Source organism: Physella acuta, unplaced genomic scaffold (assembly GCF_028476545.2).
Source record: "Physella acuta isolate Inbredline_101_S28 unplaced genomic scaffold, ASM2847654v3 ptg000453l, whole genome shotgun sequence".
In the NCBI taxonomy this organism is placed as follows: Eukaryota; Metazoa; Mollusca; class Gastropoda; family Physidae; genus Physella; species Physella acuta.
In genome coordinates this window covers 104789-248967 of record NW_026731972.1, presented here as the reverse complement: position 1 = coordinate 248967, position 144179 = coordinate 104789, and the positions used below count along the sequence as shown (strand labels likewise).

At 34.7% G+C, this 144179-nt stretch overlaps 7 protein-coding genes across 11 annotated transcripts in view; 2 read left to right on the top strand and 5 right to left on the bottom strand.

Annotated features, from left to right (window-relative positions):
- Positions 1 to 6030: 6030 nt before the first annotated feature.
- Positions 6031 to 12396, bottom strand: LOC131943350 (uncharacterized). Its single transcript, XM_059303425.1, has 4 exons — positions 12347 to 12396; positions 9392 to 10274; positions 8236 to 8295; positions 6031 to 7358 (listed from the first exon to the last, which is right to left on the bottom strand). The coding sequence occupies exons 2-4, from the start codon at positions 10254 to 10256 to the stop codon at positions 6664 to 6666; spliced, it is 1620 nt and encodes a 539-aa protein (XP_059159408.1). The 5' UTR covers positions 10257 to 10274; positions 12347 to 12396; the 3' UTR covers positions 6031 to 6663.
- Positions 12397 to 13492: 1096 nt separating this feature from the next.
- Positions 13493 to 20955, bottom strand: LOC131943349 (uncharacterized). Of its 2 annotated transcripts, none has more exons than XM_059303424.1 (5): positions 20837 to 20955; positions 19262 to 19386; positions 16846 to 19093; positions 16656 to 16717; positions 13493 to 15857 (listed from the first exon to the last, which is right to left on the bottom strand). In XM_059303424.1, exons 2-5 carry the CDS (start codon positions 19308 to 19310, stop codon positions 15673 to 15675), a joined length of 2544 nt encoding a protein of 847 aa, XP_059159407.1. In that variant the 5' UTR covers positions 19311 to 19386; positions 20837 to 20955; the 3' UTR covers positions 13493 to 15672. The 2 variants fall into 2 exon arrangements, with proteins under 2 accessions (XP_059159407.1, XP_059159406.1); XM_059303423.1 differs by having other exon boundaries at positions 20845 to 20946.
- Positions 20956 to 26419: 5464 nt separating this feature from the next.
- Positions 26420 to 31536, bottom strand: LOC131943352 (protein FAM219A). 2 transcript variants are annotated; one of them, XM_059303426.1, is made up of 5 exons: positions 31416 to 31536; positions 29744 to 29828; positions 29312 to 29399; positions 28956 to 29060; positions 26420 to 27458 (listed from the first exon to the last, which is right to left on the bottom strand). In XM_059303426.1, exons 1-5 carry the CDS (start codon positions 31461 to 31463, stop codon positions 27269 to 27271), a joined length of 516 nt encoding a protein of 171 aa, XP_059159409.1. In that variant the 5' UTR covers positions 31464 to 31536; the 3' UTR covers positions 26420 to 27268. The 2 variants fall into 2 exon arrangements, with proteins under 2 accessions (XP_059159409.1, XP_059159410.1); XM_059303427.1 differs by having other exon boundaries at positions 29744 to 29825.
- Positions 31537 to 33173: 1637 nt separating this feature from the next.
- Positions 33174 to 41582, top strand: LOC131943356 (very-long-chain (3R)-3-hydroxyacyl-CoA dehydratase 3). Its single transcript, XM_059303435.1, has 10 exons — positions 33174 to 33301; positions 36203 to 36319; positions 36413 to 36586; positions 36713 to 36770; positions 36945 to 37055; positions 37259 to 37386; positions 37876 to 37988; positions 38975 to 39081; positions 39315 to 39446; positions 39817 to 41582. The coding sequence occupies exons 1-10, from the start codon at positions 33218 to 33220 to the stop codon at positions 39915 to 39917; spliced, it is 1125 nt and encodes a 374-aa protein (XP_059159418.1). The 5' UTR covers positions 33174 to 33217; the 3' UTR covers positions 39918 to 41582.
- Positions 41583 to 43643: 2061 nt separating this feature from the next.
- LOC131943342 (uncharacterized) lies at positions 43644 to 61830 on the top strand. Its single transcript, XM_059303405.1, has 8 exons — positions 43644 to 43811; positions 45067 to 45197; positions 55531 to 55566; positions 55736 to 55841; positions 56079 to 57039; positions 57526 to 57718; positions 57883 to 57939; positions 58159 to 61830. The coding sequence occupies exons 2-8, from the start codon at positions 45170 to 45172 to the stop codon at positions 58281 to 58283; spliced, it is 1506 nt and encodes a 501-aa protein (XP_059159388.1). The 5' UTR covers positions 43644 to 43811; positions 45067 to 45169; the 3' UTR covers positions 58284 to 61830.
- A 1669-nt stretch (positions 61831 to 63499) lies between these two features.
- On the bottom strand, positions 63500 to 120410 carry LOC131943309 (fibrocystin-L). The gene is made up of 84 exons (XM_059303339.1): positions 120332 to 120410; positions 117383 to 117457; positions 114763 to 114904; positions 110651 to 110750; positions 110440 to 110497; positions 108868 to 108952; positions 108559 to 108612; positions 101301 to 101365; positions 101117 to 101159; positions 100945 to 101012; positions 100717 to 100827; positions 100280 to 100372; positions 99834 to 100075; positions 99397 to 99476; positions 98951 to 99110; positions 98634 to 98748; positions 98076 to 98219; positions 97042 to 97205; positions 96640 to 96867; positions 96216 to 96337; positions 95971 to 96125; positions 95549 to 95703; positions 95009 to 95135; positions 94558 to 94718; positions 93744 to 93978; positions 93337 to 93600; positions 92494 to 92618; positions 92229 to 92373; positions 91825 to 92011; positions 91302 to 91549; positions 90948 to 91133; positions 90553 to 90723; positions 90242 to 90447; positions 89926 to 90034; positions 89592 to 89711; positions 89393 to 89475; positions 88820 to 89051; positions 87225 to 87589; positions 86879 to 87091; positions 86580 to 86757; positions 86328 to 86471; positions 85570 to 85732; positions 85313 to 85466; positions 84990 to 85146; positions 84720 to 84799; positions 84186 to 84321; positions 83850 to 84001; positions 83313 to 83523; positions 82947 to 83053; positions 82509 to 82688; positions 82116 to 82294; positions 81211 to 81427; positions 80706 to 81008; positions 80362 to 80472; positions 80082 to 80263; positions 79686 to 79905; positions 79190 to 79355; positions 77681 to 77911; positions 76473 to 76727; positions 76057 to 76296; positions 75715 to 75882; positions 75100 to 75336; positions 74281 to 74544; positions 73653 to 74111; positions 73186 to 73348; positions 72334 to 72566; positions 72061 to 72242; positions 71276 to 71345; positions 70875 to 70999; positions 70494 to 70633; positions 69982 to 70156; positions 69419 to 69580; positions 68701 to 68898; positions 68343 to 68579; positions 67797 to 67928; positions 67524 to 67620; positions 67045 to 67326; positions 66747 to 66943; positions 66473 to 66604; positions 66078 to 66174; positions 65305 to 65583; positions 64801 to 64991; positions 64425 to 64548; positions 63500 to 64296 (listed from the first exon to the last, which is right to left on the bottom strand). The coding sequence occupies exons 4-84, from the start codon at positions 110744 to 110746 to the stop codon at positions 64133 to 64135; spliced, it is 13689 nt and encodes a 4562-aa protein (XP_059159322.1). The 5' UTR covers positions 110747 to 110750; positions 114763 to 114904; positions 117383 to 117457; positions 120332 to 120410; the 3' UTR covers positions 63500 to 64132.
- A 15429-nt stretch (positions 120411 to 135839) lies between these two features.
- LOC131943357 (testis-expressed protein 10 homolog) overlaps positions 135840 to 144179 on the bottom strand; it is a 9438-nt gene continuing 1098 nt past the window's right edge. For 2 of the 3 annotated variants that reach the window (XM_059303436.1, XM_059303437.1), the window contains exons 2-17: positions 142748 to 142949; positions 142438 to 142641; positions 141921 to 142274; positions 141095 to 141264; positions 140545 to 140669; positions 140015 to 140142; positions 139730 to 139882; positions 139382 to 139583; positions 138997 to 139141; positions 138306 to 138517; positions 137867 to 138074; positions 137543 to 137646; positions 137156 to 137280; positions 136938 to 137045; positions 136537 to 136822; positions 135840 to 136081 (exon numbers count right to left, since the gene is read on the bottom strand). In XM_059303436.1, coding sequence (XP_059159419.1) covers positions 135951 to 136081; positions 136537 to 136822; positions 136938 to 137045; positions 137156 to 137280; positions 137543 to 137646; positions 137867 to 138074; positions 138306 to 138517; positions 138997 to 139141; positions 139382 to 139583; positions 139730 to 139882; positions 140015 to 140142; positions 140545 to 140669; positions 141095 to 141264; positions 141921 to 142274; positions 142438 to 142641; positions 142748 to 142933 — 2841 coding nt within the window. In that variant the 5' untranslated portion in view covers positions 142934 to 142949 and the 3' untranslated portion in view covers positions 135840 to 135950. Of the gene's footprint in view, positions 136082 to 136536; positions 136823 to 136937; positions 137046 to 137155; positions 137281 to 137456; positions 137480 to 137542; positions 137647 to 137866; positions 138075 to 138305; positions 138518 to 138996; positions 139142 to 139381; positions 139584 to 139729; positions 139883 to 140014; positions 140143 to 140544; positions 140670 to 141094; positions 141265 to 141920; positions 142275 to 142437; positions 142642 to 142747; positions 142950 to 144179 lie in introns of all 3 variants that reach the window. The other variant, XM_059303438.1, reaches the window with a different exon arrangement.

The window sequence follows — 144179 nt, the reverse complement described above, 5'->3', positions numbered from 1 at the left end:
GTCAGCAAAGGGCCCGGCTGTTTATTTTTTCTACGGTCCGGCCACTCGACCTCCCTCTTGATCTCAGCTCCCTAATGTACGCTCATGTCCACTGATACTGAACGCTTCTATCAACAATGCTGTGCCGATACAGGACATTAATGATGGTCATTCACACACTCGCACCCCATCAACGCACGCGCATACCGTAATTAATTTCCCATCATGCATTTCAATAAGATTCTCCAGCACACATGTTAGCAGGTACCGATTCTACCCACGGTCGTCATCGGCGTCTTGACCACCCGTGCCTTGACGCCCCGGACACCCGCACCTTTACGCTCCGCTCCCCGTACCTTTACACTCCCCGTTCCGTACCTCGACGACCCGCACCCCCGTACCTTTACGCAATACGCCCTGTACGTTTGGCACCCCATGCACGAGCACCTTTACACTGCACGCTTGTACCTTTACGCCCCGCGCCCTCCTACGCCGTACCTTTACGCTCTACGCCCCGTACTTTGACGCCCCGCTCCCCCGCACCTTTACTCCCTGTGCGCCGTACATTTACGATCTACTCCCCGTACCTCAACGCCCCGCGCCCCCGTACCTCGACGCCCCGCGCCCCCGTACCTTTACGCTCTACGCCCCGTACCCCGACGCCCCTATTCTACAGAAGTTGTGGGCAAAGAAAAACAACCCCTGATTTACAGCGCGTCTGTGGCTGCAAGCGTTGAGCGTATATTTGTGCACATGACGGCTCCCTGAATGGCCGGGCGGGCCGCTGCGGCAAAAACCAGAGGACCACATGTTGCGGACCTGAACCGTTGCTTCATAACATGCCCAGGTTTTTATGCGACTCATTACCCATACACAGAAAGACCCCGGAATGGATGGCACTTTTTTTCTTTTAATTCCTCCGCGAACTCTTTGGGCAAATCTCCAAGCACGCGGGAGGTGCTGTGGTTTTTAGTCTTGGAACGATTAAAGGGCTTTGAGTCAATTGGTTTTACAGGGGTATCCTGATCGCCCCATTTAGCGAGTGCAGACTCCAGCTGCGAGGCAATGAGCAAAGCTTATTCACACGCCAACAAGCCCAACAAGACACAAAGGGGGTGTGGCAAACACACACGGGGTACTCACGCGTGCGGCGTGCGTGTCTTGCAAAAAGCTCAACTCATATAAGACGGTGTTTGGGATGACGTCAAATTATTTAGCTGCTTGGTCCCGGGCGAGAGGTTAGATTTATTATAAGTTTGCCTGCATCAACCTTTCGCAGGTGTACGGTAACTACCATCTAAAAGTGAATTAAAGAGTTTAAGAGAGTGCTAATAGCTCACTTGCTCTGAGGTTTCCCTTGCGAGAAAATCGACATCCATGTCTATTATTTCAAGTGTAATAAATTTAAAGACGAACAACGAACTTAACAGAAAAGCGGAAATTTTTGCCCGACTGGGGAATCGACTAGTTTCAGTTGAGTAACGAAGTAAGAAGTTTTCTCAGTTCTCTTAATGGGCGCTGAGTTTGGAATCCTTCAGGCCGGGTGTGGAGGCAAGCCTGGTAATATCGACGTTCGCTAAATGGCACTTTCTAAGCGCACGGGTAGCGGGGTTTAATGAGCGGACTGTTGGAAAATATGATTATTGATTTATACACAAGGTACTGGTAGAAGGGTGGCACGGGAGGGTACACCTATTTCAGCCTCTGCCGGCTTCATGAGCCGTGACGTGCCGGCAGTTTGAAGAAGTGAAACGTAAACAATTCAGCTTTATTATCGCACACGTTTGGGAGCTTGGGATTTTTTTTTATTACACTCAGGGTATAGCACACACTTTAACACACGCAGATACAATAAACTCAGGGATAGCAATACTCAGGGTAGAGCACACACTTTAACACACACAGATACAATAAACTAAGGAATAGCACTCAAGATATAGCACACACTTTAACACACAGACACAATAAACTAAGGAATAGCACTCGAGTTATAAACACACACTTTAACACACTTTAACGCACGCAGATACAAAAAAAACTCAGGGATAGCAATACTTAGGGTATAGCACGCATATACACTCAAACACACAATGCAACACACTTCAACACGCTCCGACACACCAAACTAAGGGATAGCACTCAAGGTATGGCAATACACACAAGCTGCAACACCATCCGACACACCAAACCAAACACACAATGTATAGCACATATACACACCATCCGACACACAAAACTAAGCACTCAATGTATAGCACACATACACACACTTCAAGACGCTCCGACCAACACACCAAACTCAGGTGTAAGACTCACTAAATTTTGTTACACTGTATTTGTTGCAAGTAGAAATCTAATATTTAACTTGCTTCATTACGTCACCTTCAATTCGTCTTTTATTACAATTTGCTCAGATATGTGATAAACGTTTTTTTTTTAACTCTGCTACTACAGGTTATTTTGGCTGCTGTTTCAGACTACAATGTAACAGATATAGAGTAGAAAAGACCGGAAAAATGTGTGTTAATATATTTTGTACACGCTAATTGTAGAAAAACTCTACTTCACCTACACCACGACCTATTCGGTCTTGATTGTTTGACATTCCATTCAAAAAAAAAAAAAAAGATGTATGACTTCGGGGGATGATGAATTTGACACGATCACCGGCCGGCAACAGCTTTGAACCAAAGCCCTCTCACCGAATCCACTTGAGCAATCAGGAAATTCCCACACCGGTCACAGCACCAAACTTCTCCATTTCATTCTCAATAAAAACCATTTATTTTCCAGCACTCTCAATGATTTCATAAAGGACGTACTCGCCCCTCGTCACCCGAACAATACCCACCCCCGCCCCTCTGCTGGTCCGGCTATTGAGACAGGCGCCTGCGGACTGAGGAGATTTCCTTGTGACCCCTGCTTGTTCTGACGAAGGTCCATCTATCAGAAGTTACATATCGAGTGTGCCGACAGGAAACTTTTGTCGCTGTCACCAGCAGAATAGACTAACAAATGATCTCAGAGTCTGGCCGGGTGGAAACATGGCCAGCCAAATGGTGCCCTCGCCTCCGAGAAAGATATTACGCTGTCTGCACAAGACGTGATTTCCTTTGTCTGGCACTCGCCGCCACAATTCGCAAATGGCCGAGGCGACTGAGTGCCAAGTACAAGCTCAGGCGAGGAAGCGACATGTCGGGTTTAATGGAAATATGCGATGGCGGAAATAGACTGGTATATATTCACTGGCCTGACCCTGCGATAAAGCTCACACCGGCCACAAAGCTGCGAAAGAAACCGTTGTTGTCAGGGTGTTGTTTGTTGGACCCAAGTTTGTCTCAACCTTCGTGGCGGTCATTTCAGACTCGATATGAAATCTAGAGTGGACTTTCTGGGCCGTGCATTTGGCCATTGTTGAATGGTGGGGGGAGGGGGGGGGTTAAAATTGGATTGTCTGGGCCGTTCAATCCTCTAATCTTATGGATTATATTATTTATATATTTCTGCTTGCATTCTGACACGGACTCTAAGAAACGCTTTTATTGTGGGTTTTTTTTTTAACTTTTGAAAACTAAAAATATAGACCTAGATCTACTACAAGAACAGACTTAATGTCTTCAGGTGATATTTTTATTAATGTGCACCTGAGAACTTGCTTTTTTAAGTTTAAAATATTGAAGAATTTAAATAAGCATTTTAAAATGTAGCAGAGAAATTTTGTATTTTATTTTGAAGATGTCTCCAGACTTCCTACCGTCCATAAGGTGTGTGGACGTGTGTTTTACCTACTGTGTGCATCAATAAAACCAAGACTTACCTTTGGTTATTTGCTTCAAGGCCTAGGCTTCAACACTACTCCGTGAGGTTTCCCACAGTGCAGTTCTAGTTCTACATTGTACAAGTTGAGTTTTCTTTTAACTTTCCATACAATTCATTACTACCTTTTTTCAGGTTTATCGTTTAAGAATATGGGCTTTTTTTTTTTTTCCCTTATCAGTTCGGCCTTGTAAAACAAAAAATTAATTTAATAGCAAGAATCAATAAATTCGTTTGTGTGTGTTGTTTTTACTATTTGCAACATTGATAGGCTTTATCGGGTTGTTCCGTTTTTATCTCGTGTTTCCGATAGTTTCAATCGCGCTGCTCGAATCCCTCGGTTTTCCAAACACAGCCCAACTATTGGCAAACTCACACCAACACGAGTGACCGGCCTTGTATCAAACGTCGAGAGCCGGGTAAATCAAAGACCACTGTTGGCCAATTACCAGCTGTTTGTATTGGCGCATGCGCGGTGGACTACCGTTTGCGACAAGATAACTCTGACAGTTTTCCGATTGCGTCTGTTGTTTGCATTCAGTAGTGGGCTTGGGGAAACCTTATGATAATAACAACGGATCATTTAATTACAAAAACAAACAAAAAAACCTAATCAAATAAATGGTGCTGGTACTGTTTTATTGTAGATAGGCTAAATATCGTGTGTCTAGCTATACAGCTATATGATCGTCATAAACACCAGTAATGACATACACTGTACTCGTCCTAATTAGATAGCATGTTTTAGCTTACATTGATTATAATGAAGTTGACAGTACAAAAGGGTATTGATAAATAGGACAAGGGGATACAAGTTTCAACGTTGAAGTAGGGATCTATTGTTATTAATGTCACCTGCGCTAATAAAACGTTAACAGCCTTGGACATACCAAAGTTCATAAGGTTGTTAGACAATTGCAGGATCTAAAATCTTGTTCAGTTTCTTCCATGCATCTCTTCGGGGAAAGTCTACCCCCCCCCCCCCACAACGAAATGAAATTTATATAGAAAATATATACTTTTAACAAAGTGTCCGCCCCCCCCCCCCCCCGAAAAAAGTCTACCGCCCCCCCCCCCCCCCCCCCCCCGAGAAAGAAGTCTGGATGAAACACTGATCTTGTTTCAGTGAAAATATACCATGACAGAACGAATTCTAAAGATAGGTGAAGAGTACAGAGATATAGGTAGAGAAATGAAAGTAATTACAACAGAAGAAGCAATGGTAGTCTAAATCATTGGTTGTAGATATTCATCAAATTAATGGACCAGAAGTTTTAGAAATAAAAATATAAGGAGGGCGTCGGAGTAAAAATTATATCAAGGGAAACAACTAAATCTAAATTTGTTCGACAATAGCAAGCAAAGTTGTGCTTCTTTAATTTAAATTTTAAATAAATAAAATTTGTAGGCTTGAAACGTTTATTAACATTTTTGTCGCGGTGGCTTGCAAGCAGTAGCGTAGCGAGGGGGGGGCGGGGGGGGGGGGACATATGTCCCCGGGCGCCGACCTTAGGGGGGGCGCCAAATTGAAAGTTTGAGGGGGGGTGCAAATGAAAAGTTCGAGGGGGGGTGCAAATCGAAAGTTTGAGGGGGGGGGGGTGCAAATGAAAAGTTCGAGGGGGGGGGGGTGCAAATCGAAAGTTTGAGGGGGGGGGGTGCAAATGAAAAGTTCGAGGGGGGGGGGGTGCAAATCGAAAATTTGCTCCCAAGGGGGCGCCAAATTGAAAGTATGTCCCCGGGCGCCGGGAAGGGTCGCTACGCCTCTGCTTGCAAGTCTAATAATTATTCTGTTTTAATATTGTCCACCCTTAATATTTTTCCAGCTTAATTCTTTAAATTATATATTTTAATGCCACAACAATTTTTTTTTATTTTATATTTTAATTTTACAAGCAATTAAATATTTTTAAAATGTGAATTTGACTTTCAGCTATCGAAAAAATGTTAAAAATGCTAGTATAAACTAAAAGGTGAGAAACGGGAGATAACCAGTTTTTTAAAGTAACCCTAAGATTAAAAAACCTGAAGAAGAAAAAAATTAGCCATAAGACACTACATATATAAAAAAGAATATATGAAATTTTTAAATTAGATTTTTAGTTAAGATTTATATCTAGCTGTTAACAAATATTTAAAACGTAAGTAAAATTTAGTTATGCTTTGTAAGAGGGCTGAATTTATTTTAAAAAAAATCAAAGTCCAACTCATCTATATTATTATAGTCTTTTACGCTCATTTTTTATTTATCACATAAATATACAAATCATACAGTCATATTTTGGTATCTAAAATAAAGGTATTTCATAAAAGTCTTTTGTAATCTAAGGCAATCAAATAGACATGTCTATGAATCAATTTCAATACTTGATACAGTGTCATGCAACATTTTTCTGAGATCCAATAAATCGGAATCACATCTTTTTTTTACTAATGTAGTATAGCTGCTATATAAGGGCCCGTGTTTCTAAGAACTCCAGATGACAGAGGCTGTCCATAACTGAGTTGACAGACGTTAAATATCAGATGAGGAATGGTCATAAAGTTCGTGGACCGAAACAGTTTGAAAGATTTTTTTTTTAATTTTTTTTATTTTTTTGTTGTTGGTGAAGATGACGCAAAAATATTTAATATACCTATATTATAATATCATGTCAAATCTGCTTGCACAGATCTTAACAGAAGAAATAATATGGAACTAAATGTCCAAATGTTGAAATCATTGAAGCAGCAGGCATTGTGGTTATTAATATATACGTGGTTTATCTCATTAAAAAAACACAAATGTACATTTTCTAGCGTGAGTGACGACAGACCATATACACAGATAGTAAGTACATTCAGCATTCGCTGGGCACATGGTTTTAATAATTATCGTAAATTAAGCTGTTGAATGGTGGAATTAAGCCCTGTTTCTATATCGTCTTGTGTTGTTTCACTATCTGTTGAGTGATTTAAGACACTCTCCTTCAAAATTACCCTATTTAAACTGTTGATGTATTCCCGTTGTCTGTCTTCTAACTCAGCTCTTTTATGTAAAATACTGTGCTGTTTTTGATGAACTAGTTTTTTTATGAATATCCAAAAGTTCTTATCGTTTGGATTAAATGTTTTTAGAGATCTCAGCATTATGGGCAGATCTATATTCTTTTGGGTCGAGATTATGTACATCCGCCACGAGCCGCCATTTTTTAGCATCTCGATTAAACACGCATGCGCCGTGAACACACTCTCTATTTCATCTCGCGATCTCTTATGAAAGAACAATAACACAAAAGTTGCGTTTCTCACCGCATAGTCTAAGGCGTCAAATTGGTGAGAAGGGCAAATAAAGTCCTGAAAAACCTCTGTATTTAAGCCACCTTTGATAAACGATGCTGTATTGGCGTCAAAATTGTCCTTGAATTCTCTTGCCTTAGTCAAATCAGCATCTTGCGTGATAATAACGGCATCTATGAAAGTCATTAAGTGTTCGGGATAGACCGGCTGATTTAAGTCCAAGCTAGAATTTTTCAACCTCTCGACAGGATGAAGTGTGTCCAAGTTAGCATCTCCTGTCTCTTCATCTGTAATATAATAGTTATATGGAATAATCTTTCTATCAGATAATCTTTCAGTCTTTGATAATAATGTTGACATATAAATAAGACAGTTTGGCTAGGATGTTGTTAGTAAAAGGTAGAGAACGAATCTATTCCAAACAGTATTTCTTCCACACTTTTTTCTCCCGGGGGGGGGGGGGGGGCTGGTCAACATTTTCCGAGGGGGAGGGGGGGCGGACACTGGCAAAAGTATATATTTTCTATATAAATTCCATTTCGTTCGGGGGGCGGTATACTTTCTTCGGGGAGCCCCTCCCCTCCCCCCCTCCCCCCCCCCCCTGAAGAGATGCCTAGAAGAAACTCAGATTCCAAAATATAATTTTCACACTTTGTCCAGAAAATATTTTTTAAATGTTTGTTTGTGAGGTGATAGATAATGAGTCGGTTTTTTTTTTTGGTTTTTTTAAATTTAATTAATCACAAACATTCACCGGGGGATCTTTTAACCGGCAGTTGACTTAAATCTTTGTCGAGTAAAGGTGGTTGGGCATTCTTTTAAATATATTGCCCTAAATTGTTGAAACCTGTAGGATTTTGTTTATCACAACACAGCATTTACCAACACTTACCTATCCTTCTAGGCCTTACATAATCATACATCGTACTACAGGTACCGTCTCAAAATTCCACCACAGTCCTCATGTCGTTTAGCCACACTTGACTGAACACATGGTGGCCTGACTTAGGCCTCTGTAAGATGTGAGGCCACCCTCCCCCCTCCCCCGCCTTCTCTGTACCACCCCTTATGCCTAAAGTTACCTCATAATTTTTCCTTTCTTTTCATATACACAACCTCATAGTGTAAAAAAAAAGTAAGAGAAAAACAAGTCAGTGGACATACCAGAAGCAGGTTCTGCATCAATCACAATATCACTATCAGCACAGCCGGCCATATTGGTTTCTGAAAAGAACAAGAAATTGTCAGTGATACCATATGTAGCTACATTGGATAGATCTAGATCTACATTGTATTTATTAATAGACATCCATTGATGACATAGCATAAACGTTTTTCTTATATAGTACTAACAGTTAAGAACGTTGTGTTTTGTTAATTTTTGCCTTTAGTTTTTACTTTGTAAGATGTAATATCGGGAATTTCCCAAAAAGTTTTTGGCATGCTGTTACACAGATCTGCAACGTCTGGGAAACTTCTAGGTGTGCGACTTATCACTTCTCTACCTTAGGCTTTATACATGGAACTTCTTCTTCTTCGTTATTAATTCTGGTGTTGGAAGAGATTCCCTCCAACACAATTCAGTAGTACGTGTCAACTTGTTATGCTCCATATAGGCCCTTTGCTCCGATTTCTTTTTGAGTTTGATTCTAAAGCCTTTGTTCAATCAAAAAAAAACTGCAATGTGGCAGTTGTTAGATTTTGGAGTTGAGAGGCTGACCCCAGCCATCAAGCCTTATCTGCCCGGGGGTCAAATTCTGGACAATTCGGTTCAGCAACCATGAGCTCAACCGACCCGACTACACCGACTTATTATACATGGAACAAATTCAAGGAAATTTCTATGAGTACGGCTTATCTTTTCTACCTGAGGCTTTATCGCCATCACCTTTTCCCGTGAGTGCCTAAGACACATGGAGCATGTGAATTAGAGTTCATCTGTTGTAATGACTTCAGTATATGAAGGGGCAGTATGGCCAGCTTTATGTCCAGCCGCCTTAGTTTCCCTAATGTGAGTCAGGTACTCTATATGGACACCCTACTCATTCTAACTCGTGATTCGAACTAGAGATTTTCGGGTTATTTACGTTTAACCACACATGCGGCATACTAAAAAGCGTAAAGAGAGTTGGTTATGCATTATGCACTCGTGATTAAAAACATTACTTAATCAAAGAGGATTTAAATAGTAACTAATGAAACATTTATTTTAGTTAACAATTTAAAATGATTCTATAAATATTGCCACTAGTAATGCAAGTAGCGTCTCTTTATTTTTAGTCAAATAATAAGAAATATATAACTGTGTAGTGCACTTTACCAGTAGGTGAAGCTCCTCCATCAGCAGAGAGATCATAGAAAGTTTCATTCTTAGTATCCAGGTGATGTATCACAGCGTTTATTAAAGTTAAATCTTCGCTTTTTGTTTTCAGATAGGTGAGACGATCCATGTATAATTTCTTATCTCTTTCGTCTAATTTCTTGGTATTATTTTCTAACAATTTTTTAATTGATTCAAAAAATGTTGCATCATGTTTATTCCCATTCAGATATTTCAGTCTTCGAAGAGATCTCATTAATGCCGGTAATTCACAACGAACAGTTCCAACTATTACCGGAATAAAAATCAAACTCTTATTTTTAATAGCTTCTTGTAAAAACACATGGCTTAGAAAAGTACATTTAGAAAAGTTTTGAGTGATGTACACTAGGACAACCAGCACTTTGCTCAAAGCAACATCCAAGTTTTGCTGGCCGATTTCGTTTAGCACCATGTAGTCGCTCATCACTTCTACCATAGGTTTCCTCACGCTGTCTTTATTCTTATAGCATGCGTGTTTTTGCAACTGCTTTTTCATATTTCTACACTCACTATTATCTTCGTCTGCATTTAAAATAAGAATTTCAAAATTGTTTTCCTTCAAATTTTGAGGTAATTCTGCTAATTGTTTTATAACATCACCTGCCCGGACAATTGAAGATACGTTTTTCTGAGGATCCGGTAGATTTGTTGGCACGATTGTTGTTAGGCTTGTTGGTTTGTCAATAACTATATCTGGTGGAGTTATTATAGCTGGTTCTGTAACACCAGATTGTGAACTTGGAGCAGGGAACTGAGATAAATTTTTGTTGGGGCTGAGAGAATCGTCAATTTGGTGCATGTTGAGGTCTGTGTCGGCCAACATCAAACTGGCCGATTGGTCCTATAATGGAGTTGCAAAAACTAGTTTAGTTGCATTTTATCAGTAAACTTTTAACGAACTGTAAACAAATAACGTAACGCTTTTTTTTTAAAATGGAGGGATTAATGGTTTTGACTGAGACCTCTCCCTTACAAGAGTCTTTCGGTATCATCGAGATTATTCTTTAAATTTGTGCACTGAGCTCATTTCATTACATAAAAATTTAACTCATTGTGCGCGTGTGTGCGTGCGTTTTGTATATATACACACATATACAATAAATAAATGAGGTTTCCATCCCTATGGATTTTATAACACTAGTTTCGATGACGTTTGGAATTTGCTGTGTAGATAGTGTAGTACAGTCACCACCAGCACGCGACACATCATGCGAGATGTTTACCCTGGAGCAAAGGTGGAGACAAGTGGTGAGAACTTTCCGAAAAAATAAACTGGCCCAAAATAACCAAGTGGTTGGAGGGGAGGGGGTATTTTATTTTCTTATATTAATTTTTGTAATAATTTTTTCCGTAATATATGTAAGATCCGTTGGGTCATTGGAAGTGTTGCCTTCACCTTTCCAATTTAGGATAATTATGATCAAGTTATCATTTTCAGCTTTTACAGATATTCCTTGGGTTTTAATGTTCTTCATTATTTTCCTAGTAAAATAATCCAATGTCTTAAGATCTTTTAATCCCGCAGCAGTTTCTCCTCAATGTATATCCTCTTGTTGTTTCTCCATTCCTCTGTATTGATTAGCAATTTTTTTTTAAATTCTAGTTGATAATCAGTTTTTTCCTCTATTTGTTTCCACGTTATCCATCACTTTCCTTTACTTTCTTGTCTGTAGTTTGTGATATAAATCTTATTTATCTTCAGAAACAACCCCTGGGGTATATGCCCCTTTAGCAAATAATGTAGCAAGTTTTGAATTTTCGTTGATTGGTTTCCTTTTGAACAGAGATTTAGCCGCTCCATTATTAACAATGAGAGAAAGTCCTTCCAGACTTTTTTCTCCGTTTCTCCGGGGGGGGGGGGGGGGGGGAATTGATATTTTCGGCGGGGGGGGGGGGGGGGGGGGGCGGACACTGGTAAAAGTATATGTTTTCTATATAAAAATGCGATTTCGTTCGGGGAGGGTGGGGGGCAGTAGATGCCTGGAAGCTCTTGTCTACCTGACCATATCATCTTTTGACCTGATCCTATTTTTGCAAGCCAGTACCTTCCCGCCTGTCTTCCACCACTCCAAAAACTGTATTGGTTCGTTTCTTTTCTAGCCTGGACCAACTTGCCTCATTGGTACAGTGTTCTAACTTTTCAACATCCTACTTGTATCATCTGACGTCAGAGCCGTCCACGGACTTGATCTCCACTCCTCATGTAAACAGTTGCCTAGTCCTTAACTCTACCGCAACCGTTTGAAATTTATTTCTGACTATTTTTTCATTATTTTTTAAATTAGAGTTACTAGCCTTAAGATAACCTTCTTCATCGTGTCATGGGACATATGATACTATAACAATCATATTCATTTAGGGGTCGTCCATAAATGACGTCACACTCGTAGGGGGGAGGGGGGTCCGTAATTTTGTGACGGTGTGTGATGAGGAGGAGGGGGTGGGGGGTGGTTTTTATAGTGCGACGTCACACTTTTGCATTATAAAAAAGCAATGTTAGAAAACGAATTTTAGACGTTATTTTGCGTTTTAGAAAACTTTTTTAATAAATTGTAATAACAATTGATTAAAATACTCTATTTTGACCGAGTTCAGACAAGATTTTGGAAAAATGTAGCTGTTTAAAAATATTTTCAACGCAATTTTGAGGGGGGGGGGGGGGTTGTGGGCTGAGGTGTGACGACGTGTGACGGAGTGGAGGGGTGGAGGTAAAAAGCGTTTAAAAAAAGCGTGACGTCATTTATGGATGACCCATTATCGTTTGGTAAACTACTTGAGAGTTAGTTTATTGAAGAGCGGCAATAAATTATTACAAACAACAAACTTTAATCTCTAAATCTCATAGATTAAATTAGTTAAATTAGGCCTAGTCTTCTTTTAAGTAGGCCTAGTCCAGTTCTATGAGCGACATACCTCTAGTTAAATAAGGAAAGCTTGGTCGGACTTGCACACACCTGTATTTCTACGTAGTCTAAAAAAAACAACATGTTTTTCCGTGACAAAACATTAATGGACAATTTTTAGTCGTTGAATCATTCTGGATACCTACGACAAACCAGTCGTTCATGACATTTTAATTTAATATTGGGAATTTCCAAAGTATTATAAGCTTTCAGAAATTCCGTCATTGTCGATTACTCATGTTGTGATGTCATTTTATAACTTAAATTTTTAAAAATATTTTAAATAATTTTTCTTATTAACCATTTCGCTGTATAAGATCAGACGTGCCTTGGCTTACATTATTGAGTGTTTCTTTCAGACATTTTTCTCCAGGGGACACATGAATCTTTGGTGGGGGACGCACTTCAATTTCTGGGAGGGTGGAAGAGCTGGGCATAGTTTAGTAATAGCCTAAATCTTTTTCTCTATATTAAATATACTATTTCTATTTCGTTCGTTTGAGGCCAATATTTCAGCAACCTGCTCCTGTTGACAGTTTTCTGAAAGGCAGTATGAATAATTTATTCAGAATGATAGCTAGGGCTCATCCAAAAATGACGTTACGCTTTTTTTTTGAGGATTGTTACCTCCCCTTCGTCACAAAAAGCCAGACCCCCCCCCCTTCAAATGACTACACACCTATGCCTACAACCCCCCCCCCCCCCCCTCCTCCTCAAATTTGCAGTTGCATTTTTCTTAAAATACGTTATTTTTCCAAAATCTTGTCTGAACTCTGTCAACATAGAGTATTTTAATCAATTCCTATTACAATTTATTATAAGTTCTCTAAAACGCGAAATAACGGCTAAATTAGTTTTCTAACATTGCTTTTTTTAATAATGCAAAAGTGTGACGTCACCACATCTGAACCCCCCCCCCCCTACCAGTGACGTCATTTATGGACGAAACCTATAAAACAAATGATCTTCCTGGAGATCAAGAACCCTTATGTTAACCATACATCCCTTATTTAAATAAGTATTTTTAAAAATTTAAAATGCAGTATACCCCACCATTATTATCTTTTTTTTCCAAACCATAAGCCTGCATTTAAAAGGCATAATAATTTTTGATCTTAGCAATAGAGTAAAATAACTTAGAAAAGAAAAACTAAAATTAGTAGTTTTATATTTATTTCAAATATCATTTATGTAAATGTTCACAGTTCATTTATGTATGGCACAGACAATGAATACAGCACTTCATGTTAACATAATACACTGGTATCAAGATAAATACTTTCAAAAATCTATACATTAGGCCAGACTTTTTATTTAGCTGTGTGTAACATTAATCATATGTTAATTAGACATCATCAACAAATGGGAAAACAATGTGAGCAGCTTCAGACCATAACAACACAATGCTAGGACAGTGGAGTAGATATGCCATTCGCAGAATTATTTATACACATGGTTATTCAAATTATTGCAGGTGGAGTTCTGCAATAAAATACCTGGCATAGGTGCTATAAGCTAAACATGCCAGGGAAATGTGCTCCTGTCTCTATAAGGCAAGAGTACAGTGATGTTTTTAATTTAATAAATTATCCAACAATTTAAACATGTGTCCATGAAATTAAGTGGTCAGTAACTATGTTGACCTTTGTATTAAGATGTGTCTTTTCACTAAAACTGTTGAAATATTTACTTTAAGAGTAAAAACAACAAAATACATCAAAATACATTATCAAGCACTTTAGAAATAGTGTTTTTGCATGTAAAATTGAGACAAAAGTTTTGCAATAAAAATTAAAACTTTTCTAAAACAATTATATCAAGAGGCCATTAAATTCTCACAAGATTAAAACCATTCACCTGTATTAGAAGAAGTAATAGCAGCCAAACTCAACGTAATAGTAACAACTATACTTATTAAGTTTAAGACCTGTCATTTTGATTTCGTTCACACCATATCTGTATGAAACTAAAACAAAACAGGTCGAGGATGACTACCCTACTTCAGACACCTCCAACAACAAGCAGGATAAAGCAAATACATTTACACTAATGTATATGGATATAGGTATGAAAGTACAAAGTGAATCAATCACATCAGCTAAACTGATCACAAATTCCTATCACATTTTACAATTACATTTTTCATCAACAGAAAAATTTCTTAAAATCAGGGGTCTCCAAACTACGGCCCGCGGGCCGGATGCGGCCCGCGAGGTCCTCTCATCCGGCCCGCGGAGATCTTTTTGTCCACGGAAAATACGTTTGTAGGTGATGGCTGAGGAACTTTGCCCAGAAAATCAAAGACATGCCTGGAAGAAACTGGCCCCCGAACTGAAATTTGTTAGTTAATGCGGCCCTCGGACTGAAAAGTTTGGAGACCCCTGCTTAAAATCATATAAACAGTGTAAACTTTCGTATTTTATATATAATAGTTTTTAAAACAAAAAGGTAGATTTCTGTATATACATATCAAAATATATTTTTTCCATTTAAAAATAATGACTAAAATTCTACTTAAAAATAAAATAAACAAATGTTTTTTTTTTTGTTGGACATTTCCAAGAAGAACAAGTTTATAATTGTGATACAGCATCTTAATCAGAACAGCTTTGCATAACTATTAAATCTGCTATGAGTGACCATTAACAATGTGTGATGCACCAGTTACAGTCAAAATGAAAAATTCTATGATTATATAAAGAGAGAAGCCTACCTTTACTACAATCTACGGATGCTACAGACAGGTATAAACCAGAAAATCATTCAGGTTCAAATTTCATAGTAAAAATATTTATTAATTACAAACATTAGAAGAATTACAAAATCAGATATTATGATTGTTACATAAACAGCATATAAATTAAAAATAAAGTATACCAAAGAGACAAAACTTTGAAAGACATTTTAAAGTACTTTATAATAAGAGTTGCACTTGTACTGATACCAGAGGTGTCTATTGGGTTAACAGTTTGTACATAGATTTGATAAAATACCTAAACACAAACATAGGAGAATGCATAAATTAAACATTAAAAAATGAAACTCCTAACAACACTAAAAAAATGTAAAAGCAAACAAGATGTAGATGTAGTTTCACTAAAGAGATTCATAAATAACCTAGGAAAAGGAAGCATTGATTTCTTATTGCCAAAGTTGTAGATTACAATAGACAATGACTGCAGGATGGGAGTAATGAAAATTCTTTTTTTATAGTTAACTGATTAGGAAGATAACTGAATCAACAGAGAGAAACACGCAAAATAGTGGAATGTCATCTGTATTACACCACTTATTGTACTGAATTTTTCTTTGAGATAAACAGTAAAATACATCAATTTATGAAATAAATTTCTTAACAAAAGTTTGGCGGCTTAAATCATCAATACCCTGTTCCACTGCCAGTTCTGAGTCCTCTACTGGATCTTTGATGCTTGGAGGGACAGAAATTTCAGCAAAACCCATTGGATGACTCACTGCTTCATTGGCTGAGTTTACTGCTGGTGGAGTTGTCACTTGAGATGCTTGAAGAACAAAAAAGTTTTAATTAGGCACAATTGATTTAACGAAACTACTATGAAGCTAGACCGTGATTGGGGGGGGGGGGGGGGGGGGCGGCGGCGCTAAACTGCTTCCAGGGTAAAAAATTTGACAAACATTTTCTTTGCGTCTTCATAGACTAGTGGTTTTGTAAATTTAAAAAACAAACAGAACTCTACAGCAGTGAATGTTCTACAGTGACTAGATCTAACACATGCTGTTGCATAGGAAAAACAATAAAACCACAACAGCTGAAGTCTAAAAGATAGACAAACCTTCAAGACAATAACATGACTTATTGTTCCTTTTTAAATAGTCTAATAGGGGTGCCCAAAAGGCTCATTTACAATAGTTTTAAAATAAGCAAATTAAAAAGCAATTTCTTCTCTTAATGATTATTAAAATACGGCATACTAAAGACGACAGCTATAAAAAGGAACCAATTTAAAATGTAATAATATAAATTAAAAAAAAAAAAATTACAAAATACAAACATGGGAAACCATTACAATTTTTACATATTGAGCTTCAGTAATTAGTTTATTTTTTAGACAGCCTAGCCGGAGTGAAGTTTTGTGGCGGGCATAAAAGAAAAAAAAAAGATGTCTTTTCTAGTTCTGCCTCTGCTTGGGCCATACACATTCTAGATTTATTAGTGTACCAAGCCTATTTGTTACAATTGTCAACTGAGCACACACTAATGTTTAATAGTAGCATCAAAAACCAAATTTACTTTTCAGACTTTAAAACAGAAAAAAAAAAAGAAAAACTCTATCACCAACCTCTAGCTCCATCAGCAGATGGTACACTCTGGTTCTGGTGACTGGCATTAGGTTTGGGTGTTCTATACAAGAAAAACTGACATTTCATTTGGACATCATGTTAAATGACACAATACAATAAAAATATAAATGTATAGATATAATCTATAAATCTAATTGACAGAAAGTGTAAACAACTAGTTACAAATACCTTTCAGTATTTGTTGGCCCAAGGCTAGAATCTGCTGTAGTGACAGTGATATCAGTCTCATCATCATCATCATCATCATTTGGTGATGTTGTGGCAGCATATTTGATAAACTTTGACTGGTCCCCAATGACCAAATTAGTAGCATTCTGTACTGTAATTTCTTTCTTGTGATGATGATGATGGTGTATGTGCTGCACCACTGCTTCACCTGAACCACTGGGACTCTGGTTTGTGAATTGTCCTGTTTCCCTCTCTCCTCCTGAAGCTACAGTACTGGGATTTTCTCTAGAGGGCAGACCAGACACTGTGCTGTTTGCTGTTTGAGGTGGCTGCACTTGGTATGGAGGATTATTTGGAAGTTGATGCTGCATACTGTATGTATAAGGGTTGTAGCTCATGTAATAAGGTGGTAAAAAAGATGGGAAGTGTGAACTTGTAAGAGGGTTTGAAACATTCACATCCATAGAACTAAAAGAGTTATCTGACATAGAGTGAGGACCTTGATGCTGAGCTGCAGTGTTAGGCACTGAATGTTGAGGAGCAGGATAAGGTTGCTGTGGGGCAAAATGGTGTGCTTGTTGAAAACCAGGATTAGGTCCTGATGGTTGAGAAACAGGATAAGGGATATAATATTGTGGAACCGGCACAGGAAATGATGGGGGTGGATAAATGGGTGAATAATGTGAAGGATAATAAGGGTAATATGGAACATGGGGGGGATAGTTCATTGGAGTTGGTCTGTGTTCACGAGGTGAGACGTTTTGTGGAAAACCTGACACATATGTTGTACTATTGGCCATTGGCACATTTCTTGATGGTCTGGGATCTGTTTCACTGTTTATATTACTGGGCCCATCAATGGTAATGGATTGAGAAGCTGTAGCAGCACCCAGACTGGACATATTAGTTGAGAGTGATGGATTGATAATGCAGAATCTTGAATCTTCTTGAGAAGTTGTAGACATGTTCACAGGTTCTATTACACTAGGTCCATCAGCGGTAATGGACTGAGAACCAAAACCAGCATCGCGGCTAGGCAATAAAGGGGTAGACATATTAGAAGAGAGTGAAGGATTTGTAACACTGAGTCTTGAGCTGTCCTGAGAAGTTCCTTGTTGCTGAATGGTTGCCGTCTCAGTGCGAATACTAATATTTAATGAATTCTGTTCAGAAATAGTTTCAGATTGTCTCTCTGATTCTACTGAGCAATCAGGTGATGAATTGTTCTGAGGTTCTACTACACAAGGTCCATCAACTGTAATGGATTGATAAGCTGTAGCAGCTTCCACAGTGGGCAATGAAATAGATGGCTTGTTTTCTGGTTCCATTTCACCAGAGAAATGACTAATACTATTCTCTACAATATCAGAGGTTTTATTAGAGTGACCACCTAGGCCAAGATTTCTAAACAGTCCTGACACATGAGAACTACTCGTTTTACCACTAGATGCACTACTACAGGTTAAGGAAGTGACAGTTTGAACTTTCTGTGGTTGCTCATCCTCTGCTTGTGCTGGATATTTTCTTTGAATGGGTGAAGCTGAAGTTGCATAATTTGTTTTTGAACGATTGCTTAACTGTAAAAGCTTTTGTCTATTTGCGTTAAAATATTCCAATCTTTGTTTTTGTAAAGTAATATCTCTTTCTAGAAGAAGCCTTATTCTAGAATCTAACAATTTTCTCACACCTTCAGAGTAAAACTGATCAATATCGTCAACCCAGTAGTTGATGGGTCTTAAGCTTCCAAGCATCATGGGAAGCTTATAGTCTTGATTTTTACGTGATTTTGTGTGAACAGGGATCACACACCATTTTTTTTCCTTGTCCTGTATGGCCTCTACTAAACAGGCCTGGCCTTTGAGTAAACTCCAGGTACAGCTACAAAACTCTTTGGTTACATAAAGGAACACATACAAAGTTTTACTAAAAGCAAAATCCAAATATTCCAGAGATGATCCAATGCGAAAATCTTCTAAAAGTTTAACTCGTGGCTGTAAGGTCATGCCATTAACATGCACAATAATGTCCTTTTCTAAGTGTTTTTTAAATGACCTTGCAGCATTACTATCATTTTCAGCATTTATGATTAAAATATCTATATTATCCTCTCGCAATTCATCAGGAAACAGAAAAAGATATCTTAAATATTCAGGATCATCACTACTTGAAATAGGTCTAGCTGACTGCAAATATGCTGTGCTCCTTAAGGCAGATGAACTGTTCACACTTGAATTTTCCTGCTCGATTTCTAGGGGGAAAATTATACAATTTTAGAAAATACAATTGTTTAATAGTAAATATAGTATATATAAGCTAAATATTTACATCCCTAATAGCAAAGCAATTACATTTTAATTATAAAATTACTGCAGTAAACTTTATAAAATGTGAGACATGTATAAATAAAAAAGTGTACCTGGACGAGCATCTGGTTCTATATCTGAATGACTGGTAACTGAAGCCATACTGAATTTTACATCCAAACCATTATTTTTTTTTTAAACTTCTTCGCTTTCTGGACTAAACACCTTACTGCTACACCTTGTGTTTTAATCATAAAAAGTAATTTTACACTATTATAAACATTTTATGTAAAAAATTATCAACTAATAAAATGCTTTAGGCTACTAGTGTTAATTAGCATAGAAACTATAAACATTAAAGGCTGAGTGTGCTGAGGAAAATTAAATGTATCAGTTAAACTTAGATCCATTGAACATTTTTTAATGAAATGAAACCATTGAAATCAACAGTGATAGAGGAAGGTGCCAAAAAACATCCTGGAAATCAAAACAATGGGAAAAACTAGGCCGTTTGGTTCATCTACTTTCGATTTCAATGTTTATATTATCCTCGTTTAGGAAGCACTTTCCAAAAAGGCTTCAATATCCTGTCCCTTGTAGTACTGAGTTGTTAAAAATGAGAATTTCATAGTCATCGCTTTATAGTATTATATTAATTTAAATAGGCCTAGTAGTGTATAATTTATTTTCTACTTTTTAGTGCATTATTACATAAAAGCTTGTTATTAAAACATTTTTTATGAATTTTTTTTTTAATTAACATTAGGAAATAACCTTTCAAACTATTTAATTTACCATAAATTAAAACTTATTAGTATGCAAAACCAAATCTTGTGTGCCCGGTATCAGAAAGTAATGGGAGTTTTCAGGTCATGTTTTTACTGCAAACTCGGACAATAACGACAACCCTAATAAGGTAAAACTCCATTTTAGCCTATTTTATTCCCCCGCTTCATGTTAACCTCCAGTTGAGCGCATTTAGCTAGCTTACAGTAACCTAACACCCTTTTTTAAAGAAGATTCCATTATCAGACACCAGTGTAAATAATAAATGGGCCGATGCTAGCCAGAATAAGATACGCATGCGCAATGGAGAGAAACTATGACTTGTCATCGCGGCGATGTTTTCGATGGTACTGCGCATGTGTGTGTTTACAACCGTAGAACCCTAACATAGCCTAACAGTTAACACCAACACTAATCCTATACCTATCCCTAATCCTATCCCTAACCCTATCCCTAATCCTATCCCTAACCCTCATTCTAGCCCTAACCCTAGCCATAGGTCACTGCACATGCGAGGAGCTATCTTTTGCCGACTAAGTGGAGACGTTGGGGAGAAAAATCTTCTTCCGAGTAGTCACTTCGTAATAAATATTCTCCCAAATTTTCTAACACTCTCTTTTTCTAAACACCAACTAATCTAACATTCACTTTCTACATCTACAACAACCTATAACACTACACTACACCTGGGCTCAGTGTGCTGTTTTGAAGTGTTTTGGGAAGAGCCTGACTCCGTCAAATGTCAAAGAATTGACGGACAGACGAGACATGGAATGGATTTTCTAGACCTAGACTAGATTACTAAGATTAGATTACTAAGAATTATAGACTATATCTAGATCTATGTATATACCAATACTCCTATCAGGTTATAATAGTAGATCTAATATAATTAAACATACAGTCATACAATTTTGTAGAGACTTTTGGCCTGTGTACTGGCTGTGTAGTCTAGTAAATAAATAGAAATCTACTAGGCATACTCTAGCATCCGCTGGGTAGACATTTTCTTAAAAACTGGTAATCGACTTTGCGATTACAAAATAGATCTATTTTTCTAGATCTAGATCTATTTTTTGTTAATATATTATTATAATTTTAGTCTGGATATTGGTATTATTTATATCTATATCTTAAATTTTGCTCTACAGTGGCGAATTCAAAATTAATGTCTTAACTATTAATGGTCAATAATATTTTATTACTGTCTCGCGTTTACTAAGTTAGTTTTAAAACAACGACTACTAGATCTAAACCAGTATCCGAGTTTTCATAACAAAAAAAGCCTTTCGGAAACACCTAAAAATTCCGAAACTCAGAAAATTCTATATTTGCGAATCAAAACAAGATTTATAAAATTTAAAAAAAAACATTAATTTTAAGCTTATTTTGAGAAAACATACATTTTTCATTAGATTTTTTTAACATGTTCAACCCATATCTCTGCCACAAATTGTCAACTGACAACTGTTGTCTCTCCCACCTATGGCATCACCAATGATAATCAATGCAGTTAGCTTTCTGTACAGCAGTTTCTTACCTCAACCTTAATAATAATATGATAAAAATATAAAATCTCCAGATGATATTGATAAAACAGTATAAGTAAGTTACTAGATCTAGAACAAAATCTAAATGAGCTTGTGAATGGACTTTTTGCTGTTGCACTGGAAATGTAATCTGTGGTTTCTTCCCTTTTAAGTAAAAAGATTATAATAGGCCTATATACAATACAATAATGTTAATATAGTTGAATAAAGATCTAGTTATATAGAATCTTTTCATGGACACTAAGGCAAAGGTTGTTAAAGCTTATCCTGCAGCAATTATGATTGGGCATGGAAATCCACTTCTGTTACAAACTATTTTATGTTGGGGTGGTAGACATTTGATTCCTCAGATAAGTCTTTATGAGTTGACTAAGATGATACTCAGATGGTTAAAAGTTGGGTATAATTGTTATTTTTAGGAGAATGAAAGGACACAGAACAATTATTAGAAGAATGAATTTGGAGAACTCACGGAAGACTGGAGTTTTTTTTTTTAAAATTGTGAATCCACAAGAATGCCTTAGAAGCAAGAAACTAGATAAATTGACTGTGTAGACCACTGGTTCCCAACCTGGGGGTCGCTACCCCCCTGGGGGTCGCGAAGGGCTTTCTGGGGGGTCGCCAACTGGTATAATAAACCTTAGTAATTTGAAACAAAACATAAATATTTAGAAGAATTTTTAAAATTCGGCTTTACTAAAATCACTGGAAAGGGAATAGAGAAGAAGCAAAGCGTACTGTACAAAGTTTTTCTCAGTCACGAGTTTATGATATGGAGTTCTTTCGTCGGTATGAAGCTAGTTGCAAACGTCAGAAGAATCTGCATTGACGCATTATCTATTCTCTTCTTTCCTCGATGTTGCCAGCATTCACGATGAATTACAAGATGAATTCTTTGATTTGTAGAATGATTGCGTGTAAGATAAAAAACTGCACACTCAATTTTGGTGTAGTATTCACCATTCATACCCAAACGTAAAATTGATTGACTTTTCGAGAATAGATTTTCAACACTATTTTTCGATAAAAAAATAAAATTAAGATAATGATAATGACATAGATTGGCGTTAACAAAAAAAAAATGCTTTAAAAAAAATTAACCACGAATGTTTAGTGAATAGTATGCAGTTTTACTCATGGTATTAAAACAGTTATCAAGAGTAGTTCATATTGAAAGTCTACGAGAAAATGTTATTTTAGCAGTGGCGTAGCGAGGTCGGGTGTCACCCGGTGCGGCACTTAATGGTGTCCCCCCCCCAGAGGCGTAGCAACCCTTCCTGGAGACAAACTTTCAAATTTTCGATTTGCACCCCCCCCCCTCAAACTTTCGATTTGCACCCCCCCCCCTCAAGTTTTCGATTTGCACACCCCCCCCCCCTCGAACTTTTGATTTGCACCCCCCCCCCCTCAAGTTTTTCTCTATATATTTTCCTATTTTTTGCCTTGGTGTCACCCCCCTAAATGGTGTCACTCGGTGCGGTCCGCACCCCGCCCCCCCCCCCCCCCCCGCTCGCTACGCCCCTGTATTTTAGTGCTTATTGATTTCCATACTAAATTTCGGCTTTTTAATTCTATGGGGGTCGCGGGTCACTTAATTTTTATAAAAGGGGGTCGCCACTCGAAAAAGGTTGGGAACCACTGGTGTAGACAAACTAAATCCATTATCCTTTAAATTTACTTTTTCAACCCATTCTCTTTAAAGATTTGAAAAAAAAAACACACACACACAAAATGTTCAGCATTAGGGTTACACTTAAGCATTTAAGGTTGAACAGTTTTTTTCCTCTAAATTTACCCCTTATTTTTCCATTATTTGCTACAACAAAAGAGGATTTTATGTAGAAAATAGTCTTCAACTATATAAACAACAGGGACGGAGTGGTCTAGCGGTAGAGAGCTGGACTGCTAACCCGTAAGTCCCGAGTTCGAATCCGGGTTCAAATCAGTAGACCGTCCCTGAGTCCACCCAACTCTGATGGGTACCTAACTCACATTAGGGAAAGTAAAGGCGGCTGGGCATAGTGCTGACCACACTATCTCTTCATATGCCGAGGTCACAGAAACAAGTGAACTCTACTTCACTTGCCCCATAGACCGTCAGGTTTGAAAGGGAAACTTTACTTTACTTTATATAAACAACATATATGGGATTTTTTCCAGTCAGAATTGCTAAATTTAGGATCAGGGTTGCAATACTAGGCAACTTATTTTTAAATAACATGAACAGTCTGAAAAAAGTAATTACTACATTTAGTTAGTATTTTTATAAATGTTTATTTATTGTGTTTTTTTTTTACTTTAGAGAATTTCAAATTCATTGCATGCATCTTCAAACAGTCAACAAAACATTTAAATAAAGCATTCAAATAAAATTAAAGCAATGACAATCTTAGAAAAAAATAATCTAAGCTGTTAGCAAAAAAGGTGTTATGGATTTCAGTCTGTAATCAAAATATTGCATTAAATGAATTTAAAAAAAAAAACTAGTTTCATGTAGGCCAATGGCACACTAGCTCAATTATGAATGCAAACCTACTCTTAGATGTAAAAAAAAAGTCTTATTTATAACTGTTATATCCCAAGGCAGCGAAGTCTTCCACTTGTAAAAAAAGATGAAAATATAAAGCTCTCAAAATGTCTCGGAGTGTTGAAGGGTGAAATTTTTAAGTCCAAGGCTAGCTGTAATGTTTAATTTCATACAGCTACAGGTAATGATTAGGATGTGGTTATGCACACTAAATGCAAACTTAGAAGTGTAAAGAATGGAAAAAAAATAACAGGCAGATCCACGGTCAAATGTGGATTGTCAATAATTGATTGCTTTTTAAAATTAAAATAATTCAAACAATTCATTATACTTGTTCTAACTTGTTAAAATGTTCATCTTTTACAACAAATTAATATTAAAAACAATTAACAACATGGAAACAAACATCTAAGAACCATTTTAAACTTAAGACTTCATAAACATCCAACATTATTGTAAGAAACTAAAATAAAATTATGAACTAAAAAACGGATGCCTACAAAATTTAGAATTAGTACGACAATAATACACAATATAATTATTTTAATACAGTAAGATAAAAAATCATTTGAAGTTTTAAATAAATGTCACAAGTTAATAAATAAAGTATTTAGTAATCACAGACAGAAAATCAAGTTACTCTGCGCCTTTTAAAAAAATATTAAAAGCAGTTAAGTAAATAAAAAGAATATTTTATTGGAGGAATGAACACAATGCAATGGATAAATGAAACATTCTATTTTAAGTTAAGAAGCACTTAATGAGCAAAACAAAAAGCTATCTGCTGAGAGGTGTTCATAAAGGACATCACACACTAAAGAAAGGGGAGGGGATGGAGCTTTGTGACAATGGAGAATGGGTTCAGCTGAAGTGTGACTCCTTATGGTCTTAATATTTTTTACTAGGGAAGGAGAAAAAAACATATTTATGAACGACCCCTTACAGGTGATACAGGCAGGAAATATTTTTACCAGAGTGGAACTTTGAAAATAGTCTAGAGAGCACTGTCATGTAATAAACTTCAGATAAATATAATTTGTAGATCATCTCTTCTGTAAAATTAAAGTGGAGAATAGTCTAGAGAGCACTGTTATGTAATAAACTTCAGATAAATATAATTTGTAGATCATCTCTTCGGTAAAATTAAAGTGGTAGATCTGTTATAATTCAATAGAATGTATAATAGAAACAATAAATAATAAAATGTGTTTACATATTTACAGTATATGAGCATCATAAACTCTGCAGTACTTTAATACCTATGTTGTTAAGCAAGCACTATGAGGCCAATAGATAAAGTGTATTGTGCTTACTTGTAACTAAGCCTTCTTATAATAATAGGCTGTTAACAAACAATAAAAAGTGTACTAATCTCTTTTATCAACATCACTGCATTGTTTTACTTTTTTTTACCTCTTTTTTTCTGCACAGAACATCATCAGATTTTAACTCCAAAAACATATGTCTAACAGCAACTACAGCTGTATTAAAACTGTATGGTTATGATGTTCATGCATGTATTACACCCATTATGTATTAAAATGTATTGCATGAATGATAAAATGGCTTTCTAAAATTAAATGTCGGTTCAGCATTCAACTCCCAGAAAATCTTTTTTATTGATTGAATGAATTCATTAGCATGTCCACGATGATAGGAAAATAATGACATTGAACTTTCAAAAGAGATGCCAGGGTTTTTAAAAACACAATGCACAACCAAAAAGGTAAAAAAAATGTAACGCAAAATTATAAATGCATTTAAAATTTCTGAAATATGAATAAATGCATCATCAAATCTAAATATTTATGCTTTTATGATTAATTTTTATTAACTAAAAAACGAATGTGCAAAATCATTTTCTGACTGAAATGATTAATACTAATTTTTAACAAAACGTAATGGATTACTAGTGGTTATGATTACAAGCTACGGCTTGCTCATATGGTTAATCTAAATTATCACTGACCAATTTTCATGCTTCAAATTTCTCTCAGTTAAAAAACATAGTGAGACAGACATAAAAGCAGCTCAGAAAATCATAGTTGCATATTACAAGAATTAAAAATAAATGCATATTGTAGAGCATAAGCAAAACAAAAAATGTATAACAATATAATTCAGATACCATGGACATATTTACTGGTAACAGGTATTGCTCTTGTAAGACTTAAAATTGACATAACATGTAGGATTATATCATTGTTATAATGGATAAGTAACCCAAGATCCTCTGAGGAATATAATATTTGTCTTAAGAATGCTGAGATGCTTGAGTAGTTCAATTAATAATTTGTAACAAAGATAGAGATTTTCATGTCTAAAAAGGTATTTATATATATATATATATATATATATATATATATATATATATATATATATATATATATATATATATATATATATATATATATACTAAAACAGTGAAACAATCGTGTTGTATGACACCGGACAATATGTTTTAGTAAAACATGCATATTTTTTTCCCTAAGAAATAAACATTAATACACACTATTGCACTAAAACCTAAAGCTTTTAAATCATTTTGTCATATTAAAACATGAGTAGTGAACAGTCAAATAGGGTTACTTATTTACAAATCCCATCACCATTTAAAAGTGTAATTTTTGCAAAATGCAAATAACAAAAACTTACCAAACATACATTTTTTAAAGTAGAAAGATCTATTTGCAGATATGAGATAAAATAACCTTGTGGAAATAAAATAAACTATTAACACCACCAGATTATGCCTTAATTTTTAAAGCTTCTGGTTAGTCACACAGTAAAATAGAGTCTTTGACAAGTAAGTATGTATCAGTTGTCTGCCACCTCTAACATTTTTATTCAATACATGCATTAAAAACCTTACAAGTTATATTAAAAATACCACTGCTAGAATCATTTTAACCTGAGGCTAAAATATTCACTTAATTCGCTATTTTTTTAATTGGGGGACCACATAACAAGTTTGATGAAATGCTTATGAATGGCATATAAGGCATTGCCAAATGACTAGATTATTATGACAGGAATGTACAAGAATCATGGGGATATCAAGAAATATAAGTATATAATAATTTTAAACTAATCAGAACTGAAAATGCTAAAAAAAAAAATACTTGCAATTTCGTTAACATTGAATAACAGAACTGAAAGTTAAGACACCCTAAAAATTATTTATCACACATATTTATCAGATGACAATTTCATAAAATATTCCACATTTGTATTTTACAAATCAGCCCTAAAATATGCTATTGAACAGTACATGTTTTGGGTGAGTTGCAACATGAACATCTTTCATTTAAAGGACGAGGTGGTATAAGGTCAAGATCTTCATCATCAGGCTCAAGGTCTAAATTATATCCATCTTTGATCAACTGTTCAGTAATTTCTTTATGAGCAGCTTTAGGCAGCCGGGGAACATCAAACTCGTCTTCCTCACTAAGATCAGACAAAATCAATTAGCTACTAACAGATAAATCAGTTTTTCTATCACATTAAAGCCACTAAACACTAGACATCTTTTCTTAATTACATTAATTGTAAGTTTATATTATTTTGAATCTATTTCAGCTGGGGTCAAATATCAATAGTGTTATGATGAGAGAATGACGATCCAATATAAATCTCTCAACAATATCGCCATTGTTCCTTCCTTGGTTTATTACACTATTTACTAAGACATGGATAACAGCTTTCACATCTTAAATGAAGTACGTCACATCCTCGTCACACAGTCAGAATCTTTTATTAATATAAATCACGAGAAAAATGGCCCGTTGAGGAAGGATACAACGGGCGCTAGGCTGATAGTGCTGTCTCTTTTCTCTAAACTAAAACCACCCCACCCCCCCCCCCCCCCAAAAAACATGTCTACCGTCCCATTCAACGAAATATAATTATATACTTTTTCCAGTGTCCGCCCCCTCCCCGAAAATTCTACCCCCGCCCCCGAAAATTTCAAGTACCCCCACCCCTCTCCGGGGAGGAAAAAGTCTGAAAGAAACACTGGTGTCGCGCTTAGCCACTACCCGACGAATTGCATTAAAGAAATTGCAAGAAAACCACTTTTTAGATTAGACACATTAATTAGGCGGTAATTTTATTATAGAGTATCGATGAAGAAATTTCTTTTGAGTTAGGGAGGGGGGGCTCAGACGTTCTTACGCGGGGGTGGGGCTTCGCCCCTACCCGAAGAATTGTATGAAAGAAACTCTTCACGCAAACCACTTAGATTAGACAAAATTTCCTTTTTATTCAATGTTTACTCGAGAATCAATGACGTCATATTACTGTGTGCACTCTCCGGCTTGAGATTATTTTCTACTCTGTGCTAAATGTGACGACGTCATACTTCGTTTTTCAAATTACTATGCATGTTTTTAATTTGCTTGTGTTTTCTCTAGAGCGTTCTTGTCAGATAGATAGATAGACAGACAGCGAAACTATTAGTATTAATTCCACAAGACAAACACTCTCATACCCAAGCAGTACAATTAAATACCATTCAGAACAATCAAAATGCAGACGATCCAATTAAAACAAACAAATAACCTTTAAATTTTCCCTAGAACAAATACAGATCTAGAAAAGTGAAGTAAACAATTATAAAAGAAAAAAGATGATGTATTTAAAAAAACATTTTTGTTGGTGCCAAATCATTTTTTTAATAAAATAATTGTACTAACAGTAAAGTAGCATTTTAGATTGACTGTAAGGCATATGAAGTGGGATTTTGTGGTAAGTACTGAACTTTCCCTGATGAGTTCTTTAAAGCTTGATAGATTAAGGACATTCTGCTGACTCAAACTGGTGAACAGAACACTGGACTCCACATTAGCAATCATATACTCTGCCTCTCAACCATGCACTCCTTTCTTTCTGAAACTGTGAGAGAGGTATATCTTGGACATAAGGTTTTAAAACATTATAGTATACCTTTCATCTGACACAATAGCTACCAAGGGTTGTTGATCTGTTGAGGAGCCAGCCTGATCTAAATCCTTTTGTGTTACTCTGCTATTAGTTATTGGCACAGTGAGTCTATAATACATGTTCAATTTTGAAGATTAAAAATGTATTGAGAATTTTAAAAACATTTAATTAATTTAACATATTATTTAAATAAACTTTTTTCTTTAAACTAAAGGAGAACATGCTCTTTTCATTAATTAATTTACCAGTATGTCTTAAACAAAGTTTCACTTAAAAAGTTATAAATAAAAATAAAAGTTATAGATAAAAATTAGCAAACATTTAATTTCAACAAAGAAAACTAAAAAAAACCCACCAACCTTGAGCGAGAAACAAAACTTGACTTTCTTGGCTGCTGGTCAACAACTGGAGAAGTTACAGATCTTCTTGCCATGTCTCTCTGACGCTCTAAAATATATTTTAGCTTGTGTTGATAAAAATTAACTTATTCAAGATGTAAAGCACTATTTTTTATTTTGGAATCTACGGTACGAAATTCAATTCAATTGTTTTGAATATAATGAAACATTTATAAACTGTGAAATAAAAACAATATCAATAATCCCTTTTTTCTTTCACGTTAATTAAGTATAAGTAGTTAATTTTACAGCTGAAAACAAAAGAATTTGAAACTCCATATATTCTAAAAAAATATTTAATAAAAATAACTTGATGACTCAAAGTCAAAGGGACTGACATAAATAAATGTTAGGCCTATAGACCATGTATGTTTAAAAAATAACATAAATTACCAATTTTTTTCTGCAATTCAGAAGTTTTTTTCAAGCTTTTGAATGAAGGTTTCATATTGGATTGTACTGGTTGGTAACCATTCTGCTGTTAAGAAAGTAAAGCACTGATTCAAGTATGAACTGACCTTAGCTCAGAAAAATCAAATAGATACAGATCTAAATAAAATATTTTAAACTCCGCTTTTTTATGAATATTAATTAGGGCCCAAATAAAAACAGGTACGAAAACAAATGTACTGCATATTCTGCTAAGAATTAAATTGGCTGCATTGTAAACACTGCACAATTTGGGTCATCAGACTGTAATGTCACTGTAATGAGATTATTACGGAGAAATTTTCCTGCACTGCTATGGGGCGCCAATAAATGAAAACTTTTAAAAACTCATTGATTTAGCTCCAAATTAAAAATGGAGGATTGTTTTATACCAGTGTGTCAGTGTCCAATTATAATAGAATCTTCGCCTAATTTAGAAATTTAATAATATTATAATAATAATATTAATAATATCATCAACAAAAGGCTTTTTTATTAGGTTAAATTATGGATTTTTTAAAATAAATATTCTGTTATTTCAAATACACCATTAAGTTCCTTACCCCTTAAGAGAACATTTGACACTACATTTAAATATCTAGCTTGAGGAGAAAAGAGAGAATTTGAAAATTAATCTAGAATGGAAAATGAACGTCAAACCCTCGTTCTTGCCCCTCGACCGGCATAACATGACGTCGTGGACTTGTGTACACGAGCTTTTAATTCCCGCCATGGTAATTGCGTCAGTTTAGGTTATTTACTCACCGGAAAATAACAAAAAGCAACTGGTTGATAATAAAACTAGATCTAGTTATTTTATTATTTATTAAATTCTACTCTACATGTTATTCATACCATTTTATGAAGTAATGAACACCTGCATAAATCAAATTACCATAATAAATATTTTTATTTCAAATTCTAATTTTAAATAATAAATATGCTTAAAATAATATGATAGTAATAGTTATGATAGTTTATAGGCCTAATACAAATACATTTTACACTCAAATTGTGAGTTACGTTTACGTATTTCACCCATTGACATGAAAATTCTGACACACAATCATTGCACATTCAATATTCTAAATTTGGATTTTTCTCAACTTTTAACAAAAGTAAATTATCAAAATCTTAAAGAAAGTCAATCTCTTTGTTTTTTTATTTATATTTATTCATTTTTTAAAATAAAAATACAATACAAATAATAAATCGTGTTTTCCTAATGTTTTGGCGTGTTTCGGTTATTATAATAAAATACGCTCAACTGGGGGTAAACAAGAAGCGGAGAATAAAATATGCTAAAATCAACTAAAATGGAGTTTTACCCCATTTCACTACACTACACTAAAGTTAAGTACACTACACTTCACTACACAGACTACTGTAGACTAGTGTAGGCTGTCGTACAACACAGAGTACAGTCTGTACAGTACAGTACAGATTACTACTACACAGAGAGTGAGAGAGTCTAGTACTTAGTAGTACAGACCAAAGTCAAGTTTAGTCAAGCCTGTGTCACTGTCCGTCCAGCTGTCCAGAAAAACTTTCACTTTCACATCACGTTCTGTTGCAAAACAGTAGACTGCGTAGGTCTTTAGAGATATATATTTAGTATATTAATTATTAAGCTTACATGTGATTTCTGGTCGCTGTCGATCCCACTGTCTTCTATGTGTTCCATTTATTTTTTAATTTACGCTACACCTGTGTTCAAACAATTTTTGTTATTATTGACATGTTTGATTATGCTTTGTGGCTTCTCTAAATACCACACACAACCGAATATCGTCCACAAACTTGATCAAGATTCTATATCAGTCTAGTCTATATCAATTATTTTTCTCTTTTTCTTTGTAAGCCTATTTTTGGTGATTGTGTACTAACCAAGCTAGATTAAATCTAAATCTAGATTCTACGGAGTATGTCAAGTGTGTGCTCGTATTCTTTTGACAAAATGCAAAATCGTGTCCCTTTATAAGTTTATTTGTATAATCATGCTCACTCATGGTACTATTGTAATTAGACTATTAAAAATTAATTAGATTTCTCTAGACAATTACGGTGGTCACCAAAGTATACTTTAATGCAGTGGTCTCCAAACTTTTCAGTCCGAGGGTTGCATTAACTATCAAATTTCAGTTCGGGGGCCAATTAGTTCCAAACATGTCTTTGATTTTTCTGAGCAAAGTTCCTCAGCCATCACCAACAAACGTTTTTTTTTCCGTGGATAAAAAGATCGCCGCGGGCCGGATGAGAAGACCTCGCGGGCCGCATGCTTGGAGACCCCTGCTTTAAGGGATAAATGATAGATTGTATACAATACAGGCCTTCAAATACAATAATTAATGGCCTTACGCTACACACACACACGCGCACACATGTCTGTTTGTCTGTCCTTAATGCATTAGTACACCTTTCATCCGACCACTGTGAAAGTTTGGAAGGTTGTTAAAAATACTCATGGGGGGAGGTTTTTGAGTAAAAAAAAACCCCATTAATTTCGAAAGTACGGCGTCCCGACAGGGTGTGATTTGGCACCACAGGCTCCCATATGAACACTATACCGCCTACGCTTGTTTTAAATAGTGCGATACACTATGTATATGCTGGGCGACTATACTCATTCACTAAATCGAATAAGGTAAGGCGCGTTGCCCGGCGACCCGATACGGTACGATTTGGCGCCCGGGTCTCTCCCGCGAGCACTATGGCGCCTATATTCATTTTAAAGATAACTCCACATTAGGGACATGGTGGCACACGACATTTAATTATTAAACAGAACAAGGGATCGCACATTGCGAGTACGCCCAATCTTACTCTACTGCCGGAGCACCACCCTGGTTCGATTTAATCATCGATTATAGTAGCTCACTGTGTCCCATAGTGTATGGTCCTCTTTAAAACGAACTTAGGCGCCAGTGTTCACGGAGAAGTCCGGGGCGTACCGGGTCACAAGACCACCTTCCAGTTTGACCATTGAATCAAGTATTACCCCTGATCCCATGTGCAGGACGCAGGACACTCAATAGGCTAAAATAGCACTGAATATTTTTTTTCCACACGCAGAAACAGCCCCCCCCTCCTCGAAGAGTATTCATTTTATGGCTAACCACAGTATACAGACACAGAGTCATCCCCATAGACTGGCATAGAGTCATAGACAGATCTAGAGATCTAGGGAAACCGTCTGGTCTAGATCTCTAGACCTAGAAGATCTTATTTCTTATAGTTTATAGAAATTTTTAAAATGTTCTTATTTAAAACATTTTTAATATTAGATCTATCTTATTTTTAGATTGTAGACCCTTAGGCCTAGAGGCTAGATCTAGATGTTGACTCGATCTAGATCTAGACTAGAGTCTAGAGCTATTTTCATATTTTGTTTTATTCATACAAGGGATTCCAACATTTTCATGTCAAATTATAAACAAGATGGCGAGCAAGCTGAGTCCTTTTGTTTATTGGGGCCAGTCAAACGAGACAGTATCTCTTAAAGTAGATTTAAGAAATGTTGAGGTGATGTAAATCTATATTCTGGCACTTAAAGTTGATATATCTTTATGTTATGCTTTATTTTTCGCTAGATCTAGCTATTTTAATTATATTCTAAATCCAAATCTTCAACTTTTTTACATGCCAACCGGCATTTTGAGCCATTTTTTTAATTAATTTTTATTTTTTGTCGTTTGAGATTTTGATTTTGTATGATGATGAAAGCATTCTAGATCTAGATCTGAAAGTATTAATTAGCCTGCCATCCTCCTATTATGAGGGATAAAAAAATGTGTCAATTTATTTTAAAATTTTGTCTTCATACTTTTACTAGGCCAGCCTACATTGTCATTACTGGCGGCACCTTATAAAATACGAAGTGTCTACTCGGAATAAGATTTTTCGGCAAAAGATAGTTCTGCGCATGCGCAGTGACCTATGGCTAGGGTTAGGGCTAGAATGAGGGTTAGGGGTAGGGATAGGGTTAGGGATAGGATTAGGGCTAGGGTTAGGATTAGGGCTAGGGTTAGGGTTAGGGATAGGATTAGGGATAGGGTTAAGGATATGATTAGGGTTGGTATTAGGGTTCTGCGGTTGTAAACACACGCATGCGCAGTACCATCGAAAACATCGCCGCTAAGTCGTAGTTTCTCTCCATTGCGCATGCGTATCGCATGCGTATCTTATTCCGACTAGAATCGGCCTATAAAATAATGGTAATCTATCGTTTTGGGTACGTAAAATCGCCCGCGGCTAGTAATGTACGAAAAAGTTACCTCATTGTCAAGGCTTTAATAGAAGTATATTTTGATATATTTGTGTCAAATATTATAGATAAATGAATAATAAACCTAAATCAACAGCTAAATATATCAATATAGGAAAGAAATTAACTTTTAACAGCAGTGTTTGTGAGCAGGATTTCCTATATAAACAGCAACCATTGTAAAATAGAGTTGCCTTCCCCTGAATCTCGTTAACAAAGAAAGAACTTAAACAAGATGGCTGCTAAATGAGCAAGGTTGCATCTGTTGGAAACATCGCTAGTCTTCATTTATTATTGAAAAGTTTTAATTCAATTGTTTGAAAACAGGTAAATAAATGAAACAAGGAAACATTTTTGTATTTTTCAAAACACAAATCCTCCTCAAAATGTGAAATAATTATTAAAATTTAAGGAGTCACCTGTTTTTCACATTACTAGTCGCGGGCGATTTTACGTACCCAAAACGATAGATTACCAAAATAATAATAATAGGAATAATAGGGCCTAATGGCTAATAATATAATTTTTTTAAAAATCAAACTTTTGCCTGGACAAACTTAAGAAACTGAATTGAATATTTTATTTTTAAGAATCAGTGGTTTTATCTATAAAAGATGGAAAATCTGTAGTGAGTGTACAAACCAATCAAATACTCGGTTTCTCTGAACTTTGGTTGGCTGTCATGCAACACATACACTGTGTTTTTTTGGAGCTAAAAATAGCCTGTCAATTGACCTACTTTTACCGTCGTCATGGTAATGATGGCTACTGAAAATGACAATACAGTGATTTCTTTTTTTTCACAATATTTCATGTTCATTTCAGAAATATATAGGCCTACTTTGTTATTATAAATATTATATAAATTGTTATTTTTGTTTATTATTTAACGATACTAATCTAGTTTTAACAATGGACGATTAGTGTTTGAATAGTTTGATAAAAATTTGCCATTTGTACATTTTTTGGTCCAATCGCTGAGAATATCGAGCAGAACATAATACAGTTTTTTCACAAATCATTTTCTAGGCTACCGATTAAATTTGATAAATAAAATAGGTTTCAAATTAAAGGTAAATAAATGTAGTTTTTCATTAAATCATCTTGAACAATAATGAAGTTTAAAATCTCATTCGACACCTTAGCTAAAAAAAAAATTCAGAAAAAGCCATTTTTATGTTTGCAGATATCTCAGAGAATAAACAAAATGATTCATTTTAAAATGTAGGACTATTAAAAAAAAATGACCCTTTTGTGACATATTTGAATGTAAACAATTGCGCTTGTGTCACATCAAATAAAGACACTCTGTCATGCCAGAGTGATTTTGATGTTTCTTGACTACAAACCAGAAGACAACAAATACATGAAAATATTGAATAGTTTTTGAAGGTTTTTAAGTTGAATTGGGAGCATTGGGTAAATGTGTTTATCCTAGAGTTGACTAGAATAATTTACCTTGTAATGTTTTAACATCGGCCTTAGGTGGCTGTGTAATATTTGCAAAATGTAAAAACTGATCAAGTAGCTGTCAATTCCCTTATCTCCACATTTCAGACACAGTTCAAATACCCTTTGTAGTCAAAATGAAGATTCCAAATACCCAATTGAGGGTTGTCTATAAATGATGTCACTTAAAGTATGCTACAGAAGGGGGAGGGTGAGGGTTCAGCGGCAGCATCTAAATGTTTACGTCGCAGCATTATAAAATTAACCAAAATTAAAGTATTTATGCTATGGCTAATCTGATCCTTGTTTTTTTTAGAAAAATTGATGTACTCTCGTTTTCTGTGAATAAGAGACTCATGAAAAGTAATTCTTATCATTAATTTTCCAGACAAGCATATTTTTGTCCAAAAAAAACCAAACTTTTTTTTTCTTCTCTAAAACTAAGTAATCATTCTTCAATAAATAAATAGCTAATATAAAATTTATATTAGTGTGTAGGACGATTAATTTATATTAGTAATGTGTGGATTTTAAATCAGCATGTAAAAAGTTATAAGTCGTTTAGCCGCAGGTAGAGCATGAAAATAGTTACGGGCTTAGAGTTAGTATGGGTCTTTATGGTAAACCATCTTAACTTTACTGTGACTTAATGAAACCACTAGAATTAAAATTTGTATACCTTACGAATTATAAACATTTTATATTTTCAGAATGTTGAGGTTACTCTAACAAAAGAAAGTTTGGATTTCAGTGCACAAGGGTTAGGTGTAAAGGGAAACAACAAATACAACTTCCATTTAGATTTTTACTTACCTGTTGATCCTGAGGTTAGTTTTTCATTAAAAAAATTTTTAAAATCTCATTTGTTCTGTAGCATAAGAGATCCTGCAATTTACAATTTTTTTATTCATTTGTTATAGAAAAGTAGGTACAGGAAAACTGATCTCGCTGTTGAATTTCAAATTGAAAAATTAGTGGGTGAAACATGGCCAAGATTAACTGAGCAACGGATAAAACTCCCATGGCTTAAAATAGACTTTGATAAATTCCCACTAGATGATTCAGATGAGGATGTGGAGGTGGATAAAGCTAAGGTACAAACATATCTTAATTAATATTTGTGATTCTTAGGAAGTTTTATTTCTGATTATGATGATGTTTCTGAAAATCAACATACATATGCTGCTTTTAATATTCTAATTGTTGTTTACTATTATTAGAGTTTTGAGGAGATGCAGAATAAAATGGCAGCTGAATTAGAAAATCAAGATATTTCAGGTATGTTTAATAAAAAACAATTATTTTTTTGTAATTAATTTTAAATATATATATATACTATGAGTTTATTTTATTCAATATTAGATGTTATTTAAAAAGTTTAAAAAATTCAAACATTAAACTATTAAACTTTTTAGTGTAAATGTTTAAGGAATTTATTGTTTTCTTTTACAGATAAACCAACCCCGTCACAGACATACTTGTTTTTGTATAACCTTTTCCAATTTGTTGGATACACGTACATTTTTATCACTTTGATGTACAACTATGTTAGATATGGGGAATGTAAGATATCTTATTTTAAATTATTATTTTATAAAGTATAATGGATATTGGCAAGATCCATCTAACAATAATACAGACAATAAATAGCCTGTCATTAGTTTTCAAGAATACAAAAAATAATTTCAAATGTTACCAAGTATATATCTTTAAAAAAATTCCACTCTATTAATATTCATAATAATCATTAAAGTATTATTTTACAGCTGCCAGACAAGCAGCTTTTGAAGGTGTTGGTACACAGATGATGACTTGTCAGGCCTTAGCAACTCTGGAAATATTCCATTCACTTTTAGGTTTGGTGAAATCAAATGTTCTCATGGCTCTTGTACAGGTAATTGTAGCTTAAGTTGTGAACAATTGTACTCTATCATAGGTTTTTTCTTCAGAAACTGAGCTGGAGAAATATTTGTGTACATCAGCTTCTTTTGATGCTCTATTAAGTATTATTGTACTTTGCTTTGGAAGGGTAAACATGTTTTAAACCTAAATAACTTACAAAGGTTGTTGGATTCTTATTTTTATTATTATTAGTGTTGATAGCTTATATTATTTATGTTTGAAGGGGAGGGATGAGAATGGTAAGCTTTATAATAAATAGTAATAAATCACTGAAGCTCTCCTTGGCATACAAAACATATTTTATTCACAATGGCTTTCTTTCCAACCACTGTTGGGTACTTGTCTACGACCTTGCGTGATCTTGACAATATTGATCATGTTCTTTACAATATATTGCTTATACATTAAAAGTTATGCTCAATAAATGTAGGATTTTGTGCCATCCTATAAAGTAAATTGAGCTTTTATGCTTTATCCACAGGTGCTAGGAAGAAACTTTATACTATTTATTTTAATTCTACAAGAACCACGCCTCCAGATATCATCGTGCTGTTGGTATCTGTTTGCAGTTTGGGCATTAGCTGAAGTTATCAGGTAAAATCTATTCTCTTTTAAATTGATGCTAATAGCTGTTGGTCATTTATAAGTTAGAAAATTCTGGACAAGAAGTATAGTTGCAATAAATATTAAAGCTTTTCCTTGTATAGATAAGTCAGCTTTTAAATAAAAAGAGAGATTGAGCTTCTAAGAGATAAAACACTTATTCTCTTGATAATTGTTATTTAACTTTAGGGATATGTACAAATGTGTACAGATTGAATATCTTACCATTTCTTTATCTGTTTTTCCTATAAAATAATAACTAATCAAGTAGCTGTATTTGGGTTTATTTATTAAGGTAGGGCGTCACATGGGTTTTTAAGCTTCATGGTTGTTTTTGAAGACTTAAACAATTAAAAGCTACATTTTTATTAACTTAACTTAAATACCAAGTTCAATTATCAAAGTAAATTTGTAGTATAGAAAATGCTTTTAAGACAAGGTTTTTGTTATTTAATGGCTACCATTAAAGACAAAGTGGAAAATAGGATAGCAGCTTTTTTTTGGCTGTCTCTTTGTTCATGTAACTTAGTTCTGTACTAAGGAACATGGTATGTTTTGATGGCACAAATAAGGAAATATTTATTTGTGTCAATATTATCTAAGAAAGTTTGGGATCCTTCTTGTTTCAGTTTAATCACAAAGGTTAGTTCCAACTTTAATAAATAATGAAAGGAACACTGTATTGTTACTGACATCATTTTCTTTTATAGACAAGACAAAACACATGATAAATAGCCATGAAAAAAAAACAACCAAGAAACTTAATTACTATACTTTTAATTTATTTAACATTTATGCGGACTGCTAATCTACAAAACCTTACAACATACCATATTAAAGTCACAAACTGAAAGGTTAATAACTAAACCCAATGGAATTAACTCAATTCCTATATTTACACACAACTGACCAAACATGCTCTCAAAATCATTGTATTCTGTATTCCAATTCCATAAAAAAAAAATTTTCTTTTGCAGATACCCATTCTATATGTTCCAAATCTTAGATTTCAAAATCAGACAGCTTACTTGGCTTCGATACAACATGTGGATAATCTTGTACCCACTGGGAATTATAATAGAAGGTATGGGCCTGTTACATTTTATTGTTGATTTCTTGAAAACAGATTTTCTGAATTGTAACTGTCAGTTATTCAAATTTCAATGCAGCTTTAAGTATAGTGAAATAAAATTAATGCAACAAAACTTTGGTTCTCTAACTTGCTGTTATTTTTTTTTTCTAATTTGATATAATTATTTAATTATTTGAAAATATGATAATTGAACTACAGAGCTTTTTTTTCTTTGTAATCCACAGCCACAATTGTTTTTCAGTCCATATCCTATTTTGGTGAAACCAACTTTTTCAGCATAGCTCTGCCCAATTCTGGAAATATTGCTTTTCATTTTCCTTATTTTTTAATTGCATATCTTGCATTAATGTGCTTTGGTAAGTCATTAATGATTATTTACATCTATAAAAAATATTTAATAAAAACGTGTTTTTTAAAGAATAAAAAACAATTAATGTTGAAATATGCAAAAAAGTACAGCAAAAATAACGTTTAATTAGCACATTTGGTGTTAGGTGAAAAAAAGTATATTACTTTAAATTATAAAATGCATTGAAAAGAATGAGTTATGACCATTTGATTTGTTAATTATTTAATTAAAAATTAGCTTTTTAAAAAAGTCAATATGTTTCAACTTTTTTTTTCTTCTGAAAATGAAATAAAATTACAAGTTTAAGCTTTTACAAGCAATAACTCTTCACTTTGTTAAATTGAGTTAAAATCAGCCTTGTTTATTTTTTATTTCAGGCTCCACAAACAATCTCAAGTATATGTACCTACAAAGGCAGAAACAACTTTACATTTCTGGTGCAAAAAATACTCACTCCTCTAAAAACAAATACACATAGATATGCATGAGTTCCTTCCCCTGCATTGATGTTTTAAATACTTTAATTAACAATAACATTATAATGTTACAGACAATTATTGCTTTATTCGGTTATTATAGTAAAATTAAAAGTTGATTTTGTTTTAACACTCATACACATGATATGGATACTTATTATTTGAGAAAGATTATTTGTTAGAAAGAGAATTATTAAATTAAAAAAAAGGATGTAATAATATTAAATCCATAATGCTACTATTTCTGTATTTCTTTACTTATTAAAAAGTTGTAAACATTGTAATATGTGAAACAAGTATTTGTCAACTCAGTGTATACATGAAAGATATTTGCCATCTTGGACAGTATAAGCTGCATGTCCCATCTTTATAACCTGGGGTAAAAATTACAGTTCATTGATGTTACTGAAAACTATCAGTCACAACAGTGGCAACCATTCTCCATCAGTTACAATGCACCATTCTGTTGTCAGCTTTGAAATGTAGAATACATGATGCTACCTTAAATGTTCAAATAATACAGCACTAACTGCAGATATAGGCACTAAAATATACGGGTCCGTGGCCATCAATCATTCTAATCACTAATTAAAAGTATTACTTCAAAAGGGCAATTACTACATATGCTAGAATATTAAGCATTTTAGTTTATTTTTTATTCTTTTCCTCAATTGACATTTTAAAAGTTAATTTGTTATTTAAGATTTTATTTTAGATTTGTAAAAGCAGAACAGTAATGTTGTTCTTATTATGGAATGGTTCATTGATTTAATTCATTTGTAGTTATTGTTTAAATGGCATTAAATTTTTCGTTTTAAAAATAATTTTTACATTTTAAAATATATGTTTTAGAATTTCACTTTTAGTCTACATATGCAAAATATCACAAGTCAAATAGTTATTTTATGTTGTTTTAAAAATTTTTATTAAGCACCTTCTTGATTATTAATAAAAACTAATTTATTTATCTAATAATGTTGCAAAATGTTTTTTTAAAAATGACGAATAATTTTTGTTTACTTGGTTTTTAGTTATCTGAATGTATCGTGAAATGCTAGTTTTATCATTTATTTGGAAACCAGTGTTGTAAAAAAAATATATTTAATGAATTGTATTCATTTAAGATTTTGCATAGTTATGTAATTTTTTCCCCGGTTGTTCTTTTATTTGTTTTGTATTATCAAAGTTTACAATACTACTAGATGTTTTAAAATAACTGTTTTACTTTCTAGTACTGGTTGTATGATTTAAAAATATCCATTCTTTTGTAGTAATTTCTTAAAATTAAGAGGCATACAGCTATACATTAGTTGTATCAGTTAATTTTTATACTACGTTCTAATAATAATTACTTACTTTTAACTTTTTAATCAGTGCACCAATTCTGCTTGGCAAAATGTTTTACACTTTTGTTTCCTGTAGTCAGAGTGGACTTAAAACATGGCAGCATAATTATTTTTGCTGTAGACTTGTGTTTTACCCATTATGCAAATATTATATCCTCATCTTTTAAAACTATAGTTCTCAAACTTAGCATGAAGATTGTATATTTTAATAAGAAAAAAATATGTTGCTTACAATGCTTTTTCCTTTTCTTTTTGTTTTAAAATGTCAATTAAAACAGGTTGTTGCTTAATTAAATTAACAAAATAAACAGAAAATATTAATTTTATTGTTTTTATGTATCTTAGTGCATTATTGTGGCTTGAGAGATAATGTGGGGAAGGGGAGGGGGGTGATTTTATGTGTGTAGATTACAAAAATTCTTAAACCACCAAATAGTTGCATGAGGTACAGTTGTGAAACTTAACGTTACAAATGCTGTGTATATTTTCCAAAGGATTACGCTAAATGAATCTCCTACTAACAACTTAAAACGTCAATGTCACCTAGGATCTAATGAGATGAGTAGGCTATTTAAGTCTCCTTATGAGATTTTGAAAAACCGTGTTAGCTATTAAAGGATGTGTGAAAAGGTAATTTTATCTATTTGTAACAATTTTACAAACTTTTATTTAACTTTCTGTCTCTGTCTGTCGTCAGTCTGTCCGTCTAGAGTGAAACACCCAAGCGAAATTTCTGGCACTTCTGACAGATTCGGTTCAAAGTTGGCACTTGGGTCAAGACATGAAGACATGCAATCTGACATTAAATTTGACTTAATTGAATGCCTAATTAATTTTTTTATGAATCAATTAAAATTGTGGCCGAAGTAGTTAGCTGTCTTACCCAACTATTCCGCACTATTATAGCGGAATGTTCATTAGGTGCACAATGGTTTTTAGTCATGTAACTCTCTCTATTGTAAATAAAAAAATTTAAAGTACTGAAAAAAAATTCCTAAAAACGTTTTAATAACAAGGTTTTATGTAATAATGCACTAAAAAGTAGAAAATAAATAATTTTCTTTAAATATATATTACACATTAAATAACTTAAGACTTAAACTATAAAGAAAAGCATGGGTCTCTTCCTAAATAATAAAATTATTAAAATATTATTAGGTAAGTAAAGGTATCCAATCCAATAGATAATAAAGTGACCCACGCTTTTCTTTATAGTTATTTAAATAGTAGTTATATTAATTATTATTTATTAAATATATTAATTATTATATATATATATATTAAATATTTAAATACAATTATTTATTTTCTACTTTTTGGTGCATTTGGCATTATTAATTATTAAATTTAAAAGCTTGTTATTAAGGGGTCATCCATAAATGACGTCACGCTTTTTTGACGATTTTTACCTCCCCCCTCTCCTCCGTCACACGTCGTCACAAAAAGCCAGACCCCCCCCCTAAAATGACGTCACACCTCAACATACAACCCCCCTGACAAATAAATTGCAGTTGAATTTTTTTTAAACATCGATATTTTTCCAAAATCTTGTCTAAACTATTACAATTTATTAAAACAGTTATCTAAAACACGAAATAACGTCTAAAATTCATTTTCTAACATTGCTTTTTTATGATGCAAAAATGTGACGTCGCAACATCTGAACCCCCCCTCCCCCTCATCACACATCGTCACAAAATTACGGACCCCCCTCCCCCCTACGAGTGTGACGTCATTTATGGATGACCCCCTAAAACGTTTTTTTTTTAGGAACTAAAAATAAATAAATTCCAATATATCTTTATTTTATCAATCAATATTCAGTATGTTAAACCTAAATAATAAAATAAATAAATTAGGCCTATAGATCTACAAACTACAAATTATTAGTCGGTCACACACTTAAGTTAAATTTCCTATGTAAGTTATTTTTAATCTGATAGTTTGAAAAATAGTAGTTGATTCACACAGCTGATGATTAGATCTATGTAGTTTGTAGGCCAGTGGCGTAGCTAAGATTTTTGGGCCCCTATGCAAAAAGTGTTAGTGGGCCCCTCAGAGGCGTAACGACCCTTCCCGGCGACCGGGGACAAACTTTCGATTTGCCCCCCCCCCCCCCCCTTCAGACGAAAAAGGGCCCCTATTTGCCTTGGGCCCCTTCGGGCCTTTGCCTTGCTTACGCTAGCTTTACGGTAGCTAAGCCACTGATGTAGGCTACTTTTGTGTTCTGCTAGTGCTAGTCATGCTCTAAAATAGGGAACAACTTGACACTCTTACAGTTGTTTTCAGATAATAATTTTTAGGGTGACTTCCCTTATTGTATTCAATGCTAAAAATAAATTCCATCGTTACGTCAGATCCGGTTAATGGTTTTGTTGACAGAGGGACTTCATTCAGGTGACGGGATGATTAACGCAGGAGGAACTAGATCTAAATCAAAATATTAGGCTAGTGATTACTTTGGACCTAGAATCTAGTTTAAGTTCTTTTTTGTTTTTAAAATGGCTGTTTTTCATTAGAACCTTCCTTTTTTTTAAAAAAAAACCATCAGTAAGTATGCACAAAAGGTTATTTTAAATTAATTTTTTTTAAAATAAATGGCCTAATTTATTTAAAAAGTAAAAAAAAAAGTCAAAAGTTAATAATAAATTTAAATAAAACCTTTTAAAATCCGGATAAATTAATTTACTTTGCTGATTACAAAGAGAGTGAGTAGATATAGATCTAATATTTGACATTCAGTAATTCACCAAATGGGGCATCAGTGAATGACATGCTTTTTTTAAAACTGATTTTTGATTTTTTGTCTCCCCTCTGTCACACATCAGTCACAAAAAAGCCAGACCGCCCTCCCCGGACTTTCCCCATCTAAAATGATGCCAGACCTCAGCCTACAACCCTCTCAAAATTGAATGGCAGATATTTTTTTTTAAACATTGATTTCTTTCTAAAATATTGACTGTGTTCACTGTTCAGTCAGCGTTATTAATCAATTTATATTACAATTTACTAAAACAGATTTAGGCTAATCGCCGCTATATAATATGCAAAATGACTAAAATTCAGTCTCTAACACTACTAGATCTAGATCTATTTTTAAATGCAAAAGTGTGAAGGCACTCTATCTGAACACTCTTCCCCTCATCACACATCATCACAAAATTATAGGAGTGTGATGATTGGTTGTGTGTAGTCATGCTAATGGTGTGTTGTAGACATTCTGTAAAAGACTTATACATTTAAAGATCTACCTACATAGGGCTTAGGCCCTACTGCTTATACTAAAAGTAGTAGGGCCTAAGTAAATCTTTAAATAGACTTTTTTCTCTGGGGGGGCACTTGAAATTTCATTTCGTTCGGGGGGGGGGGGGAACGATGACGAAGCCCCCCCCCCCCCCCCCCCCCGAAGAGATGCCTGGAAGAAACTCTGCTTTAATGTTGTGACCAGCTGGTCTAATGTACTGTATATCTTTTTACTCACAGGCCTGGGCATTAGGCTATTATAATAAGTCTTAGACCTGATGTAGTTTTACTGTGTAGTATAGTTTCTTGACTATTGGTGGTCCACTTTTTATTCATTGATACTAAACCTAGGCCTATTTCATAAAACCACACATTTTGTTAAATTGGTTACATCACAGGTGTAGTTTTCAAAAAATATGTTAATACATTTTAAAAAAAAATTTAATTATGTCTTTTAAAATAAATTAAAATTAAAGTTTTCACATTTTAATTAATAATCTAAATAAATGTTAACTATAGAAAAGCTTAATACATGGTTTATATATACTATGTTTTCTGAAAGGTTATTATGCTGTTTGGCTTACAAAAAAACAATTAGCTGGCTTGGAAAGCATTATTAAAAGAACTCTAGTTGCTGTTCAAGACTTGGATATTAGTGCCAACAAATGGAAGCTGATGAAGTTACTGTAGTTGGTGAGTTTTTTTTATCACAAATTTGTTTCCAGTTTTAGGTTTTTTATATAGATCTTGCTTTATTTTCAGTAGTATAAGCCTATCAAATCTATAAATGTTTTCTTCACTTATTTCTAACTAACCTATATGAGACCTTAATGAAGTTTTATCAGTTTACCAATCGACTTCTGTAACACTATATGGGAATATTTAGATGGCAGTGTGTTCAGGTATTGGTTGGATACATATCAATCTGCTGTTGCTCTAAATGGTAGTTCTGTTTATTAAATTAACATATGTTTTTTTTATTTTTACTTTCTCATATAAAGAGTATAGAGAAAGTATTGTTTTGATTCTATTAAACAAGTAGTATGGTTATGTGATAGTCACATATGATTGTTTATGGTGGTACTGTTGATAGTGATGGTGATACATTGGGCTGTTAGTATTGTTAATGTTACACATTATATGTAAAGTAAAAGTTCCCTGACGGTCTATAGGGCAAGTGAAGTAGAGTTCTCTTGTTTCTGTGACCTCGGCATATGAGAAGAGATATTGTGGTCAGCACTATGCCCTCTTACACATATGATACATTGTTAATATCACTGGATGTGATATGCTAATACTGTTGTCAATGGGAAGTAAAACCACACTACAGTAGATAGTAATGATGTTAGATATTATTGTTTGTTTTCTTTGTTTGTTTTTTTTTTTGCTTTAATCTGTTCTCCTTCCTCTCTTGTGTGTAAATGTTTTATTTCTTCCTTTACTCTTGCCTCTCACTGATTCACGTCCCAAAGACCAGACGTCCTCTCGGCTCTCACTCATTCACATACCAAAAAGACGAGCTAATGAGTGTTTGTTTCAGCCTATTGAAGTTTTTTTGTCAGACGTTGAAGGGGAGAATGGCCGGGTTGTTTGCTGACCAGTGGTGCTAAAGCCTGCTAAAGACAGCAGGTGTTAGTGGCCGCTCATTTGGTCAACAACTTCCTGACAGCTGACACAGAACAGGTCTGTGGTCCAGCAGCTGAACGGATGTCTCATTATAATGGGGGGGGGGGTCACCAATGTATTGAATTCACTTCCCACTAAATTCCGAAAACATTACACTTTAGTCTCCGCTCTTGCGGTGCCTGAAAAATCGCGAAAATACTACACTAAATTTGTTTTTGGTGAAGCTCAAAGTAGGATTACGGTTTTGATTTGAGTATCGAAAATATTGGTACCGAGTTACCTTCTTTGTCGCATGAATAGGTAAACAATAAACATCGTAGATTAGAGTTAAATCTAATTAACTTTTAGCCTAATGTATATTTATTCCTCCATCTCTCTAGTTGTCAACACCTATGGTATTTTCTCTATTAGCGTACCTTTTAAACTTTAAAACACGGTTCAAAAACAAGCAGTGTCTAGTGTTTTTTGTTGACACGCTAGCCTAGCCAGTGTTTGGTTACGGTGAAGGACAGACTATTGTTGGGGTCCGCTAGACTTCAATCATCTTCTTTTCTTTGCTCGCTCGGCACACTTTAGTTAAGCGCAGATTAAATATCTGTTTTGTAATGGCTGTACGATCAACAAAATGTGAGGGGGGAAAAGTCACGGATCTACTGGCTGCAGCTAGATCTATCTGCCCTCGTGTCCTACTAGGTCTAGCTGCTGTCTAGTCAAAGCACGCCACGCCTTCCCGCTCATACACTCATGTTGTGGTCGACCAACGGTAGCATCCGTATGACGGCATTCCCTACACACGACTGTCACACAAAAATTAAGTGGGGTCATTACTCATAACAATGTATTCTGACGTCAGCGGCGGTTGTATTTAAATGTTACGGCTTAAATAAACCTAGCAATTGTAGTTGCTGCTACGGAAAGTTGTTTTGTGTGAAATACTATCTGTCGTTTATAACGGTGTATGCTGTTGTTGACCCCATCCTTCCCTTTCATCAACTATGGTGTGTTTAACTGAGGTTATTCAGAAGTGATGTCTTTGTATTGTCCTGTGTAGCTTATTTAACATAACCTAATATAGCAAGTTTAAATCACGTATTTTTACTGTCATATGAAGGCTGAGGTTACTCAGAAATAATGTCTTTGTAATGTCATATGTGTAGTTTACTTAGCGTCCTACAGCAGGTTTTAATCAGGTATATTTACTGTTATATGTACACGTCTTAAGACGTCGTGGTCGAGTTGTAGAGCGCTCCACTACTACCCATAAGGTCTCGAGTTCGGTCCTTTGTCCAGACTCGAGACTCCCCAGAGTTCACCCAGCTCTGTCGTGTGCCTGACTCACGTCAGGGAAAGTTAAGGCGGCTGAGCATAGAGCTGACCACACAATCGCTTCATGAAACATCGACTCAACTTCATCTGTCTTATTATGTAAGGTCTGAAAGGGAACTTTACAAATGTATAAGTCTACTGACACTGTGTGCTAAATAGGGGTGTACTGTCATATATGTAGGCCTGCTATCATACTGTGATATGGTGTTAAATAATGGGCGGCAATAGCCAATAATACCTAAAGCCGACATGATCCTTCAATTTTCGATATAATATCAAATTAATTAGTTGGATTAAGGACAATTAAGGTATTTTCCCCTATTTAATTCCCACCCCACTCCCCACTAAATCGTGCTTGCGACAGTTTAAAAAGTGCCCCATGACTTTAAGTGAATGAAAAGAACCATCTTTAGTTCAGCACGTAGGGACAGCAAGTAGCTCTATCCGTCCCTCTTTAAACTTGTAAGTAGCTCTATCCGTCCCTCAGGCATTATACTTGTAAATAGGCGTCATTTCGGAAGGAGTCATAAATATCTTACTTCTTTATCTAACACATTGTAAACACCACCGCAGGTTGTAAATACCTTAACTCAGCTCACTCATGGGGAACTACGATCCGCAGAATTTAGTTGTGGTCATAAAATATGTTCATTCCTTATTTGGGCGGTCGATTTTTGTTAGTCTGCTTGATCTATTTCACAAGAGACCTTAATCAGAGCCTATTTAGTTGAGAAATTAGTTCATTTAAGTAATAAGTGGACCAAATTATATTCTAGCTTGATCAATACTCGAGTACTGTTGTGGTTCTGAGATTGATTACATTATGGCGGACATGTAAGTTAATTAAAGGGTAACACAGTGGCTCGACATCGGGTTGTGTTGTAGCATGGCCATCGGGTTGTGTTATATATTAGCGTGGCCACCGGATTGTTGTCTTATAGCTTGGCCATCGGGTTGTTGTGTTATAGCATGGCCATCAGGTTGTGCTAAGCCTGGCAATCGGGTTATGTTATAACATGGCCATCATGGTGTTGTTTTATAACATGGCCATCAGGTTGTGCTAAGCCTGGCAATCGGGTTATGTTACAACATGGCCATCATGGTGTTGTTTTATAACATGGCCATCAGGTTGTGCTAAGCCTGGCAATCGGGTTATGTTACAACATGGCCATCATGGTGTTGTTTTATAACATGGCCATCAGGTTGTGCTAAGCCTGGCAATCGGGTTATGTTACAACATGGCCATCATGGTGTTGTTTTATAACATGGCCATCAGGTTGTGCTAAGCCTGGCAATCGGGTTATGTTACAACATGGCCATCATGGTGTTGTTTTATAACATGGCCATCAGGTTGTGCTAAGCCTGGCAATCGGGTTATGTTACAACATGGCCATCATGGTGTTGTTTTATAACATGGCCGTCGGGTTGTTGTGTTACAACATGGCTATGATGTTGTGTTATAGCTAGGTCATTGTGTTATAGCATGGCCATCATGTTCTTTGTAACATGGCCGTCGGGTTGTTGTGTTATAGCATGGCCATCATGTTCTTTGTAACAAGGCCGTCGGGTTGTTGTGTTACAACATGGCTATGATGTTGTGTTATAGCTAGGTCATTGTGTTATAGCATGGCCATCATGTTCTTTGTAACAAGGCCGTCGGGTTGTTGTGTTACAACATGGCTATGATGTTGTGTTATAGCTAGGTCATTGTGTTATAGCATGGCCATCATGTTCTTTATAGCATGGCCGTCGGGTTGTTGTGTTATAGCATGGCCATTGGTTGTTGTGTTATCCCATTGCCTTCGTGCTATAGAATGGCCACCAGATTGTGCTATATCATGGAAAATAATGTTAGACTCGATTTATACCTGGAAAAAAATCATTCTAAGGTAGACACAATATCAATCTAAAGCGTCAACTTTTAACCCCCCCCCCCCCCCCCAACTTCTTCGTTCAATATTTGAATGGCCGGGGCTATTGACTTGAATGATTGTGAGAACTGGTAATCGGTCTATGCCATTGACGTTAATCCGTTCAAAGTGTACCGTGTGTGAAATCTCCCCCCAGACCACACCCCCCCCCCCCGCTCTAGTAAACTATTGGTGTTACATGAATGTTTAGTTACTTTTCCTTCTCAGATACAACTTTTCTATGTATACAATGTAGTCGCCTGAGGTGATTGATTGTCCAGCAAGAATGGGTGGGGGGTGTAGGTCGGCCATAAGTCGGTACCCTAGGGCTTGTTGAATGAACACACGTTACTAAGTGAATACACGGTGGGCACACATTTGTATACATCTTGTTTCTACACTGAAGAGTAGAATATAATCTCCCCTCAGTATACATTCTAATTCTAGTGACATTGTTACATAGGTGTTGACTTTAATGAGGTTGCCAATCCTGGTCTAACCTATAAGTTAATCACCTTCATGTATGTGTCGTTGACTCTTTCGTCCTAAAAGCGCTGTTAACATTGACTCGCGATAATCGGAACAAAGTTCACCTGTCGATTCGCGAAAATAAAAGAATGTAGATCTAGAAAGACCTACCAACTAGTTGGAATACATAGGTGAACAAATGCATGCCTTAGACTCCCTATTGCTGAACGACACCTTCTTTTTCTCTCTTAATTGTAGTGTTCAAAGAGATTTCACCCAACACAACTAAGCATTACTTGTCATCGTATTATGCGCCATACAGGCCATTGACTCCGATTTCAGACTTTTTTTTTTCTGGATATGCTTCAATAGTTTTTGTCCTTGTAAGAACAAACTACAATGCAGCAGTTGTTTGATTCTTAAGTTTTCTCTCGTGGATGTGTTGGTGTACCAAGCCGTTGAGCCCCTACTGCCCGGGACTTCGAACTTTACCCGATGACTTGGAACACTCATAAATGCCACCAAGATTAGATTTTCCCATGTTTTGTTGTATAACCCCACCAAGATTAGATTTTCCCATGTTTTGTTGTATAACTCCACCAAGATTAGAGACTTTCCCGTGTGTTGTTGTAGAACTCCACCAAGATTAGAGACTTTCCCACGTGTTGTTGTAGAACTCCACCAAGATTAGAGGCTTTCCCGTGTGTTGTTGTAGAACTCCACCAAGATTAGAGACTTTCCCGTGTGTTGTTGTTGAATCAGAACCCCACCAAGATTAGAGACTTTCCCATGTGTTGATGTTGAATCAGAACGCCACCAAGATTAGAGACTTTCCCATGTGTTGATGTTGAATCAGAACGCCACCAAGATTAGAGACCACCAAGATTAGAGACTTTCCCACGTGTTGTTGTTGTTGAATCAGAACGCCACCAAAATTAGCGTCGGCATGTTCTCCACAGGTTGGCCCACTTTAATCCTGTTTGATGAGTCGAACTGTTGACATAGCCGTTTGTTAGTCCAGCGTTAAGTTGTCCACCTGTTGCTCAGCCTTCCTAATTACCTGCAACGTTTTGTTTGTTGGTTTTTACAATGGAATAGAAAGAAAGCGGCATAAAGGCGACGTTTTACTTGGTTATTTGACCAATGTAATGTAAGTGGCGTATCTGTTCACAACAATCGGTGGTAGATGGTAGGCATTAGCTAATTAAAGGGCCGCACATTAATGCAGTCGCGCTTTTTACCCCCACCTCTGAATCGGCACTTGTCACAATAATGACGCAAGTTACACGCCTTTACCCCCACACCCCTCACACACAAATACTGATTCTCACCAGAATTAAAAAGTCGATTCCTAATTAATTAAAAAATTATTATATACGTCGCATGTTCTCTGGGGTGTGACGTTTTGTATGGACACTTCCCCCCCCCACCTCCTCCCTCCTCCTCTCACGAAGGCCTGTCTTAAACCAGTGAATATATCTCACGTTAATGTCAGGATATACCAATACAGTGCACCCGTTCTTCCACTTGTCCTCAACAATCTCACGTTGTCGGCCTACTGCTTAGGTTGAAATGACATTTTATATGTGTGCCGTTAACTTTCAAGTTGCCTTCCATTTTTCACTCAGTAAAGTGCTCTTGATCCCATTTTTACGTTTTACAACCAAAGTTTGGTTGACTCATGTTTTTACCCTCCAAACACCCGCTGACGGTGTTGTCAATGCGTGAAGGGCAGGATTATGTTTAGTATTCTCATATCGATTCAGTATTGGTTATATTGGGTTTGTCGCAGTTTGTCAATGCGTGAATGGCAGGATTATGTTTAGTATTCTCATATCGATTCAGTATTGGTTATATTGGGTTTGTCGCAGTTTGTCAATGCGTGAAGGGCAGGATTATGTTTAGTATTCTCATATCGATTCAGTATTGGTTATATTGGGTTTGTCGCAGTTTGTCAATGCGTGAAGGGCAGAATTATGTTTAGTATTCTCATATCGATTCAGTATTGGTTATATTGGGTTTGTCGCAGTTTGTCAATGCGTGAAGGGCAGGATTATGTTTAGTATTCTCATATCGATTCAGTATTGGTTATATTGGGTTTGTCGCAGTTTGTCAATGCGTGAAGGGCAGGATTATGTTTAGTATTCTCATATCGATTCAGTATCTATTTATATAATTCTCTTCATGGGGACCTTGCGAGACCATGCATAAACGTACGCCGTTACACACCCGCTCTCTAAGCATATAGCTAGCACCCCACCCCCACCATTCTGGTGAGCTAAGGTTCACCCCGAATGTTTACAATCGTAGAGCCGGGTAGAATTAGTAACGGCTATTAGGGGCAGATAACTTAGCTTTTAAGCGATCTGAAACTAAAGGAAGGGAGGGTAGTGTCGAATTCACTATGAAGTAGGCCTACTGAAAAGTAGAGAAAAAAAAACAACTAAATAGCGGCGTATCATAGCCACGGGTCACCTCGTCGGTTATATTGGGTTTGTCACAGTTCCATGTGTGTGTGCCAGAGAAGTTGTCACGTCAGGCGGGTGGTTAAAGATTGTCACGTCAGGTGGGTGGTTAAAGATTGTCACGTCAGGTGGGTGGTTAAAGATTGTCACGTCAGGCGGGTGGTTAAAGATTGTCACGTCAGGTGGGTGGTTAAAGATTGTCACGTCAGGCGGGTGGTTAAAGATTGTCACGTCAGGCGGGTGTTTAAAGTTTGTCATGTCAGGTGGGTGGTTAAAGATTGTCACGTCAGGCGGGTGGTTAAAGATTGTCACGTCAGGCGGGTGGTTAAAGATTGTCACGTCGGGCGGGTGGTTAAAGATTGTCACGTCAGGTGGGTGGTTAAAGTTTGTCACGCCAGGTGGGTGGTTAAAGTTTGTCACGCCAGGTGGGTGGTTAAAGATGGTCACGTCAGGCGGGTGGTTAAAGATTGTCACGTCAGATGGGTGGTTACAGATTGTCACGTCAGGTGGGTGGTTAAAAATGTGAGCAGGGTCGGCCATGTGAATGTCGCCTTGATGACTTATTGCGTGTAGACCTACAGTTGAGCAAACCATTAGCTAGTTAAAAGACGACCCCCATACTACCTGTTGGGCTATGCGTGTCCTCAACTCATTACGTCAACAATCGATATTGTCATAATGACTTTCATTCAAATTATTGATAAGATTGACAGCAACCTTATAAAGTCACGAGAGGGGGCGGGGTTACTACCAAATCGATGGACGATTGGATTTATTATTGCGTCTTATTTTTGTTTTCCCTGTGCCATATTTCTACTTCCTTGTAAACACCGAAGCCTTCCTGTTTGTAGACTTCCCTTGAACCCTTCCTGTCTTGTAGACTTTCCTTGTTTAACTACACTATACGTCAGCCTATGTTTAGTAAGCCTAGCCTGCATTGTACAAACACTATGTTGCTATGTATACCCCACATAAACATTTTAAAATGTGTGCACGTAAACAGGTTCATTTTTATACTTTTACATTGATAGTATTTCTAAATGGTCGATTTATATAAAGAATACAATTCATTTTTCGGTCGTGCTTATTCGGGCTGATCCTGAAGAAAAGGTCATAGGGCCCGTCATAGACGCATAAGATGGTGTAACTCGTTTACCGTGCGTGTCGACGAAATAAGCAGTAGAACACGATGCGCTTATTATAATAGGATAGCAAACACGAGCATTCCGACAACACAGCATTCCAAGGGTTAAAAATAGAGTCAAATAAATGTAGTCATGTTGTTTTAAATAACCGACTTAAAACTTGTCGCTAAGAATATTGTTTTTGGCTTCAGATAATTCATTTGTATAAATATAATTCAAGACGAGCGCCCATGCTGATGTAGGCCTATAGAGTGGGCCTGGTCTAGAATAAACCCATGCACTATTATAAAGTGGGTCTGTGATTGCGACAAAGCTTGCATCAGCTGAAGGAAAATGTATTGACAGTATTGTTTACTTGGTTGCCAACTCCCCAGTCTCCCAACCAAAACATTCCGGGTGAGGGCAGCCCATCGATCCTGCACGCTCCAATGTGTCTGTGGTATGTGGATACTGTGTAGCCCGCTTACCTGCCCATGAATTCAACACTCCATTATAAATTACTGTAAGACTCAGCTTGTCCCACGACCTCGCCTAGTTACCAGATATAACAATACCGTGTCGTTTAGGCTAATTACCGCTCTACACCATTACTAGGCTAGCGTGGACACGGTAAAGCAGACGTGAGAATTGAACAATGAGTGTAGTTGACACTTGACGTACCAGTACCGTCGTCCTACAGGTTTGACCTGCTTGTCACGTGATCTAATTAAAGGCTAAAGATGGGCGACCAGCTGATTGTTTGTCGTCTTTGTGGAAGTGGTTACGTCAAATCCAGGGGAGGGTCGGTCTAAATCGTGATGTTTAGTTGCTTTAATTACTGTTCTGTACGTGATTGGGGGGGGGGGGGGGCGAGTCTTTCCTTACACAAGCTTCCATTACAAATGTGTGTTCCCCTGTAGATGGGGGAGACAGGACCACGTCACCTGTTTATCTGGGCACCACATACCTAAGGCAGACCAACGTGTCTGACAGCGTGTCCTCCCAGCATAATAGGATGTTCATCCACGTAAACACACTGTATGGGACTTAAACACACTGTATGGGACGGAATGCCGGCTATTATCCTCACACACTGGAACTTACAAAACATTTTCTTTGACCCAGTCTAGCAGAAATTCTGCACTGATAACAATCTATTCAGCCCGTTTTTAACACTCACCATTATCCCCCCCCCCACCCCCATATTCACACACATGTATATTTACTGTCATGTTTTCAAGGTCATATAACAGTGTAGTTTTATTTAACTGGTTAAAACTTTTATCTCTGGCTTTAAACATTTCTCAGTTTCTTATGTTTCCAGCATGCATAAAATATTCAACACTCTATAAGTGGTTGTAAAAATGTACATTTTAAGGGTTGATGTTTCAAACAATTTTGTAGCATTTTTTCATATCCCATTCCTCAGTCTACTTGTATAGAGTGTATCTGGGTTTATCTTCTGTTGTCAGCCAGAGACAAGATCTATCCTGTTTAAAGTTGCTTTCAACAGAGTCACTTCACCTTGAACTTAACAGGAACATAGATCTCCTCAAATATTTGGTTTTCTGCTGATACAAAACGGCTTTGGCTAATCTGTTTGACATCTGTTGTTTAGGGGTGGGGGGGGGAGGGGACTTTGCTCAGTAATCTGTGTTAAGAGTTTACAGAGAGATAATGTTAGTTTACATCTATGTTTATAATTTCCAACAGCTATTGTTTGTTTATATTAGAGTTTACCAGATGTTCTTTACTTTGAAACCTCTTTCTATTTGGTAAAATACTGTACAGAAAATCATTAGAAAATTAATTAAGTTTTTATAAACATTTGGAAATAAACACAAATAAAACACAATGTTCTTATTTAAACAAACAGATTGAGAGTATTCATACATTCACTTAATCAGCAAGTTTTACAATATCAGTTATGTGGAGATTAAAACATGCCAACAAAACTTATACTTGTTAAGGTCAAATTCACTGATAAGAACTCAACTCTGCTATACTGTAAATTATTTAAAATCTATAGCCTAGAAACTATTGATACTTAACCCAGAACATATTGATACATATAGCAAAACTAAATATCATTTTTATCTCATTCCAGTACATGGAGCTAGGGGACTGCAAGGGAAGAAGCCAGGTAAAGACATCTCAAATAATATATTTTAGTATAACTTACATAGATAGTATTTAGATAACTAAGTTAGATTCTGTTACAGAACAGACATATCATTTGCAACAAGAAAGTTGTAATAACTTAAAGTACATTTTTTTAAAAACTTGTAACGTAATCTTTTTTGTGTGTGCAGGGAGGCATAAATTCTCCGTTATTTTTGGTGTTGGAACTAAGAAGTACAGAACAACTGTTGTTAAAGAAGCCACTGGCAACCCAGACTGGAATGAAGAGTCTGTTGTGTAAGTTACAGTCTTACATTTTGACAGATTTTTTTTTACAGATTTTTTCGAAAATTTTGAACATGTTAACATTGTTTTCCCAGCTATAAAAGGCTTTCTTTCTGCAATTATTTTTGTTTCAAGGGTTAAAATATATACATATGTAGACACAAAATGTAACTTAATTGTAAACCATTATTGTAGAAGACCTTAAACTTGTGTCATGTGTGAAACTAAATCTTCTCTTGTTGTCACCAGCCACGTAACCAATGCAAGCGACCATGTTTTCTTCACTGTGACTGAAAAGGATGATGTTCTTGGACAGATTATCATCCCAGTTGCCTCCCTTCTCACAGTCAAAGGCGTTGTAAAAAAGTCTCCCCTCAAGCCTCACAAAAAGTGCCCGGCACCCCAGGGGGAGTTAATCTTCCAGTGCTTTGTGTCCAAGCAGAGGCCAGTGATGATGTCCCCTCAGATCAGGTCAAACAACGGCGGCGTCCAGCTTAGAGGCTTTCAACGTCTGAAACAAAACTTTTCACCCTCACCGGGGACGGTGAAAAAAGAAGAGAAAGATGAAAAGAGAAAGTCCAGCTCCCTCGCAAACTTTAACAAAAAACTCTCCAAGTCCATTCATGATATCTTTCATCTGGGTAGATTTAACGGCAGTACGGAACAGCTAGATGAAGACCAGCCTGGGAGTAAAAATAAACGCTTCAGTCTCCGTTTCCCTAGTCTGGGATCTGGTTTAGACAATACTGGACGGGAAATCCCAGTGGTCACACACATTGTCCCCAACATGGCCTCCATACACGGAGGAACCAGAATAGTCCTGGAAGGCCGGAACTTAGGCCTGGGTAAATCTGATATTTTAGAGCTGATACTGTGTGGTTCAGAGCTTGTAGACACTATAGAGTTTGAGTCGGAGAATAGAATCTATGTGACCACCAAACCTACCGCAGCAGGGAAGGGGGACCTCTGGATTGAGACAGCCTCGGGGGGTCAAAATGTCATCAAAAACATCTTCACATTTGTGGATAGATCTGCAACCACAACCCCTCTGCCAGATAAAAAGATCTCTGAAAATGGGTCCATATCCAGCCGAGGAAAGAACTCAGCCTTGGCTGAAAGTTTAGCAGACAAGTCTCCAGTTGCTGAAAACAAGGTGACCACAGAGAAAGAAGTCACTGTTGGTATAGAGCGGTCATCTTCACTCAATCAGGTACGGCTTAACCCAAATATTTCATCAAACACAACATGAGTAATATAGTTTACACTCAATTTATAGTGTAACTTATATTCAATGGTAAAAGGTACTCTTTCAGTCCTGGCAGTCATAAGGGCAGATGGAGTATAATTCATCTGCTTATGTGACCTCAACATATCAAGGGATAGTGTGGTCAGTTATGTGCCCAGTCACCTTTATTATCCCTTACGCTGTTCACTATTCAGGTACTCATCAGAGTTGGGTAGATTCAGGGACATTCTAAGACTAACATGGGATCCGAACTGGAGACTTTCTGTTTACCTTCTGACCATGCTGTCCATTATACCCTCCAATAGATTCTTTTATACCCCCATACCCAACATGTAACTTGAAGACTTGTATCCACCTGTTATTATATTTAGAGATAAAGTTATTTTATTAATTTTAAAAGGGATGAGTGTTTACTTATGTATAAGAAAAAAATCTTCTCAATCTTACCAGGAGGACAGACAAAGAAAAACAATCCCTCTGTCAGGCTCTGCCACCTTACCCAGAATTCATGTGTCTTGTGAAGGGGAAGCATCAAGTAGCACCTCAAGTCCTGGTGGGAAGTTCAAGAAAAATTACCAGAAACACACTCGGACAGCTAGTGAATCTGTGGTAGATACAAATAAGGATACAGACAGCAAGAAGAGTGAGTTGTGTTGTTCATAGGGAGAGGGGGTTGGTATGCCTCAAAGTATTGTCTAGTCTTGTCATAATAGTTATGATGAATAATTAATTTATTATTCTATTTGCAACATGTTTTTCATGAAGAAGATATTCTCATTTTATAATGTATTAAAACCCACTCAACAGATGCTGAGAAAGCTGAACTTCAAGCTGAGATCTTACGTTTGCACAAAGAAAATCAAGGTGATACATTTTTATTTCTTGTATAAATATAGGCTATGTAGCTGTATTTTTTTAAAAACATTTTTTTTAAAATACATTTATTGATGAATTAACTAATATATGTTATTTAATAACATAATAAATATGTATAAATATAGCCTATGTTGCTGTATTTTTTAAAAAACATTTTTAAAAAAAATTAATTTATTGATGAATTGACTAATATATGTTATTTTGCAGCATTAAAACAAGAAAACGCAGATATGAAAACCTACATTGATGGCCTGGTAGCAAGAGTTATGGTGCATTGTCCTGAGGCGCTGGCAGCTGGGGATGATTTGAAACCACTGGCCCCCAGAAGTTAACTGTGAGAGTGAGCGCTTTATTTATTCATGTGTACGAGGTTGATACGTTGGACTGCAGACTGAATGGAAGATGTAACATAGAATTTAAACTCTGTACATAATTTATTAACAATATACTGCCTGTTCTGAATAACATATTAAATACATATCTTCTTATATTCAAACTATTACCAAACTAATATATTTACCCACATTGTCCTTATATGCTAAAAGAAACATGATAAAATGTGTTTGCTTTGTTGACTGCCTTTATTCAGCACTGGCTGCTAAACAAATTTTAATTACATAATTTTTGTTTTGAAAAAATAATTTTCAGTTTTAAAATATACACAAAATTTAAATAAGGTTTCTAAAACACATAAAACACATAATTTTATTCTATTGAGCAAAAAAAAAAATTGCAACTTTTAAATGGCAGCATTACAATGGATTAAACTAAAATGAATATTTTTAAAACTTATCTAGTATTGTTTGTTTACATTTTTAAAGAAAGTTTACATGTTTTCACTTAAAATATTTTGGCAGTTTAAACTGACAAGTTATATTTATTATATTTATGTAAAAAAAATCATTCCAAAAACAATGAATTTTTAAATAACAGTAGCTCTGTGGCCTTGCGTGAATATGCCCAACATCATGTAAGCAGACAAATACTAAAACAGCACCTGGGCGCTGGATACATGTCTAGTTATCTCTTGTCTGCCTTGTTTGTTTCTAAGGTCTCTCAATATTCAATTTTGCAAGTCATGTTCCAGGTCGTCAAAGAAGTCACTGTTTTTTACGTATGAATTGGCTTACATTGTTAGGTTAACATTACATATCACCTACAGACCTCTCCTGCGCTATTCCAGTATGTTAACAATACTCTTATTTATTTGTTATTGCTGTTAGCATAACTTCTTGTGTACATTTTTTTCCTTCACTGACTTGAGTTGTGGAAAACTTTGTGTTACTGTTATTATTATCTGTTGTTAAACATTTCATTTTGTATATTAGAAGTTGAAAGGAATGGTGATCAGATATATTTTTTCAAAGCATTTACCAAACAACTTTTCTGAATGGTTGTGAAAACCTTGTTATGTTTATTTTGATATGCCTAGAAAAAAACTGAATGTGTTATATGTTCTTAAGGTTAAATGCTATTAAACAACGTATTTAAATAGCTGGTTAACATGAAATGGGTCAAATTGTAATTCACTTTTTCAGCTCCTTAAAGTTGAAAAATCATGCTGTTGTTGGCGTTTGTATTTTAATTTTTTTTAGTCTTTCTTATTGAGTTCCTTGTATTTTATTTCCACTTGGTTTTCTCTGTTAAGTTGAAAATAATTTTCCACTTTCCGTTGTTTATTGTTGGGAATCCCAACGTGTCATCTTTCAACAAATATGTGCTTTGGTTTTGGGCTTTTATTTTTTTATTTTGCTTTTGGAACATTGTTCTTTCCTACCTTTTACTTGTGATGTTATTGAATAAAATTAAAAGACTGATTACAAACTCATTACAATGCATAATCTGCATAATCCTTTTTTTAGAACCTTTTTAACACCTTTTTAATTTAAAAATATTTTGTTAAACATCAACATTCTATTGTTTTGATAAAGTTCTTACTTTCATAAAACTAATGGAAAGGATTATATTTTACTGTAAGATCTCATTATTGTTTACATTCACATTAATAACAGTAATTTTAATAATTATGCTAACTTGAAAATTATCAAATACTTAAAAAAATATTTTAATTATTAAGATTGATTATGATTGGACTACATATTTCCTTGTTGGTTTATATAGATCTGATAAAATTTGAGTTGCTTGATGTTATGTTGTACTACTCTTTCATTCTCTTTGTTTTTAAAAAAAACTATTTGTTAAAATTGTACAATAACATTTTTATTATGCAACATGCTATCAGTAAAGTATATTAGAAACATATCTTAAAATCTGACAACCTTTTTGCTTGTTTACTATTTCAGATCTTAACTATATTTATAAATGTATCTTATTTTTAACCAATGTAAAGTAAATAAAAAAATTTTGATAAGTTTTATAAATGTGTATTATTCACATAAATACCTGTTGCTCTTTTCAGTGAACCAAATGATGTATGTGAATTGTGAATGGTTTTTTTTTCATCAGTTTATGTAGTAGATGTTTTCATCCAAACTGTAAAAAAAACTTAGCCAAAAATAATGGAACTGTAATGTCTAGTGATTTGCTGGGAATGCAATCCAGTGTTCTCCACAGAAACTATTTTATACTACTATGCAGCACTTGGGCCTGTATAGATATTTTGATATGATTTAAATTTAGTGAATGTTTATAGAAAACATTTACAGTAAAACAAGATATTTTGTACAATATAACTGCTAGAGCGGAAGTACTGTTTGTCTGGCACACTCAAACTGCAGCAATGGATTTAAACCCCAAAGTCTGTTTCTATCTTTAATTTTCTGTGGTTTTATTCAAAGTCCAATGTCTTAAAATAGTTTTTAATGATGCAGTTCAATAACTGTTTTGATGGTTGGTTGGCATATAACAAACATAATGAAGTAGTTACAATTCAAAGTCAGAATGTTTTTAGATAATAATTTTTTTGAAAGTGAATACTGATTATAATTTACTTTCATCTTGATGCACCTTATGATATCATTTTTGTCTAATTTGTTTTTAAAGCCAGTTGATATTCTGTTCTGTAGTTCAAAATTATGGTTGTGAAATATGTACTGAAATAAAAAAACTATGCTCGACAATTGTTTTCTAGGTTTTTGGAACTTTAACTACATTCTATTTTGCTTTTTTTATTAGAAGACTGTTTTATTGTAGTATTTTGATTTTACATACTTTGAAATCTGTTTTTGTAACATGCAGTTTATATTTTTTAATTTATAGGTGTAAAAAAATAATTAAATTCAAATATTGTTACAATCAAGAATAGGTTTTCTTTTAGATGTGTAATTTTCATTTCATAATTTTTTACTAGCACATTTAATTTCAAACTCTGCCATATTCTCTCTATTTTATGATTGTAAAATTTTAATCTTTGGATCTCTTGGAGTGCTTTATCTCAGTGTATATTTTTGTGTTGAAATTTGCAATATATTCACTAAAAAAAGCAACAAAGAATTAATTTGTAAAAGATAAATGATGCCTTAAATATAAAAGCTGTAAAATTGTAAAGAATATTTTTGGAGAAGTAAAACACATGTAAAATATATTTTCCAGTATAACTATAACATGGATAATATATTCAATTTATGGGTTTAAAGTTTTTTGAAATATTAATTTTTTCCATCAGGCCTACTGTGAAAAGTTACATTGCTGTTATGATTTGAAAAAAAAAATATCCTTAAATTTTCAGTGTAGATGATTTTTAAAAATATGTATCAACTACAATCATTTATGTATAAATTGTTGGGTCAGTAGAACTTTCCTGTGGTGCATGTTTTTGTTGATATGTAATTTGAATGTAAATAGTAAGTTACACATTCCAGGAAAGTACTTATAATCACTAAAATTAAAAAATAAAATTACTTTGTACTTCACAATTTATTATTGAATTTTTTTATTTTTACTTCTTATAACTTGTAAGTACATTATGCTAAGTTACTTATTTGAGTCCAGTGGTTCTTAACCTGGGTTAGATTGAACCCCAGGGGTTCAGTGAGTCTGTCTCACTATTGGATTTTGTCACTGCTGACACTAGATTTATTAAGATGGGTTTGGTGAATGCCCATGTGAAACTGGTGAGGTTATGAAACTCGAAAAGGTTAAGAACCACTGTTTTAGTATTTTTAACTCAGTGTGGAGCATAGGTCATTGACCTTAATCTTCCACGTTACCCAGTACCTGGCTGTGTATTTTGTTATCTCCCTAGACATCCCTGTGGTACTCCATTCTTTGAGAAGACTCAGTCATCCACATCTGTGTTTGCCACCATCTCCAGCAGCTGATCTGCCACATTTGTGTTGGGCACCTGATCTGCCACATTAGTGCCTGCCTGTTGCAATGTATGCCCCACCTAGGGACACTTCCTCCTTATCTGTGATGTGGTGTCTTGTCCTTCACCACATGTCTATGTTAGCACTTAGCCCTGCCACCTCAAACCCAGAATCTGTCAGAGACATTTGTTAATCAAGGTCTGTATCTTGTTTGTGATGGCCTTGGAAGCACCATGTCTCTGCTCCATGCAACAACATTTGAAAATAAAATCCTAATATGTTGTTGTAGAGATGTCAAATGGGTTGCAGAACAGTGGATGCGTAGTCAGCTCTATTTATTCTAGCATGGATAACTTTCTAAACAAAATTATCGTTTATCATGGCACAATCTATATATATATATATAATTCTCTTCTTGGAGACCCTAGAAAACAAGCTGTAAGCGCGCCTTGCAGTCCCCTCTCTTCTTCACTAGGCATAAATCAACCTCCCCCACCCCCACATGGTCTGGTGAGCTTTGGTTCACGCTAAATGTATACAATCGTACAGCCGGGTTTAGTGACGCCTATTAGGGGCAGATAATTTAGTTTGAAACTATTTTAAACTTAGGGGAGGTAATTAAGAGGAGGCTGCTTTCACGGGGGGGGGGGTGGGGGGGTTTATCGTCCTTAACGACCAACTGATAGTATTTTAAAGCAAATATTTTCAGTGGCAGCATTGGTACTGTCGAATTCACAAATTATGAATTATTGAAAAGTAGAAAATAAAACAACTAAATAGCGGCGTATGATACGCCACAGGTCGGCTCGTTGTTTTTAAATCTCCATTATCATCATCATTCCTGTGGAGCCTAGGGATGTAACCCCACTTCTCCGTTGTACTCAGTTCTGGGTGATTCCTCTAAGTAGGGCCCATGATATTCCGGCTGCTTCTGCTTCACTGACAGCTGATGTTTCTCAAGTTTGTTTTGGTCTACCTACTTTCCTCTTTCCTTGGGTATTCCAATCTAGTGCCTGTCTGGCAGTGTAGCAATTTTGTTTTATGCGAAGTGTTTCCGATCCATCCCCATTAAAACCTTCATTTTGATTGTTATGAGATTTCCTAGAAATGTCTGCTTTTCACTTTTATGTGGATTGTTTGTGGAAATTACATTGATTCCACCCCTCTCATTCATATAACATAATGAATTATATGTGCATGATCTCTTTGAAGCAGAGTAAACATAAACACTAATGTATAAATAAAAAGAACAGTTTGAAAAAAGTTAAAAATTCTTTATTTTTTAAAATGTATAAAATTATCACAGCTGGGAGAAATACAATAACTCTTTTAGAAACAGAGGTTAAATATAACAAACAATTTACACTCAAAAAAGAATGTCGTCAAAAAAGGTATATGAATATTGAAAAATCTTTGTAAAAACATCACAGGAAGCAGAAAACTTAACTATTTTACTTATAAATTTCAACAAGAAAGTAATTTTTAAAAACTTTGCTATATTCAAGAAAAGGAATTAAATAACAAAAGGAATAAATTATTAAAAAATATTACATCAGCAGTTACACATGAACAAGAAACTAATTTATAAAATCATTTTTTTTTTCTATTTGTTTGAAAACTGCCTTTACAGGACTGGTTTTAAACTAAATAAAAACAGTGGGCCTTAATAGAGCTGTCATTAAAAATTGGATGGTATTTCTTAGCTTAAAATGTTTTTGTAAGTTATTACTATTAAATAAAAAAAATGTATTACTTTGTATTTCAATTATCAAAAAAGTTATTTTGATAGAATATATCTACAATAAAAATCATCAACAATTTTTCTATAAAGAAACTATTTGGATTAAATATTATTGGTTATTGTAGAAAAGTTTTAAAACATGAATTATACATTTGGTCATCAGAAATTGGAATTAAGTGCTCTGTATATTTTCTTTGATTGTATTAGTGGTTGTAAATAACATAGTTTGAGCAGGTGGCACATGTGGAACGATGAAGTTATTGGATTTCATGCTGGCGGAGGTGTCTTCTCTGTAGAGCAGGTTTACATAGGCAGTGCTACCAGATGGTGTTGAAGCTGAAAAAAAAAAAGGAAAAATATTCATACTTGTCCTCTATCAGTTTCGTAACATCAAAAAAAGATTGTTTTCAAAACTTATCTAAAAATATAATTCATCATTTTAATATAAAATTATTTTAACTTACAAGTTTTGGCCTTGGGGTTGAGATAGAACTTGTAGACAAGTAACAACACCACAAGGGCTACCACAACAACACTCAGCACAACAATTATGATGATGTATTTTGTCTCTAGTTCTTTATCCAAGGGCTGAAATATACAGAATTTTTTATGATATCATTCTAAGTAGGTGGTTCTCATTATATTTTTTTGACATCAAAATGACATTATCTTTATAGAATAATTTAAAATGAAGAATTTCTTTTGTTATAATAAAAATATTGATATACTAATATAATTTTAATTAATCTCATTTAATCTAAAATTGAATCTTAATTTTAAACAGATTATTTTTAAAAGATAAACTATTAACGTGTGTACAAAAAAAAAATCTTTTCATACAAGCACAGGTTCACCACATGTATCACCACCAATGTAGTCCACGTTATCAATTTTCATGTAGCCAACCATTGGGGCACTAAGGCTGTCAAAGGTAAATGTTGTAGTGGACTTGATGTCACTGCACATGGTGGTCAAGGTCTCTTTGTATCCAGTGGCGGTAGCCTCAATCAGTAATGTAACAATTAAACTTCCTGATGGTGAAAAAAAAACTTGCATTAATAAAAATATTTTATTTGTATCCATTACAGACAACATTTATTGAATTATTTTATAATGTAATTCAGCAGTTGGACTGGTCCACTTGTCAACAATAAAACAATTCCATATCAGATTTGTGCTTTTGACATCTAAATCTGATTTCAAATTCTCTTCTCACATCTCAGTTACTTAACATATATTAATTTGTTAGATACCATTTCAATAAATTTAAGTATTATTTAAAAACAAATTAAGATGGTAAATTCTAGTACATGTTTTTAAACGACCTGTTTTTCTTAAACCAACCTTTGCGCCAGGTTTCACCAACAATTCGCATATGTGAATTTTGGCTATAGTAGTTGCGGACTTGAGCTGCCCAGAAAGGTGCTCGTGCTTCATCGTATTCCACATCAAACTTCAGTTCTAAGCCATGTTTCTCTTCTACTTTCAGATTGAACTGATCATGGGTCATGACATCAACATCAACCACTTTGGTCAGGTTGTAGTCATTTGGTTTGGATGAAATGGTCACTAATACTTGACATTTACCAGCTTTATCAAGCTTTAAGCCTAAAACACCTTTACCTGCATGGTATTTACAAAAAATTGTATATAAACAAACATTTAGCCATATATATATATATATATATATATATATATATATATATATATATATATATATATATATATATATATATATATATATATATATATATATATATATATATATATATATATATATATATATATATTTATTTATTTATTTATTTATTTATATAGCCTATATTTACTTATATATGTGTGGGAATGAATTTAGTAAAAAAAATATCTATTAAAACAACAGGAATAGTGTGTTCACTATTACAGACTATCTGAAAAAAATGTTAAAGGAAATGTTTAAATTATACTATTAGAAATAAAAAATAAAGTGCTTTTTAAGATAAAACTGTATAGAATATGGTTAACTTTAAAAAAATTCATTTGTGGGTTTTTTCTGAAATGTTAAAAAAGAAAAGAAGATAGCATTAGTAGAATGATGTAGAAGATAAAAAGGAAATATTTTTCATTAAAACTCTAACCAGTTAGAGGATCCAAGATTACAGTGGTGTTTCCACTTAGATTGCCTTGATATGGAGAGTTTGGCAACTTAATTGCAGTTGCTGTCCACATGTAATCCTAAAAATTAAATAATGGGTTACTAACATTGTTTAAAAGAAATAAATTCATTATAATGTATTTATAGAATGAATGTTTATAATGCAAGCTTTGTTTTTTAAAAAAAAAAGACTTAATGATTGAAAAATGTACATTAAGTTAAGTAAATTTATTTTAAATTAATGTATGATTTTATCCTTTTATTTTAAATATAATGTGAATGGAATTACTAAAATGTAGTTTAATTAGGAGGAAATGAAGAATGAATTTAAAAAACAAGCTGTTTTTATTATAAATTTTTTCTGGTCAATTGACTTACTCCCCAGCTCAAATCAGTTAGAATAGTTTTTGTATCCAAATCTTGCAGAGACAATTCCACCAACACAGAAGTGTTTGTCAGGCGATTTGGAGTTTTAATTTCTGCAACAGGTTCTAGATTTCTTTTATTTTCCTGAAAATATATGGATAAAAATTTGTTTAAAAAAGTAAAAAAAAATAGGCAACTATTCTAAATTTCTAAAAAAATTATATTAACATTAATTTGTTGTACTAAATACTGAGGAAAAAAATTTGTTTAAAAAACACAAACTTACCATGGTAATAAGACCACCGCATTTAACACCAAAATAGGTGTTATCATCAACTGTCATGTATCTGGATATGGATGCTACAGTTGTATTAAAAGTAAACGTCTTGTTGGATGAAATGTCACCACACAACAACGTCAATGTGTCATTGAAGCCTTTCTTTGTAGCCTCAATTAGCAAGGATACAAACAGACTGCCAGGAACTAAGAAATTTATAAGCACAAATCAGTATTAAAATTACAAAATATTAAGTAATGATGTAAAAATATATAATTTAAAAAAAAAACACTTTAAAAAATATTACCTCTACGATAAGTGCTGTTAACTATGCGCATCTCTGGCTGTATGCTGTAGTAGTTGCGGACCTGTGTAGCCCAGTAGAGGGCTGTGGTTTCATTATATTTAATGTCAAACTTGATCTCTATGCTGTGTCTTTCTTCTACACTGAGGCTTCTCTGTGCTGGAGTCACCACATTAACAAAAACCACCATTTTTGTTGTATATATGGCTGGTTCTGACACTATTGTCACTAAAACTGGGCAAGTGCCTGGTTGGTCAAGCTCCAGGTCAGAGAAAACTGCAGTGGCTATAAATAGAACAAAATTATACACAAACTTGACACTGTGTATACAGAAAAATCACTCTTAATATTCCTAGGTTAAGACTTAAGAAAATGTAGATATACTTTTGTATTGTTAAAAGCAATTTTATTTTGTTCAGCATTTATCATTAGATGAGGTGTTGGTAGGTATTTCTTTTTAAAATGTAAGTGTTGAAACAGACCTGTTGAAGAATCCAAATTTACTGTTGCAGTTCCACTTAAGCTTCCACTATAGATTTTGTCAGGCCAAATTGTCACATTTGCTTTCCATTGAAGATTCTGTTTTTATAGAAGTGTTCACATTAAATTGAATATTATAATGAATTACTTTTAATTATTTAAGTATGTAGAATAAAACAGTGACATTTTTTTATTAAATAGAATCTGAAGCAAAGTATTTATTTTATTAGACCTAATAAAAGGAATAGTTTTTTTTTTAATCAAATAATACTTACTGTCCATAGAGTCTTGAGAAGCTGTAATCCAGTTTCTTTTTCAGTAATTCCAACAGTTAGGTTAAATGATTGACTTGTAATTTGCACAGCAGCAGTCAGATTAGCAGAAGGGTTTAATTTTAGCCCAAAGATCTATTCAAATTTTAATACAGGATTTAATATGGTTGAAAGAGAATAAAAACAATATAGTTGATTTTATAAATAGAATGTGTAGCAGCGAAACTGTATTACAAAATTATCACTGAAACTCGGGTACAAGCTTAAAAAGGTAAGCAAATGTAATTCAATTTAGAAATTATGAGTTATGTCAAAAATTATTATAACAATATTGTTAACAATAATAATATTTGAAAGTTTGAAGAGAACCATTGTGTGTTCAAATTTTCTATCACAAATGATCAATGTGTCATACTAAAGAAAAGTCTAAAAATCCCTGGCCTACTCATTTAGGTTGCTATAAAGTACTAATGCCTGACCATAAATCTATATAATGTAATGCTAATTACACTGTAAAAAAAGACTGATGTATTAAAGCTGAATAATTACCTCAATTACGTTGGATGTTATAGAAAAATTTGTAGCTTCTGGGGGTGAAACAATGCTAAACTGCAAGGTGTAGCGACCTTGTCCAAATACTGCTAGATCAGTGAAGTTGGCCCATCCATTCACAAAGGTAACTCTTGTTGAGCCTAACAGCTTAGAAAATTCATTCCCTCCTGACTTAATGGTAGCTTCAATAATCCAGTCCGTTGAGGAAATATTCAAGTTTTCAACAAGATTTCCCTATAGATAAAAACAAGCATGTTTAACTTATAAAAAAGGTCTTTAAACATTTCTTAAGAAAGAAATCGTTACTTCTATGTTATAAATTAAAAAAGACATTTCAGTAGGCGTAAACACTTACTTCTTCATCCAACACCTTGAACTTAGGTTGTACACTAAGAGCTTGACCGTCAGAAACATTTCCTTTGATTTGACTTTGCATGATCATTTGTCCAACTTTTTGAATGGCTACTGGTTGGCCATCTGTGGTGTTTGGCTGGTATATTTCTGTGTACAGCACTGTAGCATTCAGTACACTACTCATTCCATGTACTTGAGCCTGTTAGGTTTTGTATTCAAAATATTAGATATCAACCAACATGAAAATACTAACTGAAGACATCTCATGATGTAGGCACAGTCTTAGTGAAGTTTAAATGTTTATTGTGTTTATTCCATGTACTTGAGCCTATTAGGTTTTGTATTCAAAATATCGGATGTTAATCAACATGAAAATACATACTAAAGACTCACATTATATAGGCACAGACTTACTAAAGTGTACATATATGTTTATTTAGTTTATTTGGGACAGCAGAAAAATATTGACATATAAATTGTAAATGTTGTGCATACAATTTATTTTTTGTTAATCTAGTTTCAGTGGGTTTTTTTAAATTCAAGAAGTTCATAAAATATACAAGTTGTGATGTTTGAATATTGTATGAAATTAATACTTCCAAATAACAAAACAAAATAAAGTTTTGATTCAAACAATTTTTACAACTACCACTTTTACCTCTTAAATACATATTTGCCATAACTTGATACCTTGAGTTGTAGATTAAACTTTGACTTACATGATGACAAATTTTAGTTCCAGCTTCTCTGAAGTCAAATGATTGATTGTCAGGAGTTTCTCCAGGTTCATCACCAATTTCAACCACAAATGTTACTACAGGTTCATCCCTCTTACGTCTGCCACTTGATGATGTAGCTCGTACAATATTTACAATACGGACCTAGACAAGAGTTATTGAAATTTTACAATTTTATTCTACAAAACAGTAGTATCTTCTTCTTCATTCTTAATTTTAGTGTTGGAAGGGTGTCCGTGTTTATGTGTCTACTGGTTATGCGCCATTGAGGCTCCGATTTCAGCCTGCTTTTCTTTTTGGATTTGCTTCTATAGCCTTTGTCCAACCAAGAACAAACTACAAGGCAGCAATTGCTTGATTTTGGAGTTGTCTCTCCTAGAAGAGTAGCTGTCCCCAGCTAATCAGCCTCATCTGCCTGAGGGTTAAAATTTTTCAGTTTAGCAACTATGAGCTTTACCGACTCGATCATGCTGACCACTAACAGGTGATATGAAAAACAAGAAAAATAAAAAAATGAAAAATGACAAATTGTTAAAATGCTTTACCTTCCTGGGATCTACATTAAGAAAAGCTGCCAGGTTTTGAACAATTTTTTCACCAAAGAACTCATCCTCAGTCATTGCTGGAAGTGTGAAGGATACAACAATAACTTGTGCTTGTGTGACGGTTATTTCTGCACTTCCTCCGCACTGAATCCAGAAGACCATACTTTCTGCACGGCTATGAGAAAATAAGATAATTGTCACATACTTTTTGACGAATAAGTTAGTGAATATTGACTATCTCAATAATTATTCTATAAATATTAGATTAATGTGTATCTTCTTCTTCTGCGTTCTTAATTTTATTGTTGGAAGGGATTCCCTCCAACACAATTAAGTATACATGTCAACTTGTTATGCACAATGAAGGTCGTTGACTCAGATTTCAACCTGCTTCCATAGCCTTTGTCCAATCAAGAACAAACTTCAAGGCAGCAGCTGTTTGATTTTGGAGTTGTCTCTCCTAGAAGAGCTGCTATCTAAAATTTAATCTTCTGTAAATACGAGTGACAAACCTTTGGAAATTTTGTCCATTAGTTTTATTGCTGACATCAGGCATCCACTGGTTAGTTGTTTCTTGTGTTTTAAGCCTGAATGCTCCTTTACTGTCAATGTACCCATTAGTGGGCATCACAAGGGTGCCATTTACTCTTACCTATAGTTAAAGAAGGAGAAAACTGTTGAGGAATATATTTTACAGTTTTTTTTATATAATAGTTATATAGACATGGTCCTCATGAGTCTGTTGACTACTTTCTTGCAGTAGCCTGGAGTTAGTTGAGTTTAACCATCTGATTACCACAAAGTGGCTTAAATGACAAAGCTACATATCATTAATTTAAAATATAAAATGATTCAATTTGATATAATAAAAACCAAGTATATAAAACAATTACCTCAAGTCTATTTTGAGTTGTGTAATACATGCCCAAACGTACACATTCATTTGGTTTAGAATTTAAAAGCATGTAGCGCATTACATCAGGGTTAGTACTTGTGAGGTAAATATCAAATGGTTGATCTGAAGGATAAACAAAATTTTATTTTTAACACAATTAAATTAAACTTTTCAGGCAATATACAAAGACAGATATATCTTTGTATTGTATTACCTTAGGTCAAATAACTAAATACTTTATAACAAATGTTTGTTTTAAAGATAATATTTTTAAAAATAAAAGATACAACCTTTTTTTTCTACCAAAATAGTTAATTTTATGGTTTTTACTATATAATTATTAATTTGAAATCTGATTACCTTAGTCAATGTCAAATTTAAAGTATAAAAAAAACTTACCAAGTGCTACAATGGCCTGGAAAGTGCTCAACCGTTTTTGACATGTATAGCCAGAACACCATCCATGATCCTAGGGTAAAAAAAAATTAAGTAGACCCTACAAGTTCCTGATGTTTCAGTATAATATTTTAATATTTAACTAAAACCAAATATTTACTAATAATTTTCGAAGTGTCTACTCGGAATAAGATTTTTCGGCAAAAGATAGTTCTGCGCATGCGCAGTGACCTATGGCTAGGGTTGGCTAGGGTTAGGGCTAGAATGAAGGTTAGGGGTAGGATTAGGGATAGGGTTAGGGATAGGATTAGGGCTAGGGTTAGGGATAGGATTAGGGCTAGGGTTAGGGATAGGATTAGGGATAGGGTTAAGGATAGGATTAGGGTTGGTATTAGGGTTCTGCGGTTGTAAACACACGCATGCGCAGTACCATCGAAAACATCGCCGCTAAGTCGTAGTTTCTCTCCATTGCGCATGCGTATCTTATTCCGACTAGAATCGGCCAATAATTTTTCATATCATAAGTTGAAATTCTAGTAAATTTGAATTTCAATGGTTTACCATTATACCTTAATTAAAAATTAGTGTCAAAACAAAATTGATGATTCAAATATTAAGCCTACCTGTGGGCCATTGATAAGATCAAAACAAAATTGATGATTCAAATATTAAGCCTACCTGTGGGCCATTGATAAGATCAAAATAAAATTGATGATTCAAATATTAAGCCTACCTGTGGGCCATTGATAAGATCAAAACAAAATTGATGATTCAAATATTAAGCCTACCTGTGGGCCATTGATAAGATCTACATATCCTTCAGGGTTATATATTGCTACCGGGCTCAGACGTCTTGTTTCAGTATCATAGTCCATGCTCTCTATGATTAGCAGACGCCAACTGTAATTGTTACCACAATCATAAGCTCGCCATTCCTTAATCCAAGTGCAGTTGTCTGTTTTATAAATTCCTGAAAAAAATAATTCAAAACATAACTAGTTTTAACAATTTTAAATCTGAAGTAATAAATAATTTACACAAAATAGTTATATATTATTTACCTTTATGAGGTGCATAGCTTTGCACATCGATTTTCTTTCCAGTGCTTGTCGTCAGCATGCTAGTTGGAATCCTGTAGTCTCCCAGACCATGTTGTTGATTCCCATCCCATTCATAAGCTGAGTCTGGTAGAGCAGTACCAACATGACCTAGGAAAGTTCCATCTAAGTCTTGAATCATACACTTTTTAAGTGCATCACAGTCCATATCCACACAGTCGGCTGGGTTGATTTTGCTGGGTAAAAATAAAATTAACCAAACTTTTTCCAACTCATTCAATAAAAGCTATAAATAAAAAAGATTGCATTTGTTGGATATACATTTTGGTAGAATCAAATGCTAACATAATATAGAGTCTGCTCCCACACAGAATCTCAAATATTCAGAGTAATGAAAAAAGTTAAATGCTCAAAATATTACTGATTCTATCGAACTATATATTTTTCAATATTCTAGAATATATTGAAAAATATTGCTTGTCTATGATGTTGTAATTCAGCAAGTAGGGATGGATCAGACATGCACTAAAGAGAAAAGAAGAAAACCTTGCAAAGCAGGCAGTAGAATAGAACCCACATGGAAAAAAAATTGAGCAGACTTTAAATATCTTGGAGGAGGTCTGTTAAAAGCAAAGCAAGAGCTGCTGGGTTTACATGAACCAAAATAAAAAGGGCCACTCAAATTCAAATCTGCTGTAAAAGTGGAGTTGCAGCCCTTTGTTTTCAGGGTCTCCACAAGTTTAAGAAGAAGATGCATTTTATATAAACACAACTATTATTTTAGAATTAATTTAAAATAATGAAATAACACTTACTCAACATTAGGTTAATTCAAAATAATGAAATAACACTTACTCAACATTAGGAGGATGAAAGAATAATTTTGAAGTGGCTTCAACATTGATCAGAGTTGTCTGTTGTATTTGCAGTGGATGGTTGCCATCATCATTGTTCTTATTTGTGGTAATGGCATAATCTCTGGTCCCAGTGCATGCATGGAAGTTCACAAAACTGTTCTCTAAAATAATAAATTTTATATTTAGGCCTATAATTGTGAGATGCTATAATTGTAAGATACCAGACTGTAAGATTAATAAATATACACAATACTAGCTTTAAACAATAACATACAATCAAGTTCTCAATAATTTACAGGTACTGCTATAAAAATGATCTAAGTTGGAATTAGTGTTGATTACTGATAAATAGGTCTCGACACATTTAAACAAATATAATGGTTAAGTTGGGTTTGAATTTCATAATAATTTATTTATATCAACTCCCAGCCCTAAATTAGGTAATAAAACAATACTTTGACTGACTTTTTAATATGGTGATTCCTTTTATTGCGGGATAACTCATAATGGCAACCACATTCATTGTTGGGGCTTTGTTTGATCCACTGGAAAAGGAGGTCATCTCAACACCAATTTTCCCACATGGTGCCAATGATCCGTGTCCTCTGGAGTTTTCACTAAACTTGATGTTATCATCATTAGGGTCAATAACATCCAGAGTTTCAGAAAATGTTGATGTCTTTCCTATGAAAATGTTGTCAGTTATCTCAACAAATTTATCTTCATAGGCATGAAGTGTAGCACTTGGCTGAATCACAGCTGGCCAAACATTAACACCATTCTCCACGAGCACATTCTTCTTGATCACAACACTGGCAAGATTATTGTAGTAAATTCCAAAGTCCAGGTTCTTCCATGCTGTGAAGCCACTATAGGCTACACATTTTTGATCTATGGCTTTTTCTTCAGGGAATATGCACACACCTAATTTTAAAAAAATATTTAAAATATTTAAAATAAGTCACTGAGATACTTTTTAAAAATGGAAGCAGTTCAAATAATTTAAACCAAAATCAAATAATTACATATAAACACAACATTACAAGCTGTATCACTTCAAATTTAGACCCAGAAAGATTGATCAGTTTCTTACCCATCAGTCCTCCAATAGCCACATTGTTGCTCCAAAGCTCACTTTGAGTTGTATTACAAAACTGTCCAGCTACATGAAAGCCAATTCTTTCAGACCCAGCTACTGTGTTATTAGCAAGGACAAGATTTTCAGCCAGTATAGCCTCAATTGCTCCTTCATAACTTGGATTACTTTTTTCTTGTCGATCAAGATATGAACCAGGCCAAATGCTTAACGCAACAAGGTTGTTGGTGATGCGGGTGGACTTTGCTTCTGTTCGGATACCTGTGATCACCAAAACAAAAAAATTTGTAATCACTGTTTACTGTTTTATAGTGAATTAATTTATTTTAAAACTCAAAGAAAAATGAATATAAGTAAAAAGTAAATACAAAGGTACTATAAGCATAAGTTTTAAAATATATGGACTTAAATATCAGTTGTTTTCAACAAAAATTTAGCTTTATTCATTCGTATCTGAATCATAAAAAATTTAAGGGTAAACTAGATTATTTGTGATACTATTATCATATAAGCTCAATAATATCTATAGTGCTTAGGATAATGTTGCTGTCTTTCCTATGAAAATGTTGTCACTTATGTCAACAAATGTATCCTTATATTTATGATCTAGCACATCAGGACCATTCAGCACAGGCAAAAAGTCAACACCTGTCTATTAGTACATTGTTCTTGATCACAACACTAAAGCATTATTGTAGTAAATGCCAGTCCATATTATCCCATGCTATAACACCACTGTAGGCTGTACACATTTGATCTGTTCTTGTTTAAGCATGAAATATGAACACACCTAATTTTTTTAAAATATTGACTCACCAGCACCAACTGTATGATGGACAATGTTATTGTCAACCTCTAAACCATCAACAGCAAAAACACCAATGGCGGTGTTGAAGCCGCTGTAGAAAGAGCTCTTCTTGACATAGGAATACCTTGTCTTGCCTGGTGTACTTGTCACATCAGCAAAGGTAATGGAAAACCTGGCATCATAGCTTGCACTAAAACCTTCCTGACCAGTGTGGAAAAACTCTACATTGGAAATCTGTGCAAAACCTGTGAATTCAATTCTCTTCATGTGCATTCACATTTAAAATGGACAAACAATGGAAATAGTATTAGTAATTAGAACTTTTTTTTAACTATTAAGAGGTATATGAAAAGAGGCATTAAGTAAACAATTATACTAAACATGTGTTTGACCTAACCCATTGTGATAGTGGCTGAACAAAAATAAACATTTTATATGTGTTTCCTGGTGCATGTGACAACACATCTTATTCGACACTGGGCAAGGTTATTATAGGCTTCCTCTAATCCTTCCAAGCTAAACTGTTTTATCTTCACAAGCTGTTCTTCTGGTGTTGCAAATACTATTTAGGTAATATAAATTTTTTTTAAACTTTACTAGATAAATTCTTGAAAAAACATTACCACTTCTTTGATCACCAGCATAACTTGCTTGCCCAACAACAACTCTTGCTCCAAAAGATTCTTTGATTAAATTTGGATAGTCTTCCCCTTCTATCCTGATGTTCCGTGTCAACAGTGCCACTGTGGCGCTCAAGTCAATCAGTACACCATTTACATTCTCACTATGAGCTAGTTAAAAAAGTTATTTCTTTATGAATTTATTTGGCATTAGAATCCATTATAAATAAATATAAATTAGAACTTCATAAAAATGTTAAATCTTTATTCATATTTCATTTTTTTTACAAATGTTTTAGTACTATAGTGGTAAAAACACATAGCTTGTTTACTACAACAACTCACCAATATGCTTGTACTTGATGGTATCATTGAGGGTAATTGTGTAATCACTAACAGCGTTGACCGTGAAGGTCTCTGTGTGCCAAGGATTGTAGTCAGTGGTTGTTACAAGGATCACATCTCCTGGTACCCAAGCAACCTTGTCTGCTACTGTGATTTGATTCCCGCTTGAAACTGTGGCTGCTAGTTTTGTTTTGATAATGCCTCGATCCTCACCATGTAGTTGTAGTCCACCAAAAACGCCTAAGAGAATCAGTTTTAAATAAAAGATCCAGTGATTAATTTTCAATTTAAAAACATAAAATTAAACCCAGTTTACTTTATTTTCAAATGTATGATAATCTAGGTTGTTAAATAACATTTGAATTTAATACTACTACTAATTTTCGGTTATACAGTGTGTGAGAGAATGCACAAACCTATAAATTTAGCTCCGAGGGATGGACCATCTGTCTGAGGATATGATGGAGATGACTGATTTCCCCTTAGTGTAATGACCAATTTACTCTTGAATGGTGAGTCTTCTGACCACCCTGCTATGAGTCTGCCAGTTATGTGAATGTATTCGGCATTCAATTCAAAGGAAGTGGAAGAATTGTCCAAGAATTCTAAGCCTCCTTCAATCACCAGTTTTCCCAGTTTTGGTATTGGCTTGTCAACCAAGATCCATTTATCTGTTTAAAAAGACATTCATCTTTTAGAATAATTTTTTTAAACCAGTGGCAGTATATAGCTTTTTTTGTTTTGTTTAATCAAGTGAGTTGGAATCTTAAAAGAAAATTTAAATATTTTAAAAATTGTGAGCAGGGTCATGCAAACAGATGTGATTACAAAAACTTGATAGTGTGTTTTACATCATTTTTGCTTTTAAAAATTGGATGCATGTTATAATTAAATTATAAGAGCATGTTTATATTTCAAATAAAAATATAAATAACTATGCAAGTGAATGTAAAAAAAAAAAGCTCCTGGACATGGCACTGAGATGAATTTTACCTAGAAAGTGAAAGAGAGGAGGACCATAAGTAAATGGAGGAGAGAGATGGCTGAACCTGGCACAAAACCATGTGGCTCAGGAGTCATGGTGGAGATCTGTTCATGTCTTAAGTTCCACAGGGAGTGATGAGGGTTAAGTAAAAAAGTAATGCAAATCTTCTTCTTCTTCTTCTTCGTTCTTAATTATTAGTGTTGAAGGGGATCGAGATTTATCTGCCAGTGTGTTTGAACTCGAGACTTTGTTCGAATTTATCAAATATGAGCTTTTTTGCCGACTCGACCACGCCTTCAACACAATTAAGCGTTACGTGTCAACTGGTTATGCGCCATTGAGGCCATTGACTCCGATTTCAGCCTGCTTTTCTTTTTGGATTTGCTTCCATAGCCTTTGTCCAACCAAGAACAAACTACAAGGCAGCAGTTGATTAATTTTTGGAGTTGTCTCTCCTAGAAGAGTGGCTGTCCCCAGCTAACGAGCCTCATCTGCCCGAGGGTTCGAACTCGAGACTTTCGGTTTAGCAACCATGAGCTTTACCGACTCGACCACGCCGAACCCTGTAATGCAAATAAATTGCTCAACGTTTCAAAAGAGAAAAAAAAGATATGTGTATTAAAAATGTGTATTGCCTACTTTTGGGAATAGTTAAGTCAGACATAGCCTCTGGCTCAAGTCCATTTTTGGTCAAGTTGGCCCAGGTGCTCTTACTGGACCAATACTCCGTGTATTCAGGGCGAGTGAGTATATCCATTGGATCCAGTGGTGGCTGACATGCTAGGTAATAGCAGCGTATCATGCGAGCTTTGATGCTTATGTCCTTGTCAGTCAAATATATAGCTCTTTTCCTTTTACTTTGTTTCTTTACTGTAGAGAGGGGAAAAATCCATTAAAAATTGAGGCATTTATAGGATTTTTTAAAATATTATACAATAATTTTACAAATCATGAATCCCTGAAAACATGAACTCCTGGGATTTATGTTTTAGGAATGTTAAGAAAATTTACAAAGAACTTTATAAAATTGCTTAAATAAGTTAGTAATGTCTGCCAGATCTTATCTAGTCATTCAAAATCAGTTGTGTGCCCTTAGGGAGGAAGAAAATGAAGTAACTAGCCTATTCAATGACATGCTTGTAATGTTTCTCTAAAATGTGAACATTTAAATAGCAAATACCTTTAATTCTAAAACAAGTTAATAAAAAGTCTAGTGACAATTTAAGCGCAATTTCCTTATGTTATCCATAACAATTTTAAATCGAGATAAATCATATATTCAGCAAATAAATAATGCAACACAAGTAGTTTCAATAATTCAAAACAAAATAGAAAAAATCCTTTCGAACCTCCGCTCATTCGCTATGGTAAAATCCTTTCGAACCTTAGCGCTTTGCGCTAAATCATCCTAGGCCTACACGATGCTCAGTTTAATGAACGAAAGGATATTTTTGAAAACTTTCTTCAGCAATATTGTTCTAAATTATGGCAGGAATCGATTGGTAAATGATTCAAGTCGCTAAGTGGTCTGGTTGCCGAGATATGGGCAAAAAACTGCATTTTTTCAAGGTTTTTTGGCTTTTCCGGGAAATCCAGGAAGGAAACCCGGGAATTTTTTTTGCCCATAATCATCCTCGGAACTTGCTTAACATATTTGCTTTTAGAACTAGTCCTCGATATTGCTTCATTGAGGAGGAGATATGACTTAAAGACGACTTAAAGCTGCGGACACACATCCATCCATCCATTCATTCATTCATCCATCCATTCCCAGAAATGACGAGTTAATAAACGCAATTCTCCAGAATGGAAATTGCGCTAAAAATTGTAAAATATCACAACAAAACATTTTTTTAAATAATAAAAAACAAATGTCAACAGTAAAAATCTGTAACTGGTACATTTAAGTCAAATGTATTTAAGGCTAAAAGATAATTTGTTCACCATTGATACTAGTGGTACTAAAATCTGCTCTATTCAGTGCCAAAACATAAATAAAATCTATCAATAATGAGTAAACAAACTTAAACCAGCAAATACCTGCATACGTAAAATCTATCAATAATGAGTAAACAAACTTAAACCAGCAAATACCTGCATACGTAAAATCTATCAATAATGAGTAAACAAACTTAAACCAGCAAATACCTGCATAAGTGATAGTGCTGTCATCATCATTGTAGAACCATTGTCCATGGCTCACATCTGAGCCAGACAACATGGAAGTTGACATGTTGATCTTTGTACTTCCATCTAGCATAAAAATGTCTGGTTTCTGAGCAGAATGCTGGGTGAATGCAATGAAATCTCCCGCCTAAAGGAAAAAAGTTTATTTTTAGCTAGATTCAAACTGTGATTGCTTTTGTATTACTAACAAGTTTCTAAAAAATCTATACAAGTAGCTTTCATATTTTTAACTACTTTATAATATAAAAATTTAATGTGACATAATTTCCATAGACACTCCTAAAGGTATAAAAAATTATTTATTTTTTTATTTATAAAAAATAAAATGCAAATATAAATTCATTATAGATTTCTCCCTTTTTTTTTGTTAAATTTCTGACAACTTGTTAAGTATTTTGAATACATTTTGGTATTTTTAAAATAAATGAAACATTGAAATTTCTAATTTACAGCTTACATCAAAATGGTAAAAAACACTATCATAGCTTATGTTGCTCATCTGTCCTGCATCTTGGAAAGAAAATTGGTAGTAATGATTTGCCATCAGAACCATTGCCCAGCCATGAGGATGTGTGATACGCTTAGGGGCAAATGGAGATTTGCTAGTACCAAATTCTGATGTAAACAAGGCATTTTTTCCATTTAGTGATGAGGGAACTATATTATTGAATGAAAACCTGTGTAAAGAAGACAATGGAAAACACGGTTTAAAAACATTTTTGATAATCTTTTAAATTGTTATTATATCTGTATGAATTGAAAATAATTTTTTGTCTAAAATCTAAAATCATGGTTTTGACTATAAAATATTAAGAAGTAAAAATAAAATGTTGATACTGTTGTTGATACACACCTGATAAATTTAATCTCATTTGAACAAACACAACCAGGCAGATTGACAGACATCTCTGTATTGTTTACACATTTTGTGTTGTCCAAAGATGGTGTGTATGGTACTACGCTAAAGCCTGCAGATCCTGTTAGTGAACCATCTTGATCGTGAAGAACACCTTCTGATTCCCAGTCATATCTTACCTGTTGAAAAAGGTTATTGAAAGAATTAAAATTTTAATTAGATTACTACTGTATTAATTATTGTCTAATAGATGAAGCATAACAAAAGTTTGACATACTTTGTAGGGGGAGTTAAAAAACTTGAGATCATTAGTTTCTGTAGTAAATCCTCCACAGAACTCCATACAGACCCCAGCAATACGTGTCCACCTAAATGCTGCTCTACCAGGCTACAGACATAATTTTAAATGATTTTAGCAATTAATACATTTTATTTTGCATATAATGTCATTGTTCTATATCAATATATGTTTTATTCTGTATATAATGTCATTTTCTATATCAATACGTTTTATTATGTATATAAGATCATTATTCTATATCAATACATGTTTTATTTTGTATGTAAGATCATTGCTGTTTATTTATATGTTTATTTAAATGAGCTACTCTTACTACTAACCTGGTCAAAATTATGAAACTTCACTCCTTGAATTAACAGTCCACTTTGATAAGGTATTACAATACCCCCATTTGTTATGCCCCCTTCCAGATTGTCATTATAATGAGCAACTATTGTAGTATCAAAAATTCCTGGACCATTTTCTGGATCATACTGAGGAGGGGATTTTATAATTAGTTTGCCTTCAAATCCAGCATTTTCATTGTTTACCAGCACAAAGTTGTGAAACTGGACAGCTCCACTGTTAACTGACTCAGCTCCTTTATCACAGTTCCAAGCTGTTAAATTGTAAAATTTTGCAACCTGAAAGAAACAGAATTGTTTTTTTTAAATTAAACTTTTAAAATAAATTAAATTTATTAAAAAGTGTGAAACTAGTTTTAAGAATAGATTAAAATTTAAATTTAAAAATTCATAAATATTGATTAGTTTAGAACATGAAGTCGTATTTTAATTAACTAAAATAAATGAATTATTTCTTAATTTTCTAAGAATAAAGTCTAACTTTATGAGCAGAGGAGCTGCAGCTAGCATCCTCTCTGGGCACGTAGGTCTCAAAAATCCAAAGCCCAAACCATCCAAGTGAATGGGCTGTATTGTTTCTGTATTCTGCTAAAGGTGTAGACTGTGGGCATATATTTGGATCAAATCCAGGACCATCAGGATTGAAATGCATGCGATACCAAGTTCCAAAATGTGTTCCACCTGCCACGGCATTGTGTCTGAAATTGGACATTGAAAAGCTTTTACACATTTCGGTATAATATTGTGAGATTTCCATTTTGGTAACATATATTTTCAATGGGAGATGCAAAAGTACATTTTGTTGTCCAAATCTAGACAGCAAGTAATGATTAAGAGTGAGATTGATAATGGATAATGTAATCATATTTTTGCTAATGAGTTAAAATGTTAGGCTGAAACTGAAGCTTAGAATCTTCTAGATCCCATTACATATGTTTATTTCCACACTTTGGTGAATTCTAACCAAAATAGTTTTAAAATAACAGAAAGAAGATCAAATAAATAAAAATTATTAAAATAAATTTAATAAAGATAACTACTTCAATAGTGGATATTGAAGGCATTCTATTGATGGGTTGGTGTGTTTCTTGTGGTGTGTTCACTTGAATATGCATATGTATTCCTATAAAAATGTTTCTATAATGGTATTAGAATTCTAAGTGGAAATTATTATTCTTGTTCAGTTATAATAAAATTGTATTTTAAGTTTATTGAATATATTGACAATTTTTAATTTGATGTTGTTCATTTATTCTAGTACTTTTTATTGTTACATTCAATTGAATGAGCCTAGCTGTAAACATATACCTCAAGCTGTGTTAGAAATTAGTTGGGTTATAATTAATTGGATTAATTTTTGTAATTTTAAAACAAAATTGAGTTTACCTGATAGTATTGTTTGGATTGGTTGCCCAAAAAGCAGCAGGAGTTATATCATCATTTCTGAGAGAAGTGGAAGAACGTACAAAAATTGCAAGATTGTACTGAAATATGTTGCCAGTCTCATCGCCATCCTCGAGGAAGAATGCTCCACCCCTTATGTCATATATGACATTATTTTCTACCTGGAAAAACAAAAAGAAATATTTTGTTAATTAATTTCATTTCAATCAAATTTAAAATCTCTAGATAGTTGTTCTTAATTCAAAATATGTCAAAATAAAATGTCATAGACACTGTTAAATAAAAGTTGTTGTCAACAAGAAAGTTCTAAGAAAGTTTAAAATTTCACATTTAAATAAAAACCATAAGGGTTGAAAATATAAATTAAAAACAAACCAAAATGTTGTGAGATCCATGAATGTTAACAGCTCTGTTGAAACTAGTGTGAATACTGCATCCTCTAACAAAAGACTTGTCCATGTTGCCATTGCGATGAAAGTGGATAGCGTAACGTCCAAGTCTAAAAGCTTGACCAGAGTAAGTTAATTCTGTATACTGAATGTGCGCTTGAGCAACCTGGAAAGGCAAACGGATTTTGTGCATGTACAGATAAATAAATTTTTATAAATATCGTAAGTACTATAAATGTCATTATTTCAACTGAAAAGAAAATATGTGTATAGTACATTTGAAATTATACAAATAAATTAATTTAAAATATATGTATACATTTTAATTTTATAGTTATATTTGTAACCTACTTCTGAAAAATATGGTTTGGGTGAATGCAAAATTAAGTGATTTTTATAGTTTCTTTATTTTCTATATAAAAACCTGGGTATCTTTCTCCATTTGATGGACCATGATCTGAGCACCAAACTGATCTGAACCAATTTCTTCACCAAAACGTCCTTGGAAACAAGTCTGAGTTGCAAATTCCCCTATAATAAAAATAGGATTTACATTAATATTTTTAATAATTATATTTGCATTACACAGAGCAAAAATATAATGATTTGTCTATTCTCAATGACTCTAAGCCCAATCAACATTTGTTTGTGTTAAAAAATTATATTTTTTTGCCTTAAAATAAACAATAGCTAACTGATTACATAAAGCAAATATTTTTAAAATTCACCATAGTTAACTTGAACTTAGTTTTTATTACCACCTCCAGTCAAGGTAGATTTAAAGCATTACCTGTGTCAAAACCATTAGGACAAGCTGGAATTGTATAATCAAAGTCTGTATTTCTGTCTCCTCTAACTACAATGTTTCTGGTTAGTAGACCAACTTCAGCCCTGAATTCTACAACTTGACCATCAAATGTGCCTTCAATTCCAAGATGTTTGTAAGTGAGAGCTACTGTCAAAGTCACCTGATTTCCACTAACAGACTCGATTACTCGAACCTGTTTTTATTAGAACATATATTGTTATTTTGATATATTACTTTAACTCAATAGGAAGACAAATGTAATAATGTATAGTCAATGGTCAATACTCTATAGTCAATTGAACTTGAGAGCTAGATTAAACTTAAAACTAATTAAGTAAGTGGATCTAAATTAAAATAAAGATTTGAACAACTTTGTCTGTCCTTGTTGAAGAAGTTTACTTTTTTCTTTAATTATTTTTATTTTGGTTAAAATTACAATAGTTTATAGGCCTACCTCAATTAATTACAAACAAATTACTAAACTAAAGTGCCTATGGAAAAGTATTATTTTATAATTACCTCTGATTCTTTCTGACTACGTCTATCTCCTGTTGTTGCAATGACAATCTCATCCCCAGCCTTCCAGTCTACTTCATGCTGTAGTGTCAAAACTTTTGTACCAGCTTCAGCTGTACTAGCAAGCCTGGTCCATACTACAGTCACGGGATTTCCTGTTTATAAAGAAACACAGTGAAATTTTAAAAATCTAAAATGTTTTAGTCATTTAACAATTATTTTACAGAAGTATATCATGCATTTTTTGCATAGCCTTTTCATGATTACCATACAGTCATTTAATATTTATTTTTTTAGATGTATATCATAAATTATTTGTGTAGCCTTTTTCATAATTACCATACAAGTTCAGAGTTCCTTCTCTCACTGCCAGGGTTTTAGCTCCGTAAACTGGTAATTCTTTAGATCGCAGATGACCATACATTGTTATAATAGCTTTGTGCTCCTTAGGGAAAGGTTTATCAGCTGAGCCAACCTTTAAGACAAAATAGATTAAAAATAGAAGTTGAGTTACATATGTTAACTACTAATGGTACTTCTAAGTTTTTGTTTAGTACAATAACTTTGGATTGAGGATGACCAAATTTGAATTACAAAGTTTTACTACTGTAAGGCAACATAAAGTCAGATTCAAGATACAAAAATAACATTTACATGTTTGGGAACAACATAGTTTTTGATATGACATAAATTCTTTTAAGCCATTAGATAATCGATTACTGTTAAATAATTTTATATATATATATATATATATATATATATATATATATATATATATATATATATATATATATATATATATATATATATATATATATATATATATATATATATATATATATATATATATATATATATATATACAGAAATTACCTGTAAAAGTCCACCATCTGTGATTAGAATATTTTCTGCTTTCAACTCTACTGACTTTTCATCAAAGATCAGCTTGCCACCTTCAAATAAAACAGATAGTTGTGTGAGAAAAAAGTGTACTTTGTAAAGTTTTAAATATAAAATATTAATTGAGGTTTTGTTGTAACATATTTATGTTACAATTGCAAGTTATAAGATTATATCTTTTAAAATTCACATACAGATTATTGTAAACATTTTCTTTGTAAAATGAAATGAATATTCTCTTACCTTGAATTAGCAACATTTTTAAAACACCAGTGTTTTCATCTAGCAGAATAGTTTGTCCAGCTGGTATGATGACAAACTCTCCATCACCTGGAGGGGGTGCATTTCCCCAAGTGTATGGACTTGACCAAACATCAATGTATTGATACGTGGCATTCAGCTGTAAAAACATTTCTTTAAAAATTATATTTTTAGATATGTTTAATTGGTCAACACATAATTTTAAAACATCTATCATTAGATAATTTTCTGTTCAAGTAAAAATGATTGATGCAATATAAAATATTTAAATTGAGAAGAAATTGAGATATAAAAGTGAAATCAACCTGTTTAGCCAATCCGTTGCCATTACGCTGAACTTCAACCTGAGCAATGACTGAAAAAGCAGCTCCAGTCTCACAAGTAATTTGTGTGTTGCTCACTGTTTTGACATCACACACAACACCAGCTATCTCAACATGAATGTCACTAACAGATTCTCTGTTAAAAATTGGAGTATAATATTAAGGTATGCTTTTTAATAAGCTATGTAATCAAATCAGTAGAGAACTCTAAAAGATTTGAAAAGCCTTTTTTAACTTACCCAAAGTTTGTGCCTGATATTGTTAACAGAGTTCCTCCCCCTGTTCCACCTCGGACTGGATTAACTGAAGTTATACTTGAGTCCAAAGTAGAATCGTATGTGTAAGCAGATGTTTTTGTTTCAGAAAGATTGTTCACTACAGCTACAACATCACACGCCCCAGCTAAATCAAGAATAGAAATATACATTTAAGTAACAGAAAAATATTACTAGAGATATGCTATAAAAAGTTGTTTATTTTATGAAATAGTTTTATGTTTGTTAAAATTAATAATAGTTGTAAAAAAATATGCAAATTAAAAGCCCTCACACCCTCTTTACATACCTGCAAGTATACTGAGACATGGTAACAATTATTTCTTGACACACCAACCATTACATACCTGCATGAGCAGTTGTTCTACAAGTATACTGAGACATGGTAACAATTATTTCTTGACACACCAACCATTACATACCTGCATGAGCAGTTGTTCTACAAGTATACTGAGATGTGGTAACATTTAATTCTTGACACACCAACCACTACACACCTGCATGACCAGTTGATCTACAAGTATACTGAGATTCTGTGACATTTAATTCTTGACACACCAACCATTACATACCTGCATTACCAGTTGTTCTACAAGTATACTGAGATGTGGTAACATTTAATTCTTGACACACCAACCATTACATACCTGCATGACCAGTTGTTCTACAAGTATACTGAGATGTGGTAACATTTATTTCTTGACACACCAACCATTACATACCTGCATGACCAGTTGTTCTACAAGTATACTGAGATGTGGTAACATTTAATTCTTGACACACAGCTCCACACATGGTGACAGTTGTTTTTCCTTTAAGAAATCCAGACCCAGTCAGTGTTACTACTTGTCCTCCATTGGTGCTGCCTTTGAAATAGTTCATACAAATTATTAGCTCATTTCAATCACTTGAATCAATAGAAGTTTTTAAAATAGAATATTGCAGCTTAAAAATATGTAAAGCGGGAGACTGACCTTGAGTTGGGTTGATTTCAAATTGTCCTATACTATATGTAAATTGGACATCAGTATTGGACAATCCCAACCCTGCAACTAAAACCTCAACATCAAACTGACCGGTCATCTGATCCCCAGCTGTACATTTAATGGAAGTTTCCCCGGATTCTGTAACACTGCATTCAGCTCCACCAATCTTTTAAAAAAAATTGTTACAATTTAAATTTTTTATCATACACTTTTAATAATCAATTCTGGGCATTTAACTACTCAGAAAATAAAATAAAAAAAATAAAAAACTTAGGATAAATTCTTACTTTAACAGTAGGAGTCAAGCCTGCAGGGGATTTTAGTTTATTTCCTGTGATAATGATAGCTTCTCCACTTGTTCCACTGGTTGGGCTTACGCTGGTTACTTGTGGAGTTGCATCATCACTGTACTCTAAACTTAAAGCATCGTAGGTGATCCCTCTTGAAATGACAGTCACTGTTGCTGTCCCAGATGCATGAGCAGGCAGTGTACATGTGACCTGTGGAAGCAGATACACAAAATATGAGTTTAAAAAAAAATCTAAATTAATTTATTACAATTTTCTTTTGCAAATATAAATTATTCAACTTGAATGTGATTTATGAAAATATTAATAATTTAATGTAACTTACTCCACTAAAATCCACATCTACAATTAAACACTTTGAGCTTCCACCAATGTTGACTTCAGTATTGCCTTTAACAAATCCATTGCCCTGAATAACAAGTAGGGCACCACCGTTTGTGCTACTTTTGGCTGGCTCAGAAATAGTCGCCACTTTTTCACTGGTAATTTTCACAGATGTTTCAGCCAAACCAGCCTCTGCTATAGAGACATAGACAAAATTTTCTCCAACTGGCAATCTCCCAACCGTGCACTTGAACTCAGTGTCTGACACATCACCATCAACAGTGCAGCTTTCATTACCAATTTTAACTTGGACATTTTCAGCTGCAGTACCAAACTTGGTGCCAGTGATGGTTAGTTGTGTGGAGGCTAGGATATAAGACAGGGAGATAAGTCAATTGTGTGGAGGCTAGGATATAAGACAGGGAGATAAGTCAATTGTGTGGAGGCTAGGATATAAGACAGGGAGATAAGTCAATTGTGTGGAGGCTAGGATATAAGACAGGGAGATAAGTCAATTGTGTGGAGGCTAGGATATAAGACAGGGAGATAAGTCAATTGTGTGGAGGCTAGGATATAAGACAGGGAGATAAGTCAATTGTGTGGAGGCTAGGATATAAGACAGGGAGATAAGTCAATTGTGTGGAGGCTAGGATATAAGACAGGGAGATAAGTCAATTGTGTGGAGGCTAGGATATAAGACAGGGAGATAAGTCAATTGTGTGGAGGCTAGGATATAAGACAGGGAGATAAGTCAATTGTGTGGAGGCTAGGATATAAGACAGGGAGATAAGTCAATTGTGTGGAGGCTAGGATATAAGACAGGGAGATAAGTCAATTGTGTGGAGGCTAGGATATAAGACAGGGAGATAAGTCAATTGTGTGGAGACTAGGATATAAGACAGGCAATAAGTCAATTGTGTGGAGGCTAGGATATAAGACAGGGAGATAAGTCAATTGTGTGGAGGCTAGGATATAAGACAGGGAGATAAGTCAATTGTGTGGAGGCTAGGATATAAGACAGGGAGATAAGTCAATTGTGTGGAGGCTAGGATATAAGACAGGGAGATAAGTCAATTGTGTGGAGACTAGGATATAAGACAGGGAGATAAGTCAATTGTGTGGAGGCTAGGATATAAGACAGGGAGATAAGTCAATTGTGTGGAGACTAGGATATAAGACAGGCAATAAGTCAATTGTGTGGAGGCTAGGATATAAGACAGGGAGATAAGTCAATTGTGTGGAGGCTAGGATATAAGACAGGGAGATAAGTCAATTGTGTGGAGGCTAGGATATAAGACAGGCGATAAGTCAATTGTGTGGAGGCTAGGATATAAGACAGGGAGATAAGTCAATTGTGTGGAGGCTAGGATATAAGACAGGGAGATTAGTCAATAATAATTTTAAAATGTATGTGGGCTCTTCTATAAACTATAAACAGAGAGCAAGAAAACAAAAAGAAAGGGTAGCAGGGAAGAGAAATTTTTTATTTAAAATAAAATTTAAAAAAAAAACAGGAATACGGTTTATCTAAATTTGAAAGGAAAATGTTTTAAATATGTTAATATATTTTTTTAATTACTAAAACAAAATAATTACCCTGTGACACTGTGTTTGGAGATATGTCTGTAACAGTTGCTGTTTTAAGATCCGAAAAAGTAAACTTGCAGTTTGTGCCTTCACAGATGGCAGGTACATGAACACTTCCCACAGCAACTTTAACAACAGCGTTAACATCGCCTTCATGGCAACTGGAGGGAGCAGCAGAACCACAGCTGGTCACACAAACTATCTCTGTGTATGTTACTGATTTTATGATGCATTCCAGGGACTGAAAAATTTAAAGACTAGTTGAATCTAGTTGGTTTTTTAAAATATGCAACATTTAAGTAAACAAGGATAATTTAATTGTAATTAAACTTTTTAAAAAATATCTCAATAAGAAAACAAAATGAATTTAGTTAATTTGGTAAATACACAAACAAACTAACATTTAAGGAAAAACATATCTCGTGCACAGACAGATGTCTATTTAATACATTAAAATATTTTGAAACAAATATTATTCACTCTAAAAAATAAAATAAACTTATTCCAATTAGATGAGTTGATAAATACTTGCATCAATTTCTAAATGAACTTATTTTATAATGTGAATTGATAAATACTTACATCCAGTTCTACAGAAACTGTAGCTATGTTCCCTACAAAGCCAGCACCTGAAATTGTTATTTTTGTGCCACCAACTTTGGAACCTGCAACAAAGCAGTAAACTGTTACAATTTAAAACTTGCAGTGTTTATTAAAAGAGATGTACCTACAAATAGTAAAATGATGAAAACTACAACACAAAATTAAAATATGACATCACCTTCAGCAGGACTAATGCTATCTACTTGAGGTAAGAGACCGAATCTCTGGCTGTTTACATCAGCAATGGTCACAAGGGCGTAGCCTAGATTTCCCACTCTTGTTGTAAACTCATGCATCACTTGAAAAAAATTGATTATTCAAAATACTTTTTACTCAATAATATTTGTTTTAGTGTAAATATTTTACTTATAATTTGACACAAACTACATTTTTTTAATATTGCCTTCAACATCTACCATGTATGATCAATAAGGATATATCTTAAAAATAAATACATTTCAAGATAAAAATTTGTAGTAAAATTTAATTTTTAAGTTTGAAATGAAACTAACCTCCAATAGGTGGCTTAGCATTCTTAGACATGCGGAGTTCTATGGTGTTTGTAGCACTGTTGAGTATCTCACAAGATGAGTCAGCAAATTTCACCTCATTTTGACAGTTCTGTTTTAAAAATGAAATGTTTTGTTTCTCTAAAAAATTTTTAGCATCATCAAAATGGACACCATCACAAAAATATTTCATTCTGTATCAAAACTAAAAATACAAAATACTTCTACATAAGAAAAAAATATTCTATTAAATCAAGATTTTTTAATATTCCTATCATAATTGCTACTAATATGGATATTGAAATTATTCTTAACTTACTTCTGTGCCAAATCCATCACCAGTGAGTGTTATGTTATCAGTGAAGGTTCCATTGTTTTGACTAATGGAGTTTATGTATGGAGAATAACACTTCAAGAATTGGAAGTAAAATTTGTCATTCATTACAAGGGGTAAGTTTTCAGTACAGTCAGGCAGTTTGTTGGATGAAGATGGACATTCAGTTTCTTCTGCAGTTACTGGAGTAGCTGAGAAAATATTATATTAATTTTATATTAATACATTAAAGTCTTCAATTATTACTTTGAATTATCAAATGGAAATATTCTTTTTTTCAGGCCGCTTTAACTTACAAGTGTCATAAACAGCCTCGTATCCAAGAAACTTGACTGACAATGACATGGTGGATGATTGCAAAGCTTCAACTTTGATTGTTCCTCTAAAGTAGATTGAGCCTTCCGAGTCCATGAAACCAGACCAGTAGTAGTAGACACCAGGAGTTGTAAAGCGATGAGTAAAAGTTCCTAGGAAACAATATTTGTCTCTATGTTAAAACTTTACTTCTTAAATCAATAGTATTTTTACAATGTGTCTCGTATGTGTACAAGTACTTGAAAAATATTAATTTTTTAAAAGATTTGTATGAAAAATTAATGTATTATCTTACATCTGTTTACACTTTTTAAAATATACACTAAATTTAGTTTTTCAAAACTATTTAAAATTAAAGATGAAAATTTGATCCTACCTATTCTATTTTTTTCGCCGGAACTAAATCCTCCAGGTTTGTTGCTTATATCAGAAGGTGTTTCAGTCTGGTGAACACCATAGCCAATGTCAGAAATATACTGAGGTGTTTCCCAATGCCATGTGACATAGTCTCCAACATTTATGGTGTATGGATCTTTATCCCATGCGTAGCCATAACCATACACTGTTTTACATTTTAAAAGTAAAATTGTAAATTGAAACTCCATAAGATTATAAATCTGCTTTTTAATTATAAAAATAACCTATCCATAGTGTTAGATTCATACTACCTGTTATTCTCTGTATACTGATATTATACCTGATTGTGTACTTGAATTTTTAGTTTATATACCTTTGTGGATTCCTGTTGCTGAAATGTCATGATGAACTCCTGTATCAGCAATTCTGCAAACTATTTGTGTCTCAGATAAATTGGCAATGTTACAATCATGAGGCCCAATAGAAACATCCATAGCAGAGCTGTTGGTGCTGAAGCCAACACCAGTTATGGTAAGATCTGTGCCTCCATAAAGTGATCCAAATGTAGGAGTCATCCCTGTTACTTTAAAGGTGTACACAATATCAGAAATATTGTGTGTCCTGTTAGACAAAATAGCAATAGATAAAGGAAATTTATATTACATTTTTTTAAAAAACTCTCTTTTTATAGATTTGTTTTTGTAACAAGAAACCAATAGTTATGACATTTTATTATATAGGCTACATTAAAAAATAATATGATGTGTCCTGTTAGAAAAATAATTAAAGAAAAAGAGTTATTTAAAAATAAATTTTAGGTTTCTTTTTATAACTACAAAAAATTGTTTTGAGGTTTTAACATAATCAAAAATATTTATTTTAAGTTTATCACACACCTTAGATCAGCATATCCTTTGTCCTTGACATCTATAATTATCTGATAAGAACCATCTGGCAAAGGTGGAAGTATAGCAAGAATATTTTGATTTTCATAGGTTCTTACAACCAACTTCACACCCCCAAGAAGAACAGGTTGCTCTACTTCACCAAATCCATCACCTTCAATTGTGATTATGCCACCACCTGAGATGAAAAAATAAAAATATGACATTTCCTTCTTCAAAATAAAAGGTACCCAGGAAATGTACAAAAGAAATGTGCTTAATGGTTAATTGCATACAAAAAGTGCATGGAAATATTTTTTAAAACCATAACAACATGTAAAATTACACATTTTTCATTTGCATTTTTTATGGGAACTAAAGTATATATGTGATTATATTAACAGTTTGAAACCAACCCCAAATACTGCTGGTGTATTGTGAAACTGATGAAATGACTGGAGTGTAGTCCAAACTTGGGTTATATTGGAAGCTACCAGCAATCAAAGAGCTGCCAAATTGTGTTACATTAACCTCTGCATTTTGTATACTGTCGTATCTTTCCTGATAAAATATTTAAAGGAATTTAAATATATGAATCAACGTTATTTAAAATTTAAAAAAAAACAATTTTTAAACAAAACTATTGTAACAATATGAATATGTACACAAATCCCTTCTTACAGCTCTAGGAGTTCTGCATGTGATCATGGATTCACTGATTGTTACTATCTGACATGTCTTCCCCACAACAGTCACCTCAGCATCAGACGTGAAGCCGTATCCAGATATGGTGAGTATTGTGCCACCTTTAGAAACAAATAATGGTGAGTATTGTGTCACCTTTAGGAAGAAATAATGGTGAGTATTGTGTCACCTTTAGGGAAAAAATATGGTGAGTATTGTGTCACCTTTAGGGAAAAAATATGGTGAGTATTGTGCCACCTTCAGGAAGAAATAATGGTGAGTATTGTGTCACCTTTAGGGAAAAAAATATAGTGAGTATTGTTTCACCTTTAGAAAAAAATATGGTGAGTATTGTGTCACCTTTAGGGAAAAAATATGGTGAGTATTGTTTCACCTTTAGAAAAAAATATGGTGAGTATTGTGCCACCTTCAGGAAGAAATAATGGTGAGTATTGTGTCACCTTTAGGGAAAAAATATGGTGAGTATTGTGTCACCTTTAGGGAAAAAATATGGTGAGTATTGTGTCACCTTTAGGGAAAAAATATGGTGAGTATTGTGCCACCTTCAGGAAGAAATAATGGTGAGTATTGTGTCACCTTTAGGGAAAAATATGGTGAGTATTGTGTCACCTTTAGGGAAAAAATATGGTGAGTATTGTGTCACCTTTAGGGAAAAAGTATGGTGAGTATTGTGTCACCTTTAGGGAAAAAATATGGTGAGTATTTAGCCACCTTTAGGAAAAAATATGTTAAGGTAGAAGAAAAATTCACATTTACTTAATTTTTTGAAAGTACCACTCAATTTTTGAACAACCATTTTAAATGACATAAAAATCCTACCTTCCACACTTCCACTGCTAGGGGTCAAAGAGGTCACACTTGTAATGTATTGGAACTGAACAGATCCTGAAGCCAGCCCCTTGCCTTTAACATTAACTTTGACATCTGCAGCACCTGTAGGGCCATTGCCAACTGTGCATGTGATTGTTGTAGATGTAGCAGCTGTGACATTACATACTGTATTCCCAATCATCACTTGATTGTAGTCCACAGAGCTAGAGTCAAATCCTGAACCCGTAATTTCAACTTCATGACCAAGAGAACCTGCCATAGATACAAGAAATTTGTTTTAATTTAGATTTTTAAAAATTAAAATTATATATTACATTTTTTTAAATTTTAAAATAGTTTTAAAAAATAATTTTTTAAAATATTTATTTTGCTTTAAATAATTCACAAAAACTAACCTGATGTTGGGTCTATAGAAGTAATCAATGGAGTGATACCATTGTCCCAATTAAAAGTGCAAGCAGTTCTATCTTTACATCTTGTAGGGACATTGTTGATGAATGCTATCACTTGTGGTGAGGTGTGGTATGTGCGTAGTAAGTCTCCCATTATAGGCTCAAACCATAACCCTCCATCTTGCACTGGTTGTACTTGAACTGTTGCGTTAACGCCTGTTAACTGACTACCATCAACCTAAAGTAACAGTACATTATTTCTTTGTTTAAAATTGATAATTTATTTTTAGCAAATAGAGAATATGTAAAGAAGTTAGAGTGGAAATTTGTGATGTAGATAATATATAAAGAGGCACCTATGTCTGGGTAGCAAGTAATTTTATCTATGAGTGGGTTGGTTGATCTGTGATTTATTATATGAAAGTAAGAAAATGACATGGTACCAAAGTAAGTGATATACCTGTACAAAGTGTTGAAAAGAATTATAAAAGAGTTTGTTCCATCTGCTGTCTTCAAGTGTTAGCAATTACTAGAGTCTCATGTTTACTCATTTACATGTTTTAATTACTACATGAACATACTGATACTTTCATTTAAAGTATGTGTTTTTTGATAGGCCCCTCTGTGTGTAATTTACAAGACTTTAGGTGGACTAGTAATGTATCAAACTTTCATCAATGTATTAGTTTTTATTGTAATATTATGAATTGTTTATCAGGCTAACTTATAGTTATTAAAAGATACATTTGCTTGTTATCCTGTCAATAAACAATCACTTTCCATAATTAAATTACAAGATCCATCAATATCCACTTACCTCCAACAAAGGTTGGTCACCAGTCTGGGACAACATTGTGACCCTGAGTGTGAACTCTGAGCATGTTCCCCAAGCCTGTACATCACTAAACCCAACAGACATTGTACCAAGACCTCCGATTAGATTGTCTGCTACAATATCTTCTGGCACTTGTATGGGATCTGTCAAACATTGAATTAAATTAAAAATATTTTTTAAAAACTTTTACAAAGTGTTTTTTCTAAATTTTAGGCAAATGTTTTGGATTGTTAAATATTTAAAATTACGTAAAATTATTATTTAATGTCTTAATGATTTTCTAATTAAGTATCTTAATATTTTTATAGAGAAAACAAACAACAAAATATTACTCCAGATTCTTTGAGCATTTATCTGTAAATGCATCATTGCTAAATATTACAGATGTAGCTTATAGTTTCACACTTGTCATAAAACTGTTTAAATACTTTACCTGGTGTGGTGTCACCTTTAAAGGTTACAGAGTATTTCCCTCCGATGGGAGGTGATGCTGTTTGTACTGAAGTTATCTTGACTGTTACTGAACCAACATTTGTAACAGTATATGTTGAATCAGCATACTATAACGTTATAAAAATAAATACATGATTTTTTTGTCAGAAAATATAACATAAATTTAATTGAAAAATGTATTCTGTGGTGCAGCCTTTAAAAACATTAACATATGGTGCAAGAACTAAATTTAGGTGACCTTTTTAGAAAATGGTATGCATTTTATTAAAAAGTATGGCTGGCATAAGCATTTTGTTTTCAAATATCATAGTTTTAATAATACTGTTAATTTCATATTTATCATTGAAAACTATTAATTTTTATTTAGAATTACTAATGGATATTTTCATAGCACTCTAAAACAAAAATTAGAAGAAAAAAAATTGATTTTATAATAATATCACTAAATACACACAAAAAATAGAACTCACAAAATTTAGGGCCTACAAGAATTATACAAAACATATGGGAGATAACTTACTGTGGAAGATGCAACTTGGAAGAGAGAAATGTTGTAACCACAATGATGAGGATTGAGCTGAATAAGATAAGCTGGATATTGGCCTGATACAATGACAGTATTAAAGAAAACTCCATTAGGTTGAGCTTGAGGCATGCGCAAAAGATTAATGCCATCTGAAATGTAATATTACAAAATTAATTCAATTATATAGAACTGCACACATTAACTATCCAGCATTTTATTACTAGGGTCTAGTAAATTTAAAATCATCTGTGTCATATAGTCTTTTACAATCACTGCTCTGTTAACACTTTACAACAACAAAAAAATCTTTATATATATATATATATATATATATATATATATATATATATATATATATATATATATATATATATATATATATATATATACATATATATTACAGCTTTTTATGTTACCTTTCAATGCATCTGGCAATATAGCCTCTCTGTGAAACATGAGCTGATCAATCAACAAATCTTTAGAGTAATCCTTCCTTACAGCCAAAACTCTCTGGACTTTTGAGCCAACAATATTGATTAGTGAATAAATGTCCTTGCAAGAATAGCTCCATCTGTAAAAAAAATTTGATTTCTTGAGTTGTGAAAATAGAATTCTAGAGAAAAACTAAATACACAAGTATTGTGTGTGGATAAATACTTACTGATCTGGAGTTTCATTTGATACTTTATAAATCACTGAGGCTGTGATTATGTCATTATTTGAGTTTTTGTACTCATAATAAACAATTACATAGTCCACCAATCCCTTATAAGCAAAGCACAACTGATGAAGAAAAACAGTGTATTAAAGGATAGGTTTGTTGAATATAATTATTGAACTCAAATTTCTTATTGCAAACAAAAAGTAAGATAAAAGTTTGGATTTAAGAACAATTTAAATATATCTATATATCTATATATATATATATATATATATATATATATATATATATATATATATATATATATATATATATATATATATATATATATATATATATATATATATATATATATATATATTAGATATATATATATAGATTTAGATATATAGATATATATACTATAAAATTATATTAATCTTACAAATCTGTTGCTGGTTGTAGAAATCGGTAACGCAGTAGCACTAGTGTCAAAGCCTTTATGGTAGATGTAGGGAGGATTTTTAACCAGATATCTTCCACAGAAGGGCTCATCATCTGAAACTCTCCCTTGGATCCAGTCTTTTGATGTTTCATAGTCAACAACAACAGAGCCAACACTCAGCAATGGGTGACATCTAACACTCAATAATTTCTCCACAGCAGTCTTTACCTGGTGATTTTATAAATACTTTTAGATAAAATAGATAAAATGGTAAGCTTAAACTCTGTTTTATAAAGTATTTTATATTGTATATTTTACAATTAAAATAAAAGGGGTTTGTTAGAAAAACAAAGTTTGCCATATTAATAGAATATAAATAACAGATTAGTAAAATCATCTCACATCATTGGCTGTTGCAGACACGCTAATGGGATCAGAAGGAACACCATCCATCACAAGGGTAAATGTTTTTAAGTCAGGCTTTCCCATGGTAGTTCTTTCTACAGTAAAGTTTAACTGGTCTGGGGATCCAGTGACTACACGGCCCTCAAAGTTACTGATAGCACCTGGTGGTCACATTATTATTTTACTAATGATGCAGTCTCATAATTTTACGGTTATTATTATTCTACATTAGGAGGCAGTGGTATAGGCATGGGGGTGGGGTCATAACCCCTCCCATGGACTCACACTCCTATATATATATATATATATATATATATATATATATATATATATATATATATATATATATATATATATATATATATATATATATATATATATATATATATATATATATATATATATATATATATATATATATATATATATATATATATATATATATATATATATATATATATATATATATATATATATATATATATATATATATATATATATATATATATATATATATATATATATATATATAAAAGTACATATGGAAAAATATTTCAACCCCGTCCATGACCAATTCCTGGCTACGCCACTGTTAGGAGGAACAATAGGACTTGAACTAAAGCTTTATTTCACACTTCACACAGTTATTATTCATTTTAAATTATAATTTAAAAATTTAAGTTAGGCCTATACATAATACAAATGTTAATGGAATGTAAGTAATAGAATACTGAAGAACATTATAAAATTGTTTCTAAATAGCTAAAATTGAACCAGATAAAACATAATCAATACATAATAATGTTCATTTCTTAACCGTATATATGATTTTATTATACTTTTATAGTGCTTAGCTATATGAGATATTATTTTAGTATACTGCTAATCATAAAATTAATATTTTTAAGCCAATATGTCTAAATCAAAACGTTGAGCTAAAAACTTATATTTTAAAATTCAAAGAATTCATCATAATTCAAAATATAAAAAGTGAGTTACCCTGTAATTTACAATTTTAAGAAGTGAATTACCTCTAGAAGAGTAGGTGGTAATAGTTAGTTGTGTAGAGCTATCTACTGGGCTTAAAGCAACAAGTACATCGAATGTAATGCTAGGGAGTTTCTTGAGCTCTGTCTTTACAATGTCAGCTGTAATCTTACTCAGCTGCATTGGTACTGAAAGAAGTTTAAGTCTCATTAAAGATCATTTAACAATCATTTAATTCAATAAAAATAATACATTTTTTTATAGAAGATAATGTATTATGTTACATTGCTTATCAATTCATTTATGGGAGCCATTAAAACATTGTTTCATGAATAGAAAACTAAATGCACAGTTGAACTAAAATAGTCTCCAGAACTTTTAATTGTTTAAGTCTTCTTAAACAATGATAAGGTTTAAAATCTCATATACAACACATTATTTTAAGTCTTAGCACTATTAGTGAAGTTATCAAAAACTATTTATAAAATTTACATTTGTGAAAAGGTAAAACATAAATAATTTTAGATTTTTAAAAAAAAAACATGAAAACATTCAAATTTTTAAAATTCTAGCTTGAAATTATTTCAAAGCTTCTCTCATACCTGTGTAAACACCATCAAGACCCAATGCAAAAAAAGCATCTGCGTTTCCACTAATGGTCATGGTCTGCACATCTTGAGTTAAAGTTGCAGTCCCTGATGTAGAAATTTCTATTTTCTAAAAAAATGAATATACACAAATCAAACCAACATTTAAAATATTTTAAAATGTTTCTTTTCAGCTAATTTATCAAAAAAAAGAATGTTATATTAATTCCATTCATTAATAATTCCTAATTTTAATTTCAGTTTTAAAAAATTAACAATTAAATGTAACAATGGAATCCCTACTCTATAATAGAAAACAGATCAGTCTTTACCTGGATTTCATTAGTTACAACAGATTTGAACTGTAAATCCTGGACCTCATGCTCAGCAAAGCCTGTCTCTCTTTTACTCAAAGTTGTGTCCATAAAGTGTGCAACTAAATTTACATAGGAGTTTGAGAGAGAACTGCCATACTGTACTTCTGTATAGTATCTATGATGAAAGAAACAAGTTAGACCAAAATATGAATGTTAACTAAAATTTAAAAACTTGAAGTTAATGGCAACATTCAAATAGTTTTTTAAATCACTTGCTTTTGCTGTGTCCGGATTATCACTTTGGATCTATTGTAAGTATTATATTTAATAACTTTTTGTTTTAAGTAGGATTTCGCAAACTAGAATTAAATACTAAAAGTATCATAATTTGGCCTAAACATTATGAATTAGAAAAACAATTGAAAGATGTCCAAAACCATACACTTAATAAATCTGCTTACTGTTTTCCAGCTTCAAGAATGTATCCATTTGATTCTTTGCCAATACAAGATGTGATTTTAGAACCTTGGGTTACTTGAACCTAAATAATAATAATTTCATTTTGATTTAAATGTATGTTTGTATAAATTGAGGTAATAAGATTTTTTTTTATAATAATAAATGTATTACATCTCTGCGTGTGTTCTTTTTATACATCAAAGGTGCAAACAAATTAAATTTATAAAATTTTAAAATTTTAAAAAACTTTTAAAATTGATCCTAATTATGATAAAATTACTTCACTACAAAGTTTATGATTATTTTCACAAAAAACATACAAAAATCCAAAAATACATTTTTGAGACAAACTTTAAATAAAATTTATAGAAATAATAATTAAAACAATAATTATGTTATATTTTTTAAAAATTATTTATTTAATAAATCCTTAAAATACCTTATTATTTGGGTTGCGGTCTGTGCTCATGTACACAGTTGCAGTAGAAGCAGACTTGACACAAAATCTATATGTACCACTGTACACTGGTACAAAGTAGCCAACCATTTGAATGGCATGTGAGCCCCAGTTTTGTGCTGACCAACTGCTTTGATCCACATGTTCAACACTGGCAGTGCTCCTGTCTATACTGCTGGCATCTGTTGTACCATTCTTTATGTAAACATAAAAGCCACGATTGCCTAGAAAATATGAAGGGACAAAATTTTCTTGCTTTTTAAACCCAAGAACTATCTTAAAATACTAATTTTAACAATTCAGGCTCCACATTTTTTTAATTCATTGATTATTTGATAGTTTCCTGACTCTTTCAAAAAGATAAAACATATAAGATATTTAATGAAAGAAGATAACACATATGGTCCCCACAAAACGTGCAGTTTTACCTGAAAAGTGTTGTTGTGAGTCATTTTTTTGTGCTGGTGTTTCACAAACAATTTCATTCTTTGTTATTGAATTTACAGTTTTGCAGACATCATCTGTTCAATGAATTTTTAAACTACAGTTAAAAAATCATAGATTTTACTTGATTGTTTTTTTTCAAGGTATTATTTTATTGTTCAGAAAAATTTGAATTTTTTAATTAAATTGATATGCTAAGCCTTTGGTATTCTAAATATATATTTAACAGAGTTAAAAACTATTAATTTTTTTCATTGGCACTAAGCATAGAAACAGTTTGATTTCTTTAAATAAAAAATTTTCTCAATAAATATCAACATTTCTTATTATTGTTATGCTATATAATAAATGTAAATGAAAATTTTATAGGGTAAGCTAGTCCACTTTCATCTTCCTGATAAAAGGAAAAAGTAACTCTAACCATTTATTTGTACTTTGACAGGAGCATCTGTTTCATCGAAGTATTGGCCACTAATGGTAATTCTTGTACCACCTTTTATGCTACCTGTGTTCTGTGACAACTGTGCTATTTCTAATGGAAAAAAATGAAAAAATAATATTATCATGTAACCATTGTGTTTATTCCTCTGCTTGAAATTACCACAGTAAATGAAAAAGTCTTTTTTAAATTCATGGAACAAATATTTACCTGTAAAAGTCTGGTACATTGCTATTCCATTGCTTCTTACATATTTAACTTTATCAGAGGGCATAGATCTAAAAATAAAAATGAAAACATCATAATATAATTATGACTCCTGAAATAATAATCCTCTACTTTATTGCAATGAATCCAAATAAAAGTATGATAAATAGTTTACCTGCCATATGCATTGCTGATGAGAAAGCTCACATTATTGTTGCCTATATAAAAAAATATAAAAACAAAAACCTTTAAAATATAGTTAAATAAAATATTTGTAAAGGCACCACAGTATTTTAAACTGTAAAACAATTACTATCAATTTTGCAATTATGAAAATTCTGGTTATTTTTTTTTTTTACCTATGTAGGTTCCTTCTGTTTTACACATCATAGAGCCAGTGGAGCCATCAAAGTAAATGCCATACCTGAGAATAAATTTACATTTTTTACCTTAAGAACAATATAAATTATAATGGAACATAATCTGAACAGTAGTATTTTTTAAATTTAAATTTTAAAAGAGCAAAAATGTGTTTAGTTTTTAGCTCATGTAACGTTAACCTATCTATCAGCTAAATAGAAGGAGAACGTCCCCGGATTCTTTTTTCGGGGTCATATGCAAATACCTTACGGCCTAAGTGGATGAACACTTAACACAACGTCCCACTAGGGCTCGAAATTAATGTCTAGGGAAGCTAGTGCTACTATTGTATTTAACACTCATCCAATCTACATACGACCATTTAATCAGCGAACTCAGATGTGGCAAAACACAAAGATGAACTAGATAAAATATTTAATGTATAAAATATCAAAGACCCAACTTACACAATGTAGGAAAAAACACTATCACAGATTTCTACACTGTCTAAAGATCAGCTACAGGCCACACAACACGGCTGTAGCTCCAGGAATTACTTAACGGCAAGTAATATTAAACTAGAAGATTAAATCACTTAAGAAAGCAAGGCACACACAGGTCTTAAGTACTCTCACGTTCAAATGGTCAGAGTCTATAGCCGGACAATATGGACGGCTGCCTGACTAAGGAAAACGGCCTCGTAGACTTTTAGGTCAAGAAAAACTGCCTCGTGTTGCGAGTTTGCAGGGCAATTAAAGACTTCTGTGACAGGGGAGGTTATCCTCAACTCATGTCGCCATTGGTTGGGATAATCATCTGATCAGAATCATTCAATCAGATTTTAATGGAAAATTTCTATGTCTCAAACACCTTAATAGTCAATGGAAAAACCCCAGGTGTTACACAATCATTCCATATAAGGAATTATACAATGTCAAAATAAAAATGACTCGACCTAAGTAGGTCACATCCCCTCCCTTTTTGGAAGTGACAGATAGGTTCCACAAAAACATACATAAGGAACCAATCTGGCAATGAAATAACAAAAATGTTTTACAAATGTAGGCAATCAAAATCATAACACCATATGAAAATATCCCTGAACATAAAAGGGAAGTAACTCCAACTTTTACAATTGGTGAAAGGGGAGTAACCCTTCAAAAAGTAATTATACATCAAAATCCCTCAAAAGGGTATTACAATTTTTCCATGAGAATATTAAAAGTGGTAAACCCGCCAGGGTAAGACCTTTATTTCAATGACTAGCTACAATATCAATTGAGTCATGTGAGACATATTATTATAAAAGATTACATATAATCAAAAACTACCTTTAATTAAGGTTCACCTGAAAATAAACAAAATATTCAACAGGATTGGAATTTTGAAAAAAATTCAAAACTCATACCACTCATTTTCATATGAGTGACACTCAAACAAAACCTGTTTATGGTCCTAATGAACCACAAAGCATGTCACATGATCAATGTGTACAACAAGATTTTACATCCTTGACAAACAATCAGCCACAACATTATCACTACCCTTAATGTGTGAAATTTCCAGATTAAAATTTTGGAAATATAAGCACCATCTCAATATTCTTTGATTTGTCTGTCCTAACTTAGAGGTAAATTTCAGGGGATCATGGTCAGAAAACACTCTGACTGGATTGGTTGAAGAAGAGACATAGACTTCAAAATGTTGTAATGATAAAACCAAAGCTAAAGCTTCTTTTTCAATAGTAGAATAATTCTTTTGGTTCTCATTTAACTTCCTGGAAAAAAAGGCAATGGGATGGTCAATTCCCATATTGTCTTCTTGAAATAGGACTGAGCCAATGGCTAAGTTGCTAGCATCAATGGCAAGTTTAAAGGGCATGCTAAAATTTGGTGCAGCCATAACAGGAGCATTTGATAAAAATGACTTAATGGTTAAAAAAGCTTCTTGACATTTATTGGACCATTCAAACTCAACACCCTTTTTCAATAATGCAGTAAGAGGTTCAGCAATAGCTGAAAAGTTTTGACAGAACCGTCTATAGTAACCAGCCATCCCAAGGAACTTTTTGATCTCTTTACAATTTTTGGGAGGTGGCAACTTTACAATAGCATCTACTTTAGCTTCAATGGGCCGAACTTGGTTCGTTCCCACTTGGTAACCCAAATAGGTAATTGAAGCTTTACAGAAATCACTTTTATGTAAGTTTACAGTAAAATTAACTTCAGACAATTTTCTAAAAAGGTTAGTCAATTGAACAATATGTTCTTCAAAAGTATTAGAAAATACAACTATATCATCTATGTAGGCCTCACATTGGTCTATGTCAGCAATGACAGAGTTAATGACCCTCTGGAAAGTTTGACCAGCATTTCGCATACCAAAGGGCATGCGTTTGTATCTATAAAAACCATTAGGGGTTACAAAAGCAGATATTTCTTTTGCACGGTCAGATAAGGGGATTTGCCAGTATCCTGAAAGTAAATCAATTTTGGAAATTATCTTAGCCTGACCAACTTTATCAATAACGTCCTCTATCCGAGGTAAGGGATAGGAATCAGCTTTGGTGAGCGCATTCACCTTCCTAAAGTCGGTCACAAACCTGAAAGATCCACCGTCTTTCGGGACTAGGAGACATGGGGAACTCCAGTTGCTGAAACTGGGCTCAATGATATCATTCTTGAGCATATAATCAATTTCATCTTTTATCAAAGCAGCTTTTTCCGGGTTAACTCTATAGGGGTGTTGTTTAATGGGTTTTGCGTCACCAACGTCTACATCATGAGGTGGAACCTTCGCTTCTTTGGGGACATCCCCAAAAATAGAGGGAAATGTCTCAAATAACTGAGACAATCTATGGCTTTCCTCTGTGGACAAATGCATAAGGTGGACATTCAAATTATCTAAAAAGGAAGAATTTACCAATTTTGGGGGTTTCAATTTATCATGTATCACATCATCAGAAACATTTGAACATACAGGTAAAGTAATTTTAGCTGTGGATTGAAGATTGTTACAATTATCATAATACTTTTTCAGTGAGTTGACATGATACACTGTCTGTTTCTTTCTTCTGTCGGGCGTATTGACAACATAGTTCAAATCACTTAATTTTGAATGCACAGTAAAGGGTCCACAATATCTCAAGGATAACGCATTGTTCAGATTAGGTACTAGCACAAGAACTTTGTCGCCTGGATTGAATGTTCGTTTACAAGAACTCTTATCATACAGTTCTTTCATTCTAACTTGGGCCTTTCTTAAGTTCTTGTGAGCCATTTCGCACACGGCTTTCAGTCGAACGTGAAAATCGTCGAAGTTTTCCACTGGATGATCACTGGTACCTGTCCAACGTTCGTGTATCAGCTTCAGGGGGCCACGGACAGAATGTCCAAACACAAGTTGAAAAGGCGAGTAGCCTAAAGAGTCCTGGACACAGTCCCTCGCGGCGAAAATAATCCAAGGAACAGACTCATCCCATTGGGTGTTACTGTTAGCGAATGTCCTTAGCATGGTTTTGAGGGTTTGGTGGAACCTCTCAAGTACGCCTTGAGACTGAGGGTGGTAGGCTGAGCTGGTGATGTGGGTAACGCCTAGCTTGGCTAGCGCTTCCTGAAAATGGTGACTGGTGAAGTTGCTGCCTTGATCTGTTTGCACGATTCTAGGTAATCCAAAGGTAGTGAAGAACCGGGTCATGGCTCTGACTACAGTCTTTGCCTTAATGTTCCGTAAGGGAATCGCCTCGGGAAAACGGGTACTTGAACACATAAAGGTAAGTAGGTACTCGTTGCCCGCCTTGGTTTTAGGCAAGGGACCTACACAGTCCATGACGATTTTAGAAAAAGGTTCTTCTAATACAGGAATCGGACTCAAAGGGGCCTTAGGAATTGTCTGGTTTGGCTTTCCGGCCAACTGACAGTTCGTGCAACTTCTGCAGTAACGCGACACATCTTTTCTCATTTTGGGCCAAAAGAACAGTTCTTTGATCTTCGCCGTCGTTTTAGTGACACCTGGGTGCGCTGACATTGGATGGTCATGTGCCAGCTTAAGTATTTCATGCCGATAAGGTGGAGGGATCCACAGCTGGTTTTTACCCAACCATGGTTCGGCTGGTGAGGCAATCACTGGTATAGCGCGACGAAAGAAGAGGCCGTTCTCGGAGAAATATTCTCCATCGTCAGATGATAGAGATTTTTCGACCGTTGCTTTGAGTTCCGCGTCGACTTGTTGAGCTTTAATGATGTCTTCCTGAGATATTCTCAGGGGTAAGCCCAAGCTTGTGTTTTCTGGAAGCATAGACTCCAGTTTGGGAGTCGAATTTCTTGACGATGACGGTAGATGTGGTTCAGACGTTGTGTCAGCCAATTGTTTGGTCTGGCTTCTTGTCACCGCACATGCAGGATACAGTTCATAATCATTATCTGGAACTGTTGACAAAGGGTCTGAAACCGTACAGGGGTATACTTTGCTTCCCGCAAGGTCATTCCCTAGAAGTAGGTGTACTCCTGGGACAGGAATACTATCTATCACACCTAAAATGACCTCACCTTCGACGAGATGATGTTTCAGGGCAAACTTGTGTAGAGGGACGACAGTAGATTTTGTCCCCACTCCCTGAATAATGGAAATCCTTCCGGTGTTCGTCTCTGGTGTAATGTCCATTGAACTTTTCAAAAGGAGTGATTGTGACGCTCCTGTGTCTCTTAGAACGGTGATATTCTTCTGAGACAACGGATCACCTGGTTTGCTAATGATGGCTTCGGCAATAAAAGATGAAAAGTCAACTTTTCTCGATCCCTCGAGATCGGTAGACTCGGCAGAAACTGGATGGTGGCGAGAACAGTCAAAATGTGACTGCACATAATGTGTGGAGACTTGACTACCTTCTTGCGGACACTTAGGGTTAGAGTCCTTTTGAATTCTAGAGTTCATAGTTGAACTGGCTGCTTGAGGGGATAGAGCATAGTGCGCAGAAGTACGCACCACCTCTCTGTTATTCTGAAGACGTTTGTAACAGTCCTTGACATGGTGACCAGGCCTTTTGCAGAACTGGCATACCGCTCGACGATTGAGAGTTGATCTTGGTTTCTCTCTGGACTGTGATGCCTTCAAATGTTGGCCAACAGGATGATTGCTGCCAAAAAGGGGAAGCACGGGGTTGAGGCGGTTTCCTGACACTGGTGGTTTCTTATGCACCAACATATATGTGTCAGCCGACTCAGCAGCCTTCTGGATGTCAGTTATCTTGTTATCCAGTATGTGTAGTCGTATCTCTTCAGGCAGGGACGATAGGAATTCTTCCCTTAGGATAAGTGACCTGAGTTTCTCAAACTCAGAAACTTCCTCAGAGTGTAGCCACCTTGAGAATATTTTCTCCTTTTCAAAGAGAAATTCCACATATGATTGTGTGGGTAACTTGCGGAGTGTTCGGAATTTTGTCCGATAGGCCTCGGGCGTCAGTGCGTAGGCCTTTAAAATGGCAGTCTTGACCAAACTATAGTTATTTTGAACGTCGTGAGAGAGTGCCTGGTATGTTTTTGCAGCTTTCCCAGTAAGGACAGAGCTCAATAAAGCAGTAATGGAAGTTTCGGGCCATTCACATGTCTTCGCTAAACTCTCAAACGAGTTAAAGAAAACGACCAAATCTGTTTCATCAAATTTAGGAACTAATTTCCCAAATTTGGCAATCACTTGCCCTACCGACAACTTTTTTGGATCTACCGGAGAAGTGACATCACTAACTTGACCAAACTCTAATTCCAACCTCCTCTTATCTAAAGCAATTTTAGCCTCTAACTCCTGTTTCTCTAGAGCAACTTTCTCCTTCTCTAGAGCACTTTTAGTTTCAAACTCCTTTTCTTTTAATAGAAGCTCCCTCTCTTCTATAGATTTCTCCTCGCGGAGCAACACACTAGCTAACAAACTTTCGTCAAATAATCCTTCATTAATGAAATGAACAACAATTTTATCTCTCAACACCTCTGACTTCTGCGTAACAGAATAATCCAATTTCAATTCCTTAACAACACTAACCAAAACTTTTCTACTCAACTTTTCTACATCTTCAACAGTAGGATTAGCCAAAAAAGACTCCATAACACTACTTGAAAATCACAACAAGCCTAGATCCTTTAAATTAATACACAGCGTTGGGCCGTGTACTTGACCTCTAAATGTAGGACGACACGTCTGCTTATTTGACCTAGATAACTCTAGCCTGAGCGCGCGTTGTAAGAACACTGCGCTACTGGATATAAAAAACAACTAAATCCAACTAACCTTAGTATTCAACTGATATAACCAACAACTGGAACGACAGATTAAATCCCGGACGAGCCCCCACTTTGTAACGTTAACCTATCTATCAGCTAAATAGAAGGAGAACGTCCCCGGATTCTTTTTTCGGGGTCATATGCAAATACCTTACGGCCTAAGTGGATGAACACTTAACACAACGTCCCACTAGGGCTCGAAATTAATGTCTAGGGAAGCTAGTGCTACTATTGTATTTAACACTCATCCAATCTACATACGACCATTTAATCAGCGAACTCAGATGTGGCAAAACACAAAGATGAACTAGATAAAATATTTAATGTATAAAATATCAAAGACCCAACTTACACAATGTAGGAAAAAACACTATCACAGATTTCTACACTGTCTAAAGATCAGCTACAGGCCACACAACACGGCTGTAGCTCCAGGAATTACTTAACGGCAAGTAATATTAAACTAGAAGATTAAATCACTTAAGAAAGCAAGGCACACACAGGTCTTAAGTACTCTCACGTTCAAATGGTCAGAGTCTATAGCCGGACAATATGGACGGCTGCCTGACTAAGGAAAACGGCCTCGTAGACTTTTAGGTCAAGAAAAACTGCCTCGTGTTGCGAGTTTGCAGGGCAATTAAAGACTTCTGTGACAGGGGAGGTTATCCTCAACTCATGTCGCCATTGGTTGGGATAATCATCTGATCAGAATCATTCAATCAGATTTTAATGGAAAATTTCTATGTCTCAAACACCTTAATAGTCAATGGAAAAACCCCAGGTGTTACACAATCATTCCATATAAGGAATTATACAATGTCAAAATAAAAATGACTCGACCTAAGTAGGTCACACTCACTTTTTAATGTATAATGATCATTTCTGTATAAACTTTTGAAAATAACACTGAGCATAAATATTACATAAATGTAAATAAAGTACAGGGCATAGCTAAAAACTGAAAAGATAATTGAAACTTTCTTACACAACATCCTTTTCTTCATCACGAAGTTCACATTTCTGGCCTCCGAAATACACTCTAAAAGTTATCAAAAGGCATTATTTTTTGAAGAAATTATAATTATGTAGTATGTATAATTATTAATATGTAGCCTTTAGCTTAGTATACCATTTTTATAATAAAATTAAAATAATAGTGAACAAGTGAAAATTAACAACATTAAAAAAGAAATTGTGTTGTCCTTTTGTAGAGTATATTAGAAGTGTTACTATTATAAATTACCTGAATGTCATGACTACAAAAAAAGAGTGTTTTGGTTTACTACAGGTTTACCTAAGTATCTTTTCCTGTGCGTCGTTTGGTTCGTTGGAACCATATTTTGATGTGATAAGGTCCCCTGTAATGGTGATGAAGTCGCCTGTGGGGGTGGAGCAATTAAAAAAAAAACAATGAAGTAGATCAGGGAGAGTAGGCTATACGTCATCGTACTAATATTAGTATGATTTTAAATTGAAACATTTCGAATTAGATAAATGTAACTAAGAAGTCATTCATAAAGAAGTCACACTCCATGCGGAAGTGGGGGGGTCGGATTTTTTTTTAAGATCAGAGGTGGATGGAGAGAAAGAAGAAAACTATCACACGATTGTATTGTAAAAATGTGATGTGTAAACTGACATTTATTTACAAAAATTTTTATGAAAATTATTTAATAAATCTAGATATAAATATAGATCTAATAGTGATATGTGTTCTACTAAAAAGAATTGTGTACAATAGCGATAATTTATTTTCGAACAAGGGGAAAGGACTCAATATATTTTGGAAAAACATCCTAGCCTGATTATATCCCTTTACGAAAAAAAAATAGGAAAAGGAGGGGGTGTCTAAAATGGGTCGTGCTTTTTCGCTTGGTATTTACATTTTGTAACGTTAGAGAAAGGGGGTAAAACATTATTTTTAAAAAGACCGACATAAAAAAGGCCGATTTCAAAAAAGCTGAATAATTCCGATTTGGATTATAATAATAAACTGTAGACATCAAGACCGATCATCGTTATTGTAAAAAAAAATGGTTTGACCCATTTGGTTTTATGGGTATGAATTATGAAGCAATGCTTGATTCTGAATCATAAACAACGTAGACTATATCGTTGATAGAAGTCGTTTTTTCACTGAATGCTTAGATTTTTTTTCATACCCCTGGAAAACGTCACAGTAAGAAATATAGGCTAAATGTCAGTGAATCCATGGAATGACGTCACAGGAAGAAAGGATAAATATCGATGAATCCATGGGATGAAAGTCAAAGGAAGAAAGATAGAAATCAGAGAGAACGTCACAGGAAGACAGATAAATGTCAGTGAATCCATGGAATGACGTCACAGGAAGAAAGGATAAATATCGGTGAATCCATGGGATGAAAGTCAAAGGAAGAAAGATAGAAATCAGAGAGAACGTCACAGGAAGACAGATAAATGTCAGTGAATCCATGGAATGACGTCACAGGAAGAAAGGATAAATATCGGTGAATCCATGTGATGAAAGTCAAAGGAAGAAAGATAGATGTCAGTGAATTCACGAGAGAACGTCACAGGAAGAAAGGATAAATATCGGTGAATCCATGGGATGAAAGTCAAAGGAAGAAAGATAGATGTCAGTGAATTCACGAGAGAACGTCACAGGAAGAAAGATAAATGTCAGTGAATCCATGGGATGAACGTCAGAGGAAGAAAGATAGATGTCAGTGAATTCACGAGAGAACGTCACAGGAAGAAAGATAACAATCAGAGAGAACGTCACAGGAAGAAAGATAAATGTCAGTGAATCCATGGGATGAACGTCAGAGGAAGAAAGATAAAAATCAGAGAGAACGTCACAGGAAAAAAGATACATGTCACTCACCAGGCATCCCAGAGGTCGGTGTGATGGCATCAATTGTTGGTGTACAATCATCAGACACCTGAAAACATGAAATCAGTTGCTCATTTCTTTATTTCTCAAAAGTTATTAAAAATAAAATATGACCATAAAATGGTAGAGGAATTAGTGATGTGGTATAAAAACTAAAATTTCATATGTGAACTTTGACCTTTAGTCCTACATAGATTCTAACCTTAAACACACAGTTCGATGCAACATCGCAGTAACTGTTGTCTGGGACTGGTTCTCCATCTACGGTCACCTTGACGGTGTACTCACCTACAGGCATAGGCCTAGACAAGAGAAAATAAAGGACGATTGTACTGTATGTAGGTACCTTAACTGCTGTATGTAAGGACCATAACTGCTGTATGTAGGGACCATAACTGCTGTATGTAGGGACCATAACTGGATATGTAGGGACCATAACTGCTGTATGTAGGGACCATAACTGCTGTATGTAGGGACCATAACTGCTGTATGTAGGGGCCATAACTGGATATGTAGGGAACATAACTGCTGTATGTAGGGACCTTAACCGCTGTATGTAGGGACCTTAACTACTGTATGTAGGGACCTAAACTACTGTAAGTAGGGACCTTAACTTCTGTATGTAGTGACCATAACTACTGTATGTAGGGACCATAACTGGATATGTAGGGACCATAACTGATGTATGTAGGGGCCATAACTGCGTATGTAGGGACCATAACTGGATATGTAGGGACCATAACTGCTGTATGTAGGGACCATAACTGGATATGTAGGGACCCTAACTGGATATGTAGGGACCATAAATGCTGTATGTAGGGATCATAACTGGATATGTAGGGACCATAACAGCTGTATGTAGGGGCCATAACTGCGTATGTAGGGACCATAACTGCTGTATGTAGGGACCATAACTGCGTATGTAGGGACCATAACTGCTGTATGTAGGGACCATAACTGCGTATGTAGGGACCATAACTGCGTATGTAGGGACCAAAACTGCGTATGTAGGGACCATAACTGCATATGTAGGGACCATAACTGCATATAGATCTGTTTTTGTCAACACAGTGATTTCATTTTATTTTTCTGCCTTATATACCATCAGAAGCCAACTGGGATGTCTTGGGAGACTTCAAAATTAATAGGCGGGGATCGGATGAAGTGGAAGGAAATGGTGGAGGCCCTATGTTCCATAAGGAGCAGCGAGGACTAAGTCATATACCGTCAGAACCCCCCCCCCCCTCCAGACTCTTTTCTCACTGTTAAAAGTATATATTTTCTATATAATTTTCATTTCGTTCGGGGGGCGGTAGACTTTCTTCGGGGGGGGGGGGGTCCGTTCGTGTCCCCCCCCCCCCCGAAGAGATGCCTGGAAGAAACTCTGCATCTCACACACACATACATACAACCAGGACTACAAAAAGTTTTCTTTTTTATGTTAAAGCCTTTAGAGATGACACGCTTTGAGAGCTTTCGATTTTTTTAAATTTTCAGTTACAAAACCACAATTTTACTTTTACGCTCTTTTGTTCGGAAATTCTGCATGTCGGAAACAATGTGAGTGTATGCTCGGGCGTATGTGTGTATTTGGGATAAATTCGAACCATCCCCCTCACGACAAACTCCTGCCTACCACTCTAGTCAGTGTGAAACCAAAAGTGTCGACATGGAGAAGCACTTCAGTATTGTAATGCGGATCAAATAAAAACCAACTTACTTACACAGAAATCTTTTTTAAATAGTATTCTTTTAAACCTAAACGCAACATACGAGGCTTCGACTCAGTCACTAACTGCCTCATAATTTTATAAAACGTGTTGTGAATAAACACGCTATATAATGGACATAGTTTTAAAGGATGAAGTATTTTGTCTGCGTTGTATGAGAAATAGAGAGTAGTCCTGTAAAAAAGTTTTTCAAAATTTCGCCTGATTCTTTCAAACCGCCGGTAAAATTAAGGCAGTATTGTGACGAGTTTGTGTTTAATCGCAATCAGTTTCGCGCTTTGAGGGCAAGGATTAGGTTAAAGATTAATCCTACGGGTGTAGCCGAGTTGGGGTAACAACTCAAGTAATAAAAAATTCTATCCGTTCCAGCTCTTTGTTCAAACTTTTTTTAATACTCCAAACTGGTTGCAGAAATTAATACGGTAATATCAATACTGCCTCACCCCACGCGCCCCTACAGTCGGGTCGTCAATAATATGGGACTTTCGTAGGAACTATTTAATTAGATCAAACATCATCACGACATCCTCTGATTATGCCAGGTATTCTACGGCGTCGCTAGTTAGATTGTCGTCTTTTTATTTCGTTAACAGTGTTCTTTCTAGATAACTATTTCTTTCTAGATGCAGAGTTTCTTCCAGGCATCTCTTCGAATGGGGCGAAGCCCCCCCTCCGAACTTTTTTACCCCCCCCCCCCCGAAAATTTCAAGTGCCACCCCCCCCCCCCCCCCCGAAGAAAAAAGTCTGGAAGAAACACTAGTTAGATGTAAACAGCCAATTCTCTCTAGAGTTATCTGAAGACCTATTTATCTCTAGTTATCTGAAGACCTATTTATCTCTAGTTATCTGAAGACGGCTATTTATCTCTAGTTATCTGAAGACGGTTATTTATCTCTAGTTATCTGAAGACCTATTTATCTCTAGTTATCTGAAGAACTATTTATCTCTAGTTATCTGAAGACGGGTATTTATCTCTAATTATCTGAAGACCTATTTATCTCTAGTTAGCTGAAGACCTATTTATCTCTAGTTATCTGAAGACGGCTATTTATCTCTAGTTATCTGAAGACGGCTATTTATCTCTAGTTAGCTGAAGACCTATTTATCTCTAGTTATCTGAAGACGGCTCCTATTGTCCTTATTTCGACACCAGTATCTGCCCCTTCCTCGTCAATGATCCGGGGCAGTAACGTGTATGACTCTACTATATTGTGCTCGTTAAACCTGTGCTGATATATATATAAATTTATATATATATATATATATATATATATATATATATATATATATATATATATATATATATATATATATATATATATATATATATATATATATATTTGAACTACGTGTTTACACATGTATCGGGTGTTGGATGTGGGTAAACAATGACATGTCATCTGTCAATGTCACTATCAAATCAAGCCGTCACGACAAGACTCAGATGCAATCACTGATAATGGTGTTTTATTGATCTTTAATGAAGCAATAGCTTGAACAAACACACACCTTGCTTAAAACAATAAAACTACTTTGTTCATTCTTGACTGGACTGGTTTGACTGCAATTTTCCTCTGGAACCTAGCATTCCAGTTCCTTAAACTACATTCTAGTAGTTGACCCGTCGGCTCAAGCTTTCTATGGGTTTTTATCACCCCACAGCATTGTTTTTCTTCTAAACCAATTCTTTCTGGTTAAGTTGATTCGTATCGCAGCATACTTCTTGGACAGTTTGGAGTTGTAATCAATGCTTAATTCAACCCTACTCCTTTATATTGACTAGTGTTTCTACCAGGCCTCCCCCCCCCCTCCCCACTTATATTGACTCGGGACATGATTTCCCCAACACAATTAAGTATTACGTGTCAACATGCTACACGCCATTTAAACCATTGACTCCGATTTCAGCCTGCTCTTCTTTCTGGGTTTGCTTCCATAGCCTTTGTCCAACTTAGAACAAACTATAAGGCAGCAGCTATTTGACTAAGTATTTTTCTTTATTTGATGGGTTGCTGTCGACATCTATCGAGCCTCGTCTGCCCGGGGGTTCGAACTCGGGACTCTTCGTTTAGCAACCATGGTATTCACCGACCCGACTGACCCCTTGATTGTAAGAATATAATTATGTATTTTTATTTAACTCATCAGGCCTGTCTGTGTGGTAAAGTTTGTTTAAAGTTATTCGAAGCCACGTATATTTTTTATGTTAGAGCCTCTAGAACAAAGGAATGGTTGTATTGTTTTGAATTCAGTGCAACGTCAGCACACGAAACAAAATTCTAGAAACAATATACTTTTTAAACAATTATTATTGGTTTGTTTCGTGATAGAGGGTTTTGTGTTTTTAATAATAGAGCTTTGCTCAACAACTAGAGTGGAAACAATAGCTACGTATGTCTGACCCGTTTATTATGTCAAGCGCTTCGGGGTGATTCAGCAACGTCGGTTTAAATTAATAATCACTTAATCACGCATGACTGAGTATGCAAGATCAATAGTTCGATTGTGTCGGAGTTTTTAAATCGCAATCCCCTGTCAAGTTTGTAAGAGAGATCTAGCCAATGAGAGAAGGTATCAAACTCACGTGGTATAGCATGTGATCTGGGTTTCGTGGGAGCCGTCGGGGTGAAGAGTACACTCATAACTCTGAATGGCGGAGGTGAGCGTCACCTTGCTGCCTAGGTTGTCGTTGCCTGTACCGAAATTGAAATAGTTCCTCGAAAAACCTGCAATGTAATAAAAGATAATTGTATTTTCTGAGTCAAAAAACAATATTTTAAACGTAATTTTAAAAGAAAAACTCATTATAAACTTAATAATAAAAGGGTATAATTTCATTTTTTTTAATGCTGACGTCTTTTTAAAGTAATGGAAATAAACTCTACAGATCTAGATTTAGGGCCTATTATTCTCAAATGGATCATGTTACGAATGTTACGTATTACAAACCCTATGATGTCACTGAATGCCAGATTTTTGAATTGCAGTATCAAAAAGTCGTATCAGGGCTACCTGTAGTGCATCCCCCTACGTCAACCGAGAATTTAACTGGAGCTTTTTTTTTCTAATAAAAAACTTTTTAATCAAAAGCTTTTATAAAATCATGTACCAGAGAGGAGAAAATAAATGATTTTCTTTAAATATGTAATAATTGACTAGTATTTTAATAACTAAAAATAAAAACGTGGGTCACTATATTACGCATTGAATACCTTTATTAAGGAAATTGTATTGATTCTTTGAAAATAAAATAAGTACCCAATTAAGTCAAATTTGATGTTAGATTGTATTGTCATTGGGTCTTGGACCAGGTGCCAAGTTTAAGAGAAATTGGTCGGTTAAAAGTGGTCAAAGTTTCGCTCGTCAGTTTCGATCAATGAAGACAGACAAAAGCACGCCAGATAAAAGAACGGGTAAGCGAGTTAAATAAAAGCTTGTAAAAAAACATCTCGACGAATACAAAAGGGATAGCCTGCAGCAGTTTGCACATACTCAAACATGTTGGTGCTGCATGTTTTTTACTGATAGTGTGGTTGGGTTGGTGGGTTGTGTAAGTTGTGTAGGTTATGCTGTTCCTGTCACAAGGAATCGATTTGCCCATGTTTTCGCCTCAAAGATTTTGTGAACTCGGCACAAAAGTTGTATCATTACAAAGATATGTCCCCATTACTGAACAACAATAATTGGCACAGAGCATTAACGTGCGATCGGCCGTGCCTTCGATAGAATTCAAATGGTATACAAATGAGTCTCGTATATAGTTGTCTGTTTTTTAGACGGGGATGGATGCACATGACTTCACTCTCGAGATGAAACAATTAGTTACAGCCACAACGCGGTGTGGTCTAACCACTTTTAGCCACAGCTATATCGTAGTTTTATCATTAAACCACTTTTGGCTACAGCTATATAGTGGTTTTTATCAGTAAACCACTTTTAGCTACAGCTGTTATTATTAAAACTAATTTTAGCGAAAGCTATACCGTGTTTTTTTTAATTGTTAAACCACTTTGAGCAGAGCTATACCGTGAATTTTATCAATAAACCACTTTTAGATAAAGCTATACTGTGGCTTTTATCATTAAGCAATTTTAAGCTAAAGCTATACCGTGCTTTTTAATTTATCATTAACCCAGTTTTAGCTAAAACTATACCGCGTGGTTCTTTTTAAACCACTTTTAGCTAAAGCAATACTTTATTATTTTTAAACCCCTTGTAGCTGCAGCTATTGTGTTCTCTTTACAAGGTTCCTTCAGTTCTTTCAACGTCAAGAAAACAATTTCGCGAAACTTTTTTTTTCTCTAGAACTTCCGTCACTTTTGTATTTGGGTGGTGTTTTCTTGATACGTCTCTCATGCAAGACCCGCTATACAGAGTCGTGTACCAACATATATGTTTGATACATCTCTTATATAACATCGGCTGTATAGAGTCGTGTACCAAATACATATGTTCGATACATGTATTATATAACACCCGCTATACAGAGTCGTGTACCAAACGCAGATGTATGATAAATCTCTGATACAAAACCAGATCTACAGAGGTTTAAAAGGGTAAAGGTAGGGAGTTCGTATGATTGCCAGCTCCAAAAGTCCCAAGTTCGGAGCCTGGGCAGATGAGGCTCGTTAACCAGAGACAGCTACTCATCTAGTAGAGAAAACTCGAACATTAAACTAAGGCTATGGAAGCAAATCAAGAAAGAAAGGTAGACCGGAAACCTTAAAATTGCCGTATTACTTGTGTTGCAGATACTACCCTAGAGATTAGTATTAAGAACAAAGGAGTAGAACAAGTTATAAGTGTGTAAGACCTATACACAAACACATATCTCCTAATTTGTGTGTAGGACCTATGCACAAGTCTATACAACATTCCTTTATGACTCGAGATCGAAGAAACACTCTGTCCAGTAGTAACTGGGGGTGTCAAACTTACGTAAATATCTGTTTAACTAATAATTTAACTAATCATTTTTTATTTAACGGGAACGTTCTTGTTTTATCAGAATAGTTTAAAATAATTCCCCGTTAAAATTATCCCCCGTGGTGTCACCCGCTTAGGTTTTACACATTTTTTAAAAACTCGACACAAAATGTTTTTTTAGGGTCATTGTGTGTGTGTTGGGAGGGGGGGGGGTGGTGAAGTTGTAAAATTAAAACAAGTTTGAGTGTGGTGAGTTCACTGTAGTGCAGGCTACTTACCGCGACCGATCGTTGAGATGAGAGTGCCGCCATTTTTACTGCCACACTGGGGTGTTACCCTAGTCACTTTGGGCACTGCAAACAAATGTAAATTAGGGCAACAATTAGCACTTTAAAATTAGAAAAACAAAATTCTAGACAGTTTCTATTTAGAGCTAGTATCTACAAATGTCAGCTGTGGTGACTCATCTTTTGTGTCAACTCTTCGTCATGAGGTGTGTTTCTTTCTTATGGTAAATTGTTTTTGTGTTTCCCAGTGTTGCCGTTGTGACAGTGATTACTTTTTGCGTTGGTCGGGGCTAATGGCCTTTAGACCAACCCTCGTTCCATCATACCGGATCTCTGGCAGAGTTTCTTTCAGGCATCTCTTCTGGGTAGACACCGCCCGATACCCCCACACCCACACAAAACACGTTTACTACTTCAAACACTGTCCCCCACCCCCACCCCTCCCGGGAAATAGAAGTCCGCCAAGCTTTTTTTTACTAAAAGTTGTAAATCGAGATTTTGGACAGCTGCATTTTGGATCAAGTGTAAGTTGAGATTCTGGAAAGTCGAGTTCATAGCTCAAGTGATGCTGCCGGTATTTGAACCTGACTGCCTAGGTGAATGACCATTCTCTCACGCAACAAGCAGAGGCGTAGCGACCCTTCCCGGCGCCCGGGGCGAACTTTCAATTTGGCGCCCCCCCCCCCCGCTTATATATATATATATATATATATATATATATATATATATATATATATATATATATATATATATATATATATATATATATATATATATATATATATATGTGTGTGTGTGTGTGTGTGTATAATTATGTGTGTGTGATAGTGTGTTTATATATAAGCTTGTGTGTGGGTAAGAGTGTATTTGTGTGTGTAAGCGTGTGTGTAAGCGTGTATGCTACAGTCCGGACAAGGTTTAATAATTACATTGTATGATTTTCATTCCTTAAAACTTTACGACAATTTAATTCCCATTAAGATGCGTTTAACTTTTTTTGCGAAAGATTAGTAATGTCAGTAAAAAAAAATAAGCCTGATCTGTGTTAGAGGGTAGTTTGTAGCTAACGCTAATATGTTTAGACCAGCCTTTTATGTTCTAGTTTTGAACGATCTCTGTTGTGATATGGTACATAGTTGGATTCGAAGTTTGTTAGAGTAAGGACACACAAGTGACATACAAGAAGAAGTTATCAGAAATATTTATTGTTCACATTGGAATACGACATGGGTATTTCGTTGATTGGTTGATGGTATGACAAAATAAGCTAGAGAAAACAAACTGGAATCCAACGGATGTTAACAGCTCGTAGTCTTGGATTTCGCAGATTTGCCCTGCCTTCTCGCACACAGTTTCTTCCAGGCATCTTTTCGGGGGGCCGAAGCCCCCCGGAAAAAATTTTACGCCCCCCCCCCCCCCCGAACCAAATGAAATTTACATAATTTATATATAGAAAATATATACTTTTAACAGTGTCCGCCCCCCCCGAAGAAAGTTTACCGCCTCCCCCCTCCCCCCGAAGATTTCAAGTGCCCCCCTGGAGAAAAAAGTCTGGAAGAAACACTGATCAAAAGTATCTGATCTCTCACGTTGAAGTTGAGAGAATCGTAAGAATCTTACAAAGAACTAGTCGCGTCTTTTTTTTTTAACAAAACTGGCTATTGAAATTGTACATTACGCGTTAATACACTTGGTTTCTTTACTAAGTGTTAAGAGAGTTATCTACTCACCAATCCAGTACAAATACTTGCGATTTTTGTTAGCGAAAAAAGCGCCCCCCCCCCCCCCCCACACACACTCATCACAACCATCTTGGACAAAGTTTGTAGAGCGGTTTTTAACGTAACTAACTTTAAAAAAAAAAAAATGTTACACAATTATACAATGCACAGTACAATTCGTTTCTTTCTGAGAGCTAAAGGTTGTTTACTCAGAATCCTGTGTAATTTTGCTATTTTATTTAGCCTAAAAGCGCCCCCCTGCACCATCTTGATAAAAGTCACTAACGTATTTTACAGTTCAACAATCGTACAATACGTTTTAATACAATTGGTTTCTTTTAATAGTGGTAACGTTTATCGACTCAACAATCTAGTGTAAATTCTTCCGTTTTAAGTCTCGAAAAAGCGCCCCCCCCCCCCCCATCTAGGAAAAGCTTCAAAGCGGTTTTGCCGGTCACTGTTTCTTAAGAGTATATGTTTTACATTAAGAAATCAAGATAGAAAACAGTTAAATCAGTATGTAAATGCGTGTAGCCATTACGTTTCTTAACTTAGACAGTTTATAATTCAAAACTGCAGCATAAAATCAGCTTTAAAAAAAATTTCCCACCCCTTTTGGCGCCCCCATAGGGTCGGCGCCCGGGGCGGCCGCCCCCCCCCCCCCCCCCCCCGCCCCCCCCTAGCTACGCCTCTGGCAACAAGACAGATCTGTCCCAAAACTTCACAAAATTTTTCGGAGATGAAAGACCTCATGATGTGCTGACTGGATTAGTTAATTCAAATACGTTAACTAATTAAAGTTATCTAGAGATAATGATCCAGGACTCTGGGTTGTCTTAACTGTCCGACTACACACAGCAGGTGTAACGGGTAATGATGATCGGGAAAATTATATTTCATTGTCGGAAAAAACTTCTTTACAATAAAAAATTTTATTTGGGATTTTAATTATGGAAATAATTCTCATATTTATTTGCGATTCTCTCAAACCCCGTGTGAGTCACTAATTGTTTAAGGAACATTCTAGTCCTCACGCGCAATCTCTGAGCACTATGTTTGATGAACATTGTTACAACAAACTAGTTGATAAATTACAAGAGCACTTAGCACTTCATTTTAAAGCTAATGATAAAATACATTATTGACCCTACGCCCAACATTTTTTTTTATTTGATAAAAGGCTACCAATATTTAAAAAAAAAACGGTAAGTCTAATTACCTGCATCAGCTGGTGACCACAAAATCACTGTAAGTATACAAACTTTTACAATGGCCGCCTGGACCGACACACATTTCAACCTAGCCATTTAACTGCTGAACAGACAAGACAAGGCGAGAATTTATAGTCCAATTTTTTTCAAAACTTTACCCATTGGTTGAGAGCTGACAATCGATCATTAAATGATCGGTCACGTGGTTTGTCTACGGAACCAATGATCCAATTCGATGAACCGTTGTACTCACAAATCCACTGAAGCATGACGGTGTACAAGTCAACTTGGGGTCGGGTCATGATTGACGTTAATTGCTGCTTCTACGTCTTGAAATTAATGAGTTTTCTATGTAGCGTGTGTACGTGGTGACACTACTTGTTATGGCTTAGATTATGTTGACATTCAAGTTCTGTAACAATTTTGTTTTTCGTTGTTTTTAAATACTTCTTTTTAATTTTTATTTCATTTTTATTTGTTTCATATTTTTAAAAATACTTAATTTTATTCGTTCGATAAAAAAAAACACTACTTTTTAAATAAATTTCTTGTACATTAAAAAAGTGCGAGTTTATTTTTTCTGGTTTGCATGCACTAATGTAGAGAGAGTTGAATAACTGGTCGTTGAGTACACTGCACATTCGGAGTCTGTTGGGAGAGGGGGTGGAACGGAGGGATGGCAGGGAGAAATAAAATGTGCAGTGAGTGGCGTGGTGATCAATACAACGTCTTGCATTTTAAATGTTAACACGTTACAATCGTTGACATTCTGCACGTCATTGATACTGATCTACATAGATTATCATCATCATTACACATAGATTATCATCACCATTACACGTAGATTATCATCATCATTACATATAGATTATCATCATCATTACACATAGATTATCATCATCATTACATATAGATTATCATCATCATTACACATAGATTATCATCATCATTACACATAGATTATCATCACCATTACACGTAGATTATCATCATCATTACATATAGATTATCATCATCATTACACATAGATTATCATCATCATTACACATATATTATTATCATCATTACACATAGATTATCATCATCACTACGCATAGATTATTATCATCACTACACATAGATTATCATCATCACTACACATAGATAATCATCATCATCACTACGCATAGATTATCATCATCACTACGCATAGATTATCTGAAAATTTTTCATCATCATTACATATATATTATAATGATCACTATACATAGATTATCATCATAATTACATAAAGCAAATGTCTGTCTTCGATAATCTACATAGATTATTATCATCACTGATATAATCTACAAAGTTTATAATTACTTGACATAGATCATCATCATTACTTGACGAAGGATCATCATCAATACTTTACAAAGGATTATAATCATTACTTGACAAAGGATTATCATCATTACTTAACATGGATTTTCATCATCACTATAAATATATTATCAGCATCACTTAGTATGGCTTATCATCAGGGGCGGAACTACAGTGCCGCCAGACCCCGCAATGCGGGGGGGCCCAGACCAATTGGGGGCCCAAAAATCCTGGCTAAATTATTTTTAAAAAAATAAAAAAAAAATAAATTAGGTGGAGGTCGAGTTATCTTTCTTCTACAGTTACAAACAAACACGATAGTCGGCAAACGTCTTTGAGAAAAATGCACAGACTATAGCTCGAGCAACCGCCAGACATATAGACAAGTTCAAAGACGAAGCATCTGAAATTTGACTGTGCCGGCACGCTTTGAAATCGGGTATTGATGTAGATGTTTATCGGCGCTTTCTTGTCCCCTTCCCTTCCCAACTCTCTCTCCCCCCCTACCCCTCACCATACCCTTACTCTTACAATAAGATGTAATGCATAGATTAACAAACCGTCTATGAACTGTAAACTGACCAGTTCTGTACATTTTGTTAAAGACACTAGTCAGTAGTTCTTCATTTACCTGATGAACAGGGGCGGAACTACAGTCCCGCCAGACCCCGCAATGGGCGGGAAGGGGGGGGGGGCAGGCCGTTTAGGGGCCCACGGCTGACCAAAATTAATATTATTTTTTTTTAATTTTTAATTTAATTTTTGCCTTAATATTTGGTTTGTAAAAGAAAAACACTGTAGCTGCGGTACGATTATTTTTATTTTACAGTCACTATACCACGCTCTTCCGCAAAAGATAACATCCATTACACAAACTACAGTGTAAAATATAGGCAACTCTTCAAATTTTGAATGACTTCTTTGACTCGTAGCCCCCCCCCTCCCTTTGATAGCTAAAAAGAGGACACGTAACTGTTTGACCGATCCTCCAAAGTGCACTGTGGCGGATGGGGCAGGGGATGGGGACCAAAAAGGGGGTTAAAAAATTGTCGACAATTTTTTTTACATATTTAAAACAGTTATTAATAGTTGTATTTTTTAACCATCGTCAAGGCCGAGTTCTATTTCCCTACAAACAAACACACGCTGTCGCCGGCAAAATTCTTTTTAAAAAAACAACAAAGTCCATAGCACGAAAAGCCGCTACATATGAAGTGGGCTTTCATGATGCGCGGTTCTTATTTGCGGCAGTGGCGTAGCGAGGGCGGGTGTCACCCGGTGCGGCACTTAATGGTGTCACCCCCCCCCCCAGAGGCATAGAGACCCTTCCCAGGGACAAACTTTCAAATTTTCGATTTGCACCCCCCCCCTCAAACTTTCGATTTGTACCCCCTCCCCCCCTCAAGTTTTCGATTTGCACCCCCCCCCCCTCAAACTTTCGATTTGCACCCCCCCCTCGAGTTTTTCTCTATATATTTTGCTATTTTTTGCCTTGGTGTCACCCCCCTAAATGGTGTCACCCGGTGCGGTCCGCCCCCCCCGCCCCCCCCCCCTCGCTACGCCCCTGATTTGCGGCATTGGTAAGGGACCCAAAATCCATTGTACATTTTTCAATGTTAATATGTGTTTGTGATAGTGGTTGAATTTGTATCCGGTACTATCTTGTATCGTACAAATAATTTTTAAAAAATAATATAATACTAGAAACTTCAGTTTTATATACGTTTACTTGTTTTTGATTTTACAAGAAATATAGTAAACTTTTAAGGCCTATACTTCAAATTATCTCCCCTGAGTAAGTTTTACTATGGGCGATGCTGACGTACATAGATCAAGGCGTTTTGTTGTCCCTTTCAAGTTTTTTCCCGAGCCGACCCCTATCCCATCCCTTTTTCTCAACCTCACAAGTATCCAGGAGATAAATGTATCGTTTATGAACTACTTCCTAACCGTACGATTCACCACTTCAGCACATTTTGTCAGACACTAGACAGCACTAGATCTAGTCAACACATATTAATTTACTTTCATAGTATTAGGCACATATAATTCACAAAACAGGGCAGGTAAGATTAATTTTTTTTATATAATTATTTAGAAATTTTGTTAATCCCCCCCCCCCCCTCCCCTAAATCAGAAGGTTTTCCAACGCGTGACCTGGCCACATACAGTTGTACATGTGAAAAACATTTTTCTCTCTATTATTATTATGCATTACTGCATCATTCACCCAATCGCCATGAAAACTTGGAAAACTGCTGAGTACAACCCCGCAAAGGTTTCTGTCATAGGCCTAACATTTGTACATATTTGAGTGGGGACTCCTAACGGAAATATGTGATTTAGCCAGTGGCGTAGGCAGGGGGGGGGGGGGGGGGTTAGGGGGGTCATAACCCCCCATTGACCCCTCGATATATATATATATATATATATATATATATATATATATATATATATATATATATATATATATATATATATATATATATATATATATATATATATATATATATATATATATATATATATATATATATATATATATATATATATATATATATATATATATTATATCTATCTATATATATATAATATATCTATCTATATATCTCTCTCTCTCTCTCTCTCTCTCTCTCTGTATATATATATATATATATATATATATATATATATATATATATATATATATATATATATATATATATATATATATATATATATATATATATATATATATATATATATATATATATATATATATATATATATATATATATATATATATATATATATATATATATGTGTGTATATATATATATATACATATATAGGGGCCCAAAAAAAATTCTGCGGGGGGGGGGGGGGGCCTTTTTTCTAGTTCCGCCACTGATACACATGACATGTTGTTGTGATTAGATTTAATTGAATTTTTTTTTTCAAAACCCGTTCAGTATCCTATGTTCGTATTGTGTGTTTATATATATATATATATATATATATATATATATATATATATATATATATATATATATATACACACATATATATGGGGGGGCCCAAAAAATTTTTTTGCGGGGTGGCCCATTTTTTCTAGTTCCGCCACTGCTTATCATCATCACTAGACAGATTATCATCACTTCACAAAGCAAAAGTCTAGATCCAATGTGTGGCAGGGTATAGCTGCAGTGTAGCCAGACATTATGGCGCCTTTGGTTAGCCTCTAAAGATTGTAGATCGATTTATTTGTCTAGCGTAAGAAAATAGATTTGATGATGATTCTTGTCAGGTGCAAATTAGATTTTTTTATGTCGTATCTGTGGAACAATCTCGAGTATATTGTATTATGTAGCTGGATTATAAGTTCGGTCGTTCAAAATGAACAAAGCAGTAGCAGCCGTCGACTTGTACCGTGGTTAGAAGTTGTACATTTTGTGTGAGTGTGTGTGCGTGTGTGTGCGTGTGTGTGTGTGTTGGCTTTAACTTCTCGGTAACATTGGCAGTATTGAGAAAGGGGGGGGGGGGGGGGTGATATTAAACAATCTAGCGGATGACCGTAGTGACGGTCTAGTTATTTATGCACATCATAGTTCAGCTGTTAAACGAAAACTTTTATTGAGAAACAAACTACTGCATTTCGAGAATCTCGCATGGATATTTAATACAAGCTATTCGGATCGTTGTACCCCCCCCCCCCCCCCCTCTGCTCTAGTCAGATAACAACTTCAAACTGCGTGGTATTTATGTATCTCTATTACAATATGTATCTCTATTACAATAGACGTAAACTACACCAGCAAAACAATTTTTTTTCAAACGATAGGCCTTGTCTTGTGGTTTAACGATAAATAAAATATCTAGGAAGCATTTTTTTACTTCATAATTATTCGGTACTAAAATGTTAACGCGAACATTTAAAACCTTTGATAAATATTTAACGGTGTGATTTATGTTCTTTAAACGATAGAATTCTCTAACTGCTAGTAATCCTATTCAGACATTTTTAAACATTTTTAGTTTCTATTGTTATTCCGTGAACAATGCACTTCTAACCCTAGTATTATATGAGGATCTACCCCCAGGACTTTGAAATTTGAGAATACTTGTAGGCCTATTCTGTAAGATCTAGTTTCTGATTGCGGTTGCTAAAAAATAAAAATGGGGGGGAAGGGGTATTGGGGCTATTATTGTCCGACAAACGACTTTCGAAAATTACGTGTTTTGTTGCTAGCAGTGTTGTATTTTTAATCTCATGTTAGTAAATTCTTAGGGTTAGAAGATAGTTCAAGTTATTAGTTAGAGTTAAAGCTATTGCCTATGATGGGACTTCAATTTATTTTCAGGATAAATATTAGCAAGTTATATGTGTATTTAGTCTGCAAAAAGTAAAATACCCCCCCCCCCCCACCTCTTTAAGAAGGTTCCACTTCCAGTGATGTGCCATTTTCGGACACGGGTAAAACACGTCCCGATTTGAAGTTCTTATCAACAAAGTGTTTACAGCTAGAGAACGATCATTGATACTTCTCGCACAGAAGAGTGGCGTCTGTACGCGATGGCTTCTTATGTATGGCGTTATCAAATGTCATTCTCTTTGTCCATACTGTCACACACTGGTGGGCAAGAGAAAATCAATACTTATGTTAAACTAAGTCTTTAAGTAAGTCTTAATTAAAGGATTTTGTATAAATGGAGTATAAGAATTAATTATTATTTGGAATAATTTGTTTTTGTTCTACAGGAACACGATGAAGTGGCGTCAAGTACCTAACGGGACGGGTCTTTTGTGACGTATGGAGGCTTAGCATGGGGTATTTTTTTTTTTATAATAATAAAAAAGTGTAACGATCCCCAACAGAACCCACCCCTTCATATGTTCGCGTATGTCAAGTGAATAATACATATGTTTGATATTATATAAACGTTAGTGCGTTCGTACGTACGTACATTCGTACGTGGCGTTGTGCGTTTGTGTGCTGGTGTTAATTTAATTAATTAATGAGGTATGTTACAGCATTTCAAAGCGACCGTTCTCTGTGTAGTTGCTACTTAAAGCCTCGCTTCATACCCAGCTTAACTGTCCAATGTTTCTTCAGATTTTAAATCCATACCCCAAATCTACATCCACCATAGTTAGCCAGATTTTTCCACTACATAACTCACTTCCCCATTTGTTTTTCAGCTTTACTTTATCTATTGACAGTATACTTTAGTAGTCCACCTATTGACAGTGTAGGCCATTACTTTACTTAGTCTACCTATTGAGAGTATACATTACTTCATCTACCTATTGACAGTATACATTACTTTGTCTACCTATTGACAGTATACATTACTTTGTCTACCTATTGACAGTATACACTACTTCGTCTACCTATTGACAGTTTACTTAAAAGTAAAAACTGGAAACCGCGAAAGGGAGAGAAACACAACAAAAGTATAGCAACACGTTGGCACATGTTTTGAAACTGAATCTGATCCATTTGATAACACACGTTCGTGGTTCCTATGTCCTCCTAGCCAGTCCTGACTTGCATCTTTTCATGTTTATTTTCTCACACAATTTGATACAAATCTCTCTAGTACCATTAAGGTGTCGGCTGTAGCTTTAAAGATCACACGGTGTTGGTGAAACGATTGTACGTGAAATGTGGTGTAGACGAGATTTTACGAAGATTGTGATTTGATTTTAAAAAGCGAACGAAGCAACAGGACTGATGGCATAACCGACAAATCAAAAAAACGAAAACATAGAAAGCCGTTATTTAACCTATATGTCGACCTTTAAAATTAAATTACTGTAAGATTTTCAAGATTCGGGTTGTTTGTATTATTTTTTATTTTAACACCCAGTGTTTTAGCCTATTTAAAAACATCACATGGTTGTATTTTTATGGCTTTATTTTCTTCAAAGGGTTTTTCGTCGGGGTGCTAATGTATCCTTTGAATTTGGTAAGAGCTGTCAAGTGGTCCTCTGTGGTACCACTATATTTTTTTACTATAGCCGTTTACCTAACCCTCTGGTGTACAAGTGTACCCTTTGACAGTAGTGGTTTAACTGACCCTCTCAGCTACCGTATACATTCTTTGATTATAGCAGCTTACATAACTCTTTGGTTAACCTAATACATTCTTTGATTACAGCCGTTTATACGACCCTGTGATTTACCTAATACAATCTTTGATTACAGCCGTTTATACGTCCCTGTGATTTACCTAATACAATCTTTGATTACAGCCGTTTATACGACCCTGTGATTTACCTAATACTTTCTTTGATTACAGCCGTTTATACGACCCTCTTACCTAATACAATCTTTGATTACAGCCGTTTATACGACCCTCTTACCCAATACAATCTTTGATTACAGCCGTTTATACGACCCTCTTACCCAATACAATCTTTGATTACAGCCGTTTATACGACCCTCTTACCCAATACAATCTTTGATTACAGCCGTTTATACGACCCTCTTACCCAATACAATCTTTGATTACAGCCGTTTATACGACCCTCTTACCCAATACAATCTTTGATTACAGCCGTTTATACGACCCTCTTACCCAATACAATCTTTGATTACAGCCGTTTATACGACCCTCTTACCCAATACAATCTTTGATTACAGCCGTTTATTCGACCCTGTGATGTGGCTAATCGCCCGTTTGAGCTCGCGCCAAAGTGTTCCGTTACACCTACTTAATTTGTCTAATTACCACTCCAGGGTGGATGATTCATTAAAGTTTATTGCAACTTTTATCGCGGGGCAGTCAAGCAATGACATCTTTTACGACATTCATAATGACATCTGGACATAATAATACATTGTCGACTTGTGTATATTTTATATCAATCAAATTTGACATTTGGGATTTATTGTTTAATGGGGTTTTAATTGAAATATTATTACATTTTGTTTTTTTGAACTGTGTGCTTAGAACGTAATATTTCTTAACTTGAGCAATTGCTTGCAACAAAAATAGTTTGATTTACTACGTAACAAAAATATTCCGGAGCTAATAGGCAAGAATCAGAATGCCCAAACGTTATGCATTAAAAAAAAACCTATTGCAGAATTGTAATGGCGCTAATTGGATATAGAGTATAGAAGGATACATGCATGCAAATTCAAGTGGCCTTAGGGGCCGTATGCTTTGTAATGAAATAAGACACCATTCTTTTGATCAGCCGTGTTTATTTCGTTCATTTTTAATTACCTCTCTTAAAAATGTTTCAAAGCTAGTTAATATATTCATAATTTTTTATCACGAGCCTTTTGAAAACATTTTTAGCATCTTATCAAAGAGACATTCAAACGATTTGCTTAAAAGGCGTTTCAAATAAAAAGGCTAACTTTAATGATTATGAGGAAATGGATTACTGAAGCAGGTGTTGGAAGCAATTATATGATGCAAGTTCCTTTTTTAAATATTGGAATATGATTAGACTGAAATTTGTCAGACAATATTGAACTAAGTATCATCTACATGGTAGCCTAATAGACTGATATGTTACATGAAAACTAACAAACACAAAGGAAGCAGACGAAAGAAGAGGCAGTGTTTCTTTCAGACTTTTTTCTTCGGGAGGGTGAGGTACTTGAAACTTTTGGAGGGAGGGGGGGGGGGGCACTGGTAAAAGTATATATTTTATACTGAAAGAAACACTGATTTAATCTAGTAATAAAAAATGTAATTCTTGGTGGAGTAACGAATGGGTGATACATAGAGATGTAATATCTATCACTATTTGGTGTAATGCTTAGTTTGAAATAAAGCGGTAGTGATGTCCCCTAAACTTTCTCGTGTTTATATATATATATATATATATATATATATATATATATATATATATATATATATATATATATATAACAGTAAAGGGGATGGCACTTCTAGTGCAATTGGGATACAGAAATGTTTTTATTATTTTTAAAATACTTTTTTAAAGAACAGAATCGCATAGAAAAGAAAGAATTACGCGCCACATGAATGCAAACAATATGTTTTTAATATGCGGAAAACAGCAATTTGTAAAGGAAACCTTGATTAGTTTATAAAATGTTAACTAAACATCTATCTATGCCACATTTTATGTCACAATAGGTAGTCAGTGTCATTGAATTTTTACCTACATGAAATGTTTGAAAGAAATCGGTCCATGAGAAGTGGTCGAAATTTTTCTCGCAAGCATCCACCCATAACGGACGATAGACAGATTATTAAACAAGTTAAATAAATTTTTATACTTATATTTTATTTTTATTTTTGAGAAATCGGAAATAGCGTGAAGTGCTATTTCAGGTAACGGGAAAACACTCAAAATTAGAAAGAAACAATGGATTAAGATATTATACCTATGTATTAAATTTCGTCCACCGAACTGAAACGATACTCGAGTTATCGGTATTTAGAAATCAGAATTAAGGTAAAGTACCACTTAAAAATTGAAAGTACTTGAAGTTTAAGGTTTAATAGCTACGCAAGAACTTCAAGTATAAGATCTTATAGGCTACTTATGTATGAAGTTATCGTGTTCCCACGTAAAATAGAGTATACCATTTTCGGTTATCGGAAATCTTTCAAAAGTTGAAAGAAACCGGCGCATACAATCGTACAGTAATATGTGAAATTTCGTCCACCTAACTAACACGGTACTCTAGTTGTAGGCTTTTGAGAAACCGGACGTCTCTTTTAAGTTGCTAGAAAACTTAAAATTGATATAATACTTATAAATGAAATTTTATCAACCTAACTGAATCGGTACTCAAGTCGTCGTATTTACATACACACACAGGACAGACAGGCGGACAAATTTACAAAACTCAGAGAGGTGTAAAATGTCGCGATTTGTCCATTTCTATTTTTGCACCATTACAATACTTTCTCTGAGAGTAAAAAAAATGCCTTCGTTAGCTTTGGATATTCTCAATTAATCCGCGCATACTTCTAACGTGGAAAAAGGCCTACCATTTAAAAAAAAATTCAACTAAATATTCTGAACGGGAAACCAAACCTATTTTGTAACTCCCTCACAATGTAAAATAAACAAAAAACTGCACCCTTCCCTCTTAAGAAATAAATCAAATTTATTTAGAAAATATATAGAATCAGTTTCCCAATCCCGGTGTAAAAAAATATTTGAATCAAAAGAAAACATGTACCCTGTTTATACAGAGTTATACTTGGACAGCTGAAGCTATAGAACTACCGCCCGCCCTAAGTGTTAGCCAAGCGCTCAAAATTGTTTAATGACAGACAAAAAAAAGAGTTCAGAACGGTCATGCGCACACTTTAGTGGCTGCCTGGGTGCAGAAGGGCCTTAGTTTAACAAAACATTTGGTTCGTCTATTATCGAGTCCTGCTGGTGGAAATGTCTATTAGGGTTCAGAAATTTAAGAAATAAGTTATTGAACTCTTCACCCGCCCCTCATCCAGTTAGTGCGTGACTAGCCTATTTTATGGAAATCACGGATACTATTTGTTATTTTTTTAGCAGAATTAAAAGGCATAATCTTTCGATTACAAGATATAATCTATAACAATTTTTTTTAAATAATACAATCGGTTGCCTATTGTCCTATCTGACGTAGTCACCCCGTGTGGTCTTCATCGATTCTAAAAGATCGATACAAAATTGGTCTGACTGGTGTTATCTGTAGATCGTAATTAGGCGGAAGAAACGCAGTTGAATAACAGCGTAACATACTGATGGTTGATATTGTTTCATATATCCAGCTACCACCGGGCTTAACTGGTGGATTTTAAGATTAAGAAGGGGTGCATTTGTAGTATTGATAGTAATAATATTAGATCACTGTTGCTCAGACACTGGGATGACTCAGGCGTACACGATTATTTAATTACTTGGGGAGCTTGACAATGGTCGCTCTCCCGTGGGATTTTCTAGATAGTTGCGTCTCATTTAAGATAGATGCACTCTGCTGTAAATGATTTTGTTTAAATAATTTTCTTCTTTTGAACAAGACGAATGGCTTTAATTAGTAATTTAAAATAGCTAGAATTGTAATTTTGTATAACCAACTTGAATTTAATGTGACTGCTTAAAACTACATTATTTAACTATAATTTACAGCACGTCTGCTGAAGTATGGGCGGCCCCTCTGGTAGGGTAGTGGCGGCATCTCTGGTAGGGTAGGGGCGGCATCTCTGGTAGGGTAGTGTAGCCATCTCTGGTAGGGTAGGGACGGCATCAGAATTTCTTCCAGGCATCTCTTCGGGGGCGAGGGCTCTGCCCCCCCTCCCCCCAGAAGAAAGTCTAATGTCCCCCCGGAAATGTTGACCGCGCCCCCCCCCCCCCCCCCCCCCGGAGAAAAAAGTCTGGAAGAAACACTGGTGTCAGTCTTGTTAGCAAACCTGATCTATCAGTGGGTTCGACCATATCCTCCCGTAATAAGCTGTCATTAGTCAGTTCATCACCCATCTCACATGTAGTCCTATAAACCGTACCCCCCCCCCCCCCCCGCTCCTTTAATGTTTGGCGGAAATGAGAAAAAACATTAGTTAATGTTGGATTTAAATGTGTGTGTTAATAATTTTTTTATTCACTAAATTGATTGCTTCATGATTTTTAAATTAAATGTTTTGATCTTAGTGAAATGTAATGTAGACCTATCGTTGTTTAGCTATAGGCCTTAACGTTTTAAAACAACCGTAAAGAAATCAATTAGTTTTATGTTAAGACAATGAAAAAAAAATTTAAAAACTCAAAACGATTTAACCTATATTGGAGGACTGATTGATTTTATTGACATACCTATTCAACCTGCGATGACCCATTGCTTTGAATTACGCACGAAAGTCATTGAACCACAGCCGGGTTGCAAAAAGCCCGCCCCACTCCAATCATTTGGCGCGGCTGTGCGAGGATTAATTGTAGGGTGGCTTTTGTTGTGGCTAAAATAATGATTGAACGAAGAATTCTTTTTAAATGACAGCCTTTTTGCAAGTCTAGAATAAGTTTGGTCTGTTCTGTTTTTTGTTCCCTGGCATAGAAGGTAGGTGCAGACGTCATAGCGATCGGGCATTCATGTCAACTGAAGACAGCGGTTGTCATCTGATATGTGCCGGGCTGGCTAACAGCTTGTCGCGGACTGGTATTTTTTTTTGTCTTATGTTTTGTACTGCTGCGGCTTACGTTAGACAGAAAGCAGCAGATTAGCAACTGATTAATTAATGATAGCCGCTGTAACAACAAAATCAAATATTGAATCGTATGGCTCATAATATTATATTTTACAAATATTTTCTGTGGTAGAGTGACTCAAATAACGGCAGGAAGATGAATAACCCAAAAAAGAAAAACAATACCTGATATTAATGTCTGCACAAACAAAACTAACTAAAGGTCTGTAGGTCCTGACTAAGAACAACAAACTAGTGAGACCAGACTAAGCACAACCAACTAGTGAGACCAGACTATGTACAACCAACTAGTGAGACCAGACTAAGTACAACCAACTAGTGAGACCAGACTAAGCACAACCAACTAGTGAGACTAGACTAAGTACAACCATGTAGTGAGACCAGACTAAGCACAACCAACTAGTGAGACCAGACTAAGAACAACCAACTAGTGAGACCAGACTATGCACAACCAACTAGTGAGACCAGACTAAGCACAACCAACTAGTGAGACCAGACTAAGCACAACCAACTAGTGAGACCAGACTATGCACAACCAACTAGTGAGACCAGACTAAGAACAACAAACTAGTGAGACTAGACTAAGTACAACCATGTAGTGAGACCAGACTAAGCACAACCAACTAGTGAGACCAGACTAAGCACAACCAACTAGTGAGACCAGACTAAGCACAACCAACTAGTGAGACCAGACTAAGCACAACCAACTAGTGAGACCAGACTAAGCACAACCAACTAGTGAGACCAGAATTAGCACAGCGAATTAGCACAACAACCAACTAGTGAGACTAGACTAAGTACAACCATGTAGTGAGACCAGACTAAGCACAACCAACTAGTGAGACCAGACTAAGTACAACCAACTAGTGAGACCAGACTAAGCACAACCAACTAGTGAGACCAGACTAAGAACAACCAACTAGTGAGACCAGACTATGTACAACCAACTAGTGAGACCAGACTAAGTACAACCAACTAGTGAGACCAGACTAAGCACAGCCAACTAGTGAGACCAGACTAAGCACAACCAACTAGTGAGACTAGACTAAGTACAACCATGTAGTGAGACCAGACTAAGCACAACCAACTAGTGAGACCAGACTAAGCACAACCAACTAGTGAGACCAGACTAAGCACAACCAACTAGTGAGGCCAGACTAAGCACAACCAACTAGTGAGACCAGACTAAGAACAACAAACTAGTGAGACTAGACTAAGTACAACCATGTAGTGAGACCAGACTAAGCACAACCAACTAGTGAGACCAGACTAAGCACAACCAACTAGTGAGACCAGACTAAGCACAACCAACTAGTGAGATCAGACTAAGCACAACCAACTAGTGAGACCAGACTAAGCACAACCAACTAGTGAGACCAGACTAAGCACAACCAACTAGTGAGACCAGACTAAGCACAACCAGTGAGACCAGACTAAGTACAACCAACTAGTGAGACCAGACTAAGTACAACAAAACTAGTGAGACCAGACTAAGCACAACCAACTAGTGAGACCAGACTAAGCACAACCAACTAATGAGACCAGACTAAGCACAACCAACTAGTGAGACCAGACTAAGCACAACCAACTAGTGAGACCAGACTAAGCACAACCAACTAGTGAGACCAGAATTAGCACAGTGAATTAGCACAACAACCAACTAGTGAGACCAGACTAAGTACAACAAAACTAGTGAGACCAGACTATGCACAACCAACTAGTGAGACCAGACTAAGAACAACCAACTAGTGAGACCAGACTAAGAACAACCAACTAGTGAGACCAGACTAAGCACAACCAACTAGTGAGACCAGACTAAGCACAACCAACTAGTGAGACCAGACTAAGCACAACCAACTAGTGAGACCAGACTATGCACAACCAACTAGTGAGACCAGACTAAGAACAACAAACTAGTGAGACTAGACTAAGTACAACCATGTAGTGAGACCAGACTAAGCACAACCAACTAGTGAGACCAGACTAAGCACAACCAACTAGTGAGACCAGACTAAGCACAACCAACTAGTGAGACCAGACTAAGCACAACCAACTAGTGAGACCAGACTAAGCACAACCAACTAGTGAGACCAGAATTAGCACAGCGAATTAGCACAACAACCAACTAGTGAGACCAGACTAAGTACAACAAAACTAGTGAAACCTGAATATGTACAACCAACTAGTGAGACCAGACTAAGCACAACCAACTAGTGAGACCAGACTAAGCACAACCAACTAGTGAGACCAGATTAAGTACAACCAACTAATGAGACCAGACTAAGTACAACAAAACTAGTGAGACCAGACTAAGCACAACCAACTAGTGAGACCAGACTATGTGCAACCAACTAGTGAGACCAGACTATGCACAACCAACTAGTGAGACCAGACTAAGCACAACCAACTAGTGAGACCAGACTAAGCACAACCAACTAGTGAGACCAGACTAAGCACAACCAACTAGTGAGACCAGAATTAGCACAACAACCAACTAGTGAGACCAGACTAAGCACAACCAACTAGTGAGACCAGACTAAGCACAACCAACTAGTGAGACCAGAATATGTACAACCAACTAGTGAGACCAGACTAAGCACAACAAACTAGTGAGACCGGACTAAGTACAACCAACTAGTGAGACCAGACTAAGTACAACAAAACTAGTGAGACCAGACTAAGCACAACCAACTAGTGAGACCAGACTAAGCACAACCAACTAGTGAGACCAGACTAAGCACAACCAACTAGTGAGACTAGACTAAGTACAACCATGTAGTGAGACCAGACTATGCACAACCAACTAGTGAGACCAGACTAAGCACAACCAACTAGTGAGACCAGACTAAGCACAACAAAAACTAGGGCTTATGGAGACTACTAATCCTAAACCAGATTTTAATCTCCAACATAAAGTGTAAACTAACAACATAATGTAACACATCTGTGTATTTCTTTAAAAACAACACAGTATGTGTAACAGTTGAAATGATAAACAAGGACAAGAAGTAATAGAGCCAATATGTTTATTATGTTTCAACTGTACAACCATTGATTTACATTCATGTAACAAGACTTGAACAGACTTCATTCATAACTAGAAGTCTCTGATTTGTGCAGCTAGCTTGTATCCATCTCATTTTCACCATCATTTTTACTTTTAACCCTTTCATGAATGGCTTCATCAGAAAGCAAAAAATCATAGGCTGTTTGTGCAGCTTTCTTCTCCCAATCTTTTGCACTATGAGAACCTGAAATATGAAACAAATGTTTACTAAAATAGTAGTAACAAATTTTGCAAAAAATACTACATTTTTTTTTACACAATAAAGGATGTAACTATACAGTACAGCTGGTAACACATCATGTGAGCAGTGTGTTAAAGTGTTAACAAAAGAATACAAGATTAGCCCTGGAATTTGTCCCAGTCTACACAAAGATTAATGTTTGCAGTCAAGAGGTGCTTTTTGTCAGTTATGAGTTAACAAAAAACTGGTGTGTAACAATTTAAAAAATGCTTGTTGAAAAAATCCAACATAGAAAGGCATAATACAACATGCTCTTGTAGCAATCTTAGAAAATTGAAAATAACACAATAAAATAACTTAAATAACACATGTTAAATAACAAAACAAAACAAATAGATGACCAAAGGTTAAAGTAAAAGTAAAAACAACGACCATAAAAAACTCCAGGTCTAACTAACCTTGTGACCTCTCAGTCAGATGTGTCAGCACCAAATTCAACAGAGGTGAATCATTATTCAAACACTTGGTAACAACAGATTTCAAGCCCCAAACCACTTCTTCCCTGGGGCTTTGCTCACTAGATTTGTCCAGAGAAAAGAGACTGGACAAGACAGAGGCCACAACAACAGAGGCTTGAGTGTAGAACTCCAGGCTAGGTTTCAGCACGCAGTGAGCCAGTGATGCTTGGTGGAGAAAGACAATCAGGCTGCAGGCTGACAGGATGTGGATTCTTTCTCTGCTTTTCTTTAACAATAATATTTTTAATATTTAAAAGGCATTTTAAAAAACCATTCCATTTTCTTAAGAAATGTTGGATTTTTATAAAATAAAAAGATGAAAACAAAAACAGACAACTTACAAGCATTTTTTTCCAAAGTTGTTCCAAGGTTCCTATAAAGGAAAAGGTGTCAAACCCATGGGAAGTATCAGCAGGAATGTAAAATGTGGAAAGTTCTTTAGCAACAATCTGTAGAGACATACATTGGCCAAACTATAATACAAGCATGAGTTATAGCAACCTTAAAACTAACATAAATGAACAAAAAAAAATAAAATGTTATAAAACAAAGATTTTACATTAGCTATGTCCGCATGTCTCTCCCACTGATCCCCTTGTACTGTGTAGTCCACACTGTACCATACTTTACTGCTGGGCTTTTTGCTTTCTGGGCATATTGTGTTTAGCTCTTCAGCAATGAATCCTTATTAAAAACAGTATTAGATTTTAAATCATTCCAGAATCCTGAGACAGGTGTTTATAATTATTTGTTTATACAGCAAATATAAACATTAGCAATACAAAGAGAACATAAACCTCCAACAGTACGACAGACAGAACTACATTAGTGACAGAGTGAGTGGTCTAGAGGTAACTCACCTATTTGCAAAGAAAACATAAACCTCAAACAGTACGACAGACAGAACTACATTAGTAACAGAGTGAGTGGTCTAGAGGTAACTCACCTATTTGCAGAGAGAACAAAAACCTCAAATAGTCTGACAGAACAACTCGCTGCTCTGGTGTAATTTTGTTGAACAGAACTTGGTCACTTAGCGGAAGGTTCTTTCTGTAAATACATCCGTTTAAGATATATGAAAATAGATAAATCAATATCAATGAAAACAGACTCCTACATAAAATAAATAACAATTTGCTAGGAATAGTCTTTTAATAAGTTTTAAATAATTTTTAAATACTGAACTGATTTTATATTGTTTCTGTAACTCTTAGACAGAACATAAACCTTAAACTTAAAGTAATCTTAAAGTTAGGTGTGATAACTTTACTTCATGTTTTGTATGATGTTATAAATAGAATGGCTGACAAGACTCCAGGACTTGCGATGAGGTAACACAGGTTTCTCTTGAGGCCGTCTGATTAAACACAACATCTGCACCAGGAGTTCCCTTGTTAGGGGTGCACTAAAGGACAGCAGAAAACACATTTGTTGTTGAATCTCTTCATCATTGGTACACATTATACCACTCTGGGGATCTAGAGAAGTGAAACAATTAAAACATTTATTCAAAATGAAACTGTTTAAATATTTTATTAGTAACTAAGATGGTCCTTGAAATAAACATAATACACTCTGTGTGTCATATCAGTGTACTCTACTACACATAGCACAGTGAAAGGATAACCATTGAAGAAAATAGCACCTGCATAATAAAGTCACGGACATGACAGATAAAGCAGATTTAAAAAAAAAGAATGCAAATTTACCTAAAATTTCTGAAAGTTTCTCATGAAATGTATCACCATATAACCTTCGGATTTTCAGTCCATTTCCATGTCTCAGTAGTGTCAATATCTCCATCAGCCAAACCTTGTTGTCTTCTAATTGCTTTACATGTAGTAGAAGTTCAGGTAAACTTTGGTAAAACTCTTTCACAAGGTTGCACAGATCTGCATTGTGTTCATATCTACACCTTGGTCTAAAATAACATGTAAGTCAAATATGAGTTATATATTACACTACACCCAAGAATGTTTTTTTTTATTTTGACTAGAAAGTTATAATACTAAAAAAGTCTCTTCAAAACAAGAAAATCAAAATTTTACTAAAACAAAAAAAAATTTTCATTCTAACAAAATTTTCTATTTATTCATTCCATTAACTCTACTAGTACTACAGATAAAGGCAGTTTTAAAATATTTTCTCCATAATCTTGGTTTACAAATCTCTCTATGTGTATATGGTAATCTATCTGCTAAAATGGAGTAATTTTTTTCTATCTGGTTTTTTCTTTTAGTCCATTTTTTTAAAATATTATTTCTGATGGCATTATGTAAGTTGACTAAGATTTTGAACAGAATTCAAACAATTATCTACCATAAAAACAAATTTTTAAATTATTAACTTTTTAAATAAACTTAAGGGAATATATTAATCTTGTTTAAGGAAGAAACTTACTGAGGTCCTTGAGTTTCTGTCTCCCAACCATCCCAATGCTGTCCAATATGAGAAAACAATTTAAAGAACAAATACTTCTGGGGTACTTTTGTTGTCAGTGACTTGTAGTGTTTCATTGCTGATTTTAAAGCTTGAACAAAGTGAGCTAAAAAGAAATGTATTGCTTTGTCAATTATTTAAAAAGAGCCTTGGGTGTAAAACCTTAACATTGGTCACTTGTTACATTAGCTAATTACTACATGAAATTAATTACTAAAACTTAATTAGAAGGTTATCCAACCAAAGTACATTTTTATATATTTTCTTTACACCAACATAAAATGAACTTGACATAAAATTTTAAAAAGAAAATTTGTTTTTTAAATTTAAAAACTCAGCAACGTACCAACAACATGAGAATTAGAAAAAACATTTTTTAATATCCGGATTAAGATCTTGCTCTGTTCCACACCTGGCGACCTTCTAAAGAAGTTTACAATATAATCTTTAACTTTTTTCATCCATTCAATTTTAGGCTTTAACTTTCGGTCTGCACAAAAGCTGGCCATGATGTCGCAAACAGCCAAATTTAAAGCCAAAAGCGAAGACTGTTGATAAATATAAATTATTAATCATTTTGTCAAAATTCACTACCTTATCAAGTAAATACTAGCTTGTTTGATCGCTAAAACAAGAAATAAATTAGAGTACCAAAACAGAAATAAGTCTTAGGTTGAAGAAAAAAACAACTAACTTGACTTGGGTCACTCTGCACAGTTTGATTGCTTTTGCTTCTTTTTCTCTTTTTACCAACAACAGGAAGAACTTGTACAGAGTAAGGAAATTTGTTCATGAAAAGCTTTTCAAAATCTGTCAGGTAATTTTTTACTAGCAGCTCTGGATCAACCTGATTCATTTTAAAACATACTTAATTAACTATACATTTACTGGCAAAAATGATTACAACCTAAAGTTTAAAAAAAGAATTATTATACATTTTATACACTACCAATATTTTGTAAAGAAAATATAAACTTACAGTTGGGAAAAATTCTGAGGGAGAGTTCACATTTCTCCTTTGACTAGATAAGCATAAAACAAACATGTGTTGTATGACGCACATAACCAGAGACATAACTTCTAAGGAATCAGCTGATACCAAGTTATCTGAGGGGAAAAAATAAAACTTGTAGAAAAATTATTTTTAAAAAATGTTGCACATTCAGTCTACCTTGGGCTGGTGAAATACTATTGAATCATTAATGAACATCTATTTATGTATAACCTATGCCAGCAGTTTCCAACTGGGGATATGCAGATTAGAAAGAGTGTGAAAAGTTCAACACATAATTGAAGTCCAAAAAGATTAAAATAATATTCAAATAAGTAAAACAAGCACCTGATATTGCTTATTAACATGAAAAATGTCCAAAATTTAGGAAAACTAACTCTACTCAAAATTATAAAAATACAAGTACTTTTCAAAAGTATTATTATGTAATACAGAAGTAATTATATAGTAATATTATGCTGTTAGCAACACACATAGCTACAAAGGAAAAAACAAACCAGAAGATGTATGTTCATCAATGCTAGCTCGAGCTTCCTTCCAGCATTGTAGTAAGACAGGAATTGACAAGTTTAAAAATGCCTTCAGGCTTGATGGCTTTGTGATGTAGTCATCCAACTCAAGGCTAGTAGAAATAAAACAAAATTATAAAACAATTGTAGGGAAAAACCTAAAGATGATACAGCCACAATCGATATGCTACCATACTCCAGACAAATTTGTGATTAACTATATAAAACTTTCATTATGTTTTCAGCTCAGCAAAGAACAGAAATATTTAGAGATATTTTTTGAGGTATAATTTTAAATCTCATCTTGATTTTTTTATCATTTTTATCACTTTTTTATATTCATACTGAGCCAAGCAGATTCTAATTTTGCATGTCTAGTTTGTTAACATATCAAAAACAATTATGGAAATACAGGCATAGTACTGACCACACAGTCACTTGATATGCCATGCTCACATAACATTTGAACTCTTCTTTATATGCCCTATAGACTGGTACATTATGGAAATAAAAAAAAACAGTATTGAACATGTCATACCTGCCACCAAAAAAGAGCAGACTAAATTTGTTGGCAGCTTGGGCTGTTGTTAATGAAGTATCATTTTTTGAGTTAGGATTATCACTAAACAAACTCCAGGTTCCTTGCTTGAAAGTTTTATCTGCAGATCCCGACTCCAGTGTTTGCTTAGTGTTATCATTGAGAGCTTCCTGCAAACAATGTGATACAACATTGATACTATTAAGGTTGTTTCATTGAAAAATCATGGTAACCTGCGACAAAATAATAATGTTGGAAAGGTATTCAACAAGCAACTCAGTTATAGTCATTCAAAAGTAAGTCCAAAAGTGTACAGTAACAACAATTAACCCTTAAAGCGCGCGCCACGTGGACTTACGCGTTGTAAGTTATGTAACAGCCAAGCCACGATCGTGGCTTGGCGCGCTTTCAGGGTTAAGCAAAAGTCAGAATTTGAGAGCTTGGCTTTTATACCATGACTGTTTTTATATATCAATATCTGGTTTGGCACCCATGTCTATTCCACTGCAATGTTTTTAGTCACTGTGTAACTGATGTAACCAGAGTGGTGATTTGATAACATGAGTATCCACTGAGTTGGGGTTTTCTAAATGAAAGCAGTAGTGCTGTTAAAATGAATAGCTAGTGTAGACTGTTTAAATATTCTTGGTTGAATGACAGAATCATGTAAGTATTTTGATGTTAAATTGTGTGGACGTTATTCTACCACACACATCCACTAAAGCAGACATTTTTGGACAACCTTTCTGTGTGTGTGTAATAAATGAATGACTCCTAATATAGAAACATACTTTTTGACAGACACAGCAAATTAGGTTTCACAAACCTGAAAGATTCGTTTCATCCTTAGTAGCACACGTGTTCTAAACTTCATGGCTGGAAGTTTGCTGTCTGGGTTAAGGCTTAGCTTTTGTGTGGTTGAATCACCTTTGCTTCCCAGGTAAGATGGTGCAGAGATCAGACCAACAAGATTTTTCAACAAATCACCTGTCTGCTGTATCATCAAGGTAGGAAAGGTTTCTAACAGGCAGTCAAAAAGAAGCAAGGCATCCAACTTAATGTCTTCGTGTACATGGTTCATAGCACAACACATGTAAGCATGAATGTGTGTGAACAAGTTGCCCCCTAAGACACTACATCCAGTATCATTTCTATTTGCTGACAGCTTTTGTAGCATCATCTGATAAAAATAAACAAATTTAAAGAATTTTATTAGTCTATTTTAGCTGGTCAAATTATTGAGGGAATAGAATGTAGTAACTAAATATTTAATATTGAAAATACAATAGACAAAGATTATTTTTCAGTATAATATAGTTGCATCAATATGTAAAATAGTTTACCTTAAATAAATTAATAACAGAGTGCCTGACAACTGCTTCATTATCAATAAGCATGTTAGCCAGTTTCTTGAGAATGACACCATACCCATGGACATTAGTGCAAACCATCAGTTCATTATAATGAGTTGTCCACATCTCTTTTAATCCACACACAGCATTTACACGTGCAGTGCTGCTGTGGTGGTCACACTGACGTAATAAATCCTTTTAGAAATAAAATGAATTAATTGGAAAAATAAAGAGATTTTAGATGCTGCTGCTAATGCATTGAAAAATGATAAAACTCTATTTTAATATTAAAATGTTATACCTGTAAACTGAGTTTGTTCCTTGTCACAGGTTTCTGGCCGTCATCAACCTTGATTCTTTGGGTCAATTTTATCTGCCTTGTTTTGAAGCTCAAATTTGTAACATTGTCACCTTTGGGTAATTTTTTCCCAACTTTAAGCTTTACTTTTTGAAAGTCTTTCTGTCTATTTTTCTTTGATTTTGCCATTTTTAGAAGTGAATAACTGAAAATGAAAGTGAGGCCAAACTTTTCAAAATTATACTATAACTAGGTACCTCATGTAGATTATTTAAAAAGTTCCAAAGACTTTTTAATGATGCTATATTAAAAACTCATGATTTTAAGAAAATGGGTACAAACTAAATTTGTTTATAACCCTTAATAAACAGTACCAAATTTTACATGAAAACAATATTGCCTTTAAGAGAGAATTGTTTTTATTTTGATGCAATGCATCTATAAAATTTGTTATGGTCTTGACCAGATTGGTATAATATTATTAAGAAGTCAATATGTCATGTGCCCGCAGGGCATGCTGTATGAGTGTACGTTAAGTCATCCTCCATATTAATGAGGTAGAACATCCCTTTGCAACCACCCAGATTCAGGGGAGTCGCTAGGCACTCAGGTGAGCTACCAGGTGCAGCCTCTGGTTCGGTTAAGTCATCGAATGTAGTGGTCGCTGTGTCTCTAGTATTAGGTGCTCTTTAAAACAAATATAGTGCTCATAGGGGAGCATGTGGAGTCAGGTCACCTGACTGCCAGAGGTGGTAGTACCCCTGACCCCATGCGCAGGATGTTCAATGGAGTACAACATTTACTTGATTTACTCATCAATTTTAGTAGCCCATTGTATCTCACATGTATAGCGATCATTAAAAAAATGCAGGTGCCACAGTGCTCACTGGGAGCCAGGGGCAATAAGGGCTACATGAACAATGGGGTACTGGAGGACACCAAATATTTATTTAGTCAATATCCCTCCAAATTCATAATGTATGATGCTCATTTAAATGAATGTAGGTGATATTGTGTTCATGGGGAGCCCCAGGCACACCAGTCACACGACCACCGAAGGATGTCCCTGGTCCTGTTGAATTAAGTACTCCTGTGCAGGATACCCAATAGATGGACAGCAGGTGCTAAGATCACTGCTGGCAACACATCTTATAGGCCTAATAATATCAATTTTTGTTAATAAATAGGTATTTTTAAATAGGCCCTAATTACTATAGTAATTAGTAGGGCTACAAGTAATTAGCCTACTTAATTACAAATTTTAATAAAAATAGGAGTATGCAGTGCTTTTTTTGTGACAGTAAGCACCGGTACGGTGTACCTGCACCTTTTTTCAATGTGGGAGAAAAATTATTACTTTTCTTGTATTTTAATGTGTAGGCCTATTATTAATTTATTATATTATTAATTTGTTAAAAGTGAATTTAGTATCTTT

Excerpts from the sequence above, each read along its gene's own strand:
- LOC131943350 (XM_059303425.1), bottom strand. The coding sequence starts at position 10,256 with ATGTTGGCCGACACAGACCTCAACATGCACCAAATTGACGATTCTCTC. Across the intron at positions 8,296-9,391 it reads TGGAGGAGCTTCACCTACTG|AAACCAATATGGCCGGCTGT; the intron begins GTAAAGTGCACT and ends TGTTCTTTTCAG. Across the intron at positions 7,359-8,235 it reads TGATGCAGAACCTGCTTCTG|ATGAAGAGACAGGAGATGCT; the intron begins GTATGTCCACTG and ends ATTATATTACAG.
- LOC131943349 (XM_059303424.1), bottom strand. The coding sequence starts at position 19,310 with ATGGCTTCAGTTACCAGTCATTCAGATATAGAACCAGATGCTCGTCCA. Across the intron at positions 19,094-19,261 it reads AGAACCAGATGCTCGTCCAG|AAATCGAGCAGGAAAATTCA; the intron begins GTACACTTTTTT and ends TTTTCCCCCTAG. Across the intron at positions 15,858-16,655 it reads ATCTGCTGATGGAGCTAGAG|CATCTCAAGTGACAACTCCA; the intron begins GTTGGTGATAGA and ends TTGTTCTTCAAG.
- LOC131943352 (XM_059303426.1), bottom strand. The coding sequence starts at position 31,463 with ATGGAACACATAGAAGACAGTGGGATCGACAGCGACCAGAAATCACAT. Across the intron at positions 29,400-29,743 it reads TGAATTGCAGAAAAAAATTG|AGCGTCAGAGAGACATGGCA; the intron begins GTAATTTATGTT and ends AATATATTTTAG. Across the intron at positions 27,459-28,955 it reads GCTATTGTGTCAGATGAAAG|TGAGGAAGACGAGTTTGATG; the intron begins GTATACTATAAT and ends GTCTGATCTTAG.
- LOC131943356 (XM_059303435.1), top strand. The coding sequence starts at position 33,218 with ATGGCGAGCAAGCTGAGTCCTTTTGTTTATTGGGGCCAGTCAAACGAG. Across the intron at positions 33,302-36,202 it reads TAGATTTAAGAAATGTTGAG|AATGTTGAGGTTACTCTAAC; the intron begins GTGATGTAAATC and ends TTATATTTTCAG. Across the intron at positions 37,387-37,875 it reads TTCTCATGGCTCTTGTACAG|GTGCTAGGAAGAAACTTTAT; the intron begins GTAATTGTAGCT and ends CTTTATCCACAG.
- LOC131943342 (XM_059303405.1), top strand. The coding sequence starts at position 45,170 with ATGGAAGCTGATGAAGTTACTGTAGTTG. Across the intron at positions 45,198-55,530 it reads TGATGAAGTTACTGTAGTTG|TACATGGAGCTAGGGGACTG; the intron begins GTGAGTTTTTTT and ends ATCTCATTCCAG. Across the intron at positions 55,567-55,735 it reads ACTGCAAGGGAAGAAGCCAG|GGAGGCATAAATTCTCCGTT; the intron begins GTAAAGACATCT and ends TTGTGTGTGCAG.
- LOC131943309 (XM_059303339.1), bottom strand. The coding sequence starts at position 110,746 with ATGCCTGTAGGTGAGTACACCGTCAAGGTGACCGTAGATGGAGAACCA. Across the intron at positions 100,076-100,279 it reads CTCACAACAACACTTTTCAG|GCAATCGTGGCTTTTATGTT; the intron begins GTAAAACTGCAC and ends CATATTTTCTAG. Across the intron at positions 86,472-86,579 it reads TGAAATCAACCCAACTCAAG|GCAGCACCAATGGAGGACAA; the intron begins GTCAGTCTCCCG and ends ACTATTTCAAAG.